The sequence below is a fragment of the Myotis nattereri genome (genome assembly GCF_964212035.1).
Source record: "Myotis nattereri genome assembly, chromosome: 9".
NCBI classification, from domain to species: domain Eukaryota; kingdom Metazoa; phylum Chordata; class Mammalia; order Chiroptera; family Vespertilionidae; genus Myotis; species Myotis nattereri.
Window position 1 is genome coordinate 44,638,177 of NC_138084.1, and position 138,680 is coordinate 44,776,856.

The window sequence follows — 138,680 nt, forward strand, 5'->3', positions numbered from 1 at the left end:
AGCCCATAATTTCAGGCTCCTAGGTGTTGCTTTTTTAACACCAGGTTACGGAAGAGCTCTGTTGGGGGTTGGGGGAATCTGGGCTACTAACTTGCTGTGTGGCGTTAGGTGAATCCCTTTACTTCTCTGGGCTTTGTGCTTCCTCCTCGTAAAGAGGAGAGGATGACTCTGTCCTCTATAGAAAGACTGAGGGAGTTGGGTTGGCCTACAAGCAGCCAGATTGTGCATTTTAGCAACAACACTAGGAGGTTTCTGTTGGGGGAAGGGGAAAAAAAAGAAAGAAAAGAAATACTGCCAAATATGAAGAACCTGCCGTGGCTCCCAATTGCTCATGGGAATGGTCCAAATTCACAGGCTTGGCATGCAAGGCTCTGTGAGACCTGCACGGTCCTGCTGCTAGTTGTGCTACTGTGGGGGCTGGGCGCCAGGACGCCTGGGTCTGGACCAGTCTTACCGCTACCTCTCCGTGTGACTTTGGACAGGGCCATCTCCAGGTCTCAGTTTCCCCATCTGTAAGGTTTCTGCACAGGATCCCAGGCAATCAGGGTCCCTAAGAACCAGTCAGTGACGAAGTTCTGTTGTCTCTCCAAGTGTCCCCTAATCCTTCCCTTTCCTCCAATCATGGCCGTGCCTTCCCTTGGCACTCCTCTTTTCTCCCAGACCAGCAGCCTCTTTGCTGGTCTCATAGCAAAGGGTCTCCACCCACCCCTGTCCATACTCTAGTCAAAGCTGCCCCCTTCGCTGTGTCAAACCCTTCCTTAGTGACTCACTGTCCTGTCAACCTCCTTAGACTGGTATTTACGATCCCGCATGACCTGGCCCTGTCTTGTCTTTCCATCCCCCCACTGTCTGCACCTTTCAGGCTGGCCTCTGCATCCCTCTTCCACGCCTTTGCTCAGGCTGTTCTCCTACACCAGCGGTTCTCAACCTGTGGGTCGCGACCCTTTGGGGGTCGAACGACCATTTCACAGGGGTCGCCTAAATACATCCTGCATGTCAGATATTGACATTACGATTCATAACAGTAGTAAAATTACAGTTATGAAGTAGTAACGAAAATAATTTTATGGTTGGGGGTCACCACAACATGAGGAACTGTATTAAAGGGTTGCGGCATTAGGAAGGTTGAGAACCACTGTCCTACACCCTTCCCTGCCCTCTCTCCAGCTCCGACACCAGGCCTGGGCTTATCCCCAAACTGGCCAATAGGGGAAGGGCTGGCAGGTTCTTCCCAGGCCCCTCTCCTCCTTCCAGGGAACCATTGTCTCAGGGCTGAAGTCACTGCTTTGGGTGAAAGGCTATTCTATGCAGGCCCAATGTGATGGCTGCGGTAAGTGACACCATTAGGGAGCTTTTCCAAGTGTGAGGTTATTAGTTTCCTAGATGTAATTTCATAGGAAGAATATGGCCAGCAGCTGAAGCAGCCTAATCAAGATGCAAAATCAAATGTTACCTGCATAGCATGTCTGTCCGTGACACCAGGACCCTGTGCTCATTCTGCAAATAATGAGAGCACCGTGGGCGAGGCTGAGTGCCAGGCTTGGGGGGTCCACAGCCCATGCTTTCATTTCCTTTTGTTTTCATCATTTCATTTTGACATTTCGTTCTTTAACTCACTTAGGGTTTACGTGGGCATATGATATAAAGTGAAACTCTAAAATGATTTCCCCAAGTTGGACTGTGTACATGAGAACTGTAATCTAGGTCAGAATTTTCCAGAGTGTTTCTACAGAACACTGATCCTATAAGATGTGCAGGAGTCGAAAAGATCTGTAGTCAAAAATGTTTAGGGACTGTTGCATCCCAGAGCCTTGTTAGAGAGTCACAAGGGACATGCACATAGTCAAGGCTCCGAGGAGTTCTGCAGGAAGTAAACCTTTATGCCCTGTTTCCTAATTTTATTTGATGACAGAACCTGTTTTTAAATAACAGCCATGACACTATGCAGACATCCACTTTGGAGTAAAGACAATAGTAGAGTAGAACCAAGACTGAGGCCTCCTCTGCCTCTGATCCAGCTTCTCCTCACTTGTGGATCTGGGGTCTGGCCAGGATGAATGATATGCAAATGACCAGTTCTGCTCCAGGGCCCACAGTGCTATCAGCTCTGCCTGGAGCCAGAAACAATGGGTGCCCCAGGGAAGACCAGGTGGCCTGTCTGGCAATCGGGCTAACACTTCATGGAGGAATGTTTGCTCTGGGCCTTGAAGGATGAGCAGAAATAGCTCTTGTGAGAACAAGATCCCTAGTAGTGACACCCAGCTTCTGTTGGAGGAAGGCAAAAAAGAAAGAAAGAAAGAAAGAAATGCTGCCAAATATGAAGAACCTGCCATGGCTCCCAATTGCTCATGAGAATGGTCCAAATTCACAGGCTTGAAATTCAAGGCTCTGTGAGACCTGCACGGTCCTACTGCTATTTGTGCTATTGTGGGGGAAATGTCAGGGGCTGAGAGCCAGGACACCTGGGCCTGACCACTACCTCACTGTGTGACTTTGGACAGGGCCATCTCCAGGTCTCAGTTTCCCCATCTGTAAGATTTCTGCACAGGATCTGTGAGGCAATCAGAGTCCCTAAGAACAAGACACGGCAGTGACACAGACCATGGCTCCAGAACCATGGGGTGGAAAGAGTTATAGGAACAGAGATGCTCAAATTAGATGCCCCTGGGGAAGCCAGGCGAGAATACGCATGTCTATACCATGGGGCTAAGGTGGGTGTGGGCGTGCAGCTGGAACGGGTGCCGGGAAGGGAAGGATACTGAGCATTCACTTTCCAAGTTCTGGGTCTGCCTCGATTAGGCAGGTTCTCCTGGGGCCTCGTTATGACAGTTGGCAGAGACCACACATGAGACCCTCCCACAGCTTCTCTTTCCTTGGGGAGTCTGCAACCTTCCTTACTTGTCTGAAGGACATAACTGGGGAGTTGGAGTGGAATGAGAGGAGAATGTGGGGACCCAAATCCCTAGGAATTAATTAGGGCCTGTCAATGAGATCTGTTTCCTCTCTGGAGGCCAATTAGGATATCTGGGAACTTGGGTGGTGGGGAGGTATGTGTGTATGTGCTTGAGGCAGACCCATCTCTACTCTGCTCGGGGGAGATTGGGCCTCAGGGGCACCCTGTCCACTTAGAGGAAACGTGCAAGTATAAAGATAATCACAGAACTGTTTCATCATCTAAGAACTGTATGAAGTGCATTGTCCTCATCTCAGAAATCACCCTTCCCTCCATAGTATTGTCCTGTGATGGGCGCTCACTAGGGTCCAAGCCCTGGGCTAGTCCTTTACATTCTTGATCCACCAGCAATGCACAGGGTCCCAATTTTCCCACATCCTCACCAACACTTGTTGTTCTCTGTTTTTTGATATTAGCCATCCTAATGGGTATGAAGTGGTATTTTGTTGTGGTTTGATTTGCATTTTGATGGTTTTGAGCCTCATTTTATGTACTTTTTGGTCATTTGTGTATGTTCTTTGGAGAACTGTGTATTAATTTGTCCACTTTTAAATTGGGTTGTTTTGTTTTGTTGGTGGTGGTGGGTTCTTTATATATTTTTGGAATTAATGCCTTATCAGATATTTTCTCCTATTCTGTGGGTTGCCTTTTTACTCCCTTGATAGCATCCTATGATGAAGAAAAGATTTTCATTTTTTGATGAAGCCTAATTTATCTATATATTTCTTTTTGTTGCCTATGCTTTTGTTGTCATATCAAAAAAAATCATTGCCAAATCCAGTGTCATGAAGCTTTTCTTCAATGTTTTCTTCTAAGAGTTTTATTCTTTTAGCTCTTGTGTGTAGGTCTTTGGGAGAGGCAGTTTTTAATCTTACTTCATTTAGTAAACATCTATGGAACACCTTCTAAATCAGTGGTTCTCAACCTTCTGGCCCTTTAAATACAGTTCTTCATGTTGTGACCCAATCATAAAATTATTTTCGTTGCTACTTCATCACTGTAATGTTGCTACTGTTATGAATCGTCATGTAAATATCTGATATGCAGGATGGTCTTAGGTGACCCCTGCGAAATGGTCATTCGACCGCCAAAGGGGTCTCGACCCACAGGCTGTTCTAAATGATGGATCCTGGTGCTTGAAAATACAATGATGAATACAACTTTTTAAGTCAGACGTGTTTTGGATGAGGGATTTGAGGCTCAGAGAAATGAAGCAAACTGTCTAAGGCCACATAGCTAGTAAGTGAAAGAAGCATGACCACTCTAGGTCTTTTGACACCAAATCTACCCTCCTGTGCCATTCCCTTTGCCTGTTTGCATGCCTCCTGCAGTTCCTGAATGCCCAAGAACCGAGACCACACTCCTCAGTAAGGCCCACCAGGCTCTTTTCTGGGCCAGTCTGCCTTTCCAGCCTCATCTTCCCTGAACCACCTTTACGTGCCCCTGAGCCCTGGTCCAGGACTCAGTCCAATGCCCCACGCTCTCTACTTCTTTCTTCTTCTTTTTCTCAAACTCACTCCCATTCAAAGGCCCAGCTAACAACCCACTTACTCCAGGAAGACTTTCCTAACCTTTCAGCCCTCACACATCTCTTCTCTTCCCACAGAATGTAAAGTCGCAATATCGTACCTCTTTTCATCTCATCACAGTTGTCATATCTGCATCAGCATCAGATTTGGCTTCAGAGAAACCTGACCTTGAATCCTCTTTCTACTATTGCGTTTTTTGAAATGTATTTTATTGATTTTTCACAGAGAGGAAGTGAGAGGGACAGAGGGTTAGAAACATCGATGAGAGAGAAACATCGATTAGCCGCCTCCTGCACAGCCCCCACTGGAGATGCGCCCGCAACCAAGGTACATGCCCTTGATCGAAATCGAACCCAGGACCCTTCAGTCCGAAGGCTGACACTCCATCCACTGAGCCAAACCGGTCAGGTCTTCCTGCTACTTTGTAACATCACATCATCTTTCAGAACCTCAGCGTCTTCCTCCGTAAAGTGGGGACAGCAATGCTGACATGGCTGGTTTGTTGTGAGACTTAACAACGACCTAAAACTCCGGCAAGTGCTCAGTGACATTTGTTATAGGTTCTCTCTCCTTCTTTCCCCACCCATTCCCCCTTCCCTCTGCGTCCTGAATGAGTCTGCCCTCCTTAACCACAGCATGTGGGTGTTCCTGCCAACAACTGTGATTCCCTCACTCTCACAGCTGTGCAGCAGGAAAACCACCCTGTGCTCATGCCCTCCCCTCGACCCCTTCCAGAAAAAGAAGTAAGGCCCATGAGGGAAAGTGACTTACCTGAAGACACACTGTTAGCTAGGCCTGCCGCCTATGTGTCTGATGGTTTGTTTTATTAATAGCATTACATAAGCTGTGATTATCTTGTTTATTTATTTACTTCTTGTCTGTGCTCTCACTTGAATGTGCACTATATAAGGATAAGAACTTTTTCTTGTTCATCTTTGTTTCCAATGCCTAGCTATAGTCTTTCCTTTATAGATGTTTGTTGAATGTTACCAATTTTATCCGAAGGAAAAGGCAGTGAGGAAAGTAGTAAATTCAGAATGTCCACTGTAGGCAGCCCTTTTTAAAGCATTGAGATCCCCTGAACTGTAAGCAACTTTTAGTGTCTGAGAGGGTCTGACTCAGAAGGGCCCTTAGGATATCTTGGTCCAATCCCCTCATGTTACAGAGAGAGAGGAGAGATGGGTAAGGACTTAGTGAGGGACACATAGCAAGGCTGTGACAAATGTAACTGGGACCCTGGTCTCCTGCTGTCCAACATAATAACAAATGCCCAACACAGCAGCTTGAGTAAAACGTGGGTCTGTTGTGCCATTAAGCAGGAAGTCCAAGGGCATAGTTTGGCTTCTGGTGAGGCTGACCTAGGGATTCAAGTGATAACTTTGCTCTCTTTGCTCCATCTCTCAAAGAATCTTCTGTCTGTTCTCCCCGCGGCGTTAAGAAGAAGGGCACTTCATGGATCAGCTAAGTGGATCTCAGTGAGGAAACTGGGCTCTGGCTTTTTCTTTCATTTACTCCAAGTCCTTGGGAAATACACCCCCTCTCCCTGGCTGTGAGGCCATCCATCTCCACAGCGTGGCATCTGATGAGATGATTGTTTAGAGAGTAGGAGGGAGCTATGCTGAATGACACCATGTGTCAAGGGCTGAGCCATTTGTTAAGCTGCTGCTGTGTGCCAGCCCTATGAGAGGTGCTGGGCATGCAGCGATAGGAAAGGCAGGCCCAGTGCCAATCTCCATGTAGCTTGGCGTCTAATGAAGAATACATGCAAGTAATAAAAAAGGAATTATAATTCACTGTGATAAGGGCTATGATTGCGAAGCTTTTATACTAGCCAGAAACTGTGTTCTTTTTCTAGCATAATAACCAGAACAAAAATTTTAATGCCTTTTTACAGTAGTAATAAAGTTATAATGTCAAAAATGACTACCATGTTTGTTGAAAAAAAACTCTAGAAATTTAAAGGAAAGACATAAAAGAAAGTTTTATATATATATCCTGGCCAAAATGGGTCAGTGGTTGAGTGTTGATCTATGAACTAGGAGGTCATGGTTCGATTCCTGGTCAGGACACATGCCCAGGTTGCGGGCATGCAGGAGGTAGCTGATTAATGATTCGCTCTCATCATTGATGTTTCTATCTCTCCCTCCCTCTGCCTTTCTCTCTGAAATCAATTAAAATATATTTAAATATGTATATGGTGAATCAGGTAGGTAAAAAGACATACTGCAAAGCTATAATAATAAAATAATATGGTACTGGTCTAGCCATAGGCAAATAGATAATAGAACTAAATAGCTCAGAAGTAGACAAGGTGTATAGGAATTTAAAATTAATAAAGATGGAACTATACAACAATGAGGAAGAACGGATTTTTAAAGATAGATTGGGAAAAAAAATAGCTTTCAGCATGAAGAAAAATAAAACAGAATTGCTACCTTACATGTTAAACCAACAGGAATTCCCCATGGATTCAAGTATACATGTGAAAGATAAAACTAGGAAGCTAATGAAAAGAAAATGTTGGGAAATACCCTGGTGAAATAGTTGTAAGAAAAGCTAAAACTCACATACCAAAAGGTAAAAAATGTGATGGAATTGAGTATATCAAAATTAAGAATGTCTGCTACATGAAGGACAGATCACAAATTTGAAAATATATTTGCAATATTTAAAGTTGCCAAGGAACAAACATAGAGAAGTCCTGAAGGCAATAAAATAATACAGGAATTCCAAAGAAAATGAGCAAATGTTCTCAATAAGCAATTCACATAAGAGTAAATGCTAGTTGCTAACAAGTATTTACAGAGATGATGCATTAGTAATTAGAGAGATGCAGATTAAATGGAATGAGGTAGCACTTTAGCCTGATAAGGATGGCAAAAAATTAAAAAGTTGGATAATATATCAAATGTTAGTGAGTATGTGGGAAGATGGGAACTACATAATCCATTGTTGGTGGGAGTATAAATGGTACAACTATTCTAGGAAACAATATTAAAGTAAAGTCAATTCTCATTATTTGTGGTAGTTACATTCTATAAAGTAGCAGTGAACACTGAATTAGTAAATACTGAATCATTCTTCTAGGAAAAATACAGGGTTATTTTCTTGTGAGCCTCTGGTCATAACATCTTCATCAGCTGGTCAAATACATACCCTTGTTTCATGTGTGTTTCTATTTAAAAGCACCTTAGTTAATACATTGTTGATTCATTAACATTGAACTCGGCCAATAGCACTGTAACTCATGCCTGAATGAAGCTTATCTAACACGTGTATTCTCTCTAGAAGGCACATCACACACTGTGCTTAGGAACACTAGACAGCACTTCAGCACTATGCTTGGGTACCATGTTAAATAGCAAAATTACTGCCCCTCTTCCAGCACAAAAAATGCAGAACAAAAACAAAAAACCATGGTCCTAAATAGACTATGAAAAGACACTTGTCTGCAGTGGAAGCTGAAGCAAGAAAGCAGAGTGTTGCCTTGTTAGACCTCAGCTGGGAGCGCGGATGTGGGCGGCTCAGGTATTTTGCTGCTCTGGGCATGTCCGGTGGTGACCCTGAAAGTGCCATGAGTATTGGCTTTGGGTTTAGTGAGTAAGCAAATTTGCAAATACAGAATCTGCAAATAATGAGGAGACTATGTTTGGCTCAAGTTTATGCATAACCGATGACTAACCCGACTCCTTGTCCTATGTTCCAGGGAAAATCCTCCAGGGCTCCACGAAAGGACATACACAAGGACACTTACGAAGACACTGTAGTAGCAAAGAGTTGGAGGTGGTTTCAGTGTCCCCCACTAGGAGAAGAAAGTAAGCTGTGAGGAAGTCATACTACGGAATATTATACATCAATTGGTGCCAATGAAACGAGACGTATAAACAGCAACATAGGCAGATCTAAAACTTGGAACTGAATGCAAATGTAAGAAATAAACTGAGATGTGTAACATCACATATAAATTAAAAGTGCACATACATAGCACATGACATATTTTACAAAGATATGTTTATATTTATGGATGGACATCCAACACATCAGAACGGATGCTTAAGTGGGGAAAGGAGAATGGGATGGAAATTGGGGAGATGGAGATAAAGAGGAAGATGAATAAAACAAGCAAGGAGCCTGCACAGGCTAATGGGTCTAATGTGCTCAGAGCTCTCGTCTCCTAAGGTCCAGAAATAAAAAAAGTGCCACCATGGGAGGGGGGGATTATAAACTGCTGAGGGAGAACATGTGAATGGCACCCACCTCGCATTTCAGGGTGAGGTGCCAGGGCAGGCTCCCCTGAGAAGATGATGTTTCCGGAGAAGTCCAAGTAAGATGCCAGCTGACGTAGACAAAGAGGAAGAGGGCTTTGGGAAGAGAGAAGAGTGAGTCATTGGTGAGAATGAGGACTTGGTGTGTTTGAGAAACTGAAGGAAGTTCAGAATTGCCATGAGAGAGGCAATGGTGAGATTTGCAGTCAAAGAGGTCTTTTCAGGCCACATTAGCGAGAGCCTTCCAGTTATGTGGAGGGTGGTAAGGTAACCAGATTTGTCTGTCAGAAAACCCATTCTGCCCACATATGGAATGGACGGCGGGCCCACAGGCGGAGGGACCAGTGAGGAGACCGTTGTGCTCATTCAGGAGAGAGAAGGTGGTAACATCTGCCCCAGGGTTGATGATGTGGGGATGCAGAGGAGCGGATGCCGTCTCAAGATATTGGGGAGATGAAATTACCTGCTCTCACTCAGATCTTCACAACAGTCTCCTGATACAGATGGGGAAAGGACTCCCCTAAGTGCGGCAGGTGTCAAATGCCTTTCCTCCCACCCCACTTTTTAAGGCATGCTGCTCCACGACTGTTTGTGTCCGTGTTAAACCATGTGATTGAACAACATACCTCCCTCTGGCCACAGCTTATGAGCCAGGGGTGGGCATCTGACCAGGGGCAGGCAGGCCCCTGGCTACTCAGGGGCCTGGGACCTAGGGCCTGGTGAAACGGTGTTTTAAATATATTTTGATTGTGGCAAAATATACGTCATATAAAATTTACCATTTTTAAATGTAATCTACAGGGACATTAAATCGATGCACAGTGTTGTGCAGCTATCACCACTGCCTGTTTCCAGAAGCGTTTCATCATTCCAAGTGGAAACTCCATAGACATCAAACAGGGACTCTCCCTTCCCCTCTCCACCCCCAGCTCCTGTAACTATTGTTTTCCTCTCAGTCTGTATGATTTGATTATCCCTCATGCCTCATATAAGTGGAATCATGTGATGTGTCTTTTTGCGTCTGGCTTATTTCACTTAGCATAATGTCTTCGGGTTTTATCCATGTTGTGGCATGTATCAGAATTTTAGTATTTTTTAAGCCTGAATTATATTCTATTGTATGTATATACCACATTTTGTTTATTTGTTCATCTGTTGATGGATAGTTGGTTATTGTGAATAAAGCCACTATAAACATAGGTTTACAGATATCTCTTAGGGCCCTGCTTTCAATTCTTTTGAATATATACCCAGAAGAGGAATTGATAGATCATTTGGTATTTCTATATTTATTTTGTTGGTTTTTTTTTTTTTTTTGAGGAGTCTCCGTATTGTTTTCCACAGTACCTGCACCATTTTTTCCCCAAGGGTTCCAATTTCTCCATATCCTCACCAATGCTTATTATTTTCTATTTTTTTTTATAATAGCCATCCTACTGGGTTCAAAGTGGGTATCTCATTATGGTTTTAATTTACCTGATGGCTGGTGATGTTGAGCATCTTCTCATGTTCTTATTGGACATTTGTATATCTGTTTTGTAGGAGTATCTATTCAAGTCTTTTGCCCATTTTTGGAGTTAGGTTGTTTGTTTTTTGTTGTTGTTGAGTTGTAGGAGTTCTTTATATATTCTGGATATTAATACTTTATCAGATATGTGATTTGCAAGAAAATATATTACATGTATTTTCTCCCTTTCTGTGTGTTGTCTTCTCACACTCTCTTGGTGGTATCCTTTGACGCATGAAGTTAAAACTGTTTTTTAAATTTGAAAATACAGAGGGACTTGCCAATTAGCAGATAAAGCTCCAGGTGAAAAACATTATTATTATTGTCATTGTTATTTCATATCCACTCATGGAAAATGTGACGAGGAGCCACAATAGTGTGTGGGGGTGGAACTAGCCTGGGGATCCATGTTGCTCTGATCCACTCTTCATGTGATTAATTCATTGCTCCATCTAGAAAGGGAACTGAACATGAAAGGATGTCATGAGGCTCATCCAGGAAACCAAAGCCCTGAACTGAAACGGAAATAGATACCAGAAGAGAGTTGCACAAAGCAGGGCTTTAGTGGTGACGTGAGGGTATTTTGAAGTTGTTTATTGGGTGGTAGTGGAGTAGAGAGAGAAACAATTTCTCTGCAAGCCCTTAGGTTAAATTCAGCAGGTCTTCAAGAGGAAATGAGGCATAGGGGAAGGGAACCAGGACACGGGGATGGCCACTAAGCCAGAAAGAGGAATTCGTAAGACAGTGTTTTGAGAAAGAGTAGAGGTCCTGGGCCCAGGATCCTACTGATAAGGGCAAACTTCTCTACTAAGCTCCCCATGGTCATGGATGGGGAAACTATGGTGTGGCTGGGAACCAAAAGAACCGTAATGCTTTGGTGCCCACACAGGTTTGGTAAGGGGCACCACTTGCCGAAGCATAAGCTAGAGGAAGGGCCTGCTTTTGAATGACCCCATGAGGGTCTAGAGGTAAATATCTTGTGTGACTGGTGTTGAAATATTGGTAGTGGCAGTGAATTTTTAGGCAGCAGGGATTGAAATGGTAGCAGTCAGACTTTAATCCCTGAAAGGGGTTTCTAAGGTGCTGTTCTAACAATAAGGACAAGACGGATTCATGTCTAGATGTCAACAATCCTGGGGATGTTTAGAAATACTGGAAGAAGAAATACAAGGAAAAAGACTGAATTTATTGCTGGTAAAATACTTGGAGTCTCTGAGCATCAAAATACTTTGAATTAATGGAAATGTGACCACAATTGTATTCACAATCTTGTGAAGTTGGGATTCACAGCTTAAAAATTAAACAGAAAACTCCCATCCATTTTGCTTGTGAATTAAGGAAAGAAAATTATTATTTTATTACAGCAGAGGAATACTTAAGGCCATATTTTGAGAATTATTGTTCTAACTATCTGGTTGCTTCAATTGTCAACTTTTCCCTCTATTGTTATTGGTGTTTGTGAATAGGTCAAGTTATACCTACGAATCAGGGTTTCCCAGCATTCTTTAGGCCCTTGGGACATGCCATTTTGGTGATGGCTGCTTTGACATCCTTATTCCTCAGTGTGTAGATGAGGGGGTTGAGGACAGGTGTGAGAATAGCAAACACCACATTGCCCATAATGTGGAAGTCCAGGGGCAGGTTAGCTCTATAGGCCACATAGGCTATGGCAATAGAAGAGTAGTATGTGCCAACCACCAGGAGGTGGGAGCTGCAAGTGGAGAAGGCTTTTGAACGTCCTCCTTGGGAGCTGATGCGAAGAATGGAGGCCAGAATATGGGCATAGGAGAGAAACACCAGCAGAAGGGGCAGGAAGGACACCCCCATGGCGATGCAGAAGCCCATGAGGGTCTGGCCCATGGTGTCAGAGCAGGAAGCCTGGACCACAGCCAAGTGGTCACAGAAGCAATGGTAGACCTGGGCCACAGAACTAAAAGCCATGTGGGATGTCTGCACCACTGCTGGGATGGGCAGGAGGGAGGGCCGTGAGCCAGGCACTGGCTGCTAGTGCCGCATTGGTCTGTGGGGTCATGAGGACAGGGTAGTGCAGTGGGCGGCAGATAGCCACATAGCGGTCATAGGCCATGACCACCAGGATGAAGGCTTCAGAGCAGGAGAAGCTGTGGAAGAGCTACATCTGCAGGAAGCAGGCAGGGAAGCTGAGGAGGTGGTCCCCGAGCAGAAACAGGGACAGCATCTTGGGGACGGTGGTTGTGGTGAAAAGGATGTCCAAGGCAGAGAGATTGATCAGGAAAAAGTACATGGGCTTGTGGAGGCTGGGCTCTGCCACCACAGCCACCAGGATCAGGGTGTTACCTGCAACAATGAGCAGATAGAGGAGGAGAAAGACAAAGAAGATAGAAAGGAAGAGAGATTTTGGCAGAGAGGGGATGCCTGTTAGGTAGAAGATGGTCGAGGAATCCTCTGATCCATTACAGGCTGTGGTCTGCATGATGGGTTAAGCTGGATGCCCAGTAGATGGGTAGTGAAAACGTGAGAACCAGGCACGTTATCTGGAAAACAGGATAAGCAGTGATTCTGGAATGAGAATTAAATAATGATCACTGTGAGCCCTAACCAGTTTGGCTCAGTGGATAGAGCGTCGGCCTGCAGACTCAAGGGTCCCAGGTTCGATTCCGGTCAAGGGCATGTACCTGGGTTGCGGGCACATACCCAGTAGGGAGTGTGCAAGGAGGCAGCTGATCGATGTTTCTCTCTCATCGATGTTTCTAACTCTCCATCCCTCTCCCTTCTTCTCTGTAAAAAAATCAATAAAATATATTTTAAAAAATAATAATAATGATCACTGTGTAGTTAATATAACCATATTTATTTACAGTGACTTTAAAAGAAACATGATGGGCCCTCTCTTCATCCTATCCCAGAATTCCCTGTTTTCTTTTTGAACCAAATATGGAAAAAGCACCTATGATATACAAAACCATGTGTTATATGCTGGAACATATAACACATGGTTTTGTAGTAGACACGTTGAACAGGACAGAGGTCTCCAACCTCATGGAGCTGAAGTTCTAGCAGCAGAGAAAGAAACATTAAGCAATAAACTACACAATTATTTAACTGCAATTGTGTTAAGTGTTATGGAAGAACTTCCACTGGTCCTCTTTCCACATCCCATCTGATCATTTAGGGATATCAGATCTCTTAAACCAGGCCTCTACACTTCTTTATCTTTTGGCATTTACTTTAAGTTTTAAAAAAAGGTGACATCTTTGTCACTGCGTTGCTAAGGAGGGCTGATTTCTCCAATGCTTACAGCAACATGTTGTCTTTCCACCATAGTTATTAAGCAGCGAATGGCTCCTTTCTCTCTCGTTTGCTTGGTGCTATGGTTCTGCTTGTCTCCATCTAAGCCGAGTACTCTGTATCTTGTCTCTGGGTGTGGGGCCTTTGTCATGTTACAGTGAGGGGAATGACAATGAACATGCTCTCGGTGGGAAGAGTCATTTCTGATTAGAGTCTGAACTCATAATGGGTTCTCCCGCAGTTGGGTAGCAACAGAGAATCCAAGACAATGTCTGTGTTGCTCCATTGGATTCACCTCCCTACTGGCTGCTGCAGCCCAGCAGGTGCTCCTGTTTAACCATTGAGTGCCCACTGACCAGCAGGCTTCCCAAGTCCCTGGTCAGAAGTTGTCATGTGGCCTGGGAAGGCTTGGGAGGCATGGTTGATAGGAACTGAAGATCTGCTCAAAGCCCAAGAACTCTTCCCAGAGGAATCAGAAGGGAGTGTCTTCAACCCACAGACCTGGGGGACTTGAGCTAAAGGAAGCGCTGATCCACCCCCCTCCACTTTAGACTTGTCCCTCAGACTAAGCAACTACCTCACACCCACCCCCGGCAAGTTCATGTTGACAGTGGTATGGCTGCCTCTTTGATCCTGGTGATTCCGTGAGCAGTGTCCCTGTGATTTTCCTGGAGTCACCTCTAATTTCTTTCTCTTCTCACACCTCTTATGCATAAAACCACCAATGTAAAAACTGGAAAAATCTTTATTTTTTATTTTCAAGGCCAACCACTTTCCCCTGAAGGCCAGGGACGGAGCAGGGTCTTTCTCAGTTGCCACCTGCATTGGTTGCAGAGACACCACCAGAACTCAGGTCTCTGATTCTTAGGACAGGACTCTTTCTTCTATGCCATTTTCCCCCCTGGAGAATCCAGAAGTTCAAGTTTACAGGGGAGAAAACATTAGGACCAGGGTTTTCTATTTCCCTTTCTGTTTTTCCCCCATGGATAACATGAGACAAATCTCTATTTCAGAGTTTTACCTGAGTCTGCATATGGTAAGTAGTAAGTTGGGAATAGGTACCTGACCATGCAAATCTTTGTTTGAAGTAATGATCCAGAAGTCGGCCCCCCGCCTCCAGACCTAGCAAACGAGTGAAGCTGTTTTGTCCCGAATTAAAAGGGTTATCCCTTAGTTAACCAAACCCCATCCAACAAGTTCATGACCAGGTTTTACTCACACCTGAAGGGTTACAAACTGCCCTGCCCTGGACAGTTCTGTTCTCAGAGAGGCAGTTCATGCTGACGAGTCCAGGTGAGGCAGAGTAGGGGATCTGAGGGGCAGAAACAAAGAGGGCCAAAGCCAGAGGAGTCCTAAGGGGCCATCCAGCCCAGCTCTGCCCCTCTCCCGCCTCCTCTGTCCCACTGCTTTATAGATGGAGCTAGGGGTGCTGAGACCCTGGTGGAGAGGTGGCACATGCTACGCACTGCAGGGTGGGGCTGGGCTATCCAGCAGGGAGAGCAGACATGTGCTGGGCCATCACAAGGCAGGGGCACCAAAAATACTTCCCGAAAGAATTTCACATTTGATATTTCCAAGCACCGTTCTTGTTTTATTTGAAATTACATACTGCACCTGAGTGATGCAGCCTGTGCTTAGGGCCGAAAAGATGCTGTTTCTCAGGGCACAGAACTTGCCCCAGCAGGTTCTCCGCGTCAGGAGAGTCTGTGAGCCAGTTACGGTGCTGGTGGGGACAGAGAAGGACCCAACAACCCATCACCCGAGTGTGCACGTTACGTACTTTATGTACATCATCACTTCTCATCCAGGCCTGCCGAGGTGTGGTTAGACCCCTTCAACAGATGAGGAACTGGGGATCAGAAAAGGACAGGCGATTGTCCAAGGCCATGGCTGGTGAGAGGTTGTCCTGTAGCCGACCTGCTGTAAGAGACTGAGCCCCGCCTGTCAGCGGTGAGTCCTGGCTCCTGAGCCAGTTCTGCCGCTCTCTGCTGTGACTTGGGGGCCCTGAGCCTCGGTGTTGTCATTGGTTCACTAAGGAGCTGAGAGGAAAAGCCCCCTAGTGAGCAGCTGCTGCCAGTGGGATCTTTACATTCATTATGTCACGTGGACCTTTGTGCTTAAGTGTGTGGATTTGTGAGTCAGAAAGGACTGAACTGCAATCCCAGCTCCTGCCTTCAGCTGTGTGACCTTGGGCAAGCCAGTCCCCTCTCAGCCCCTTTCCCTCATTGTGACCTGGGGTTGTTGTGAGTCTTTACAGAGAGAGTTCTGGACAAAGCTTACACCAGAACCTGGAACATGTAAGAGTGCAAAGTTTGCTAGTGTTTCCAATGGTTACTACTCTCATCAGTCTTGCTTTCCTGTGGAAAGCTCTGGCCAAGGTGATTTGAATCCCACCTGTGAGCACCCTCTCTTACCCAGACCTCCCAGAATATGTGGTCTAAGATCTCACAGCCCATGTATGCACAACCATCCTGGATCCTAGTTGCCTGCCTTTTGTGTCCACCCAATAAGTCTTCTTGATCCCTGGTTTATAGGCTCTGGCCTCCCTGCCCCTGCTTCCCCACCCCAGTTTTCTCTGCCTACCTCTGGGCACTCCATCCCTAGCTCTTCTCACCTATTAAGCCTGATCCATACTGGTGTTTCCTGTGGTGTCTATGAGCAAGGCCTTGTTGAAGGCTGAGGCATAGTCCATTCAACCCTCAGCCCCTCTTTTCAAGGAAGCCTCCTGGGGTACTTCCCTTAAGATGGTGCTCCTATGGGGCACTGCACCCACTATTCCTCAGGGATGGACTCCCTCGCATCTCCTAACGAGAAGGGCAAGGATGTCCCTAGGCTTTGCTGATAATGAGGAGAACATCTTTAACAGCCCTCAACGGCCCAGCACTTTACTCCAATGGTGTAACCTTCATTCTCATTATGTGTCTGACTGATCTCCATGGGACAATCATCTTGTCTACCTGACTTTGCCTACTCTTGATGATGTTGGAAAGCTTTTTCTACCATGGATACCCTTTGGTAAATAGTTACATGGGACTCAAGTATCTTTACAATTTGTGCCCCTTCTGAGATCTAATACCTTAACTCTTCTCCAGATTCTCTCTTTATGAATCCTCTCATCTTGTTCTTTCCAAATCCCTTCATGTTCCAGCCAAACCATTAGCCATTGCCCATAAATTTGTATAGATCCTTACTCTTTCCATTGCATCTTCTAAACCTACCAGGAAAAAAGCCAGGTACACTGCCCAAGATTCTGCTCACTGACAGGATTTACCTTCTAGTTGATAGTTCAGGCCCTTCTGAATGGGGCCTTATGCAGCAGCAGTTCACTTTTGGGTGGACTCAGCATATTTTGAAAAACTGTTTGTAAATCAGGCCTGAATTTTTTTTCTTCTTGAGGGAGTTGGTTATAGGACATTTTCCATGAGGATGCATGTTAGAGTTGATGGAAAGGTGTCAATGTAGCAAGATTGTGTGTCATGGGAGTCTAAGACAACTGCTCATGCAATTTACTTATGCCTTTGAGATCTGCTTGACCTAATATAACATTTATTATTTGCAATTGATGATGGGATATTTCTGTACATATCCAATGTTATATTTGGTTTGTTCAAATTCATATCCAATACATAAGGGACAGTTTAGGGTCCCCTAGTCATTAAATGTTCCCTGGTCAGGCATTCAATCTGCACCAGGAACTATTTTTCAAAAGGAGAATAGTTGTCTACAGAAAAAAGTACAGGTTTGCTCTAAAATTCTAGGTCGAGTGCTGTGATTCTCCTATTACTAGCACATGTCACCTCAAAAATTCAAAGAGGACTTTAAAGTTTGGCTATGACAGAATAGCTTGTTTTAACTAACCTTCCTGGTGAAAACAACTAGAAAAGCTGGACAAGATATAAAACAATTGTTTGAAGGCTTCAGAGAACAACCAAGGGCAGGTCTTGAAGAATTGCAGTCCTTGAAAGAAGGAAGGCTCATGAGGTGAGTTCCACAGGACTCCAGCTTTTTACCTGAGGGCATTTCCCAATTTGCAGGATTGGAGAATAGAGCTGAGTTAGAAAAGGGAAGTCTCCCTTGACTGAGGAGATATGGAGTTGGAATTTGGGTAATCAAAGTGACTGACGCATGAGGGGCAAAATCCTAGAGAGCAGGGTACTTACAGAGAGAAAGAATATCACAATCTGTATGCAAATTCCCTTCAAGTCCTTGACCAAGTCCTAAGGTGCATGTGTAGGGAAAGACCTGGAGAAACTAGGAGACTATAGCAGCTGGAGGCTACAAAGCTGCAGAAAGATTTGAGCAGCCACATGATGTTGGAGAGTCAGAGGTTGGAACCCAAGCCCTATCCAAGTGGATGGACCTTGGTAAGTTCCCCAGGACTTCCATTGCGACCCTGGAAATGCCAGGCTCTAGGAATAATGGCTAAACCTTAAATATAAGAACCAAATGAGAGTAGATGAGGCATCACATAGACTACAATCAAGCCACAACATGGATGATCCATTGGTAATCAGTTTGCTAGTAGAACACAACATTTCTTGGAGGAAGATAAATCATTTAGAGCTTTAAAACTTTTTCATCTTCAATGTCCAATACCCAATAAAAAAATATGAGTCAAGGTTAAAAAAAATTATATCAGACCAAATGAGGAGAAATAAAAGAGTAGAAGCAAAGACACAGATGATTGAGGTATGGCAATTAGAAGACAGGGCCCCTGAATGAACTGTGATGAATATAGTCTTCCCCTCCACCATATAGAGGAAAAGATAGACAAAATATAAGAAATGAGGAATTTCAAGAGAGAATTGGAATCTATAGAAAAGAATGAATGAACATTTCAGAACTGAAATATATAATATGTGAACTTAACTTTTTGGACGGGTACACAAAGGAAAGGATCAATAAAAGGAAGACAGATGAATAGAAAATAACCAAAGTGAATCACAGAGGAAAAAATAATTAGAAATTTAAAAGAGCACAAATGATTGTGGCACCTGTTCAAAAGATCTAACACACATGCATTTTAAGTCCCCAAAGTAGGAGAGAAAAGAATGATGCAGAAACAATTTGTACAGAATAATGTCTGAGAAATCTCCAAAACTGGTAACAAATCAACCTACAGATTTAAGAAGCTCAGCAAATCCTAAGCCAAAAAAATAAACCAACAAAAAACCATAAAGGAACCACATTGCATCATAGTCAAACTTCTAAAAACCTATGTTAAAGGGAAAAACTAAAAAATAGCCACAGAAAGTAAGAAACTTTTCTTTTAATGTAGCAACAATAGGACTGAGAGCTGTCTTTTCAATAGAAACCCTGGAAGCCAAAAGACTATGGCATAACATCATTACAGTGTTAACAGAAAAAGCCTCCTAGCCTAGAATTTTATACTCACCAAGATATCCTATTAGAATTCCAAAGTAGAGTTCATATTAAAGTCTCTCAGAAAAAATGGGAAATAGAAAAGAACATCCCCAGCTTAATAAAGGGCATATATGAAAAATCCACAGCTAGCATATTTAATGGTATAAAACTGAATGCCTTTTACTCTCAGATCAGGAGGTAGACAGCCTATCTTCTTTCACCACTTTTATTCAACATTGTGCTGGACGTCTGAGGCAGTGCAGAAAGGTAAGTAAAGAAATAAAAGGTATAAGTATCAGAAAGGAATAGATAAAAGTCGTTATTCATAAATGACATGATCATATATGTTAAAAATCCTGCCCAGATGGAGTGGATCAGTTGGTTGAGCATTGTCTTGTGCACTGAAATGTTGTCAGTTCCATTCAGGACACATACCTGGGTTGCTGGTTCAATCCCCGGTCAGGGCATGTACAGAAGGCAGCCAATCGATGTTTCTTTCTCACATTGATGTTTCCCTCTCTCTCCCACCCCAACCCCCTTCTCCTCTCTAAGTATGTTTTCGGGTGAGGATTTTTTTAAAAAAGAAGAATTTTTAAAAATCCCACAGAATCTAAATTAGTTACTGGAACATCAGCACATCTGGAAGTCAGATCAATCAAGGAAACATTAACTAGAACATGCATCCTTTTTCTTTCCAAGCTTGGATCTCAATCCTGACAGTTTCTTTGTGCCTGGAGTTTCATCGCACAACTAAGATGCCCAGGATAGTGAAGTGTCTAGTGAGCATTGGTTGAAAGGGCTGGTCCTGTCTGGTGAACCCCTGCAGGGCTGTCAAGGGCAGGAACAACACTTACAGAGAACTAGAGCCAGGATTAGCAGCTCCAGGGGCCCAGACATGGATAAGTTTCTTATAATCAGAACTATCCCATTAAGCAAAAGAGTGGCTTCAAAATTAATGAATTCCATGTAACTGGAGATATGGAAGGCCAGGTCCTATTTGAACCATAGGACGTTCAATATTTGGATAAGAGCCAAAGTAAAGACCTTTAAGCAACCTTCTAAACCTGGATCCATTTATTCTTTTTTTTTTAAGTAACATAAATGAATCACATCAATCAGATTGTAGGTTTTGGGGGACAAATTTATTCTATCTGAGAGAAATATTCTTGAGAAGAATGTAAAAAATCAAGTAGCTTCTTTATTAGTTCATGTGTCTCCTTTAAGGATTTCGGATGTGGTAGCCTAGTTCCTGCTCCCACAGTTGGAGGAACACTCTGTGTGTGGCAATGTTGATGAACCACTTACCAGACTTTGTCCGCTCTCAGCACCCGAATCTTGACTGCTGTCCTTTGGCACAAGTCCAGTCCGTCCAGATATATCTACACAGCAGTTCCTGAATGGAGCTCTTTAACTTGAGGCCTTGTGAAGACACCAGGATGACTGGTTGAGAGTGATGAAGCTAAACCCAGGAGTGAAAGAAAACTCCATGTACTTTAAGGTTCCGTTGACCCTACTTACATACCTCTGAGCCTAGGTGATTGTCAGTGGCCTCTGATAAGGACTTTCAGCTCGTGAGCTCTCAGGTGCTGGTGGGACCCTTCCTCAGGGATGGCTGCAAGAACCAGCCTGTGCAGCTCTGGATTTAGTTCCTCTTCCATGCCCCAGGCCATCCTCATCCCGCTCCTCTGAGCTGGGGTGCTGTGTCTCTTGAATCAGTGTTCTTTGTCTCTATATTCCCATTCACTTGAGGGTTCCCATTCTGGGATATGATGTGGTGGTGCTGATAGGAGGGCCTCCTCCTCCATGGAGTTCACCAGAATGCTGTCTGCTTGACACAGAACGGGTTAAGCTGCTGCCGAGTTCTCTATCTGCCTCCGGCTAAGCTGGTGCCCTGTGACCTGTGTCTGTATTCTGTCTCCTGGTCATATTTAGGGACTAACCATCCTGATCTGCCCACAACTGCCTGGTTTTAGCCCTGGAAGCCCCATGTTCTGGGAAATCACTCAGTCCCCAGCAGACCTGGGTATTGGTCACCCTGGGAGGGTAGTGGCATTGTGTGCGCCTTTGGCAGAAGGAGACATTTCCCAAATGGAGTCCAAATTGAAGGTGGATTCTCCTCCTAGTGGGAAAAAACAGACTCGAGGGACCCTCCCGCGTCACTCCATGTCTTCTCTCCTCCCGACTGCGGCAGCTCGGCAGGTGTTACTATTTAGCCATTTCGTGCCCACACCCTGGAGTGGCCCCAGCCAGAGGGCACCACAGAGAACTGAAACGTCCCAGAACCAGTGTCAGGAGAGAAGACCAAGCGCTCGGCAGTGAAGAAGTTCCCGCGCATCCTGGCAGCCCAAGACCTCCGAAGTGAGACTTTCCAGCCCAGGGAGCTGAGCTGGGGGAGTGTGACTCATTCTTTACCTTGAAGGAGCGATCAGGGCCAGGTTGTGCTGACATTCAGACCCCCGCCTCTCCGCCCCCACGTACCCTGGAGCAGTTCTACTTGGTTTTCCAAAACCACCTCCAGTTTCTCCCCTTTCTAACGTAACTCTTCTCAGGCCACAGAATATATAGAACAGTGGAAAGGGCCCTGCAGACTGTTCAGGCCCTGAACCTTTCTTCACAAATGAAGACTCAGGGTGGGGATGGTCAGTGCCCGGTTGGTCCCGGAAACCAGGCCTCCTGGCTCTGGCCTTGGACTCTGCCCACCAAGCCAGGCCACCTGGAGGGCCCAGAAACTCTGCTTTCCACCTGGGCAAAAGTTGGACCAAAGGTTTTCTTTTCTCCTCTCCATTTCTTAGGCTGATGTCAGAGACAACTATACATTTCTGGTTTTCTGAGGGCATTTTCAAACAGTTTCAGATGGACTGATTACTAAATGGAGGTTCTCTATGGAAAAAAAGAAAAAAACCCTTTTCAACAAACGACGTAAAGAAGAGATGGACTGGGCACATCTGTGTGGACAGTGGTCATGGCCGCCAGGCCCCGCGTCCGAGCAGCAATGTTGCACACCGGCTGCCCTGGGAAACCCAGCGCACAACGGACCCTCGGCAAATATTTTTAAGTAAATCAATTGAGGAATGAATGGGTTAACCCGAGCTAAACGGAACTTTCCCCCATAGTGGACTAGTCAGAAGGCATTTTTATTTCCTTTTATTTTAGCATCTAAATGGACAGAAACTGCCTTTCCCTGAGAGGTTGCTGCCTCTGCTCACTGGGCCCACGCAGCTGGTGGTGCAGGTTTTGCTGGGCAATCACAGTGTCAGAGCCAGAATGGTCCTTAACATGCAGGCAATGTCGTCCAATCCCCAGTTCCCCTATTTTTCAAATAAAAAGAGCTTGGAGAAGGGAGTGACTTGCTCAAGGTCACACCGGGAGTTGTTGGCAGAGCTGCACTAGAAGCCAGACTCCTGGCTCCTGCCCAGGGCTCCTGAGGGCCCACCGTGGGAGAGGCACTGAAGCAACCCCGTCTGGCAGCACAGATTATTCTGCGTGTTTCCCTCACCTGCCTGGGGGTTCGTTGGGGCTGGAGGTTGGCTCTGACTCCTCCCCTATAAAACCGGAGTCGCAGTGGGGCGCCTTGCTTCTCAGTGTTTCCACAGGCGGAGACGGGAGCATGGCTGTCCTGAGGTCCCAGGCCTTCCTCTCTAGCATTCCTGCAGTCAGACAATACTTGACTTTATGGAGAGCCCTGGTCCCACTTCCTTGCTGTTGCTGACAGGGTGAGGGAGGCCCAGAGAGCGGCCATGACCTGGCCAACATCACAGTTAGCAAGACAGCAGCAGAACCAGCCAGCCAGAACGCTATCATTGGGGCAGAAATATTTCAGCCCATCTCCCTTCTCTTAGAGCTCCTATGATAGTGGTGTGAGGGCCCTTAACTGCCCCCCTAAACCCTGCTCTCCCAGAGGCACTTTCTCAGTAGCTTTCATACCCAAGATCTTTGCAAGGTGGCCCAGCTCACCTGCAACCCAGGCCACTCCAGCTGCTCCCTCCTCTCCCCAAGCCAATGCAGCCTCAGTGGGGAGGACTGGACTGTGACTGAGCCAGGCCCCATTAAACCCCTAGGCTTTGCCCATCCTTAGCCTGCTGTGGCCCTGCCCATTGATATCCCTTCTCCTGGGACCCTGAGTAATGTTTTTCTGGGGATTCCCAAGTGGCTGATTAGCAGCTACCACTGGGCTTTGCTGATATTAGAACAACAAGATAAATAATCCTCCCTGGGGCACAGAACTCTGTGGTCTAGGAAGCCTTTCCCACTTGTTGAGCAGCAATTGGTATCCCCATGTGACCGATGAGGAAACCAAGGCTCCGATGTGAAAGGACTTACCCGTGTCACAGCAAGCCCAGGACAAGGCAGGATCTGGTCTCAGATTTGCTAACTCTCAGTCTAGCTCTGAGCCAACTAACCAGATAAATGAGAAAAAAATGTGAGTGGGAGAGGATTCTCGAAATAGGAAAACCCAGCTGAGAGCTGGATAGCAAGGAGAGGAACAGGGAGAAGTAATCATGATTCCGATAACTGAAGCCGCTGCCCTTTACTGAGTGCTTGCTTATGCTAATGACTGTGTCAGGTGGTCACATATTTCATGTCAGTCTATCTGAGCAGTGGTTTTTATTACTCTTGCTTTGTAGATGAGGAAACTCAGAGAGGTTAAGTAACTAAGCCTGCTTTGGTCCCTCCTCGGGGACAACAGCGAGTTGCTGTTAGAATCTTATCTCTTTCCAAGGCCTATACCTCTTAACTATCAAGGCTTAGAGAAATGTTTGAGGCAAAATAGTCAGAATTTGATAACTGCATATGGAAGCGTCCAAGGTGATGCTCCGTGTTCTGGATTGGATGACAGGAGAGACGGCGGCGATACTGACTGAGAAAACATGGTGGTGGGTGATGGGCAGTGTAGAAGGGAAGAAGACATTGAGTTTGTTTCTGGACATGTTGCATTTGAGGAGGCTGTGGGACAGCCAAGTGGGGATACCTGGCAGATATGTGTGTGTTTATGTCTGGAGCTTAGGTGAGAGCTGAGTTGCAAACAAAGACTTGGGAGGCCTATGCTCAGTGGAGCTTAGAGGGAGTGTAGCGTGAGAAGGACAGAACCTCATGCTTAAAGGAAACCAGCATGAATGAGACTGGGGCAGGACAAGAAGGGTATGCAAGAGATGCTGAGAAAAAAATGGTGGGAGGGCGTGAAGCAAAGCCAGGAGCGTATGTGCAGTAGCACGGAGGAGCTCCAAGGGGCACATGTGGCCAGTGGCAGTAAAAGCTGCTGATGTGACCAGAAGGGTGAGAAGTGATGAGTGTCCCGAGGATCCATCAAGGAAGAGGTCACTGGTGAGCAGGTCCAGTGGAAAGGTGGGTATGGAAGGTGAGGGAGTGAGTAGATAGAGTAGGTAACATTTTCAAGATGTTTGGCTGTGAGGAGAAGTAAATGGTTGTAGGGCAATGAGGGGTCAGGGAGGATTTTGTTGTGTTTTTTTTTAATATATTTTATTGATTTTTCACAGAGAGGAAAGGAGAGGGGTAGAGAGTTAGAAATATCGATGAGAGAGAAACATCGATCAGTTGCCTCCTGCACACCTCCTACTGGGGATGTGCCCGCAACCAAGGTACATGCCCTTGGCCGGAATCGAACCTGGGACCTTTCAGTCCGCAGGCCGATGCTCTATCCACTGAGCCAAACCGGCTAGGGCTTGTTGTATTTTTAAATAAAAGATATTTGAGCAGATTTCCCACCATTTGTTGATGGGAATTAACCAGCGGAAGGAATGGGAGAGGAAGGGATGGTTAACAGAGAAGAAGAGAACTTCTGAGCCCAGGATCTAGACTTCTCATGAGTCCCGTGGGAGAGAAGAAGGTAAAAAATGGGGGTTGGGGGGAGATAAAGACAAGTTTACAGATCTAGTGGCCCAGGTCAGGGACAAGTCTCACTTAAGACAGAAGAAGTGGGAGGATTTTGTGAAGATGCTGAGATTGTAGGAGAGTTTGTTCTCCACCTAACGGGAGGCTGTATGGTAAATACTCAGATCTTAGTGCCAGACTGGTGTAGATCCAAGCCTGGCATTTAGCTTCCGAAGACTCTGTTTCCTCTCCTGTAAAATGGGTTTGTTCGTTGAGTAAGTATCTCCTGAGAGCACGCTCTGTGCTAGTGTGGTGCAGGTTGAAAAAAAGCGAAGGGCACAAGCAGGTGTCATTAGCATTTCCCACTGAAATTGCACAAGCCCTGTCTCTCTCTCCTGGGACTGACCGTGGAAGGTCCATCACATTCACAGTTCAGGTCTCACCCTCCTTAGAGAATGGGGAGGTCCAGAAATGTCTCCAGGAGGAAACCCGTGTATTTCAGGAACATTTCTGAGCTCAGAACAGAAAACAACTCTGAAGGTCCCACCAGAGTGGAGACCAGCTGCCTGCCCTGCAAAGTCATCGGTGACTGTCTCTCTCCACCTCACCAGCATCACTCCTCACCCTCAGCAGCGTGAGGCTCCCACAGATGCAAGAGGCTGGAAAGGAAAGTGCCAAGGAGGAAAGGGAAGTTATAGAAACGTCCAGGGAGGGCCACACTGCCTTCCTGGCTATGGGCAAGAGGCCCACGGAGCTCTGTGGAGAGGAGTCTAGAATCAGGGACCACTGTTGGGGCATCCCACATGCTCATCACTGGCATCATCCTTCCTGCCACTAGGAGGCAGAGTGGCATCAGCTTTGGGGACCAAACACAGGGGTTCAAATCGCAGCTCCTCCATTTACCACTGGTAACTTCACTTCGACAGGTAACTTCGCTTGTCTCGGCTGCTGTCTCCCTTTGTGAATAGGGTGACAGTACCAGCAATATGGGCTGGAGTGAAGGTTACGATACTCTGGGTGAGAGTACTTTGCAAACTGTGAAGTGCTGGGAAGATTTCCGTTGCCATCACCACCATAGCCACCCCCTGGATGTCTTGCTTCCCCCCTGTGGGAAGGAGGCACTCTCAAGGCTGCCTTTTGGCTGGAGGCGGAGGAACTGGCTGATGAAAAGTCCCCTGAGAGTCTGGCCAGCCTGCACAGTGCTCGCTGACCAGGGTCATGTAGAAATCTAGGATATGATCCTGACCTTGTCTGTTTTCTTTCTGGAGGAGTCAGGAAACACCGGGGGGGTGGGGGGGGTGGGGGGTGGGGGAATTGGTGGAGACTTGGAGGTGGTCCTTGAAGGGTAAGTGCTCATTCTCTGACAAAGGGAGGAAGGGCATCTGACCAGAGGGAACTGCACATACAGCACCAGGACAGGAGTGGACATCAGCAGGGTGTCAGCTAGAGCGGAATCTAGGAGTCAGCAGCTGGGGTTCAGGCTCTTCCTGATTTGTAAACTGGGGATTATAAGGGTAGCTGGGAATTGTTAACTGAGATAATGCAATAAAATACATAGAGTAGTAAAATAGAACAGTGCTTGACATATATGAATGTTGGTCCTAATTATTGTATCCATTTTATAGTTGAGGAAACTGGGGCTTAGAAAGGTGAACTAACTGCCCAGCGCTACACAGCTAGTTGTTGGCACAGCTCAGGCCTGCGTGACTCCAAAGACTGCATTGTTTTGCTTAGGCTGAAGTGCATTCTCTTGTGGTCATTTCTGGAAGATGGTTGGTGCTTTTAACTCAAGAGACAGGAGTACCCAACTTAAAGACTCTTAGAGGAGATTCCGTGGCCCTCTAGGCTCCCTGTCTGGGCCCAGCTCTGATTCTGACAGTGAGGCAGGATAGTAAGAAGCTAGGAAAATTCTTTCGAAAGTGGAATGAGGGAAATTGAGACAAAAAAAAAAATCCAATAAAGCCCATCAATTTAAGTAATTTACAGTCAGCGAGTGAATCACAAGGGCTGCCTTTCCTAGCCAAGGACACTTAACAGCAATGATTTCCACATTCCAGACCACACAGGGGCAGGCCCACCGCCTCCCATTCCTCTTCAGTGACACTCTTTAAAGATAAAACTAACCAGAAAAACAATAAAATAAAAGATAAAACTAACCAGAGAATGACCCTGACTCCTCTCTACACTCATTTTGATGAATCAACATATTGAAGGACACACCTGAAAAACGAATATATATTCCGTTATCACCCTCCCTGGAGACCTTCCCTAGGATGCCCTTCAGAAGAGAGATAAAGCCTCAAGACACAGGACCCAGCACAGGCTCTCTCTGGAGCACACCCACGCCTTTTCTTGGGCACAAATTTTTTACTTTCTTTTCCTAAACACTAAAGATCCCCACAAGACTTTCAACCAGGGGAGCAATGGGCAGCAGCAGCTCATCCTGGGCTTACCCTCTGAACCTGTCTCCAAGGCCCCTTTTTCTCCGACTTTCCAGTGAGCTAAAAGCAGCCCCGTCTTGGCTCACTCCTGCACTGTAACTTTTACTTGTCAATGAATCCACGCAGCCAAGTGTGGCTCACTTCTTTCCTCTAACATCTCTAGAGAGTCAAAGCAGCCCACCTGGGCTCTCTCCTGTAGCTTCTATCCTAAGCCCTTTTTGTTGCACTGCCCCCAGCTTCACTAAACATACTCTCAAAATCAAATCGTGTTGTGAAATTTTTCCTGCACAAAGTGAAGAACCCACACACTACAGGCCAGCCAAGGCAGACCCCCTCCAGGCCCAGTCCCGTCTGGTAACACCACCACCATGAAGCCTGTGTGCTAGAGAGATCCACTCCTGCCCTTGCCAGAGACCAGGCCTGCTCCGTGTGGGGCATCTTAGGCCTGGGCTCTCCCCTCCCCTAGATAGACAGATCTATGTTCCATTCAGAGGACAAAAAAAAAAAAAAAAAAAAAAAAGGAGAGCAGGCATTTAAACAAAGACAGAACTACTCAGATGGTGAGAGGATTCTAGACATGAGTGCCAGGAACAGTTGGAGTGAACAAATCTAGGAATAGTGTGTGTGGAGTGGAGGGAGTAGTGTTTGGGGTGGAACATGAGAAGGAGAGAATTAAGCAAAATGCAAGCTGACAATGTTCCAAATAGCAACACTGATGAAAACAAGTTAGCTTGCTCCAGCCGCTCCCGAAAGAGTTAGAACAGAGGCAAGTTGGGGGTCTTGCAGCAGCCCCGCCTGGGCCAGACGCCAGGCAGAATTCTCCTGCCCGTGCACTTCTCCCTGGAGCATCGGTGGAGGGCCAGCCTGGCTGAGAAGCAACTGCCTACACGCACTCCGCTTCCTACCTTCCCGTCTCAGGCTCCTAGCCCCACCAGGAGAGGAAGTGACTCATCTTGCTGGGACGAAGCATGCGTCAGGCTGCCCCAGCAGCTGTCCCAAACCCCCGAGTCACAGAAACGAATCGGCCTATGGATTTCTTTTTGTTGTTGTTGTTCACTGGTCAATAGATTAGATTGTTCTAATTCTCTCACTAGATGAAACTCCAGCTTTTCATTTTCAGGTGGGGTAAACTGTAACTCCAGTAGAACGGCGATACAGAGAGATTTTGTCACACGGCCTCGTTTCCATTTAGTCACTGTTCCTAGCTGTCTCCATTGGGATAGATGTGTTTACAGAACTGGCTGGCCTGAGCCTTCTTTGCAAGCAGCTGCAGAACTGCAGTGCTCTTGGCAACTGCCCCCTTTCCTGCAGGGCCGAGGCGCTCTGCACCGCGTGCTTCTCCACCCATCGTGCCATGTGCTCTTGTTCCTTTCGACGCATCGTGTTCCGCACGGAGATATGATAATCCAGGCGATTCTTTACCTCCGTGTGAACTCTATGCAGCCGATTCCAGTAAGTAACCCTTCCAGGCCATAGCAATGTTAGGCCTCTGGATATGAAAAAGGTAATGGTGCTTTTGAACACTGCCTGCTGTGACTTCTCCAGCTCAGTTGCATCCTGGATGCTTGTGACGGAGCCTGTTTCGCCTCTTCTATAGCAGTTGGGCATTTCTTGCTCATTGAGTTTATCAGTAAATTCCCCAATCGAGGTACCATCTTTTTAAATTACGTAGACAATCAATCCTATTGTTGGTACGGCAGAGATGGTGTCTGGAGTAATCACATCTATTTCTTTGAACAGAAAATATAGGCTCAGCCAAGTTCTGAGCACATAGGGTCCTGTTACACAGGTTTTAGGAGGAAGGACCTGGAAGAATTCCTCAGGATCAGCCCCTGACAAACCTTTCCTCCATATTTAGAAAGAGGTGGCACAGGGGCAAGCCTTGGTGCCCAGTTGGAAGATCCCTGTTGCCTGCAATACCCTGGGCCGAGGACGGCAGCGTTCTTCAGAGAGGGGCTGCTGTGGTGGCCGCAGGAAGTACAGCCAGGTCAGCGAGGGTCTGCTTGGTGGTCTTGGCGGCCCAGTGATGGGCGGGACTGGCCTTTGGATTTCGTTAGATAACCCACGCGGGCTGCTTCACTTCCTTTCCAGGGCAGTTTCCTGGGTGAAAAGGGTGAAGGGATTAAGCAAAAAACAAACAAAAACGCATAGACACAGACCACAGTATGGTGATGACCAGAGGGAATGGGGGTGGAGGGGGTGGGGGGAAGTAAAAGACAGTATAGGGGGATAAATGGTGATGGAAGGAGGCTTGACTTGGGGTGGTAAACATACAATACAATATACAGATAATGCATGATAGAATTGTATACCAATTGAGACCTATATAATTCTATATAAATTCAATAAAAAAAGTTAAAAAAAAATAAAGTCTATTTTGTCTGTTAAAGATAAAGAGATAGAAAAAATTAGAGTATTAATTGTTGAGCACCTACCTACCAGGCACTGTGCCAAGCATGTCCATTTTTTAGCCCCATCCTACAGGTGAGAAAACAGAGGCATAAAGAATGAAGTCGCACAAGGATATGGAGTTTCAGTTTGGGGAGACAGAGAATTTCTGGAGAGGGATGGTGGTGATGGTTGCACAACAATGTGAATGTACTTAATGCCACTGAACTGTATACTTAAAATGTTTAAAATGATAAATTTGATGTTATGGGCATTTACCACAACAAAAATACCTACGGAGAATTAAGTAGCATAAGAAGCCAGGAGTTGCACCCTCAGGGTCCAGTCCCAAAGCCTGGTTCTTGACCACCCACTATTTCATTTCACTTGCACATGACGACACTGAACTTGCAGAAGACAGTGACAGAGGGACAAGGGCTCTCTAGATCAGGCTTAGAAAGATGGGGTTATCCTGAGGGCGGGGGTCGGGGGCAGGGACAGGGTTTTAAGCAGGGAGGAGGGTATGATTAGATTTAATGCTTGGAAAGTTTCTTCTGGCTCCCAAGAAGATGGGCTGGAAGGTAAGAGCAGAGGCGGAGAGGAGCCTGGGGCATGGCCCCGCCAGAGCTGCTGGTGGTGGGAGGAAGTGGGCTGGTTTGAGAGACATGTGAAGGGGAACAGACTGTGTGGAGGGGAGGGAGAGTGAGGAACAGGCAGTGATTGCTCTTCCGGGGCGGCTTCTGGCCTCTCCATTTCAGCCTCTTCAGACAGTAGTCCTTCCAGCCCCCTTTCCCTGGTTGTCATCTTGCAGAAAAAGCCCGAGCACAAATCTCTTCTCTGGCCCCCAGGGGGCAGTGTTGCAAAGTCTTCAGGAAGTTGGGGCTCTTGCTCCAAACTACCCGCAGCCAGGGGCATCTGCTTGCTCCCTGTCTTCTCTCCCAGCCTTCCCAGCATCCCCGTCCCCATGCCCTCTCTCCCAGGAGCTTAATTACTGATTACTGTAATCCCTCACGTCCCGAACGTGACACTTTACAAACGCCAACCTCCCACAGTCCCTCCCAAAGGCAGGGATGGAGCACAGAGACCTTTCCTCTTACTCCCCCACGCATTTCATAATAAGGAAACTGAGGACCAGGCAGGAAGCGGAACCTGACCAAGGCCAATGTGTTGGTGGCAGAGCCGAGGCTGTGTCTGGACCTTGTGAGACGGGCCACCCTGTGGCACCCACAGAACAATAGCTGCTAACAATGGCCTGCTGCTACCCAACCTGCCTGCTGGACCCAAACTTGCCCTTCAGCTCAGGGCACCTTTTCCTATGACTTATTTTCATGGGATTGTCAGTTAGGTCAGACCCACCTGGCACACATCAGATTTACTTCTCCCTTTCCTCTGCTTCCAGAATTACAAGTCATTGCCATTGCCACCATCCCCATATGAACAATAGAGTGTGTTTGCTCAGCTCTCCAGAACTTAGCAAGGACTACTCCATCCATCAGCTCATCTGAGCCTCATGGCAGCCATGGAAAGGTATTTCACAGACAAGGGCACTGAGGATCAGAAAGGGCAAGTAACCAGCCTCAGGTTACCCAGCGAGGCCTCGGGGGAGTTTACACTCTCCTGGGAGAGAGAAGCTATGCACATACCAAGTAGAACAGCGGTTCTCAACCTGTGGGTCGCGACCCTTTGGGTGTCGAATGACCCTTTCACAGGGGTCACCTAAGACCATCGGAAAACACACATATAATTACATATTGTTTTTGTGACTAATCACTATGCTTTAATTATGTTCAATTTGTAACAATGAAATTGGGGGTCACCACAACATGAGGAACTGTATTAAAGGGTCGAGGCATTAGGAAGGTTGAGAACCACTGAAGTAGAAGATAGGGCGAGATGACGGGATTTAGTGCAGTTCTGCCAGGAGGTTTCCTGTCACCTCCATTTTACAGATGGGGAAACTGAGTCTCAGATCTTCTTACAGGGTTAGGATTGAACTATCTGACAGAAAAGCTCATGCTATTTCTGGGGCATAGGGCTGCCACTTTCAGGGAGGGGTGCAGAGCTTCTAGCATGGTATGCATTCTCCCTAGGCTGGAGGGAGAGGCTGGTGGGAAGTAGAGGCAGTTGGGCAAAAGGGCTTCCTGAGGAAGAAACTCACGGAGGGGTTTAAGATGTGCAGGGCTGGCTGTGCTGAGCCAAGGTGGTGGGGCTGCGGAGCCAGGCCAGACACCCATCTGCCTGCCAACCTGAGCTTCTCCTCACAGGATTGGGAAATTTCCTGGGTTCTGACCCAAGAGGTGTGCCAGCGAAGAGGGGGAAGTCCTGAACTTTTGGCAGGATGTGGTCTGCTTCTCATCCACCACAGAGAGAAATTGAAACCTAAGGACAGACAGTCACGACATGTACAGCAGAGCCTGCCTCTCCTCAGCCCTCAGTCTCCCAATCTCAAAAAGGGAAGGGTTGAATTAAATGAACTTGAAGTTCCTTCCAGCTCTGACCTCCTGAATGTCATGCATACATCTTTGCTGTCCTTGCCTCAGATCCCAACCTCTGCTGAACGTATAACGTATACCTGACATATAGCCCTGGGCAAGTCACATGGCGTCTCTGAGTGTCGGAGTCCTCATGAGTGAAATAACTATGACTGCCTTCCTTGGACGGATTTAAAGAGCCATGCATGGGGGCACGTCTACACAGCTTGGGTTCTGACCCCCAAGCAGCACCTGAAGGTGGGGAAGGCTGAGGCTCTGGCTGAGGCTCTCACTTGTCTGCTCAGACAAGGGCTCGTTTATAGATATCCGCTCCCTGGCTGCCAGGCCAGGGGGAAGTGGGAGCAAAGGTGCTGAGCGGGCAGTTTGGAACCTTTTCAGGAAGGAGCTTCTGGGCACTCTTCCTCCTGCCCCCACCCCCATCTTCTGGGCATCCTCGCAGCGATTCTCATAACAGTTCAGAAGGTCAGCATCTTGACTTCACAATCTCCATGAAACAGAGGCGAGACCGAGACCTAGAGAGGAGAAAGGACTTGCTCAAAGTGCCACTGCAAGGCAGTGACAGGGCTGGGACCAGAACTGAGGCCTTGAGCCTGGAGCCCAGGATTCTTCCCTTGTACCCAAGCTTAGCGAGTTCTAGAAAATGAAGTCTCCTATTATGCCTGGTTTGCAAAAAACACACCAAAAAAACAACAACATATTTTCCTACATGGGTTGATGCAAAGAGGGGAAGGGCTTGGGTTCTGCAAACACACTGAGGTTTTATGAACAGCGGCAGGCTCGGCACGAGGACACGGGACTGTGCGAATGTCATGGGGCCCTGGAGGCTGCAAACTGTGCCAGGCTTTGCCAACAGCACAGGACTCAAAAAAGGCAGCAAGTTTGCAAACCGGGGAATTCGCAGGTGGTGTTGCAATCCGCACATGTCGTGGGGCTCTGTGAAGTTGCACCGGGCTCAGCAAACACCACATTGGCAAGGGGCAAAGCTGGAGTGCAAACATGTTGGTCAGACCTCAGCCTGGGCCTCCCCCAGCGGGGCCTCCCCCAGCGGGGCCTCAATGCAGGATTAGCCCAAAGCTATTTGAGGGCTTGTCAGCATAACTCCCAGAGGCCCCGGGTACCTGACCCTTGCTCCAGGTCCACAAGTGAGTTCAGGATTACTCTTGGACCAGGCTGTGTCAGCATGGGGAGGCTGAGGTGGTAAATGAAGACTGTTCCTGCGTCTTCCATGCCCCGTGGGGTGCTTTGCATTGAGGTGAACTTTATCAGGCAAGTTAGTCCTGTTGTAGGAGGGAATGGCACCATGTGTGGGGCTCAGACCAAACCTGGGTTCCGCAACCTCATTACTTGGGTTCGGGCTAGAAAAGAATTCAAAGTCCAGACACAAACTGTAAGAGAACATTTACTGGGTAAATCACAGAGATAGAGAGAGTAATTCCTAGAAGAAATGAGCTTAGCAAACAAGTTCTGAAGGTAAAAGAAGGGCCCTTGGAGCTTGGGAGTGAGGAAGCTGATGGTAACTCGCCTGGGGAGGGGGCGGGGAAAGGGCAGGGTAAAGGGAAGGAAAAGGCTCAAGCGTGCTCCCTGGAGGGAGAGTGCACTGGGTCCTCCTTCCTAAGAGTTTAAGGCTGGAGAGTTTAGGGGAGGTCCCAGCCGAAGATCTTAACACATCTCCGACCAGTAGTTGTATGACTAGCTTTACCCAGTGGCCAGATAAGTTTCTATTGAACGAGTACAAAACACGTTTTACATAAATGTTAAAGGCACGCTTTAAAAGTAAATACCCATTGCATTTTGAAGTTATTTATTACATGTTCTTACAAGCTAATATCTTTTTAAGTATGATACTTTGTAAAACACTGTGTAATATGAAGCGAGAATTCTCGTGATCCGTCCGCAATGTTAATAGAATATTCAGTAGTTTCCCAGGTGTGTCCTTTCGGGGCTGTGGTCTCCACTGATTGATCGGTCAGCGCCAGGGGAGGAGGTCATTTTTCAATGCAGCTGGTCCTGAGGGCAGCCACAGAGTAGCTGGTCTGGTCTTATTGGTTGTCTGGGCCTAAAGCAGAAATACAACTGAGGCGTAGTTTTTATCTCTAGGGAGAAAAGGTCAGGGGGTCTACACCTCATGACCAGAGATATACTGGGGGAGGAAAAGTCACCCTAGGGTGTAGGGGGTGAGGTCCCCCCTACAATTGATTGTTCACTGTTAGGCACCTGGGTCTTCCCATCCTAGTGACCTTCTTTCTGTACCTGGCCCAACATCCTTGCTCTGCTCATGTCTGTCTAACTGCCTACAGCATCCCCAGCACATATCCAGACCAATCCATGTGCATAATTTCTTCATCCCCAGAGCCAAGCAACAGGGCTTCCAGGAAGTCTAAAGGAAACTTCCTTCTCTCAACCATGCACCTTCCATTTGGAATCAGGAAAGTTGCACCTCTACTAATCTCAGTGAGGACTCATAGTTCCAACTATGGGCCAGGCCAATCTGCGATTATTTCCAACTAGAGGCCAGGTGCACAAAATCTGTGCACTTGGGGGGGGGTGTCCCTTAACCTGGCCTGCACCCTCTTACAGTCTGGGTGCAGGCCAGGTTGAGGGACACCCCGCCTCCCGCAAGTGCACAAATCAGGGGATGTCTGACTGACGGCTTTAGGCCAGCTCCCCCCGGGGAGCAGGTCTAAGCCAGCAGTCAGACATCCTTAGCGCTGAGCCTGGCTCCTGCTTTGAGCATCTGCCCCCTGGTGGTCAGTGTGCATCATAGCAACTGGTTGTTCTGCCGTTTGGTTGATTTGCACGTTAGCCTTTTATTATATAGGATACTCCTCACTTCCTCCTAACATCCTCATACAGCCACTAGGAGCCAAGTGACACTGATGATATTTCTCAATCATTACACCCTGAAAGTTAGACTCCAAACCCACATTCCTGTTTCATGCAAAGACTTTATTCCTGGAACTGAGTCAAGTTCACTTATTAGCTCAGTGACCTCTGGGCAGATCCAGAGACTCAATGCCTCATCTGTATCCTGAGGGAATAAATTCCTGGCCTACAAGTCAATAGGAGGGCCGGAGGGGGCTGCATGTGTGAAAATGCTGAGGTGGGTTAGCTTTCTCTCATGCTGCCTGGTTCTGAGCAACCTCTGCTGCTCCCTTCTCTGAGCTCCAGGACTTCAGACTTGGAAGTCCTGAACTTTCTTGCTCACTAAACTTTCACAGCAGCCCTGCAAGTGAGGAATATCATCCCTTCTTTATAGATGAAAGAACATGCTCAGAGAGGTGCAAAGAGTTGCCTAAGGCCACTTGACCGACGATTGACAGGGATGAGATGAGACTCAGGTCCATAGCTCCATGTCCTCCATTCTCAGCCTCAGTTCAGGAAACTCTGGAAATTTCATAGTTGTCCTGCTCTTCCTCTTCCCCCCACCCCCCCATTGAGGGGGCCATGCTTTATGGAGCTGCTACTGTGAGTCCCTACCAGATGGGCTGGCCATTGCAATTCCCAATGGACAGAGTCCCTCCTTGCTCTAAATCCATGGAACTCGGAGAGGAGACAGGAGTTCAGTGAGAGGAAACCAGAGCTTGAGGAGGACAGGGGTTCGGTGAAGGAGGACAGTGGGGAAACAGGCTCTCTATGGGGCTCATGAACAGTAAGAGAAGTTCAGTGAGGGGGACAAGAGCTTAGTGGGTCAGGAAGCACAGTGAGAAGAATCAGGACTGAATGACCACAGGGCTTGGGGACACTCCCATTGGCCCCACCTCTCCACTGCTAACACAGGAAGAAAAAATATCCAAGGGAAATGCTGAGGCAAGAGGCTGAGAAGAAGCAGGCTGACAGCAGCCTCCTCCCATCAGTGGGGCTGGATCTAAACAAACCCAGCCTCCTACTCCACTGGCCCTGGGCTGCCCCAGGCAGAGATCAGAGGAATTCAGAGAGAGAGAGACAGAGAAATTGTGAGTTTGTAAGCCAGGGGCTGGAGCGGAGAGAGACAGAAGAAACAAGTGATCAAGGCAGGCAGGCACGTGGAGAGGGGGATCAAGTTTGGGCAGGACTTCCTTAGCCCTACCTGGAAAAGGTAGCTGCCTTGTGATCGAAGAAGCATCGGCCGGTGCCTGGAGGCCCCACTTTAGCGCGCGCCCGCTGTGGCTTGAGACTTGTCTCTGGGAGTCCCTGATAAGAGCTCACTCCCTCGTTCCTGCTAAACTCCAGTCCTGGGGTTGAAATAGGGGTTGGAACTGACTGCACCCCACACAGTCATGGGACCCAGGATAGGTAAGTCTGGACAAAGTAAGGAAGGGGTATCGGGAGGGCATATGGGGGCCACATTCTCAATGTGGAGGGTGCAGCTGTTGAGCCAAAAGGGGTGTATTGGGGGCTCGGATTCCTTACCCAGAGCCCAGCACATGTGAGAGTGTGTGGAATGAATGAGTGAACTGCGGGAGGGGCAGGAAGGGACGCTGTTTACTCAGCTGGAGGTAGGGGGCCTTATGAGACATAGCGACTGTTAACATAAAAACATTCAAACCTGTAAAGAATTTTTGTGAGTTTATTTGAGCCAAAGTGTCAACAATTGCCGGGAAGCAGTATCTCAACAGATTGGGATAGTGCTCCAGAGGATGGCAGTTTTTGCATCTATTTTTATATATTGCAATCAAAGGAGGGTACATAGGTAGGTTACATGAAATCCATTGGTGATAGAGAGAGGTGGGAGAAAGCAAAGTGGGGAAACCTCTGGGATTGGATAAAAAGTAAAATGATAGACACATACTTAGGTGTTGACTGTCCCCTAGTTAACAGTCAACAATTAACATGATAACAATAACAATGAAGAAATTTGTGGTATCCTGGTGCCCAGGCACATTAGGTTGTTCCCCAAGGGGTCCAGAAAAAGGGAAGTTACAAGTTACCCAGACATTTCAAGGCTATGTTACCATAGATGCAAAAAGACAGATAGGCTCAGTTACGGTAAAGGTTGACCTTGTCAGGGAAGATACTGGCCTAGGACGTAACTGCCCACCATCACTGCTTTAGTTAAAGTTTAATTTCAGACCATCCTTTGTGGTGACTTTAGGTCTCCGAGTTTGCAAGACCCCCATGCAGGCCTCCCCTGAGCCTGTCAGGTCAGCGTGTGGCCCCTTTTGTCCACAGAACCAACAGGGCAATCGAAAGGCACCCCCGCCCCCCGATTCCTTCACCAAGCCCTGTTTCCGCTCTCTGAAGCAGCCAAAGAGAGAGACAAACACAACAGAAAAAAGAGAGAAGTGTAGTCAGAGACAGAGCAAGTCCAGAGATATGCAGAGTCAGACAAAGGCCAGGACGGGACAGACACAGAGGGAGAAGACAAAGATTAGCAGGTGTCTGCGGGAGCGTGAGAGGGACCCAGAAGCATGCAGAGACCAGCCCCAGAGAGAGGGCTGCAGAAGGGGTTAGGAGAAGAGATAGTGAGAGAGAGAGAACCAGAAGGACATAGATACAGGACAGACCTACAGATCTGCAGACAGAGCAACAGAAAGTTCAGCACAGAAGAGACTGCCGAGACCTGTGAGCACTGGCTGCCAGGGGGGGAGGAGGCCAGAGGGGAAATGCCTGGAGCCTTGAGAAGCCGAGCCTGGGGAGTGACTGAAGCCCCATGTGGAGAGGGCAGTGGTTCTGAACCCGGCACTGAACTTTTCTTAGGCCTGGGGAGGAAAGTGAAAGAAACAATCTTTGATCTTCGGACAGGGTGGCTCTTGGTGCTCGACCTTGCAGCAATCACCTCTGGCATCCCTCCAGCTGTCTGTCCTCTCCTAACCGTGTTAGCCTACACCCATTCAGGCAAGGCCAGGCTTGCTCCCTGGAGTGAGGCCGTGAGGACTTTGTGGGCTGATGAAGGCTTAGTGGCCCCGCCGGCAGACTGGGCTATGTCACAGCCATGGCTTGGGGACTGTGGCAGGCAGGAAGGGTGGGGATGGATACTTCCTCTGGGGGCCTCACAGGAGAGATGACAATGAGGTTTGGAGATGGGCCACTGACAAACCAGTTTCCCAGTCGGCCTTGGTGAACATTGGGACGGGAGAGTTGGCAATCCTATGGGTATGGGAAGAAACTAAACTAGAGACTTTGGCCATTACTGCACCAGCCCCCAGCCCTGCCCTACCTCGACTGTTGTTCTGACCCCTGCTAGGCTCCATTCTGGAATATTCTCTAGCTGCCCCCTAATTCACACATGCACCACCACCACCTATGCCCATAAAGCAGGAAGCTGGCCCCAGCATCTGCCCACTCTGCCACCAGAAGGCACACCTGGCCTATCTTCCTAAGTCCCAACCTGAACCATGGCCGGCTACCCCCAGGCTCTCTTTCTGGTCCGAGAGCACACAGAGGGATGTGGGGATGCAGGCAGGGCAGGTACAGAGCCTGCAGCCTGAAAAGAGACCCTGTCCCAGCTCGCTGGAGGGGGAGGGACCAGCTGTCCCAGCCAGAGGCAGAGAGCAGTGGTGGTCAGATGCGACTGTCAGCAGAGACCCATCACCAGCTCACCACGTGCCCTTACGCAACAGGTAGAGCTTTCTTGTCTGTGGGGAAGGGCTGGAGGACATGAGCTAAGGCAGGTGTGGGGAACCTTTTTTCTACAAGGACCATTTGGATAATTATAACATCAGTCGTGGGCCATACAAAATGATCAAGTTAAAAATTAGCCTGCTATGTATTTGGTCAAATATTTAATTGACTCACCCCTAATGCCTTGGCAGGGCCAGACCAAATGATTTTGCGGGCCTTCTAGGGCCCAAAGGGCAGGACGTTCCTCACCCCTGATCTAGAGCCAGTCCCATTCTGTGATTCAGAAAAGCCACTGTGCCACCTCTACACCTCGGCTCAGCTTTACTTCACCTGGAAGCCCCGCCCTCCACCCACATTTCATTCTGGTGAAATTTGCCACTTTCCAATTCCTCCAAACACCAGCTCCCCCAGGAAGCCTTTCAGACCGATTCTCCGCTAGCCGTAGCCTCTCTCCCATACGCTGTTTGACCCTCTCTTTGTGGTTCATCCTTCTCTGTTCCGGGTGTTGTTTCTGTTGCTTTCTCCAGCTCTTCTGGGTTCAAATGTGAGCCAATCCAGGGCAGATGGTGGGGCAAGAGAAAACACCGGCAGCCCTAGGTTCACATGTCAGCTCTGCAGCACTGGCTTCAGGAGAATGCAGTGACATGCGCTCGCCCCTTTTAACAGGTGAGGAAACAGATGCTCAGGGAGGGCACGTGACTCGCCCAAGGTCACCCTGCAGGCAAGCAGCAGAGTCAGGGCCAGAATCCAGCTTTATCTGATGCCAAAGCCCTTTCCTCTCTGCCAGCGCCCATGCAGTTTCATCCACCCTTCTGCAGACCCCACACTGGGGAGCCTCCACCTATGTTGGGCACTTCCCCGCTGACTCCAAACAAAGCAAGCGGTTCCCTGGGTGCTAGTGACTGGGGAGCGGGCAGTATGTATGTGGGGAGGAGTTATTTCCTCCCAGGCTGGGCCTTGCCTGCTGAGCCAGATGTCAGGCAGCTGTGAAGCAAATGGAGAGCTTGCTTGGACCCCACAGTCGGGTGCCAGGCACCCAATGTCCAGTCTGCTCTGCCCCTTTCTGGGACTCACTTTCTCCCCCTGTACAGTGTTGGCCAAGGTGCTCACTTGCTCCCTTCCTATTCTGAGAAGCTCAGTCTTCTGTCTTTGGAGGGAGCAGTGGAGCAGAGGCCTCTGCTGAGGGCAGGGTCCAGTCTTCCCTTAGCGTTAGGGGCCTTGGCTACCTGTAGGAGGCCAGCCTGGGCCTCAGCCACACCCTAGCGGTGGAGAGGAAGTAAACCTGGCCCCTACTGCCTGCTACAACCCTGCATGGCCTGCAGCCCAGAGCCCTAAGCATCAGTGCTTGAAATTACAAAGAACAACACCCAACTCACCAGACTGGGAGCTCCCGGGGGCTGGGGCCTGATCTGATTCACTCCTAAGGCCCCAGAACTCAGCACAGGCTGGGCAGAGGTAGTACTGGGGAAGGCTCAGTACTAAGCTGTCCTCCGTCCTCTTCATGCTTCCCCTCCCCTCATGGCATTCCTCCCCTCCCTCCAGCCTGTTTTGAAAGCCTCCTGAAGACTGGAGATTTGTGATACGGAGTGAGGTGGAGTACAACGGGGATCATTGGGAGTAAAGCACAGAGTGATGAGCTGGAAGTAGTGGTTGGAGGCCACAGGGCCTGGGCCAATGGCACTTATCTCTGAGCCTCAGGCTCTGAGTTTTAGGCCTAAGGAGACTGGGCTCAGGGCCCACCCTCCCCGTAAGCCCTCATCACTATGTTTAGGGTCATCTTGGGTCTAGATGGGTAGCTGGGGCCAGAACCGGGAACAGAAAGTCCCAGCAAAGGGTCCCTGACCTGGCTTGGAAACCACCAGAAAGTGCTTAGCCCCTTCCCCCACCCTGCATGGATCTCCTTCAAGAAGCAACAGCCGGGAGGCCTGCAACAGCTGGACCTCAAGTAGGTTATTGTTCTCCCAGCAGATCACCCAAGGGTCCTGCTAGGAGGAGGAATTTCCCAAAGATGACAGCCAAGACCTATGCCTTTAAGTCTTCCTCCTCCCTGCCGAGCCCTGCCACTCGGGGGTGGGGGTGGGGGTGGGGGGGGGGAGACCTGGAGCACTCAGGGCCCCCACAGAGCCCCCACCCTACCCTGGGGTCCCCCTACAGCCCCCCCATCCCCACTCTGTTTTCTCCAACATTCAGTTTACCTCAATTCAACAATCACGATTTTAAGGTGGGCCAGGTCTTGAAAAGATGAGAAGCGGTTTGCCCAGGAGGAAGACACTCCGGGATGAGTAAGAGCATGTGCAAGTGCTGAGGGGTGGAAAAAACCACAAGGGCTTTGGGGACTGGCAAGCACCTCGTGGGGCCAGAGAATAGTGTTTACTGGGGGTGAGGAGATGAGACAGAGTGGCGCCCATAGGCCTTGACCTCCTTGAGGCTGAGGCTTCTGTACTCAGGCTTCGGCAGATGGCGTGGGAGGGAGGAGGGGCTGACCATGGTTGAAGACTACAGTGTAACCGGCAGGTCACTTTCCTGTGAGACGCTTCTCTCACTTCCAGAGAAGGAAACGGAGGCTGAGAGAGGCTAAATAAGCCGCTCAGGGGCACACAGCCACAGTGTGGCAGCACAAATATTTTAATCCAAAGTCTTTGATCAAGAGGGTTTCAGCAGGGACCCCTGTGGTCCTCCGGGACACAGGGCAGGACAGCTTCTGCTCTGTTGGGTTGATCATTGCCTAACCAGATAAGAGGGGCCAGAGATAATGCAAGGGGTGATCAGCTCTGCAGCCCAGAGGAAGGGCTGAGGGACCTGTCACACAAAGGGGGGCTTATGAAGGGAGAGATAGCTGGCCTGGGCCACAGGAGCGAGGCAGGAAGGCCGAGGAAACCCAGGCAATCTAGGCGATAGGAAGGGCTCAAGGCAGGTCCTGGCTATGATGAGGCTCCCTCCTTCCACCCCAGCACCTCCAGAGAGAGGTATGTGCCATCGTTATGAGGAGTGGATTGACCAATACCTGCTGCTGGGAACATTTCCCTTTGCAGGCTTGGGCTGTGGGTGTGTTAGTGCTGGAAGCGGGTGGATTTTCCAAAAACATCCTGGCTCCTTAGTGACAATACACCCCCGCCCCCCTCCACCTTTGGCACTTGAACAGAGTTCCAATATGGTTCCTCCTTTTGCTGTGTTCTCCTCAGTTGAGGCACATGATGGGACTCCTCAGGCTCCCTGGGCAGGTTTACCCACCTGTGGCTTCTGCTACCTTTTTTTCCACACATGCCTCCCAGACTTCCAGAGGTACATCCTCTCATGGGCCCTCCTGAAGCCCATGCTCTTGGATCTCCCCCTGGGTGCCCTGGTGCCACCCCAAACTCACCTTGTCTATGGCTGGACTCATCACCACCCTACAATTCTGGCCCTCAGTGGTGGCACACCCAGACAGAAAGCTGTGCCTCTTCCCTGCCGCCAGAACAACTCGGCCTCTTCACTCCCCATCGCTGCTTTCCCACCAAGCCCTGTCGATCCCACCTCCCCACTGGTGCATCCACGAATAACTCTCCATGCGCCACTACCTGGCCCAGTTCCATTACCACTCCCTGCCCTGGACCCCACTCCTGCCTTCTCCTTGGTTCTTGTTTGCAGCCTGATTTCTCCACTCTCCCCCCTCAGACATGGAGGTCTTCCTAGGAAGCCCAATCGGACCTCATCACTGGACTCAGACCAAATCCAAGCCCTTCCGCCTGGCCCTCCAACTGCTCCAGCCTCCCCTCCCCACCTTGACCCCAGCATTCCAGCCTTGCCAGACTCCTTGTTCCCTAAGCAGTCTTTGCACTTTCCTACTTCTGCCCTTCTCTCTGATGTTTCTTCCTATAGGAAGCCTTCCAGAACCTTCCAATCTAGGCTACGGCCTCTACACTGTGTTTCCATAGTCCCAAAACTCCTAGTGTCACATCAGTGAGCACATGTCGTTGTGATTCTGTGTTAGGTGTCTGCCCACTCCCATTCCCCTCCTCTGCCCGCCCCCCCCCCCACCCCATATCACACACACACACACACACACACACACACACACACACACACACTGGAAGCTCCCCAGGGGCAGGGACTGGGTCTGCTTGTCTCTGGGTCCCCTGTGGCCTGATTCGGGAAGCTGTCAGTGTGTGTGGAATGAATTTTCTTTCTCACTCTTAAACCAACAGAGACCAGCTCTGTCCCTGCCATGGTGACTCTGGGCAAGTCATGGCCCTAGTTGGCTCTGTTTCCTCACTCCGCAAAGGGTTAAGCAGGCCCTGGCTTCCTCTCTAGCAGACTCCCCAGGCCCAGTGCTATTGTGGGATCACAGACAGGGAATCCTTCAGGCAGGTGAAGAGGGTCCAGGAAGCAGACCAGGCAGGCACCCCCAAAGAGGCTCCAGCAGGACAAATCGCCACGTGCAGGCCCAGCAGCTTGGACTCGCGGAGTGTTGCCATATGGGAATGTGGGCCCATTGTTGCCAGATCTGCTAATCTTCCAAGAAAAGAAAACAAAAATCTGGAGTTTTATGTGGAATTTTCTGATTTTTAAATGCTGGAGACTGACTTGTTTAAAAACACTCAACAAGCCAAGCATTGTGCAAGCCCTCCAAAAATGTCCAGGCGTCAGATGCACCCCCGGCAGGGCTACGCATGGCACAACTCCGTAGGGCGTCATTAACCTCAGGATCCACAGCTCACACAGAGGCCGGGCCCTCCCAGTTGTAACCTCTGCCTTATATTTTGTCTCTGCCAGGTCCTTTGATGGTTCTGGCGAAGTGTGAGTGGTGGCGAGTGTGGGGGAGGGACCTTTCCTTCTCTTGCACAGGGAAATGTTTAAAAAAAAAAGAAAAGGTCTTAGAATGCACCTGGTGGGGATGGGGTGGGGAGGGAGGAGAAGAGACAGCAGAGGGAGGAACCCAGAGGGATTGGTGTCGCTCAGGGATCAGAAGGAGGTGAGAGAGTAATGCCGGGGCTGAGTCCCCCACAGGAAGGAAACTAAGTTATTCTGAGGCTTAGTGGCCAGACCTGGAAATAGACTCCCTGGTGAGTTGGAGGCAAAGGCTGACAACACTGGTGTTTCAGAGGCATCTTGGAGGGGATCAAGGATGTTATCCTGTGTGACCGTCACACAGGCCTGAGGAGCAAGGCTATGATTCTAGTTTAGAGGCTCAGAGAGGCTGAATTGCTGGCCCAAGGTCGCACCAGGTCAAAGTGACTCTAGGTCTTGTTCTCTCTGCTGAGGGGCAGGCTGGAACATTCTAGAGAGAAAGTATCATTGCCTTGTTCCTGCTTCATCCAAGACCTCCTCCTTCATCCTCAGGCATTTTTCAGGAGATCCCTCCTGAAAGTTCAAATCTGGGCTTTGATTATGAGTCTTAAGCTCCAACCATCCTCAAGCCCCTGGACTGGGGTCCACATTTCCCTCTCACCACACCTCTCTCCAGCCCTGCCCTGAGGCCATCAGAAAAGGGTATTGACTGACCAGTGAACTGACTGACTGACTCGCTGATTAGGTGAAGAATCAACTGGTAAATTCTAGCCAGTTTGGCTCAGTGGATAGAGAGAGCGTCAGCCTGCGGACTAAAGAGTCCTGAGTTTTATTTCAGTCAAGGGCACATGCCCAGGTGGTGGGCTCAATCCCCAGTAGGGGATGTGCAGGAGGCAGCCAATCAGTGATACTCTCTCATCATTGATGTTTCTATCTCTCTCTCCCTATCCCTTCCTCTCTGAAATCAATATATAATACACACACACACACACACACACACACACACACACACACAAAAGAAGAAGAAGAATCAGCCGGTAGAATGACAGACTGCCCCCCCTACAACCACCTTTGACAATTCGGGAAGCCATGCCAGAAGAAGAAATGGCTCCATGGGGATTATTTTTGCGTTTGTTCTAAGGCCATTGTTATAGCCACCATCTTGTGGTTGCTGGAGTCAGACAGATCTGGCTTCCAGTCCAGGCTTTTCCATTACCAGCCCAGGGACCCTGGATAAGTCACCTCCCCTCTCTGTGCCTCAGTTTCCTCATCTGTATTATGGAGTCACAGCAGCCACCTGAGAGGATTGCTAGGAGGATGGGTGAGTGTGCCCAGCTCAGTCTGCCACACAGTGTTGGTAGCTCTTAGGACAAGCTCCCCCATCTGAGCCACTTGCTGTGGAGGGTGAGGGATCCTGACCAGGACTGGGTAAGAATCATGACCCAACAGTGCAGGATTTGTGGGTGGAAACAGCAAGGCAAGAATCTTGGGGATAGAGATTCAAAGAACTTGTGGGTACACACTCTGTTGATAGTTTCCCTTGAAAAGCGGATCGGTTTTTCAGGAAGTCCCTATAATAAGCAATCAAGCCATTTGCTTGGTCTGGCCAGTCAGGGAAGAGTAAGAAGGAAAAATGCTCATAAAAACAGTGGAATATCAAAATCCAGTTAACGTGGACATTGGGGTATGGTTTCGGGCTTTTAGTGTCCCAGCTGAATGTGGGGTGAAAGTGTCCTGGTGGACACTGTCTGCACTGGGAAGTGGGGGTAATCCTCCCTGCGTTGGGGTTGAAGAGGCCAGTGGGCACTGCGTCCAAGGCCATGCGGCAGGATTGCAGCTGGAGGAGTCAAACCTGGGCAGTTGCCTCCCAAGATGGTGAGTGTGCTGGAGGGAAGGGGTCAGGCCCTCGGGTCTTACGGTTGACTGGGGCGAGGATGAGAAGGAGAGACAATCCAGAAGTGGAGTTAACTTGGAGGAGTCAGGTGTGCATGGAAGGGAATGGGATCAGCTGGGCCTTGTGGTCTCGTAGGGCTTGAAGTTTACCGGGAGAGGGGAGGGCAGTGGTGCTCAGTGGGGCCTGTGATGTGCCAGGCCCGGGCCAGGCACCCTAGATGCCTTATCTCCTTGGAGTAGACGTTGTGTCCTCACTCTGCAGATGAAGAAATAGGCTCAGGAAAATGGAGGGTCGCACTCAGGCTCACGCAGCAGGTCAGTGGTGGTGGGGAGGTTCAGACCCGGGTCTGAGGACTTGGAAACCGGCCATCTGCCTGGGAGTTGCTCTTGGCGGCTGGAAGGTGATGGAGAAAGCAGGCCCCTGAGTCTTTCCAGCAAAGAGCAGGTGGGGAAGGCGGCCCTCCCTCTCAGACAGCTCTCTGAAACCTTGGCCCTCACTACCCCGGAAGCAGCTGGTGAGAGGAAAGATAATTCCTGTCCCTGGACGGGGTAGCTAGGGGCAGACCCTCTACCTTGTGGACCTACCTCCGGAGTCTGACTGAACTGGTAAACAAGGTCTCAGGGCGACTGTCTGACCAGCTTGCCGGGCAGCTGCAGGCAGGTGGCCAAGCGACACCCCAAGTGGACAAGTCTCCTGAAAGGCTAGCCAGACAGTGACTTGCCAGCAGATGGACACGAGTGGGCCTGTGTGAATGACCAGCCACACAACCCACTGACAGGCACGCAGACCCCTTGCCTGCTAGCTCTGCAGCTGAGGGCTCCAGCTCTTGGAACCACCTGACCTTCCTGGGGCCCCCAAACTTGTTTGCCTACCTGGAGAGAAAGGGTCTGGGAGTTTTTACTGGGGTCTGGCTCCCTGCTTTTCCCTTCATTCCTACAGGCCACCCGGCCCAGCCCAGGTTCACTCCCCCAACTGCCCCTCTCCTGTCAAGCCTGGCCCCTGACAGTCTTCAGGGGACAGGAAGGGCCCCAAGGATATCACACGAGAAGGACACACAGCCCTGGACTCAGGACCCTCCTCCTGAGGGGAGCTCTGATCTCCGTCAGGGAGCTGGACTGTTTGCTGCCGGTCCCTCCAGAGAGGCCTCAGCCCACAGGAAGGGCTCAGAGGGAACAGACAACCTGCCGGACCAGCCCCACTTAGTGGCCAACTGACCATCCAGTACACTGACTCATGGTCTCAGAACCCAGGGGTCAGGCCAGTGCTTCCCTCTTCTGCTCAGAGGCTCAGGCTGTGGAATGGGCCACAGGGAGGTGGACGGTTCTGAGCTGGTCCACTGACCTCCTGTCCCTCTCCCTCATCTATCCCTTGGGTTTCTTTCAGAGCTGGGCCTCCAGGTCAGTGACTTCTGCCTGCCCAGCCTCGGCTCCAGCCCTTCACCTGCCCAGCCTGGCCCCTTGGCACTGCTGTCTTCCAGGTGCCTGGCTAGGTTTGCTTGGGCTGGTGCACTGGGCTTCTTCCCCTCATCAAACCTGTACAAGGAGCATCGAGCGATGGTGAGATTAACACCTGAGCTTGAGTCCCTGCACCAGTGTCACCCAGCAGAGCTAGTTACCGCTGAGCGTCGGTGCCCTCCTCAGAAGCACAGAGACAATGAAAGCACCAAAGGCACTGATTGTGGAGAGCCTGCACGAGCAGGGAGAGCATGTGGCGCAGCCCCTGCACTAGTGGCTCACCGGTCTCTGCTGGTGAGAGCCCTGGGGCTTGGAAATGGCCCCGCGATATCCTCTGGGAGAGATTGTTAGGAGCCCTTCAGCGAGCTTTGCAGTTTCCCTTGCTGCCCTTCACTAAACCAACTCCTCATCTCCTCCCTGTCAGGTGTCACTTTTGTTTCAATATCTCCTGTTTCCTCTGAGTGTTGATGCCCCAAGAGGGCACTCCTCCCCAGCCACACACACTTTCATTTCCTCCGTCAAGCGCCTCTCGCTATTTGAATGGACAATTCTCCAGAGAAGATGTACAGACGGCCAGCAAGCACATGAGAAGATGCTCAACATCAGTAGCCCTTGGGGGAATGCAAATCAAAACCACATGAGATATCACTTCACACCCACAAGGATGCTATCATCAAAAAGACAGCTAATAATAAGTACTGACAAGAATGCGGAGAAATTGAAGTCATCATACACTGTTGGCAGGATGAAATGGTGCAGCCACTTGGGAAAACAGTTTGATAGTTCCTCAGAAAGTTAAACATAGAGTTACCATGACTCAGGAATCCCGCGCCTGGCTATATACCCAGGAGAACTGAAAACATATGTCTAAGTAAAAATCTGTACATGAATGTTCAGAGTACCTAAAACAATTCAGATGTCCATTAACAGATGACTGAATAAACAAAATGTGATCCGGACATACAATGGAATATTATTCAGCCATCAAAAGGAATGAAGTACGGATGTATGCTATAACATGCAAGAACCTCGAAAGCTGTGCTAAGTGAAAGAAGCCAGTAACAAAAGACCACGTAGTATATTATTTCATGGATATGAATGTATATGAAATACCTGGAATAGGCAAACCCAGAGAGCCAGAAATTAGATTAGTGGTTGCCACTAATGGAGGATGGAGAAATGGGGAGTGACTGCTAATGGGTATGGGATTTCTTAGTGGGGTGATGGAAACCCCACTGTAATTAGTGGTGATGGTATCTAACTTTCTGACTATACTAAAGACCACTGAATTGTGTACTTTAAAGGGATGTATGTTATGGCATGTGAATTATATCTCAATTTTAAAAAATTTCCTCAGGCTCCCAGGTTCCTAGTGCGAGGAGCGCAAACCTCCTGCTGGGGCAGTTCCCGGCCTCTGGAACCCCCTCCCTGAGTTTGCCTTCAGGCCTGGCGGAGGTGTCCTCAGATCAGTTTCCAGGCTCCAGAAGGAGCCTGCTGAATGAGAGGAAACTCCTGCAGGTTGAGAAGCAATGAAACAATGGAGGAGGCTCCCGCAGGAAGCGGAGCCCCAGGGGCAGGAAGGCCAAGGAGGCCTGGGCTGCCAGAAGGTACAGGGGGTTTCCATCTAAGCCAGGGGTGGAGTGTCCCAAGGCCGGACTTCTGGTTCCTCATTTGGATTAAACCTCAGGAGACCCTAGTACAGTGGTTCTCAACCTTGGCTGCACATTAGAAACACCTGGGAATCTTTTTAAAATCCTGATTTCTGGGCCTCATCCTCCGGAAATTCTGTTTCTTTGTTACTAATGTTGTGGCCTCACCCCATAACGAAGAAACAGAATTTCCGGAGGATGAGGCCCAGAAATCAGGATTTTAAAAAGATTCCCAGGTGATTCTAATGTGCAGCCAAAGTTGAGAACCACTGTCCTAGGAGATGCGTCTGAAGGGGTTCCCCTTCCTCTCAAGACAGTAAGTGGGGTATTGACATGATTGCCCTGGCTGCCATGGGAGAAAACGGACATGTGTGATGGGGCCTGTGTCCCGTTCTACCGCCTCTCTGCCTCCTGAGTCATCACACCACTTGGGGCCTCAGTTTGGGGGGGAGGGGGTATGTTAAATAGGATGACCTCTGAGGCCCTCTCTGTGCCAATCAACAACATGGGTTGATACATGATTTGGGGATTGGGCTGGTTCGCTCTGTGATGCCATGCGGGGTGCTCTCCTATGGAGGTGTTGGTATTTATTCCAAACTGCCCCCCAGGATAAGTCTTTATGCCCTGACCATGCACCTAGCCAGGCCCCTGCAACCTGGCCCCAGATGTCTGATCTTAGGCTAAGCCAGACAGACCCAGACACAGACTCTGTTTCCTGGAGCACCAGTATGTCACTGCTTAGGCCCAAGGCGGGCTGAGACTGTGCGTCCCCACCACTGGGGCCACTGCTCGAAGGTTGTGTCATGGTGAGCAGCGTCTCCCTAGAAGGCAAGTTTATGCTAGGAATGGAACGAAGGTGTGAAATAGGTGGTCCCAGTCAGGATCTGACCAAAGTGGGCACATGGAGTACACACCCTCTAGCACCTGGGACTCAGGAGTCTGAAGGCGCTAAGGTTTGTTGACTCTCAGATCCTAACCAACCCCTGAAATACCGTGGACTACCTGGGTCAGGGCCGTTCTCTGGGATCCCATCTTCACTCTGACCCTCTGGCTGCCTGTCCCACAGGGCCAGTGGGTATGGAGCCCCAGATGCCAGACAAGGACACCAAGGCCATGATGGGCACAGAAGACACACCTGGAGACAAAGCCAGCCCAGACTCTCAGGACTTGCGGCCAAGTGTGTTCCACAGCATCAAGGTACTTCTCAGGGCCTGGCGGCAGGGCCAGCCAAACCTGGCAGAGAAATCTCTGCCACTTACCGGCTGTGTAACACCAAGCAAGTTGCTGCCTTCCTGAGCCTCAGTTTCCTCATCTGTAGAATGGGTGGCCGTGAGAATCAAAGGGATGATCTATGAAAGCACTTAGCTTGGTTTGGGGCACCGGGAAGATGCCCAGCACAAGTTCTCCCCTTCCAGAAACGAAAAGGGGCTGCTCTGTGATGATAGGAGACCAGTTTCTCTACCCTTCATGTCCCTAGAGTGGGCGAGAAGGGCCCCAGGGGTCCTGAACCTGTGTGGCACAGGCAGCCTCAATATTCAAGCACCCACTGGTACCAACAGGGTGCCAGGCCCTGTGCCAAGTGCTGTCTCCACATGATCTCATTTAGTTCTCGCAGAAACACTGGGTGGGGGGCGGGGGGTGGGGGGAGGGGGGTGGGGGGTGGCGGGGAGAAACATTGCCCTTGTTGTACACAGGGACACCAGGCTCAAAAGAACAGAGTGAATGTTATTAAGCTTTGGCATAAAAACTCTGGTTTTTAATTCTCTGAGGCTAGGGTTTTTTTCCTCTTAGGAATTCTGCCATTTTTTTTTAGGAAGCAGGAGGGGATGTTGGAGGTGGGGCTGGGTAGAGTGGGGTGAGCAGCTTGGGGATTTGGTGGGTACAGGCTGTCTCCCAGGGGAGCCCTGGGGGGAGGTGGGTGGGGGTTGGAGAAGCACCTGGGATAGCTTCCAGGAGGAAGGGGAGGGGGTGGTCCGGCCCAGCTCCAGGAGCGCTGAGGATCAGAGGGGCCTCTCACCGGTCTAGGCCCATGAAGACCCTCCCCTCAGTACGTGGGTTACTTGAGACCCCAGATCCCTGAGGGTACCCTGACAGCTTTTCCTTTGTGTGAGAAGCTATGGCTACTCCAATAACTCTCTCTCTATCTCTCCCTCCCTCTCCCCATCTCTCCTGTTCTTGACTCGCCCTTACTCTCTCCTCCTGTGTGTATGTCCCCCTGACTGTTTCCCCATCTCTATTCCTTGCTCCTCTCATGGCCTTACGCTCCCTCTTTCCCCAACTCCATCTCTGCCTCCCCACGCCTCCATCTCCCCACTGCCTCCCTGTCCCTCTGCCCACTGCATCGCTGCGGCCCCTCCCTCCCTCCGGCAGTTCTTCGTCCTGTGCCACAGCCTGCTGCAGCTGGCACAGCTCATGATCTCCGGCTACCTCAAGAGCTCCATCTCAACGGTGGAGAAACGCTTTGGCCTCTCCAGCCAGACCTCGGGGCTGCTGGCTGCCTTCAATGAGGTACTGGCCCTGCCCCAGCCACAGGGGTGGATGGGAGGTAGACTCGCACTCCCACCAACCCCCATCCTCCTCTCTCACTGGTCCAACATACATCCTTCCCCTCCCAGTACCTGCAGGGTGCCCCATCACAGCTGCCTCCCAAATCCTCCTTAGAGATTCCTGTGTTGTCTTGGCCAACAAAGGGACAAGCCACGTGTTAGGACAAGGCCTAATGAGAAGACCTCCCCCACCCTGTACAGTCACGGTATTGGCAATCCTGCCCTTGGGGGCCCTTTCGTGGGGGTATTTTAGAGCTAGCCACTGTCCCCATATCCACCCCCTCTCCCTTTCACTCTCCTTCCCTTTCAGGCACCTGGCTATTGCCTGTCCCACGAAGGGATCAGAGGAAGTCATTTCAACGATAGTGAGAGAGGGTTACTTTAGGTCAGAGGCAGGACTTTGGAACCTCGGGGTGGTTGGGGCGAGGTTGATACCAGAGCAGGATGTATCGTCCTCAGAGATGTCCAGGGATCCAGGGCCTCTGCCTCTGGGGCCAACAGTCAGAGAGGAGGAGATAAACTGCTTTGTGTGGATTTGGAGATCAGAGTCCAGCGGTGCCAGCCGATCCCACACCAGATGTCCGGAGAAGGCCATTGTCCAGAAGTCACTCTCTTTCTTCCCCAGCCCCGGCAGATTCCTGCGAAATCCTCTCCCCGCTGGGTGATGTGTCACATTCCTCCCAAACCAAATTTTGCCAGCTCCACAGCGTTCCCAGATGTCCCTTACACCCCACCTCCAGACCTCAGGGGAGGGCAAGAGAAAGTCATTGTCTAGCTCAGGGACCTCGGTCAAGCCACTGTCTCTGGGCCTCTGTGTCTCATCTAAACAATGGAGAGTGGCTGTCCTTCTGCTGTACGTGGTGGGAATGGCACCAGGTGCTAGGCGGTTGGGGACAGACCAGGCCTGGGTTCAGCTCGGTGCTTGGGTTCTGGCTGGGAAAGAATTCAGAGCCAAGACTCCAACTATAAGAGAACGTTTATTTGGTAAATCACAGAGGTAGAAAAGGTAATTCCTAGAAGAAATGGTCTTAGGAAACAAGTTATAAAGGAAGGGGCCTTGGAGCTTGGGAGTGAGGAAAGGAATAGTAACTGGCCTGTGGGGGAGAGGGAAACGGAAGGGAAAGAGTAAGGGAGTGCTCCTGGGAGACTGGGCTGGGTGCTCCAGCCTAAGATTTAAGGGTGGAGATTTTAGGGGAGGTCTGGGGGGAAAGCTCAATAGAGTACTCAGCAGCTTTCCAGGTGTCCTTCCAGGATCTAGTCTCCACTAACTGTTTGGCGCCGGGGAGTGCGGGGGGGGGGGGGGGGGGGCTGTCATTATCCAATGCAGCTGGTCCCGAGGGCAGCCATGGGGTCGCTGTCCTGGTTTTGCTACTTTTCTGGTCCTTGAGCTGAAATACAACTGAGGCCTCGATGTTATCTCTAGTGAGGAAAGGTGAGGGGGTCCAAACCATATGACCTTCTCCAAACATCTGGTGGGGGAGCAGCTGGCACAGCTGGACTCTCTGATCTCCAAATCCACACAAAGCAGCTTATCCAAATCCATCCTACAATTGTCCTTTGCTGGGCTTTCCACCTGGTGACCTTCTGTACGTGACCCATTGTCCTTGCTCTGCTCATGTCCGTCTAACTGCCTCCCGCACCTCTCAGGGTCAGTCCTCCTCCCAGCGCTCTACTGATACTGCCCCACTCCACCAGCAAGGAGCCTGGGGCTCAGGGCGAGGCCCTCACCCACAGTCAGCAGCCAGGAAGCAGTGGAGTGGGATACACACCTCAGAGGCTGACAGAGGAGCTTGCTTTTCACTTTCAAGCTCTCGTCCCCTCCAGTGCCCATATCCCAGGATTTTGATTCCAAGCCTTAGTCATCTGGGTTCAGACTTTCGTTATTCGTTTCTCTCATTCATGACATCTCAGAAATCAAAACCCCTTTCCTTGACTGCCCCCTTCATGCTCTAATATGGCAGTGATTTCCAACCTTTTCATTTCAAAGCACTCAAAGTAAAATTCTGGGGCACACCTGTTGGACATCGCTGTAATATGGGATCCAACCCATGCTCCAGAATGGAATTGAACTTCTAACCTTGTCCACTCTGCCCTCATTTCTCTCCCCTAATGGGGTCGTGGGGCCTTTCCTAGGAGGACCCAGAATCTGATTCTTATGTAGTCTACTAGCCCATTATACAGATGGGAACACTGAGATTGGCAATAGAGGCACGGATGGTGTAGACCTCAGCTCTGGGTTCTACTCCACACTAATGGGTCCCCTCATCCTTCTGCAGGTGGGGAACACAACCCTGATTGTGTTTGTGAGCTATTTTGGCAGCAGGGTACACCGACCCCGGCTGATCGGCTGTGGGGCTATCCTTGTGGCCCTGGCGGGCCTGCTCATGACCCTCCCACACTTCATCTCGGAGCCATACCACTACGACCGCACCAGCCCCGGTAAGAGCGGGAGGGGCTGGGCAGGAGGCGGACATGAGGAGCAGCATTACAGTGCACCAGGGCCCATCCCCAGGCCTTCATTCGGGCCTTGCTCCCCAGGACACTTCCCCACCCCACCCCCACTGCCTCCCTCATCCCAGCTTGGTCCTGGGGAGTGGGGTAGGGTGCAGTCCTGGGGCAAGGCTCTCTGGGCCACTCTTAGTGAGGGCCTGTTTGTATGTCTCTGCTTCTTTTGAGGCAAATGTACACCACAGTCTACTTTGGGGCCTGGCAGTAGTAGGTCCTCAGGCAATGTCTGTGGAATAATAACAGTATCACACACCATTTACTATGCACTAGACCAGGGGTGGGCAAACTTTTTGACTCGAGGGCCACAATGGGTTCTTAAACTGGACCGGAGGGCCGGAACAAAAGCATGGATGGAGTGTTTGTGTGAACTAATATAAATTCAAAGTAAACATCATTACATAAAAGGGTACGGTCATTTTTCTTTTTAGTTTTATTCATTTCAAACGGGCCGGATCCGGCTCGCGGGCCGTAGTTTGCCCACGGCTGCACTAGACACTGTTCTTAGCACTTCTCATGTATTCATGCATTTAATCTTCACAAGAAGCCAAGATGCTGATGAAAGAAAGAATGAATGAGTGAAGAAACAAACTGAAAGATAAAAGATGGACGCCTGTCCCTTAGAGAACAACCCAAGCAGCCTTAGCATTTGCTATTTCCTTCTTTCTCCCATCCACCCATTTACCCATCCACCCACCACCCACCACTCACCACTCCGCATTTTACAATGCTCTGAGCGGGTGCTATCATCCTATTTTACAAGCAAGGGAACTGAAGCTCAGGGAGGGAGGGACGTCCCCAAGGCGCACAGCTACCAGAGCTATGACACACCCAGAACCCTTGCTCTGAATTACTGAATTATTCTGGTTCTAAATTCTGCATTTCTGTAGAACTTCCATAGTAGGAGACCTTTGAAAAATGAGGAAATGGAGACTCAGAGGGCTGAAAGGGTCACAGTCTTCAGCCCGGGCAGCCTCGATGTGTTGTAGGTGACGGGAACGGCACCGGGTGTTAGACTGGTGGGGTCAGACCAGACCTGGGTTTAGCAACCTCGGTACTTGGGTTCTGGCTAGTAAAGAATTCAGAGCCAAGACCAAAGCTATAAGAGAACATTTATTTGATAAATCACAGAGGTAGAAGAAGTAATTCCTAGAAGAAATGGGCTTAGGAAATAAGTTATGGAGGTAAAGGAAGGGCCCTTGGAGCTTGGGAGTGAGGAAGCTAATGGTAACACATGGGGGGGGGGGGTGGGTGGGGAGTACTGAGAGGAGGAAAGGAAAAGGCATAGGCATGCTCCCGGGACGGAAAGCTGCACTGGGTCCTCCTTCCTAAGGGTTTAAGGGTGGAGAATTTATGGGAGGTCCCAGGGGAAGATCTTTTGTTAAAATATATATATATATATATATATATATATATATATATATATATATATATATATATATATATATATACACACATATATACACACACACACACACTCTAGAGGCCCAGTGCACGGATTCGTGCACTGGTGGGGTCTCTTGGCCTGGCCTGTGGGGACTTGGTGAAATTGGCTCTCCAACATCCCCTGAGGGGTCCCAGATTGTGAGAGGGTGCAGGCCAGGCCGAGGGACCCCACTGGTGCATGCACCCGGGCCTCTAGTATGCATATAAGATCTTTGATTAATCTCTTCCCACCCTCCCCCTATCCCCCTTCCCTCTGAGATTCATCAGTCTGTTTCATGTCTCCATGCCTGTGCATTGAGCATCTGCCCCCTGGTGGTCAGTGTGTGTCATAGTTACCGATCAAAAGGTCAAATGGTCAAACAGTTGCTTAGGCTTTTATATATATAGATATTTTATTGATTTCAGAGAGGAAGGGAGAGGGAGGGAGAGATAGAAATATCAATGATGAGAGAGAATCATGGATTGGTTGCCTCCTGCATGGCCCCACACTGGGGATCGAGCCTGCAACCCAGGCATGTGCCTGACTGGGAATCGAACCAGGACCTCCTGGTTGATAGGTTGATGCTCAACCACTGCCATACCAGCTGGACTACAGTCTTTCCTATCAGGCCCTTTCCAAAACAGTGTTTGATGACTTAAAATTGAGGCTTGTCCTTACTCTTGAAGGGGTCATAGTCAGGTCAGGAAAATGGAAAGCAGTAGGTGGTTGATCAAGGCAGGCTGGAGCCAGCAAAGCCCCACTGGAGAGCAGAATATTAGTTTCAGGAGTTTGGGGAGTGGATTAGCTCACTGAGGCTGCCCTGACAAACTACCCCAGCTAGGCGGCTCAAACAGAGGTTCTCTCCCATATCTGGAGGCTGGAAATCCAGGATGAAGGTGTTGGCAGGGCTGGTTTCTCCTGAGGCTTCTCCTTGGCTCTTCCCTGTGTCCTCTGGTGGCTGACCCTGCCTGGGTGTCTGTGTCCTAATCTCCTCTTATCACAGTGGTTCTCAACCTTGGCTGCACATTAGAATCACCTGGGAATCTTTTTAAAATCCTGATTTCTGGGCCTCATCCTCTGGAAATTCTGTTTCTTTGTTACTAATGTTGTGGTCCCACCCCATAACAAAGAAACAGAATTTCCAGAGGATGAGGCCCAGAAATCAGGATTTTAAAAAGATCCCCAGGTGATTCTAATGTGCAGTCAAGGTTGAGAACCACTGTCTTATCAGGACACTAATTGCGAGGGGAAGATCTCAATAGAACATTCAGCAGCTTTCCAGATGTGTCCTTTCAGGGTCCAGTCTCCACTGATTGATTGGCCAGCACCAACGCTGCTAGGGGTCATTATCCAATGCAGCTGGTCCTGAGGTCAGCCATGGAGTCGCTGGTCTAGTTTTGTTTCTTTTCTGGGCCCGGAGCTGAAATACAACTGAGGCCGAAGTGTTAACTCTAGGGAGGAAAGGTGAGGGGGTCCAAACCTCATGACCAGCGATATACTAGGGGAGGAAAGGTCACCCTGGGGTGAGGTCCCACCCTGCAATTGTCCTTTGCTAGGCCCTGGGCTTTCTGCCCTGGTGACCTTCTGTAGCTGGCTCGCTGTCCTCGCTTTGCTCACGTCTGTCTAACTGCCCACCACAGATGGAAGGTCTGGATTGTTAACCTTGGTTCATGCAGCTTTTCCTCAGCCCCAGTTCCTGGAAAGGGCTGGACAGGCCGCAGAGGGAAGGCCACTTCTGCACCCATATTTGGGATAATAATAGCATGAGGGTCTTACGTTTGCTCACCAAATATTTATTGGTTAGTTCCAGGGAACAAATGTCTGGTACTAAATTAAGAAATGCCCTTTAACTGCACTTTACATCTGTGTCCTGAGCTGACACTGAGTCCTCCTCAGAATGAAGGCCAAGGGTCCTAGACCCCTCCACAATCCAGCCCCCGCATCCCTCCCCTGCCAGCCCTCCCTTCAGCCCCGGCCTTGCCCCTCACACTCTGGGGCCAGCAGTGCTGAACTTCCTAAGCCCCCGGGTTTGCAATGTACACTGACCTGGAATAGCCCTCCCCAAGTTCTTTTTCTGGAAACTCTTGTTTGTTCATCTCAACCCAGTTCAAACTCGACCTCCTTTGACAGCCCCACCCCACCCCACCCGAGAGCACATACCTCTGCTCAGAAAGGTAGCATAGGGTGGTTTAAGAGCAAGGACTCAGAGCTGGGCTGCCTGGGTTCCCATACTGACCCCACCCTTGCTAGTTGCTGCCTGAGCTTCAGTCTCCTCACCTGTGAACTAAGGGTAATGAGAGCAATCATTCCTGGGGTTTGTTGTGATTGAAATACACAAGCCCTGAGATCAGTACCTTGCATCCAGGAAGTGCTGTATAAAAGTCTTAGCTATTCTCATAATATTTTTCTCACCTCTCAGGGGACATGCCACAGGACTTCGAGGCTTCCCTGTGCCTGACCACAACCTCGGCCCCTGCCCCGACCCCCTCCAATGGCAGTAGCTGTTCCAGCTACACGGAGGCCCAGCACCTGGCCGCGGTGGGAGTAATGTTCATGGCACAGACCCTGCTCGGTGTGGGCAGTGTGCCCATCCAGCCCTTCGGCATCTCCTATATCGATGACTTTGCCCATGGCAACAACTCTCCCCTTTACCTCGGTGAGGAGTGGTACCACCCTTCGGGCTCTGAGGGCGGGCCAGGCTCAGAGGCCTGGAGTGAGTGGGGTTGGAGGGGCAGCCTCTATCCCATGTGGCCAGTGGAAGTTCAGAGTAGCCCTGGACATTTCCCAGGCTCAACCCGGGGAGACAGGCTGCTTTTGCCCAGTGGGCACTGCCCTGCAGGGAAGCCAGGGTCAGGATGGCCTAACCTAGGTTTTGTGTTGCAGGGATCCTGTTTGCAGTGACGATGATGGGGCCAGGCATGGCCTATGGGCTGGGTGGCCTCATGCTGCGCCTTTATGTGGACATTGACCGAATGCCAGAAGGTGAGCTCCAAGGGCACACAGCTGTCCCCAGGGGCACAGGGATGCTAGCTAACTGACTGTTGGTCTCCCAGGAGACACTGAGCCAGGTGCAGATCCCAGCGATTCCACTGACCTTGGACATGCTTCTTAACCTCTCTCTTTTCTCATCTTTGAGATAGACTCTGTCCTGTCTACCTCCCAAAGGTGCAATCAGAATCCAGTGAGATGATGGAGATAAGCTGTAAAGCGCCATCAGATAAGGAACTATGATTGTTGTCGCTGTTATTATCATGTCTTCACCTTGTTCCATCCCTGAGTCCCCCAGATCCCCAGCCCTGTGGGCAGACAGGGGTGCATACTCTCTTAGCCTGTGGGGAGCTCCCATCTTTAGGGGGCGAAGACCCAGATGAAGCAGAGAGGACACTGGCACATCAGAGAAAATGTTTGGAGCAGAACTCAGCCCTCTTGGACCTCTCTTCGATGAATTTACTGGGTGGTCTCTAAGGACCCTTCTAGTGTTGTGGAGCGCGAGCGACAGAATGACCAGAACTTCAGACGGATTAGGGTTTAGAGAGCCTTTACTGACTGGCCAGTGTCCGCGCCTCCACTCGGGAAGCCCAAGAGAGAAGCGGCCCTGACCACCTGCAGAGTCCAATATTTAAAGGGGACAACTACACCCGTGCTCAGGTTCCCACAGCAGGCAAAGCCAAGTTACAAAAGCTCATTGCGTAGTTTTAGCCAAGCTACTCATCATCCTCCTGTTATTCATTTCTGGGTAACTTAAAGGTCAGGACTGTTCTTAATTTTGATCTGTCGGTTCTTTGAGGGCCTGTAGCTCAGGAGTGTTGATCTGTTTGTTCTTTGTGGGCCGTTGCTCAGGTGTGTGCGCTCAGTTCCTAGAGACTTTGCACAGGCTGTCAAGCGGCTGAGGTGGCTAGGTCATTAAGCAGGCCAAAAAATTTTCCTGCTCTGCAACACTAGTTCTGACCACCTCAGAGTTTGGGAACCTGTGTTGAGGGGATCAGGTAGTAGTCAGAGGGGGCCAAGGGGTGGGACCGGAACTCGGTATGAAGGCAACCAAGAGGGAGGAGTTTGGGGGGTCCTGACGCTCTGGTGCCCTGTGGCATCTCAGCTGCCTGCTTGTCACACCAAGCAGTTCTGAGCCCCAGCTATGCCTTTTGCCTTCTGCTGCTCAGAAGTCCTGTCCCTTACCTGGAGAGTTTCCAGGAAGCCCTAGAAGACTCAGGTGATAGACGTAGGATTAGGTGGACATGCAGATTCTGCTCTTGCTCTCTGGTTCTGCTCAATGATGCCTCCAGCCAGGACAGGTCTGGGCAGCTCTGAACAAGAGTCACTAGGACCGCCCCGCCCTACCCCACCAGGCCTCCCTTTCTGCTAGAAAACTGGGCCTGGGAGCCAAGTGGGACCTCTGGTTGCACTTAGCGCTCTCTCTCTCTCTCTCTCTCTCTCTCTCTCTCTCTCTCTCTCTCTCTCTCTCTTGAAGTATAACTCATGGGAGTCAGGCCTCCCTAGGTTCCTAAGACACCCCCCAGCTCTTTTGGCACCATCCTGCAGATATGGCACCTCCACAGACAGATGTGAATTCATAGTCCTTCTTTCTCTCTGGGGAATTTCATGGGGTGGGTGGATCACGTCCACTGCAGGTACAGACTGGTATGTGAGAAGTGGAGGAGTTGGGGAGCTACATGTGTGAACTCTCACCAGCCTGGCACAGGAACAGGGGGGATAATAAGTGGAGGAGGGCATCAGTGCTAAAGCCAACTCCATTCCCAGCTTTACAGATACATTTGCTGAGTGCCAACTGTGTACCCTGGCCTCTGCCCAGGAGGCCTCGGGATCAGCTACCTGGGAACCAGTCTGACTCATGAGGCTGCATCCATCTGTAATAATAAAAGGGTAATATGCTAATTAGAATGGATGTCCTTCTGGACGACCTTCCAGACGAAGCCAGGGCTGCTAAGGAAGCCCGGGTCCTGGGTGCCAGAGGGAAGCTGGTGCCAGCAGCTGGGGGAAGGAAGGCCTACCCTTGCACGAATTTCATGCATCGGGCCTCTACTGTTATTATAAAGTGTTTGAAGATACTGTGGCAATTGAAAGAGGAGGGACTTAACTCAGCCTTGATGTCAAGAGGTTTGATGGGAAGATGTGGGCACTACAGACAAGAGATATATTTGGGATAATCTAGTCCTGATTACATCTAGTGGAAGATCAAAATCACCTGGGGAACTTGTTAAAGGTACAGATTCCTTGGTCACCTTCCCACCCCACCCCATGGTATTTCTAAGTTAGTTTTAGGTAAGACCAGGTATTTTTGATAAGCACCTCTGGTGATTTTAATCATCCTGCATGTCTGAGAACCACAAGAATAGTCCTAACCTCTAATATATATATATATTAGAGGCCCGGTGCACAAAAATTCAGCCTGGCTTGTGGCTGAGCAGAGCTCCCCCATGTGGGAGCGCACTGACCACCAGAGGGCAGCTCCTGCATTGAGCGTCTGCCCCCTGGTGGTCAGTGTGTGTCATAGTGACCAGTCATTCCCAGTCTTTCTGCTGTTAAGGTCAGTTTGCATATTACCCTTTTACTATATAGATAGAGGCCTGGTGCACAGGTGGAGGCCGGCTGGTTTGCCCTGAGGGGTGTCCCGGATCAGGGTGGGGGTCCCGCTTGGGTGCCTGGCCAGCCTGGGTGAAGGGCTGATGGCTATTTGCAGCTAGTCACACCCCCTTCAGGGTGGGGGTCCCCACTGGGGTGCCTGGCCAGCCTGGATGAGGGGCTGAGGGCCATTTTCAGGCTGGCCGGTGACTGAAGCTCCCAGCCTCTCCATTTTTTCTTTTTTCTTTTTAATTCTGGGGTTTGTTTAGCTTCTATAATTGAAACTTCATTGCTGTCACTGGAGCTGAGAGCTGGCTCCAGCTCTAAGGCCACGGCCTGCTGAAAGCAGGTATCTGGGATTTCTTTAGCTTCTATAATTGAAACTTTGTTGCTTTCGGAGCTCAGAGCAGGGCGGTGGCAGGCAGGGACCCTTGGCTTCCTCTATCGGAGCAAGCAAGCCTCCTGTTCACTTCAGCTGCGTGACTGCCGGCCGCCATCTTGGTTGGCGGTTAATTTGAATATCACCCTGATTAGCCAATGTGAAGAGTAGTGAAGGTACGGTCAATTACCCTTTTTGTCTTTTATTAAATAGGATATATATATATATATATAGATATATCTATCTATCTATATATATATAGATAGATATATCTATATATATATATGATATATATAAACCTAATATGCAAAGTGTCCCCTCAGGAGTTTGATCGCTCACTATGACGAGCACTGACCATCAGGGGGCGGCATGGAACGAAGGAAGGCCTGGGCCAGCAGCCGGCAGCCGGCAGCTGCTAGGGACCCTTCCCATGCACTGGGCCTCTAGTTTAATAATAATAATGATAGTAACAGTAAAATGGAGAAGTGCAAACACCTATATAGAACATACTGTGTGCCAGTACTATTCTAAGTGCCTTTTACATGTATTTATTTAAGTAACTTGCCCAAAGTTATATTAGTAATGGAATTCAGACCCAGCAGTCCATTTCCAAAGTCCATGACCTTGACCATTACACACGTTGCTTTAGTAGTTGAAAACCCCAAGGCCCACAAATGGTCAGGGACTTGCCCAAAGTCATGCAGAACATAAATGGCAGCGCCAGGATCATAATCCAGGTCTCCTGACTCCTTCCTAGGCAACCTTATGTCTCAGAGGTCAGTCCAAGGGTGGTGGCCAAGAATCGAAGGTCCATCTTGAACCTAATATCATCATGGTCTTCTCTTCCAGGTGGTATCAGCTTGACTTCGAAGGACCCCCGATGGGTGGGTGCCTGGTGGCTGGGCTTCCTCATCTCTGCTGTCGCCGTGGCCCTGGCTGCCACCCCCTACTTCTTCTTCCCCAGGGAGATGGCCAAGGAGAAAGATGAGCTTCGCTTCCGGCGAAGGGTCTTGTCAATTGTCAGCAAAGTAAGCTCCCTCTATGTGTCCACCTTGGTCCAGGCTCAAGCCCCCACTGATGTGTCCTCCTATGTAACATTAAACTTCCTCCCTCCTGGGCACTGCACAGCTTACAAAGCCACTCCTGCTGTGCTCCACTCCCTCCCCCCAGTAGCCCTGAGCAGTGAGCATTTCCTGCCCCTCCCACAGCTGAGGAGATCAAGGGCCAGCGATGGATGGGACCTGCCCAGGATCGCAAATTTTATTACACTCTGAAATTTTGTGCATTCATTGTTTTCTTTCCCCAAGTATGGGAGTGTAAAGGAATATCACTCCTGTGTTTCTCCTTTACTCACACATATACTTCTGTGACCGGATTCCCTGTGGCATCTGCTGGGTGTCCTAGAACTTAACTTCATTCTGACTCTGTCTACCAGGAGATAGCATCAGATCCCATAGCTTAAGGCAGCGGTTCTCAACCTGTGGGTCGCGACCCCTTTGGGGGTCGAATGACCCTTTCACAGGGGTCGCCTAAGACCATCAGAAAACACATATATAATTACATATTGTTTTTGTGATTAATCACTATGCTTTAATTATGTTCAATTTGTAGCAATGAAAATACATCCTGCATATCAGCTATTTACATTACGATTCATAACAGTAGCAAAATTACAGTTATGAAGTAGCAACGAAAATAATTTTATGGTTGGGTCACAACATGAGGAACTGTATTAAAGGGTTGTGACATCAGGAAGGTTGAGAACCACTGTCCTAGGAGCTCTGTGGCCAGAACCAGGGCCAAAGACTGAATATTAGAACAAACAATTCTCCTAGCACGCCTGTTTACAAGCGTTTTAGGAGCTCTGCGACAGGAACCGGGGACAGAGACCTGCATATGTATAACATATACAATATAATATACACCTATAATAATTTCACAGGGAAGTCATAGATGATAAATCACAAGCATAAATTAAGTCAGTTGTTGATAAGCAGTTGTAATTTTAAAGGGACATTTATAAAAAAAAACATGTTTTACTATTTTGCAGCAAGAATAATTCTACTTAATGTGGCGGGTTGGTGCATTTAAATACGCTTTTGCTGTAATATATGCTATCGCCTCCTTCGCAGAGCAGGAAAGTTTGGGCCTAGGAGCAAGGACTGAAAACGCCTCTGCCTAGAAAAGCTGGGATTTGAGCCCAAGTCTCTCTGAGCCCAGACCAGGCTTCTTTAGGAACCTTCCCACCCCATCCCGCTGCTGGAGCACAGGGTGTACATGTGGGGCCCCAAGAAAAAGGATGCTGGAACAGCCAGCAGGGGCCAGCAGCAATGGCATCGGCCCAGGGAGCAAACAGTGCGCTGGCTGTGAGGTGGGGCATGGGAACGAGCCCGGAGACACCCAGCGGTGCTGCGCTGTTGTGGGAGGTCCCAGGACACTGAAGGGCTGTGCTGATGCTGGATCAGAGTCAGGAGAGGCACGCACTGGAGAGGGAGCAGTTTCGGGGAAAAGGAAAGCTTGGAACCACAGATGGCCCTTCCCGGTTCTGCCTAGCTCAGGTCAAAATTTGAATGAGCTAGAATTCCTAGAATCTGGGAAGAGTTCTTAGAAGTGAGGGCGATCATAGAGGAAAGGGAGAGCCTGGGTCGTTGGTGATGAATAATCTCCAAGTTGAGTCTTAATATAGAACAGAAAGAATGGCCACTGGGCCTCAGGGTGGCTTCGGTAGGAGAGATTAGATTGTCTATGCGGGGTTCGGTCACATGTCAGTCAGGTGACCTTGAGCAAGTCACTGCCTTATGGTGTTCTGTTGTGGAAGATGCTGAGGCTGGATCCCTGGAGCCTCGTGTGTGCTCCTGGCTTCTGAGCATGTGCGATGCCGTGAGTTCAAGCTGCTGAGATGCAGAGATTTCAGTTTTAAGAGGTCTGTGTCTGTGATGCCTCGAAACCCTGGTCCCCAGGCTGTGAACTTGCCTGGCTGTCTGCATTCATTCTGTCAGTACCTAGGGGATAGGGAGTGGGGAGGGAAGGGGGTGAGAGGTTCTTAAAAAAGAACCAAAGGCTGAGAACATGATGATCTGCTTCCAGCAGCTCTCAGGCAATAAATATTGATGTGGGAGGAATTGTTCCCCTGCCTCTTGAGGCTGCCTTGACTGTGTCTGCGTAGTTAGTGGGGCTGGCCCAGCTCACTCAGGCCAATGGTGGGGAGGTAGATGGACCGAAGGAATGGCCCAATTAGGTGGAATCAGCTGCACAGAAGTCCAGGCCCCCAGACATGGGATGTGTTATCTTCTGCAGGGTGTGGGGACAGACAGGGGGAGAAAGTGGAGAAAAGATTACTTCAGAAATCCCTTCACGCATCCTCTCGCAGGTTCAGGGGTCCCCTAAAAACCCTCCTACAAGTAAATGCAGTTTCTAATGATACCCAGGAGACGGTGGGATGTAATACAAGGACTGTATGGCCCAGAGAAGGTCTCTGAACTCAGTCTCACTTCAGTTGCACAGTTCTACTTTTATGTGTTTTTATGTCCGTCTTTTGAGGAGATTTTAATTAGGAAAGGGGTTCTGTTGCTGAAAACCAGTTTTAAACACACTTGCCTAGCCCAGTCCCCCCATTTGACAGAGGAAGAGACCGAGGCTAAGGAAGAGAGGTGATTGGCAGCTGATGTGGCCCAAGAGGCACCAACAGGGGCAGCAGTTACACATATGGCTGGTGCACCATAGCGACCCGGGTACGAATCCTGGCTCTGACACTTACTGATTCTGAAATCTATAAAATGGGTATAACCAGCTCTAGCCGGTTCGGCTCAGTGGATAGAGCATCAGCCTGTGGACTGAAGGGTCCCGGGTTCGATTCTGGTCAAGGGCACTTACCTCGGTTGCAGGCTCCTCCCTGGTCCAGGCCCTGGTCAGGGCTCATGCAGGAGGCACAGGCGATGTGATTCTCTCACATCGATATTTCTCTCTGTCTTTCCCTCTCCCTTCCACTCTCTCTAAAAGAAATCAATGGAAAAAATATCCTCGGGTGAGGATTAAATAAATAAATAAAATGGGTATAATCATAAGATCTACATCTTGAGATTTTTGTAAGAATGAAATAAGGCAAAGTGGTGAGGTAGGCAGTTTAATGCCTGACACGCGGACTCAATAACCAGGAGCACTTGTTCTTAATATCTCTCTGATCAGGCCAACTCTTCGGAGAGAAAATAGTGGAAAATTACCTTTTTTTCTAATTTTCTTTTTATAGGCTTTTCTATATGCTACTTTCACTATATTCCATAGAAGGTTTAAGGCAGCTTACACCAAACACATGTGCAGTACTAGTAAAAAAGTGGGCAAGTAGGCTAAGGTGTATTGCTTACTTTGTACCATGGGCTGCTCTAAGCCCTTGATGTATTCTCCCATTTCATCTTCATTACCCACCTATGAAATAGGGTTAGTTACTACCCCCATTTTACACCCGAGGGACTGAGTCACAGAGGGATTAAATAGCTTGATCAGATAACTAGTGAATGTTGAAGCTACGACCCAGACCCAGGAAGAGCATTGCAAGAGCTCAGTCAAGGCCAAGAACAGGAAAAGAGAAATAACAGAAAAAGGTTATCAGACTTAGAGAAAGAAACATCGAAGTGTGACCAGCCAGCATGGCTCGGTGGTTGAGCACCGGCCTGTGAACTAGGATGTCATGGTTTTGTTCCTGATCAGGGCACTTGCCCGAGTTGCAGGCTTGATCCCCAGTGTGGGGCATGCAGGAGGCAGCTGATCAATGATTCTCTCTCACTAGTGATGTTTCTATCTCTCTCTCTTCCTCTCCTTTCCTCTCTGAAATAAATAAAAATTTATTTTAAAAAAAGAAACATCAAAGTGTGGACTATAAAGTCAGTTCATATCATTGAGCCTCTAATTTGTTTCTGAGCTTTCTGGCAGCCAAAGGGAAAGAGACACGTAGCCGGTTGTATGAATCTCATGATAAGAAAGCCAGGAGCATGTTGCGCTCCTCGCAGAAGTTCAGATCCCCAGGCGCTCTGCTACAAACCACGGCCTCCCTCCTGTCGAGGAAAGCAAGTTTAGTGGATACCCCATCCCTGTGGCTGCTTTCTGTGGCCACATGTGATGGAAGCTGAGGGCTGACAGAGGTTCCATATCACTTGCCAGGGGGCTGGGGACACAGCTCCGGGCCAGAACCTCCCAGGATTCCAGCTTCCCCTGAGGGCAGCTCCTGGATCCCTGATGGCCCAGCAGACGCGGGGCCTTCCACACAGCAGACCACACAGTGTCCCGTGCCCTGCAGGCTTGCAGCAGTCAGCACCACGCAGCCCCAAGAGGGGAAATTCTAACCAGCCCTCGGGCCAGCCTGCTGACCTGGGCAAACCACAGCCAGATGGGTCGGACTCCAAGCCCTGCTCTGAGCAGAGGCATGTTTCCTGTTTCTGGAGCCCGCTATTAGTCAGGAGTCCTCAGCGCAGATCTGGGAAGAGGGTGTGGGCATTTGTGCAGCGCACAGCGACGGGAACCAGGGACAGAGGGTGTTCCTGGTACCCGAGGGCTGTCAACTGCGTGGCTGTTTATTTGTCTCAGTTTCCCTATTCCACGTGTCCTGGCCTCCTCGCCTGTGTCACTGTGCCCTTGCTTCAAATGACTTCTCCCTTCCTGTCTACCCAAACGCAAACCTCACTTCTCCCTGGATGCCTTCCCGGAACCCCCAGCCCCTGAAAGTCTGTCCCTCCCCTCCTATCTCTAGCCCCCGTGTTCTCTTCCACAGCGTGAGACAGGCATGAGGTGGGGCTACCAGAGAATCTGAGTTCAAGTGCCTGTTCTGCCAAATTCTCCCCAGGAGACACTTCCCCTTTGGGGGGCCTGAGTTTCTTCTGGGGAATAGGTGCAGTAATAACCCTTGCACCAGCCTGTTGTGGGAATTAATGACATGGTGGAAGTGAAAGTGCAGTGTAGACCATACAGGGTTGTACACGTGGCCACAGATGACACTGGTTGTTTTTAACTGTTCACTTGAGGACGAGGAGTCCCAGGCAAGGAACTTGCAATATTCTGCCTGTCAAAAGGGAAAGCCTGTTCCTGCGTGATTAGAAAGGCTGGGGAGTTGTCAGTCTATCCCTGCCCTTCCTACTTCCATTCTCGGGGCAGCACTGCACTCCTAGCACCCCTCTCTCTCAGGTACCAGGACCCTCCCACACTGCTCTCCCAGAGCCTGGCTAGGACTGAGGCAGGACAAGGAGATTCCCATTCTCTTTAGGCAGCAGGTCCAAAATAAATATTATATGAGCCACATGTTAATTGTAAATGCTCTAGTAGCTACATTAAAAAATAAAAGACATTAATTTTAATAATATATATTTTTTATTTATTGGGGTGACATTGGTTTATAGGATCATATAGGTTTCAAGTGTACATTTCTATGACACATGATTTGTATATTGCATCGTACACCCACCACCCACAGTCATCATATATTTGGCCGCCTTTACCATTTATTACTATCCCCATCCTTCCCTCTGGTAACCACCATACTGTTGTCTGTGTCTATGAGTTTCTGTTTTATATCCCACATATGAGTTAAATTATATGGTTCTTAGCTTTTCCTGACTGACTTGTATCTCTTAGTATAATTTTCTCAATGTCCATCCATGTTGTCGTAAGTGGAAATGTTTCATCTTTTCTTATGGCTGAGTAGTATTTCATAGTAGTATGTACCTCCTCTTCTTTATCCAATCCTCTTTTGAAGGACACTTTGGTTGGCCACCATAGATAATGCTGCAGTGAACGTTGGGGTGCATATATCTTTGTGAATAAATGTTTTCAAATTTTGGGGTAAATACCCAGAAGAGGGGTTGCTGGGTCATAGAGTAACTCTATTCTTAATTTTTTGAGGAACCACCATACTGTTTTCCATAGTGGCTGTACCAGTTGACATTCCCACCAGCAGTGAAGGAGGGTTCCTTTTTCTCCACACCCTCTCCAACACTTGATATTACTTGTCTTGTTGATAATAGCCATTCTAATAATTGTAGTTTTGATTTGCATTTCCCCAATAAGGAGTGAAGTTTAGCATCTTTTCATATACCTGATGGCCATTTGTATGTCTTCTTGGGAGGGGTGCTGTTCATGTCCTCTGCCCCTTTTTTAGGTGGATTGTTTGTTTGGTGTTAAGTTGAATGAGTTCTTTATATATTTTGGATATTAACTCCTTATTGGAGCTCTTGTTTGCAAATATCATCTCTCATTCAGGTGGTCGCCTTTCTGTTTTGTTGGCAGTTTCCTTTGCTGTGCAGAAGCTTTTGAGTTTGATATAATCTTATTCATTTATTTTTGCCTTTACTTCCCTTGCTTTTGGGATCAAATTCATAAAATGTTCTCTAAGGCCAAGATCCATAAGTTTAATACCTATGTATAATTTATTGTTTCAGATTTTGTATTTAGGTCTTTGATCCATTTTGAGTTAATTTTTGTACATGGAGACAAACTGTAATCTAATTTCATTCTTTTGCACGTGGCTTTCCAATTTCCCAGCACTATTTATTGACAAGGCCTTCTTTTCTCCGTTGTGTGTTTTTGGCTTCTCTGTCAAAAATTATTTGCTCATATACGTGTGGTTTTATTTCTAGGCTCTCAGTTCTGTTCCATTGGTCTGTGTATCTGTTTTTCTGCCAATACTATGCTGTTTTGGCTATCATAGCTCTGTAGTACAATTTGAAGTCAGGTAGTGTGGTACCTCCAGCTTTGTTCTTTTTTCTCAGCATTGTTTTGGCTCTTCGGGTCTTCTGTGGCTCCATACAAATCTGATGATTGCTTTTTTGTTCTATTTCTTTAAAAAGTGACATTGGGATTTTGATGGGGATTGCATTAAATCCATATATTGCTTTCGGTAAAATGGCCATTTTAACTATGTTGATTCTTCCAGTCCATGAACACAGAATATCTTTCCATTTCATTATGCCTTTTTCAATCTCTCTCTCTCTCTCTCTCTCTCTCTCTCTCTCTCTCTCTCTCTCTCTCTTACCCAAGGATATGTTATTATTGATTTTTAGATAGAGAGAAAGGGAGTGGGAGACAGAGAGAGAGAAACATCCATCAGTTGCCTCTGATTGCCTCCCGTACAACCCTGACCAGGAATCTAACCACAACCTGGGTATGTGCCCTGACTGGGAATTGAACCCTCCACCTTTCAGTGTACAGACGAGGTTCCAACCAATTGAGCCACACCAGCCAAGGCTTTTTCAATCTCTTTTAATAATGCTTTGTAGTTTTCAGTATATAGGTCCTTCCCACCCTTTGTTAAGTTTATTCCTAGGTACGTTATTCTTTTGGTTGAATTGCAAGAAGAATTGTTTTTTTTATTTCTGTTTCTGAAGTTTCATCATTTGTATATAAGAACTAAGTATAAAAATCAATTTTTGTACATTGGTTTTGTATCCTGCAACTTTTCTGTATTTGTTTATTATTTCAAATCGTATTTTGGTGGAGTCTTTAGGGTTTTCTATATAGAGAATCTTGTCATCTGCAAAAAGTGACATTTTTACTTCTTCCTTCCCAATTTGGATGCCTTTTATTTCCTTCTCTTCCCTGTTTGCTCTGGCTAGGACTTCCAGAACTATGTTGAGAGTGGGTATCCCTGTCTTGTTCCTGATTTTAGAGGAAATTATTTCAGTTTTTCACCATTGAGTATGATATTGGCTGAGGGTTTGTCATATATGGCCTTTATTATATTGAGGTGCTTTCCTTCTATGCTCATTTTACTGAGTGTTTTAATCATAAATGGGTGTTGTATCTTATCAAATGCTTTTTCTGTATCTATTGATAAGATCATATGATATTCATCCTTTCTTTTGTTAATGTGGTGTATTACATTGATCCATTTGCATATGTTGAATCATCCTTGTGCCCCTGGAATGAGCCCCACTTGATCATGATGTATAATTTTTTTAATGTGTTGTTGTACTTGATTTGCTAGTATTTTAAGATTTTTGCATCTGTATTCATTAGAGTTATTGGTCTGTAATTTTCTTTTTTTGTGTTATCCTTGCCAGGTTTTGGTATTGGGGTTATGTTAACCTCATAAAATGTTTTACGGATTATTGCCTCTTCTTTAATTTTGAGAGTTTGAGTGGGATAGGTATATTTGAATGTTTGGTAGAATTCACTAGTGAACCCATCTGGTCCTGGACTTTTTGGGAGGTTTTTGATTGTTGTTTCAATTTACTCGCTGTTGGTCTACTTGGATTTTCCAGTTCTTCATGATTCAGTCTAGGAAGGTTATATATTTCTAGGAACTTACCCATTTCTTCTAGGTTATTGAATTTGGTGGCATATAGTCTTTCATAGTATTCTAGTATGATCCTTGCATATCTATAATGTTTGTAGTAACTTCTCTTTCATTTCTGATTTTGTTTATATGAGTCTTTTTCTTTAGTGAGTCTAGGCAGGGTCTATTAGTTTTATTAATATTTTCAAAGAAGCAGTTCTTTGTTGTATTAGCTTTTTATAGTCTTTTGTTCTCTCTTTCATTCAATTCTGTTCTAATTTTTATTATTTCCTTACTCTTGCTGACTTTGGGTTGCTTTTGTTCTTCTTTTCTAGTTCTTTAGGTATAATGTTAGGTTGTTTACTTGGGATATCTCTTGAGATAGGCTTGAGATAGGCTGTGATGATATAAACTCCAACTTATCACTGCTTTTGCTGCATTTCAAAAATGTCATATTGTCTCTATATAACTTTTGAGCCCACCTTTTATTTCTTCTTTGACCCAATCATTTTTTAGTAGTATGTTGTTGAATCTCTATGTATTTGTGGGTTTCTTTACTTCCTTTTTGCAGTTGATTACTAATCTCAAAGCATTGTGGTCAGGCAGTATGCTTGATATAATTTCAATCTTCTTAAATTTGTTGAGGCTAGTTTTGTGACCCAACATATGGTCTACCCTTGTGAATGTTCCATGTGCACTGGAGAAAAATGTTTAATCTGATGTTCTGGAACAAAAGGCTCTGTAAAGGTCAATTATGTCCATTTCGTCTAATGTGTCATTTAAGGCTGATATTTCTTTATTGATTTTTCTGTTTGGATAGTCTATCTAGGGCTGCAATGGAGTATTAAGGTCCCCAACTATGACTGCTTTGGTCTGTTTCACCCTTTAGTTCTGTTTTATATATTTTGGTGCTCCCTGATTGGGTATATATTAAGAAGTATTAAGTCTTCTTGATGTAGTGTTCTTTTTATCATTATAAAATGTCCATCTTTGTCTCTTGTTACCTTTGTTATCTTGAAATCTCTTTTGTCAGATATAAGTATGGCTACACCTGCTTTTTTGTAGATGTTATTTTCTTGGACAATCAATAATTCTCTAATAATAAATTTTATTTAACCCACGACATCTAAAATATTATCATTGTAGTATATCATAAATAATTAATTAATGTTAACATAAGAAACTTCAAACCTGTAGGGAATTTTTATGTATTTATTTGAGCCAAATTGATGACAGTGCTGTGCTGAGAAGCAAGATCTCAAATTCTCTGGAGAATGACAGTTTTGGAATGTTTTACATATTTGGAATTAAGGAGGGAATGTAAGGAAGATTACATGGAGGTGGGAGAAAGCAAGGTGGGATAGGTTTACAGGACAGTTAACAAGACTATGTGCTCCCTCGCCCTTGCCGGTGTGGCTCAGTTGGTTGAGTGTCATCTCCTACACAGAAAGGTGATTCCCGGTCAGGGTACATGCCCAGGTTGTGGGTTCAATTCCCGGTCAGAGCGCATGCAGGAGGCAACCAATCAATGTTTCTCTCTCTCTCTCTCATCAATGAAAACATTTTTTTTTTTAAAGAGAAGATTATTTGCTCCCGTAAGGGTGGTTAAGCTTCCCAGGAGTCTGAATAAAAGACTTTTCAAAAGTGTGTTAACCTAGATCAGTGGTTCTGAACCTTCCTAATGCCGCGACCCTTTAATACAGTTCCTCATGTTGTGGTGACCCCCAATTTCATTGTTACAAATTGAACATAATTAAAACATAGTGATTAATCACAAAAACAATATGTAATTATATATGTGTTTTCCGATGTCTTAGACAACCCCTGTGAAAGGGTCATTCGGCCCCCAAAGGGGTCATGACCCACAGGTTGAGAACCACTGACCTAGATGAACAGAAACATGGGCAGAACTTGCTTAAGGCATATATAAGCTTTTACTAAAGAAGCTATATGCCTGGTGAGTGACTACCTACCATGACCTGCCTAGTTAGCAATTTATGATCAGGTCACCCAGTGAGGTTACTTGGACTGGTCAGTTTTATTATAGAGCCCCTTTGTGTCCACATTAATAATGAGATATTGTCCATTCTTTCATTTTCATGCTAAGGCTGTGACTTTCAATGTGTCTTTTATATTTATGTCACATCCCAATGGGACTAGCCATATTTCCAGTCCTCAGGGCCATGTGGGCTGGTGGCTCAGACAGCACAGCTCTAAGGTATAAATGAATAATAGCCCCACCATACCTCACCAGGAGAAACAGGACAGAAAGGTGGGACTTCAGGCTCCTTCACATCACACCACAAAGGGGCCTCCTAATTCTGCCAGTTCTGCACCAGGGACTCTGACTTACAGGGCTCAGTGGATGAAGCATGAGTTTCCTACTAGTCAGGCTTGAGCTCAGATCTTAGTTCTGCCACTTTCTAGTTGTGTGATGTTGAGCAAGTTACCTAACCTCGCAGCATGTTTGCTTGCGTGTGGAGTGCTTAAGTCTCTTCCTTTGCAGGGCCCCGTGAGGATGGAGCGGGAGCGCGCGTACAGAGCCAGTGGCCTGGTGTGCCTGCCATCTCCATTGGCTAGGCCCCTGGGGTGCTTGGTGTGGGCCCTCTGCCCCGCTCTGAGCCAGCCGCAGTCTAAGGGTTTACTTGCAGCATGATAGTATCTCCCGTTGATGTTCTCATTTTTCTTCCAAGAGCCTGGCATTGGCTACACCCACTACCTGTTGAAACCACTTCTTGCATTCCTTCTTTCCTATATTTATCAGATATCTGCTATTTTGCCCCAGGCCCTTGGCTAGGCACCAAAGGGTTTTTGGTTGTTGTTGTAGTTGTTTTTATTTTATTGATTTCAGAAAGGAAGGGAGAGGGAGAGAGAGATAGAAACATCAATGATGAGAGAGAATCATTGATTGGCTGCCTCCTGCATGCCCTCCCAGTGGGGATCGAGCCCACAACCTGGGAATCAAACCAGGACCTCTAGTTCATAGTTCGATGCTCAACCACTGAGCCACGCTGGCTGGGCAAGCACCAGAGTTTTGACAGAGAACAGGGTCCCTGAGGGCCCGTCTTGAGCCAACCAGCACCAGGGAGCCAGGTGGAAGAAGGCTGGGACAGTGTGCCCCTGGAGCGGGGGTGGACTCCTGCAGATCTCAGAGACTAGCAGGGGAGAGATCATGAACAAGCTTCGACTCATACCAAGTATAAACACTTCTTTATTTTCTCTGAAAATTAACTTAACTTTCACATGGAATGCCCATCCTGCCAGATCAGAAAGAAATGCAATCTCAGCCCTAGCCGGTTTGGCTCAGTGGATAGAGCGTTGGCCTGTAGACTGAAAGGTCCCAGGTTTGATTCCAGCCACGGGCACATACCCGGGTTGCAGGCTTGATCCCCAGTAGGGGGTGTGCAGGAGGCAGCCAATCAATGATTCTCTCTCATCATTGATGTTTCTCTCTCTCTCTCTCCCTTCCTCTCTGAAATCAATAAAAATATATGAAAAAAAAGAAAAAAAAAGAAATGCAGCATAAGTCCATCCTGTCCCACGTGGTCCCCCTCCACAAGCTTGGAGCGTAGGAGTTTGGTGCAGCTGAGGACAAGGGAGCCCAGCCTCCCCAGGTTAGCCTGCAGCCTGCCCCCTGGAGGTAAACTGTTCTCTGTTGCTCATGGAACCCACAGACTGCCTGACCCCACCCCTTCCCCCCTCATTCCCAAAGGCCTCTTCTTCTCCTTGCACCCTCCCTCCTCACACACACGTACACAACACCCAGCATACTTTTTCAATGGCCTCAGGCTTTGGGAACAAAGGCAAAGAAGGAAAATCTGAAAGCAATGGAGGACTGCTTTCTGTCCTGCCGCAAACCTCCCCTTTAGCCAGGAAACCCAGAGCCCTTGCTACCTGCTGAAATAAAAGAGAGGAGAAAGGAAAAGCCCAAGAGTGGAAAACGCATAGGATTTTGAATGGATTTCCCTGCTGGGCGAGGCCAGTCTGGAGCCAACCAGCACCGGGAGCCAGGTGGGAGAAGACTGGAACAGCGCCCCTGGGGTGGGGGCGGGCATGAGGTTCTGAAATGTGGGAAAATCCAGTATTTGCTTCCAGTGGCTTCCTTAAAAATAAAAAAAGGTGAGAAAGGAAAGAGAAAGTGTTAGACCCAGACCGAAGGGTGAGGCCTGTAGGGACAAAGGCTCCGTGGGAAGAGAAGAGCTTTATATGATTTATTTGAACCAACCTGATGACAGTGGCTGGGAAGCAAGATTTCAAATGCTCCGGAGAATGACAGTTCTGCAGTTTTCTTTATACATTTGGAGTCAGGGAGCAATGAAGGTGGGAGAAAGAAGGTATAGCATAGTTAAGATATAGGTTCTCCGGAGGATGTCTCTGAGGGGTCTGGAAAGGAGGATTGCTCTGGCATTTCAAAGGTGTGTTAGCCTAGATGCACAAGAACAATGGACAGGACCTGCTTAAGGCAGAGATAAATCTTTTACTATAAATGTCATAGGCCTGGGATGTGACTACTCACATGACCTGCCCAGTTAGAAATTTATGATCAGATCATCCTGTGAGGTTCTTTTCCATCACTGCACTTGTCAGTTTTATTACGCAACCTCTTTTTTGTCCATAAGAGGCAGAACCAGAGGACCCCCAGATAAGTTTTCCAGCCCAACCTGCCCTCCTCCCGCATGGACCAAGGCGAAGTCAGCCTCTGCTTGCATGCTTCTAGTTATGGGGAACTCACTTCCTCCCAGGGCAGCCTCCTCCAAGTGCTCTTGACACGGGGCTTCAGTCTTCCTCCATAGAACATGTTGCTGCTAATTCTGGCCTTAGGCTGCACAGAAAAATGGAGTGAAATCAGACCCACTTGATCACCTACATTCGAATGAGCCTGTGCCAGTAGCAACTTCTCCAAGATTTCATTTCTTCATCTAAAAACTGTGCACAATAACAATACCTGCAAGAAAATATCATATTAGAGCAAGGCGGGTAGAATACTCAGCACTCAGGGACCTTGGCTCCCCCTTCGCTCAGGGTGAACCAGCCAAGTGCATAGAGGCTCTGGAGTCGAGCTGTCTGAGTTCTAATCATAGCCAGACCACTTACTAGTTGTGGGACCAAGCAAGTTACTTTATCTCTCTGTGTCTCCATTTTATCCCCTAAAAATAGGGATTATAATGGTACCTACTTCAGAAGGTTGCTGTGAGGTTTCAATGAGTTAATGCATTAGTTGTTAGAATAGCACCGGGCTTATAACAGGTGCTTAGTAACCATTAATCATTATCATAATTTCCTCCTTCCCTTCTGACAATCAGAAGACGTGATTGTGGCCCGGCGTCTCTTCCTTCCCAGGATAAAAGACCTATTTTGTAGGCCACCCTCGCACAGCTGGGAGGTCACACTCCAGGGTGTCCATGAGTCCCCATAGTGTGAGGGTAGAGCTGAGCAATCCTCTCCGAGGGTGGCCTGACTCATCTGAGAGGAGAGGAGCTGTTGCCTCTGGCCTCCCCAACCTTCTTCTTTTCTTCTCACGGCAGACAGTATAGGACAGATAAGCCTGTAGGCCCAACCAACCCCAACCTCTAGGAAGGCATAGGTCACTGGAGGCTCTTGCTATGGTGACTTTCCAAGTGATGATAGCCATGAGTGATATAATAACTGAAGGTAGCGGTGTGGTGTTAAGTTCAGATAGAGGTTGGTGATGCTGATGGCAATAAAGACAGTGGCAGGGATAATGATGATATTAGAGACAGTGATAATGGTATTGGTGATTCTTAGAGTCATGATTTCATTAGTGATTCTGAAGTGTCAGGTGACAGTGATGATGATAATGATTGTGCTGGTGGTGGGTGACTATGACAGAAACAATGATAATAATTAGGACAATATTGGTCATTTATTCATGATGATATTGGTGATGTGAATGGGGTGATATTTAAGATGATGGGAATACTAATGATGACTATAGTTATGGTGGTAATTTTCATGTAACGTTGGTGATTATGATGATGTTAATGATGGTGAAGACAAAGTTTGACCACTGGAATTTCATTCATTCTTTCAAAATTACTTGTATGATGAATGTTTTCCAAAAATTTATCATAAAAAATGACTAAATCACTAGAAGCACAATTGCATGTAACAAGCATATAGGTAATTGCAGATGAATGAATATTCAAGTTCTTAGCTGTGGTGTTTAAAAATTCTTCATTGCCTCAGAGGTGTGACATTGACATTTTGGAAGGAAAAACAAAGAATTAGTCAAGAAGTCATGAGTTGAAGCAAATGATGAAAATTAATATTTTATTTAACATTGGTCACCTCACAATAAATTATGTAGAAAATACATGTTTGAATACTTTTAATTGCTGGGCGATAAAATCTGTTTTCTTAAAAACACATACAGAGAGAAAAAACACTTGTTATGTACCTCTAGGGCCAAGAACAAATAGATCACTGCTGGCCCCTGCTGCTCCTGAGGAGGTGACAAACCCCCACCCCCTCCTCTCCCAGAGTTCCCTTCCCCAGCCCACAAGCATCTCTGAGCAGGATGTCTTGTCCAGCTGACCACCTTGGTTGTGTCTTCCCAGGGTAAAGACTCCTCTGAGCAGACCCCTGAGGAGTCCCCAAAGAAGCAGGATGGCCTGGCCCAGATTGCACCAGACCTGACCGTGGTCCAGTTCATCAAAGGTAGGTGAGCTCAGGCAGGACTATGTGGAGGTAGAGCTGGAGGGGCATTTGAGACTGTACAAGCTCTAGCCCCTTCCTGTCTTTCTTGATTCATCTTCCATACCTATAGGCCTCTCATGAGCACCCTACACTTCTTGTGAGTCTCTGCTCATATGACCCCCTCTGCCTGGAACATCATTTTTTATTGCTATCAAAATCTTCCTTGTTCCTCTAGGTCAAAATCAAGTGCCACTGCTCCCCTTGGCTCTCCTAGCCTGGCTCCCCTCCTCTCGGCTCTCTGAACCCTTAGGGCATCCAGATCAGCTCAGATCTGTGCTGCACACTGGTCCAGTCCTTCCCCCAGCAGTGAGCTCCTGAAGGCCAGGGCCTGTGTCATCTGTGACGCCCTCTCCCAGCTGCCACTGAGCCCCACTAGCAGAGGGCTCTCAGTAAATATTAAATTCCCAGGCAGTGGTATGGGACGAGGGAGCTCTGGGCTAAAGTGCAGAAACCGGGACTTTTGTCCTGGGTGATTGCTCCTCTCTGGGCCTTGATTTTCCCATCTGTGCATTGGGCGGGGGATGGAGGGAGGTGGGGGGTAGATTCAATGATCTAAGATCCATGCCACCCTGATCCTGAGACTATGAGCTCAGTTGATCAGTAACCAGGGTCCTTGTTGTAACCAGGCCATCCTCTCTGGAGGTTCTGATCCCATGACCACTGATTGTCTGCTGTGAGCCAGGCTCTTGTACAGCCCTGGACGTCAGGTCAGAGACCTGGATTAGAGGCCCCACCACTGACCAGGGCACAGTCTTAAGGAAGGTCCTTTCCTCCCCTAACCTGCATTTCCTCACCTGAAAGATCGGGTCTGTAATCCTTTCTCAAGGACTATTAGAAAAATCAAATGGGATGATGAATGGAAAGCCCTTCGTATATTATTTTTTAAAACTCTACTTATATAAGTACAATTATTATTTCAAGTATCACTCCTTGCACTACTGGTATTATTCTGACTGTATCCTGGGACAATAAATCAAGCTGCTTGTGGTTTAAGGGGGTGATAACCACAGGATTTATATCATGTTCCCACTAAGGACTTTTACAATAGGAATTTAATTAAGCCCAATCCTTGGGAAACCTTTCCTAAGACATGATGTTGGGATATCAGTCATTTAGCCCCCAGTTCTCCAGCATCCCAGGGAAAGGGGGTGTGGACCCCTTTGAGCTGGGCCTAGAGGGAGGGGCCTGGGCTCCTTAGCCTCAGCTCACCCTCAGCTGCTGGGGGTGCTGGCACACTGCTCCATGGGGGAGCTTATTAATCATTGCTTTGGCTCCTGCCCAGGGAGAAGTTGGAGCCAGTCACTGAAACTGGAGTGGGTGTCTTGGGGCCAGATTGTCTCTGGTAGTTTTGACTTCTACACAAGCTGCTTGGCCTTCTGCGGAGCTCCAGAGGGACCAGTGTGACCCTGAGGCTTGGCCTTGACCCCCTGGAACCATGGAGGAGCAGAGGGAGGAGGAACCATGGTCCTCCAGCTGGAGGAGCCCTAAACTCTTGGGGGAAGACAGCCCCTGAGCTCAGGAAGTCCCCTGTCTGATAGGGGAGACATTGTCCCTGAGGCGGAGAGGCCCTGGCTGAGGGCAGAGACAAGTGCCTGTGCTGGGGAGGTCCCTGTCCAATGGCAGATACATAATCCCTGAATGGAGGGAGAACCCACCTGCCTTGTATAATGGAGGAGGCCTGGCCTCTGTGCTGGTGTAGGCCCCTGTCTGATGGAGGAGACATTGTCCTTGAGTTAAGGGAAGTCTCTGGCGAGTAGAAGAAACACAGTCCCTAAACTGGCGGGTTGGGGGGATGCTGTTCTATTTGAGGGAGGTACCTGGCCTCTGAACTGTGGGAAGCCCTTTCTGATAAGGCACACACAACCTCTGAGTGGAGAGAGGCCTGGCTGGTCTGATGGGGAGACATTGTGCTAAGCCAAGGAAAGCCTCTGCCGAATGGATCAGACACCCTTCTGAGCTGGAGATGGACCCTGGGGTTTCCCTTCAGGTACCCTGTCTAAGTGCCCTTCAAGAATTTTCCATCTGTTCTAGGACCAGGCTGCCGATGCTGGAGATAGTGAATGGGCACTGCAGTGATTAGCACAGGAGAATGGAATGGAAAGTTACAGCGGTTCTCAACCTGTGGGTCGTGACCCCTTTGGCGGTCGAATGACCCTTTCACAGGGGTCGCCTAAATACATCCTGCATATCAGATATTTACATCACGATTCATAACAGTAGCAACATTACAGTTATGAAGTAGCAACGAAAATAATTTTATGGTTGGGTCACAACATGAGGAACTGTACTTAAAGGGCCAGAAGGTTGAGAACCACTGATAGTAGATGGAGTCAGGCAGCCAGAGGCCCAGGAATGGGGTGGGGAGGGGGAGAAGGGAGAATGGCCCTTATACTGAGTCAGGAAACCCCCAGCAACTTATAGACTTGCCCCAGCCTCTCCAGCCAAACTGGGGTGAGTCCCTACCACCTGTACAATGAGGGCACCTGTACAGCTTGGGCCAACCTCAGGCCAATCCTGGACGGGCAGCTCATGGAGGAAGGGAGGGAGGAAGGGAGATTGGAGCCAAAGGCCTGGCATCACATGTTCCTGCTTCGAATCCTGGCTGACTGTTCTCTGTATGTGACAAGGGACGGGGGACAGGAGGCAGGCCTGGAACATGGATGAAGGGGAATTCCACAGACCCTGCTCCCACCTCCCCTGCCCGGACTGTTTGGCTCCCATGAAGACAGCTCCAGGCCTTCCCCGGGGGGGGCTAGGGAACCAGCTGGCTTGGCTCTGGCCCTGCACTGAGGTGGGCAGAAATCTCCCGTGACAGAGGCCCTGGCCCTGCTGCTGCAGGAACTGAAGGGACGCTCCCCGCCCACTGGGCCCAGAGAAGCCCCATGGTCATGTTTCCCGACCAGCCCAGGCTGGCAAGTGGTTTGTTCCTCTGATACCTCTTCTTAGAAAGGCCTTTCCTCCTCTCTCCGTCTCACCTGCAGGCGGGAACACATCTCTTCCTCTTTTGTTGTTAGTGGAGAGAGTCACTCCTGTCAGAACAGAAGCCTCTTGGCTGTACCTTGGCGGCCCCTGCTGATAAAGGCCTGAAGCCAGAGCTTGGGCTCCCCCAGTGTCAGGTGCCCTCCGTTTAGCAGACTTGCAGTGAGGAAACCTGTACCCAGGCGCCAGTTTAGGAGCCAGCAGGAGACTGGGAGCTCATGGCTTCTCTTCCTGCCTCCAGGCCTTGGCCCCTGCGGTGCCCCTATTAGGAATTCCTTTTCTTTCTCACCCAACCGCTCCAGACCCTCCCATTCCTCAGCTCCCCTCCCCGCCGCCCCCGCCCCAGAAAGCCGCCCAGCACCCAGCCTGCTCAGGTTTCACCTTACCTGGAGGTCTCAGATCGGCCCCAACATTTTGACATTTGACCACATGTTAGTCTGTATGTCCATTCTTTCATGCCTGCATTCATGCCAACATGCTTACTGTGCCCCAGGCTCTGGAAATTCGGCAATTAGCCCAACAGACAAAAATCCCTGCTCTAAATGAAACTTGCATTCTGGTGGGTGACAACAGAATGGTCCAATCAGTAAAACGTGTAGTATGTTAGGTAACGTGTTCTGGAGAAACATGAACTAAGGATGGAGAGATCAGGGGAGGAGATGTCCCGTGTTGAGGATAAAGGAGGGAAGGCAAAGGCCTGGGCTGCTTTGAAAGAGCTATAGCAGGACAGGGTGGAAAGGGCCAAGTGGGGGAAAAGAAGAAAAGATGAATAAGTAGAACAGAATGGATGAAATGAGATGGAGTGGCATGAATGAAATAGAATCAGATAGGATGGTATGGAATAGAAGTATATGGCATAGAATTGTGAATGGAATGGAATGGAAAGAAACACAGTTGAATAACATGCAATGCAATTCAATGGAATAAAATGAAACAGAATTCCAAAAATGAACTGTGTTAAATGGAAAGGAGTCAGATGTACTAGGATAGAATTGAATGTAACAATCAAATGGACTGAGATGGGATGGAAGGAATGGAACAATGTAAACTGAACAGGGCAGGATGGAACAGAAGTGATGACATGAGTGGCTGCCCACCCTGACCTTCTCCCCATTCACCCCAACAGTCTTCCCCAGGGTGCTGCTTCGAACCCTGCGACACCCCATCTTCCTGCTGGTGGTCCTGTCCCAGGTGTGCGTGTCGTCCATGGTGGCAGGCATGGCCACCTTCCTGCCCAAGTTCCTGGAACGCCAGTTTTCCATCACAGCGTCCTATGCCAACATGCTCATTGGCTGTCTCTCCATCCCCTCGGCCATCGTGGGCATCGTCGTGGGGGGCATCCTGGTCAAGCGCCTCCACCTGGGTCCCATGCGCTGTAGCGTCCTTTGCCTGCTGGGGGCGCTGTTCTGCCTGCTTTTCACCCTGCCCCTCTTCTTCATGGGCTGCCCTACCCACCAGATCGCAGGCATCTTCCACCGGCCTGGGTGAGTATGTGTGAGAGCCTGGGAACCAAAGCATGGAAGAGGGTGGGACCAGGAAGGGGCTGGCCCAAACAAGGCCAGGCCAGTGGGGCACCTCAAATCTCACCTCCCCCATGTCCCTGTCTCCTCCTCTCCCCACTGGACGCAGTTGTGAGCAGTGGGACCTGCCTCTCCAGTGAACCTGTCAGGCAACACTAGAAGGGGCAGGGAAGGAAGGAATTGCACGGGCCTCAGAGCTCAGGCCTGGGAGGGATGGAGGCTGGATCAGGGCAAAGCCTCTTGTGGGCATGGCGTCTGCAGTGTGGACAAGCGCTGTGTGCCAGTGGAGGTGGGGTGCCCCAGAGGAGCAGGACCCAGCTCAGCCTAAGGAAGGCTTTGCTCCCAGGCAGAGGAAACGCCTACCCAGGAGGGAGCAGGCTCTCCATCCTGGGGGCGAGGGGGAGAAGGGGGTGACCAGGGGCTGAGAGGCCCCTATCAGGGACCCTGCAGAGGAGACTTATGCTTGGGGAAGGGGTTGCCCTGGAGACCTCGGAGATTCTTGGTTTTTAGAGCCTGGGAGCTAAATTCTGTTGTTCCATGGCCCTGAAATTCCAGAATTCTTTTTTCACGTCTGTGGGGCAGCATCTGCCTGCAGCCCCAGCAGGAAATCCTCTGACGACTCTCTCCTTCCCTCTCTGGCAACCCCCCCGCCCCCCCGCCCCCATACACATACCTTCTCCCCGCGGGAGCAGCTTGGAGAGGATGCTGGAAGTTACACAGCTGCCTCTTCTCCAGGATGACTTCATTTTTCCTAGGAACTGTTCCAGGCTTTGGCTGGCCTGACGCTCAGCTAGAATTCCCCAACTTTCTCTGTTCCTGCCTCTCCCAGGCATCTGCTCCCCCCCCCTGGGCGCCAGCTTTCTGCACCTGGGGCTCCTGTGTGACGGGAGCGGGTGGGGACTCGGCTCAGGCTCCAGAAATGCTCAGTCCTGGCCTCCCTGTCCCAGGTCCCACCTCACGGACCTCTCCTTCCCCAGTGAGGCATCTCTGGTATCCAGGGTGGGGCCTTCTGTGTGCAGAGCCCAGCAAGAGGGCTTCAGCCAGGCCCTGGGTGAATTGATTTTTGGAATAAAAAGTAAATGAATATGTTACCACATATATATTTTCTTTTTTAAACTGGCCTATCCCCACTGCAATGGCTCAGTTGGTTGAGCATCATCCTGTGCACTGAAAAGTTGCCCGTTCAATTCCCCGTTAGGGCACATACCTCGGTCATGGATTTGATCCCCAGTTTGGGAGCATGCGATAGCCAACTGATCAATGTTTCTCTCTCACATGGATGTTTCTTTCTCTCTCCCTCTTCCTCCCTCCCTCCCTCCCTCTCCCTCCCTCCCTCCCTCCCTCTCTCCCTCCCTGTCTCTCGCTGCATGTCCTCGAGTGAGGATTTTTAAAAGCCTATACCACATAACTTATTTCTCTTTTCTTCTCCCTCTCACCTTAACTCTGACATCTCACCTCACCTGTGTTCTCATCTATATTCTTTTTAAAAAAATATTTTTTATTGATTTCAGAGAGGAAGAGAGAGAGAGAGAGAGAGAGAGAGAGAGAGAGAGAGAGAGAGATAGAAACATCAATGATGAGAGAGAATCATTGATTGGCTGCCTCCTGCACGCCCCCTACTGGGAGGATCAAGCCCACAAATGGGCATGTGCCCTTGACCGGAATTGAACATGGGACACTTTAGTCTGCAAGCCGTGGCTGTATCCACTGAGCCAAACAGGCTAGGGCTATATTCTTGCAATTTACTCACTGAACTTTGGGTTCTAATTCATTGAAGAAGCCCTTCTGGACCAAGTGAGCAAATTGAACAGAATTTCTCATGCTCCAGCCCAACTAATGATACCAATCGCTGCCTGGGCCTCTGCCTGCACCACCCCGGCCCACAGCACCTCCAGCTGCCCCGCTGGCCTCCTGCTCTCAGCGGGCCATTGGCTCTTTGGCAGGTTTCCTCCTTCCAAGCTGTGATGCCAGCTCACATTTGAGTCCCAGGGCACCTCTGCCCCTCCCGGGTGACCTGCCCCTGGGACCGCCTCTCTCCTCGTCTCCTGCCCCATCTTGCCCTGGCTGACTAGAGTGGGGGCTCTCCTGGGGCTTGGGGACTGAATCTCTGAGGGAAGGCAGGTGGGACATAACATGTGCCCTAGACAGAGTAGTGAGAGTTTTGTGAGGTCTGAGACTGGAGAATGGTGATGGGGTGGGGGATCCTCAGCCAAGGTGACAGAAAGAGAAACTGAGGCCCAGAGAGAGGCAGGAACCGGTCGGAGACCCCACAGCTAGTCAGGTGTCCTGAGTTCCACACACACAGCTCAAATTTTCCAAGAACAAGAAGTAATCCAGTTACATCGAGAAAAAGCGCTTTTCACCTGAGACTAGATTCTAGGAGGAATTTACCTCATGTTCCCTAAAGAAGGACCCCCGAGGAGCAGAGATGTTTACAGAAGCCGTTCAAACAGCACCACCGGCTCTCGGGGCGGGAGGAGTCCAGAGGCCTCTGGTCCCCTCTGCTCCCTACGTCCCCATCGGGAGGCCATGGAGCTCCTAGCTGTCTTCCTGCCCGCACGCCTCCACTGCAAGGCGCTCACCTCCACACGCCATGGGGCAGCCCGGGCAGCGTAGGACCCACATGGGGTGGACATCTCTGGCCACGGCTCTCTCAGTGGGGAGGCAGGCTGAGGGCTGAGGTAGCTCTGGTTTGTGGCCTGAGGGAGGGAGAGCCAGGCCAACCCTCTGGCCTTCTCTTGCACCAGGTCCCAGCCTGGACTGGAGTCCTTCCCAGGCTGCATGGAGCCCTGCGCCTGCCCTCCGGATGACTTCAACCCGGTCTGCGACCCCAGCACCCGTGTGGAGTACCTCACCCCCTGCCACGCAGGCTGCACAACCCGGGTGGTCCAGGAGGCTCTGAACAAAAGCCAGGTGGGTCAGGCCTCTGGCTGCTCCCTCTACCTCTCGTGGGCTCTCTGCCCTTCCCTGTCTCTGTGTGCCTGTCACACTCCCCAACTCGGAATGTGTTCACTCTCTGGTGCATCTGTCTGTCTGTCTGTCTCCTGTTGGCAGAGGTAGAACGTTATTCTCTCAATAAGCTTTCATTGCCAGTCTGGGCCCAGTCATGTGCCAGTGCCCACAGGGGAAGCAGATCTGGCCCCAGCTGCCCACGCAGGAGAGATGCCAAAGGAAATAACTCAGGAATTCCCGGGGTGCTTCTGGGCAGGAGAAGTGGTCCCTACACACACAGACAAGGATGGAAGGAGATACAGAGGCTTCACAGGACCTGGCATTTGTGCTGGATCTTCAAGGGTGAGCCGGCAAGCTAGGGAAGGGCTTCCCAGGCAGGGGGAAGAGCAGGAGCCCAGAGTCTAGAAGCAAGCCCATGCACAGGGTGCACACACACACACACATATACACACCCATACACACACATATATACATACACACACGTATACACACGTGTACACACATACACACATGCATACACATGTATACACACACACACACACAATGTTACATGAAAATGCAAAGAGCTTGTTGGAGCAGAAGCTCGGGTTCATGGAGGGAGAGCAAGGCCCAGACCCGGAAGGGCCTTGAATGCCAGACCATGAGAGGGCACTTTATCCGGAGAGCAGCGGGGAGCCTTGGATGACTTTTAGGCAGGGGAGTGACAGAGTCAGACCTGTGTGTGATCACACTGAGGCCATGGTGGGAGGAAGGAGAGCAGAGTGCAGGCTGGGAGACGGGAGGCCAGAGGGGAGGCTGGGCAGTGAGCCCATCAGTCAGCCCTGGGGCCCTGTCTTCCAGGAACTCTCCAGGTGGGAAAGGGGCAGCGTCAGCAGCAGCAGCGCATTCTGTGTGAGCCCTAGAAAGACCATCGAGACCAACTGGCTCCTCCTCCCCTTTCTCCTCAGTCCCAGCAAGTGACAAACGGGCACAAAATCCAGCCCCAGGTTGTAACGCATGTGTGTGTAGGGTGGTAGGGTCAGGCTTATTGTTATGACAACTCTGCCCTCTCTCCAGAGCCTCCCACCTGCCGCTGTGTCCTACTTGGCACCAGCCTCTAAGCCTGCAGCCCTCCCAGGAAGAGGCCTTTCCGCACTGGCTGGTGCGGAGCAAAGCACCTGGCTGATTGTGCTTCAGAAGCCGGCCAGGCAGCACCTGGGCTGTGTAAACTGTTTGCATTTGGAATAAATGTAATCCAAGCCTTTGGAGCCTCCTGTCACTCCCTGTCCTGACCTGGGGTGACCTCCCTGAGATCACTGCAGAAGCCTCCAGGCCCTAGTGGCCGGGGCAGTATCCCCAAGGGGACGGTGCACTGTGAATGTGGGCCCCTGCACACGGAGGCCAGGCCACATGGTTCAAACCCCTGTTCTGCCTCTGGCTCTGTTGCCTTAGGCGAATTAACCTGTGCCTCGGTCTCCTGGTCTGTAAAATGGAGATGCCAGTAGTGAGTGCCTACTCTGTGCCAGTCACTGTGCTAAATGCTTTCCGCAGAAGTGAATTCATTAAGTCGGAAGTGAAGAGCCACGTGACATAATCCATGAAAAGCACTTAGCACAGTGCCTGGGGGATGTTAAGCACTCAGTAATACCCACTCCTGTTTATACCCATTAAACAGATGGGAAATCGAGGCCCAGGAAAGGACCAGGCATTGCACAAATGCCCCAAGTCTTCATGCCAGAGCTGGAACTAGAACCAGGGCTCTGACCTCCCAGCCCAGCCCCCTTTCCAGAGCACCCTCAGAGGCTGGGTTTTGAAATAGTGCTAGGAGGCGCCCAGCCCTGGTCAGCACTCAGGAACTGTCACTCTGTCCTGGAATGGTCTCTTGGTGAGCCTGCCTCCTCGGCCGACTGCGAGCTCCCGGGCCCAGGGGTTGGTCCATGTCCAGCACAGCTGTGCTCAGTAACCAGCTATGAAGAAGTGAGTGGGGAAAGATGGGGTGAGGTGACTGGGTGGCGGGATCTTGGCTCGGGCTGCATCAGAGGTAGATGGAGAGATAGAAGAACTTTTTAAAAATATATATCTTTATAGATTTCAGAGAGGAAGAGAGAGGGAGAGAAAGATAGAAACATCAATGATGAGAGAGAATCATTGATTGATTGCCTCCTGCATGCCCCCTACTGGGGATCAAGCCTGCAACATGAGCTTGTGCCCTTGACCAGAATCGAACCTGGGACCCTTCAGTCCACAGGCTGACACTCTATCCACTGCGCCAAACCAGCTAGGGCAGAACTTTCTCCCATAGAATTGGATGAATGTGAATGAAGGGCTGGGAAAATCCCCAAGAAAAAGGCCCCTTGCTTCTGTGTCCACCCCAGCCTCCCAGAAAAGGAGCAGGGCAGGCTGTTTCTCCCCAGCAACCTTGCCCTGGCTCATTTCTCCACTTTCCTGGCCCTCCAGTGTACTTACAGCCCAGTGAGTTGTTCGGCCTGTAGGTGAAGGTCCAATGGCGTGTGCTCAGGAGGTCACACGCACAGGACCCAGCCTCGCCATGCATAGGAGCTCTGCAGAGCAGTAGGAAGTGCACCCGCTTCCCCATGCCTGAATCCTAGGTGTCCCCTCTCTCAGAGCAATACCCAGCTCTCCATGGCCCTCCCCGTGCAGTTGCCAGAGCAGCTTTTGTGCCATCAGGTCTTTTCTCTCCCGTGTATAAAGTCTTTCCAAGGCTCCCGGCATCCAGCTCAGGGCTTCCCAAGCCTTTTCACACTGGGAAGTGTCTGGGGCTGCCCGGGCTGATGGTGAGAGGCCCACAGGGTTCCAGCTGCCCTCGGCCAGCCAGGCCGCACTGGGCCAGTCCCTGCACAGCTGTGTCCCAGCTGCAGCCCGAGGCTCTCTGGGGCACACTGGTCAGGAAACTCTGATACTGTACGTGGGGAACAAAAGAAAAGCCTGGCTTCCTGGCTTGGTTTTGCATTTGTCGGGCACCTGAGGGCACTGCCAGTCGAGACCACTTCTGAAAGAATCCTTGGCTGGAGGTTTTCCAGGCCACTGGAGGGTAGGAGTGTGGGCTGCAATCAAACACCCTTTGCCAGCTCCGTGTTTGGAAAGGCGTCAGCGTTTACTCCTACTTCAGCGTTTAGAGGGCTCCCAGTTTCTTGGGGGGTCTCCTATTAGACTTTTCACCCTGGCAGGAGGGAGGGCTGGGACTCATGCTCTGGCCCTGTAGCCCCCAAACCTCAGAAAGCTGCACTCCATCGCACAGAAGCCTGTTTCAGGACTCTGCGCACCTCTCAGCATCTGGCCTCCCTGAGCACCGAACCTCTGTACTGTTCACATCCTGCCAGCTTGTGGGTGCATTCGGGACCGTGCGTTCAATGCCGTATCCAGTATTTTAAGTTGTTGTCAGCAGGATGATTGGCAGGGCCCTGGTCCACCGTGTCTGGGTTCCTCTCTCACGATGCCACCACAGCCGCCCTTGAGCACCGCCCCTCTGCCCTCTGCGCTCTCTGCTCCGGGCAGAAGGGAAGATTGGCTGGGGTCTTTCATGCCCCTGTGAGTTCACATTTGACCCTACCCCACTCATCCCAATTTTTCTCTTGGCAAACTTTTATTCATTCCTCAAGACCCAAGTCCTGCCCCCTCTTTGGTCAAGCCTTCCGCCTGCAGAGCTGGCTGCATCTCTCCACCCTGCTCCAGTCTCTCTGAGAGTCCCCTGTAGGGCCCCGAGTTCTGGAAGACCTGTGTAACGTAGGGGGGAGGAGCACTGAGCTGAAAATCGGAGTTCCTTCCCTAAAACTCTTTGTTGCTTTGATTCCTTGCACCTATGGTCAGGAGTCTGGAACATTCTGACATCACCAGGTAAAGGAATGAGTTTGTGTGGGGGGTGTGTGTGGGTATGTGTGAAGGTGTGTGTGTGTGTGTGTGTGTGTGTGTGTGTACAGGGTAAGGCACAAGTAGGTTTACAGTTGTGAGTACATGAAACAGTTTATTCTTATATTATTATTTACTAATTATTGTGTTATTTTCCATATGAACAACTGTAAACCAACTTTTGCCCTATATGGTATGTGTATGTGTGTATGGTGTGTGTGAATGTGTGTGTGTTGTGTGTATGGTGTGTGTGAATGTGTGTTGTGTGTATGTATGGTGTGTGTGTGAATGTGTGTTGTGTGTGTATGGTGTGTGTGAATGTGTGTGGTGTGTGTGTATGGTGTGTGTGAATGTGTGTTGTCTGTGTGTGTATGGTGTGTGTGTGTGTGGTGTGTTGAGGATGATGCTCTTCTTGGCTCCCCTCCCTTTCCTCCTTTCCACTCCCCTTTGTCCCCACAGCCTCATGCAGGCTCAGCCCATCTGTGTGCAGACAGCCAGCCTGAGCCCAGGGACCTGCCATCTGACTCAGCCTCCCATCCGCTCTGTCCCAGCTGGTTTAGGTCTGTCAAGCCTTCTGAGCCACAGGCCCTCGGCCAGCTGCTGGCCCCTGAAGGCTCTTCCTCCTCTTCCCCACAGGTTTTCTACACCAACTGCAGCTGCGTGGCAGGGGGCGGCCCTGTGCCCGCGGGCTCCTGTGACTCAGCCTGCAGCCACCTGGTGCTGCCCTTCATGCTCCTGATCAGCCTGGGTGCAGCCATGGCTAGTGTCACCCACACTCCTTCCTTCATGCTCATCCTAAGGTGAGAGCAGGGATGGGTCAGAGCTGGTGGACACCAAGACATCCTTACCCACAGGCAGGACAGGAATCCCGAGGGAGGAGTCTGAAGAAGGAGGGGTGGGCCGCCACAACACAGCAGGCTCCCACTGTCCTGTCTTCATCCTCACGGCAACCTGCTGAGATGAAGTCTTCGCCCATCTTACAGATCAGAAAACTGGGGCTCAGAGCAATTCAGAGGCTAACCCACGGGTCATGTGGCAAGTGTTGGGTACCAAGCCCAAGCCCCTACCTGCCCCAGGGGAGGGGAGGCCACTTGCCAAGGCCCTGCCTTTGCCTCCCAGTCACAGGGGGGAGGAAGTGGAGGAGTGTCACCTGACTCCCCACCCCGACCCTATCTGTCAGGAGCGGGCCACAGGAGTGCACTCAGAAAACCGGACGCTATCAGTGTGGTCCATGATTCTGAACACCACTCCGACCAACAAGCACCTAAGGGCCCACTGTGGAACCAGCCCAAGATCCAAGATCTTCCTGGCTATTGTCCAGGAGTGAGGGTGCCTGAGGGACCGACAAATTGTCTCCTGAGGCCAAAGTCAGCAGCTCCCAGGGTGGGGCTGCAATAAGGGGGCCTCATAGAAGGATAATTCCAATTTCTGTTATGCTGGGATTATTTTATTCCCTGTTTTCTAGAAAATTAGAATGGGGATGGACCCCCGTACAAATATTAGAAAGCATGTAGATCCATAAAATAGTCTGGCCACAAGAGAGAAAGTAGAGGAATCGGATGCCCCAGCAAGCAGTCTGCGTATGAGGAGTTAAGGCAGGCAATGTGCTGCACAAATTCTAACTCCTGAAACCATCAACTGTGGGATCTCTGCCAAGTCACTTAGCCTGTCCAAGAAGCTGTCAGTTTCCTTATCTGTAAAATGGGGCTAAGGATACACCTACCTCATGGGGGTGAGAAGGGGGTTGCAATAATGAATTCTTCATAATTGCCAGTTGCTGGTACCACTTAGGAGAAGAGCCAGTGCTTCTCAGGGCGTCTGGGCCATAGCTTTACCGTGGTTGAGGGAGCTAGAAGGCATGTCTGGCTGCCCAGCTCCAGGTTTTGTCCAGTGTATGAGGAAGGGGAGAATTTGGTGGAGCCAGGGGATAGGGATGGGAGGTATCTGTGACCAGGGACATAGGGAGGTCAGCATAGGACCCTGACGGTCAGTGGCTATGCCTGGTACACGGGGATCAGGCTCTGCAGGTTGGTCACAAATGGAGTGTAGAGCCTGAGGTCCCGGCCCCATCCCACCCAAGGGCCTTGAGACTGGGGGAAGGCTGGCACTGGGTGGCGGGAGAGAAGGAATGTGAGAGCCCCTTGAGGGCAGGGCCCCTCGAGGGCTGGGCCCCTCTCGATCCTCATGTCACCCATTTCCCTTCTTGTCAGGGGAGTGAAGAAAGAAGACAAGACTCTGGCTGTGGGAATCCAGTTCATGCTCCTGAGAGTTTTAGGTAAAGAACCTCTGGTCCAGACACTCACTGTGTACAGGGGCTGGGGGCACAGGGATGAGTGAGACCCAGTTCCTGGCCTTGGGGTTCACGGGCCCATGGGGAAGCAGATCCGACCAAGGGACCTGCAGGTGGGTGTATCAGCAGCTAGACAGCCCAGCAGGGAGGTAGCATCTGATATCAGGGTGAGGGGTGGGCTTGAGGGCCAAGGACAGATGGGCCCAGAGGCCTCCAGTGGCTCAGAGCCCCTGAGGGGTTGTGTATACCAGGGAATAAGGGGGGGGGGTGCATACAGAAATGCCAGATCCGTTGTTCCCTGAGCACCTCCTCCTCCAGCCTGGATGCCCAGTCCTGTGATCCACGGCAGTGCCATCGACACCACCTGTGTGCACTGGGACTGGAGCTGTGGGCGTCGGGCCGTCTGCCGCTACTATGACCATGACCTGCTCCGAACTCGGTGAGACCCGGGGTGGGGGCTGCCAGGGGATTGTGGGAAGGTGCTGAAAGTACTGGAGGGGGTGGGGTGCTAGGCAGGACACCAGCAGGGAGGAGAAGTTCTGCTGGTGACAGTTGCTATATCCAGTCCTGTGATCTAGATACTGTCTCCCCCTTTATGGAAAAGTGAGTGTTAAAGTGGCCCAAAGACACAGCTGATAACTGGCAAAGCTGGGCCTTGAACCAAGCCATCTGATGGCAGTCCGTGCAAGAACATGCATCGTCATGGCTGAGTGTGGGGGAACCAGGGAGCAGCCCAGTTGTGAGAGAGACAGGAAATTGGGGTGGGGTAGGAAGAAGACCTTCTCATATAACACTGGAGGCCCGCAATCTGGGCCCAGCTCTTTCTTCCTTATTGTGAGACCTGCCTTTTGGGGGGCTCAATCTTCCTACCTGTACAATGGGAAGCCCAGAGGAACCTGAAGGCACAGAGGCTGCTGGCCCTGAGATGTGTTGGGAGATGGAAGGAGGAGGAGGGTTGGGAGCATGGTCACTTCCAGCTCTGAGGAGGGCATGGTCCCTGTGGGTTGGGACTGTGCAGGGACTTCCTAGGGGAGAAAAAGTCAAATGAGAGCCCTAACCAGTTTGGCTCAGTGGATAGAGCGTCAGCCTGTGGACTGAAGGGTCCCAGGTTCAATTTAGGTCAAGGGCATGTACCTTAGTTGCGGGCACATCCCCAGTGGGAGGTGTGCAGGAGGCAGCTGATCGATGTTTCTCTCTCATCGATGTTTCTAGCTCTCTATCCCTTTCCCTTCCTCTCTGTAGAAAATCAATAAAATATATTTTTTTAAAAAAAGTCAAATGAGAGACTTGGTGAGTTCAACCAGGGATTTTCAGCCTTTTTCGTCTCATGGCACACATTGACTAATTACTAAAATATATTATATTTTTGATGATCTGATTTTTTTTAAAGGTATAATTTGGATTCATTAACACCAGACAGTCATTATTGTGTTGGCTGTTGTCATTTTTTCATTTGACAATCTAAGGGAAAAGAAGTCAGTGCCCCTGACTAAATAGTCAGGTATTGCATGTTTTAAAAATTCTTGCAGCACACCAGTTGGAAATCGCCCAGTTAGATGAACAGGGGAGAAGGAACCCTCTTTTTCTTTTGGTGGGGTGGCGAGGGTTGGGGGGAAATCCAGAGTTGCAATTGTCAGGCAGGGCCTCTGAGCCCTTAGACCCAGGCAGAGGCACACTGGCCAAGTCCACGAGGCAGTCAGGGACAGGGCAGGGAGGGTGCCTAGGCTTCTGCTCCCCACCCAGGGCTCCTTTTGCATAGTGTATCCCCCTCTCCCAGACTATGGTGACACCGAGTCCACTGGGGCTGGAGGCCTCTCCTCCCAGGGCCTCAATGTCTCCAACTGCACAATGGGTGGTGATTGCTGACCCCATTCTGCCCCCAGCCCAAGGACACCGAAGCCCTGGACGGGGAGGTCCTGAGTCCAAGGGTCTCTTGCTCTTCCCCAGGTTCATTGGCCTCCAGTTCTTCTTCAAGACGGGCTCCCTGGCCTGCTTCGCCTTGATCATGGCTATCCTAAGGCAGCAGGGCAAAGAGGAGGGGACCAAGGTGGTGACATGCCCTGGCCTACAGCAGCAGCCGTTAATGTCAGGACCAGAGAAGAAGCCTGAAGAATCCAGAGTGTGAGCTGTCCCAGGGCCCTCCCCTGGCCAAGAGTGGCAGCCACAGCAAGGGCCTCCTCCGGGCTCTTGGCCTGAGATTGGTTGCCAGGAGCCCTGTGGCCATCTGTGCTGTCAGGATGGACTCAGGTCTCCTCCTCAGCCTGGGGTGGGGCCAGGATCGCCTCTGTCAAGAAGTGTCCATTTGGTGCCCTCTGGAGGCAGAGCCCTGAGCTCTGAGGAGAGATCCACTGGGGCAGGAGGTGAGCATCCAGACTGGGCAGGGCCTTTAGGAAATCTTGAGTCAGGGCCCTAAGGGTTCTGAACTCCTTGGGGAGGCTCACTCTCTGGACTCAGGAAGTCTCAGACCTTGCCCTCAGGGAGCCACGGTCTGGGTGAGGGGCTCCGGTGGAGAGGGAGACCTGGGCCCCTCACTTGGGTGTTTTCCAACTTCAAAGACCAAACACACCCACCACACACTCACTGGTACCCTATGCATTGCCAAGATTTTACACATTTGACCAGGGCCCCCACCAAAGTCACTTTTGTAGGCTTTTGTAACTAGAATCCTAATTTCACCATTTCCTCCTAGGCGCTTGAATCTGTGTCACCTGGGGCTCTGTAGATAATGTCCGTTTCTATGACACCTAAGTTTGGGGGGTAAACTGGTTCTCTGTGATGCGGGGTTGGTATAAGGGCCTGCTCTTTGTACTGCCCAGGCCTGTAATGCCTGGGAGCAGTAATGTTCAGCTCTGTGTAATGAGTAATATAATGCTGGGAGCAGTAATGCCCAGCTCTGTGTAATGAGTCGGTCTGTGGAATGCTCGGGTCTAAACAAACCGGGCCTGTGTACGTCAGGCCTTGGCTGATGCTATGGCCAGGCCTGCTTATCTCCCTGGAAGGAGAGTTTCCTGATCTGCTCCCAGCCCATTCTGTTGCCTTCACCTATCTGACCTGGCTGGGACCTGCTGCTCCAGAGACAGGCGACAGGGAGCCAGCAGCAGCAGCTTCCCACACGCTGTATCCAGCCATGTGGGGCGGGGCCGGGGAGAGCTGAAGGGACAGGGGACACCTGGCTGTGGCCCTCTGAGCAGCTCCCAGCATCAGGCTGTGAGGCTATCTCGTGTGAAAGAAGAGGGAAGTACAGAAGTTCTGATCCCCATTTTATGCTACTATTTGTTGATACCTTTAAGTGTTTAACAAATATCTGAGCCTGTGTTTATCAGTGTCAGGAATTTCAAAGTTCCCAACAGGAAGAGGCTGTTCATGTGTTTATATTCCTTCTCCTTCCCCCATTTCCCAGGTTTTGCAGAAATAATCTGGAATTATAGATGCAGCTTGTTATTAAATTTTTTTTGCATACTATCTCTCTTATTACAAAAGTCCTTTCCTACAAACTGCATTAGAATTTGCAACAACTGCGTTATTTCCAATTACTTAGATTTAAGTTTGACTGGATTCACTGCTCACCATTATTTCTTGTGTATTACATCTTCCCCTGTCTGTATATTCTGGTCTAATTTTCATCCGGCTGGGTCACTTCCTCTAGTAATGGTTTCAGAAATGGAATGAGGGCGTGAGGCTTTCAGAGTCCTCACCTGTCCAAATCATCATTTACGTTTACCCAAGAGGAAGTGGTTCAGAAAGGTTACGTAACTTGCCCAAGATCACCCAGAAAATAAATGGTGGCACTGGGGTTAGATACAGATTTTGTGGGAACTGAAGCTTATACAATTTGGGGAGCCCTCTAAGAAAAAGAACACAAAAATGAGGTCAGGAAATGAGTATTTACTTAGAAAAGAAGTCAAAACAACTATGTCACACAATTCAGAAAAACAGCACTGTATTTTTTACTAACTGCCGTGCACACCTCTAAAATACATTCCCCCTACCCCCACCTGACAAGTGGAAGGGTTTCCCACAGATTAGCTTCTATTTCTGTACATTTCCAACCTGTTTCTCCTCCATTGTCCATATGCTTCCAGGGCCAGGCGGCATGGAATGCATTCATGTCATGAGATGCCCTCTGGATATGACATATTGATGTCACAACTCTGAGTGAGTTGGACAGTGTGTAGGAAGGTTCCTAGAAGCCATTCTGTACAGAGCAGTGGCTGGCAATGATTCACCTGAATGCAGCGATGACTGAGAACCACACAAATATATCTCAATGGACCCAAATTAAATTGATCCCCAACTCAACTCCCCCTTAGCCAGACCCAGAAATGCCCATGGCCTCTCCAACCACCTCATATGAAGGGAAGTTGGAACACAAGGGCAGTTGGTGTGAAAAGACTTGGCAATCTTAACCGATTGTGGTTAAAGTATCTTACCTTTGCAAATTTCCCAAGAACATGACAATGTGAACACATGCAGAGGCCCCATCAAGCTGGGTCTTGATGCCGAATCTACATTCAGCAGAGATTTGAAGAAGATGAGATCCTTGTGCTTAAAACCTCTCAGGCTAGTCAGGGCCAGGAGACCTCAGGAGTCATCCCAAGAGAGATGTGGGCTGAGAGCCAGGAGTGGAGCAGGTAAGGGCTGAAGGGGTTCCCAGAGATGGAGGGGCCCAGGGTGCAGCCCTCTTCCCTATTACTAGCCACTGGTCTATGAGGAACCACCAGCAATTGACCTGTGTGCTCAGGAGAAGGTGTGAAATCTTGCAATATTCTACAGGTGATAAAGTCCAACAGAGGACAGGACTGAAGCAGAGCGGATATCCTGATGCCTGGCCTGGAGTTCCTTTGGCCTGTGGACCCATGCTGGGAAGTTGCAGGGCGGTCAGATGCTCCTTAGAAGTTGGGAGCCAGGAGCCATGACTGGAGCAGAAAAAAATGAGGAGCAAGAACCCCCAGCACCCCCAGCATTCTTTAGACCTATTGAATTCTTTCTTCCGAATCTACCCCTACATGTGTTCTTCTCTACCCCACTGGCCTTCTTCACCCCACTCCACTGTACCCCATTCTTCTATACTCAGCTCAAAGGCCTCCTCCAGGGAGGGGACATGGTATAGGCAAGGGAATGAGTGACAATCACCTTGGACGATACAAGATATAAACTCTCCATAAAAAAATGCACATAAACACAATTGTGCATCTGATTTCAGAGGCTGGGGACCCTTTGAAGCCTGGATCAAGACCTTAGTGCAATGGAGGGAAAAGAATAGCGTTTTAGATTCAGATTTAAACTCAAATCTTGACTCTGCCACTTATTCATGGTGTGGCCCTGAACAAGTGATTTAACTTCTCTACGCCTCCATTTCTTCACCTGGAAAGTGAGGTTGATCACTCCTATCTCCTGTTTCCCAAAAGTTGTGAAGACCAAATAATGAGTGCATTTGCTGATCAACATGTCTAAGTTTCCTTCTCCGTCCAGGATCCCTGAGAGAATTGATGGAGTGCAGAGAGGATGGGGGCAGGGAAAGTGGCAAAGACAGAGGGAGGAGGTACCACTGAAGGGAGACACTCCCTTTGCCCTGGCCTGGCTGCAGCTCTGCTTGTCCCCTAATTTCTTTTACTGTCAACCAGAGCTCACCATCCCAGTCTTATCTCTCCGCACAGCCAACCTGGGACAGCTTTTCTCAACCAGATTTACATTTTTATTGATTTGCTTTCTTCATTCCAGAGCAGTCCTTTCTGCTTCCTCTTTTGCTATAAAATGGGCTTGCCCTGGAAAATAACAGTTCTGAGGCTGGCCAAGAAGTGAGGGTTCAAGGATGGATCCATTCTTCATTCATTCATTCATTCATTCAACCAATCAATCAACAAATCTGACATGGCTGCTCCAAGTACCTGTGCTGTCCCTGCTGGGAACACAACCATGTGTCAGATACAGGAAACTTCCAGTGTAAGCAGGCAAGCTGACAAACAGTAACAAAAGCTTGAGAAGTCATATAGGAGAGGGAAGAAGCCATGGACTCTTCCTGAGACCACCAACGCAGGCTTCCCAGGAGAGGTTAAAGCAGAGCTGGCCTTCAATGTTAGGCAGGAAGTGACTAGGTGGCTAAGATGGGAATGGGCATGGAAAACAATGGGACCAGCAGATCAGAAGACACAAGAGAGCGAGGTGTGTCTGAGTTATGAAACAAGATCAGTGTGGCTAGGATGTACCACCTGTGCAGGGCGACCAGGAGAGAGGAGAGCTGAGGCTGGAGACACCAGCGGGGAGCAAGCCTTGAGTTCCAGCTGGAGGCTTTGGATGTTTTCCTGAGAGCAAGGAGGAGCTCTTGAAACATTGATTGAGGGATTATTCCATTGGGCGGTTATTTTAAGCAGGGAGTGACGTGACAAGATGCGTGTTTTAGAAAGACCGCTGGCTGTGCCACGGGGGGCTTTGGGTAGAAAAGAGAAGCTGGAGTCCAAGTGCTCAGGCAGGAGTCTGGTGCACGAATGCAGAGGAGAAGTAGGCTTTGAACCAGGTCAAGAGGTATCCTGAAAGTGGGGACATCTGAGTCATGAAAGATGAGTAGTGACGCACCAGGTGGAGAAGTTGGGAATGGTGTCCAAGGAGAAGAAACTGCACAGATAGAGGCTCAGCATACAGAAAGGCTCCTGTCAGGCTTGGGAAATTTCCACTACTTCAGTGGCTGCAATGTTGCTTAAGAGGGACGTGATAGTGAGGGAGGAGGTTGAAGGAGTGGGTTGGGGCTCTCAGTTTCTCTCAGTATGCTCTGTCTCCTGAACCTAGACTCAGGTGGGAGAGAAGAGGGAGCACGAGCCACTGTTGCAGATTGTGCGGGGCCACCTCCATGGGGGCTGTGAGTGCCCTGGGTGAGGGTGCTCCGTACTCAAGGCAAACCTTTCTGGGATCACAATACTGGACATTTTACAAAGTCCCTTTGTACTGGGTGCTCATGGCTCCCTGGTGAGGAATGTGGAACAGGGTTATTATCTCCATACGGAAGATAAAGGAACTGAGGCCCACAAGAGCGTAAGAACTGTAAGAACTCATCCAAGGTCACTCAGGAGCCCAAGTAACCCCCTCTTAAAACTCTGATGTTTTTTCGAATAAACCTACTTGTCACTGACTCACATACACACGAAAGACGCCACAGCTGCAAACTAACGTGATTGAAATGAAAAGAGGGAGCGAAACACCGCAGACAAAGAGACCACGTCCTCCTGTCCTCGGTTCCTCAAACTTCACCCTGGAGCTGGAGACATTCCAGGTGAGAAAACAGAACCAGGTTCCCTGTGATCTGGAACCCAATAGACATGGGAAAATCCCAGCTCAGCCACTTCCCAGGTGTGGGAAGTCACTACACTCATCTCAGCTTTGGTCTTCTCATCTGAAAAGTGGGAGAAAAATTCCACTTTTCACGTTTGTTCTGAGGATTTAATGTGATAATGTAGCATTACAGTAAGTAGTTAACCATTGCTGAGTAACAAATTACCCCAAAACTTAGCATCTTAAAACAAGTTTTTCCCAGCTGGTGTGGCTCAGTGGCTGAACATCGACCCATAAACCAGGAGGTCGAAGTTTGATTCCCAGTCAGGGCATATGCCCGGTTGTGGGCTGGGTCCCCAGTGGGAAGAGGGGGAGGGGCATGCAGGAGGCAGCTGATCAATGATTCTCTCTCATCATTGATATTTCTATCTCTCCCTCTCTGAAATCAATTAAAAAAAATATTTTTTAGCCGAAACCGGTTTGGCTCAGTGGATAGAGCGTCAGCCTGCGGACTGAAGGGTCCCAGGTTCGATTCCGGTCAAGGGCATGTACCTGGGTTGCGGGCACATCCCCAGTGGGAGATGTGCAGGAGGCAGCTGATTGATGTTTCTAACTCTCTATCTCTCTCCCTTCCTCTCTGTAAAAAAATCAATAAAATATATTTTATATATATATATAATATATATATATATATATTTTAAAACAACAAATTTCTATTATCTCACCCAGTTTCTGAGGATAAAGAATCCAGAAAAGGATAAATTAGGAGATTCTGGCTCAGGATCTCTCACGACGTTGCAATTGAATGTCAGCCAGGGCTGCAGTCATCAGAAGGCTCAATTGGGGCAGGAGGATCCTTTTCCAGGCTTATTCTGTAACCATGGTCAAAGGCTTCAGTTTCTTTCCACACAAGCCTCTCCACAAGGCTGCTCACGACATGGTGGTTAACTTCTCCTAGAATGAATGATCCAAGAAAGAGAATGTGCTACCCAGATGGAAGCCACTCATCTTTTACAACTAATCTTAGAAGTGACATATCATCACTTTTGCCATATTCTATTGGTCACACAGATTAACTTGGTAAAATGTGGGAGGGGAATACAAAAGGGTAGGAATACCAGGGGGTGTGGATCATTGGGAGTCATTTGGGAGCTGGCTCACAAGTGCCTAGAACAGTGCCTGGCACACAATAGGTACTTATTCATTAGTAGCTGCTATTAGCCTCCCAAAGCTGACAGGTTGAGAAGACAAGATGTGGACATGAAAAGATGAGAGACCTTGTCAAAGTAGACTGTGAACTGAACTGGGTAATGTTTGGTTACATGGTAGAAGAGGGTGTGCTGGTCAAAGGAGTGTAAATAGGGAAGGCTCCCTGGCAGAGGCTGGTAAGGAGATGAGGCCAATCTAGAGAGAAGACAGAGTGTGAGTATGGCAGGCACTATTGGTTACCTTCCCACAGCCAATCCCCTCGTCCTTATTTCAGGAGCAAGATGCCCAGGAACAGGGATGATCCAAGCGATTCATGGAAACACCGTTCCCTTTGCCAGTAAGTGGTCTAAGAGTGGATGTGTGACCTCATTTTGGTCAATGGCATATAAGGAGATGGTCCACTTGGAAAGCTCCCTTCCTGGATAAAAGAGAGGCATGAGAGGAGGAGGCCCTTTTTGCTCCCAGGCCCTTTCTTCTTGCTTGGGAGGGCACGGTGCTCAGTGTCACATCAGCCACTTTGTGATCACGAGTAGAGTCTCCCTCTACTTAGAATGGGAAAAGTCTGGGTCATTAGAAACATGGTGAATCACCAGACCAACCCTGGATCCACCTTCCTCTGGCCTCCTTGTTAAAGAAATAAAAGGTGCCCTAACCGGTTTGGCTCAATGGATAGAGCGTCAGCCTGTGGACTCGAGGGTCCCGGGTTCGATTCTGGTCAAGGGCATGTGCCTTGGTTGTGGGCATATACCCAGTGGGGAGTGTGCAGGAAGCAGCTGATCAATGTTTCTCTCTCATCGATGTTTCTGACTCTCTGTCCCTCTCCCTTCCTCTCTGTAAGAAATCAATAAAATATATTTTTAAAAAAAGAAATAAAAGATTCAAGCCATTCTAAACCAGGTTTTCTCTTACTTGCATTCCAACTGATTCAGTGACAAAGTATTCCAGTTCCCTTTGGGGTCACTTCCTTTTCCCGAGGAAGGCAGAGTGGAAATGTGGAATAGGAAAGGGCCCTGGGCTGGGAGGCAGGAGTCCTTGGTCTGACTCCAGCTCTGCCTTTGAGTTACTCTGTGATCTTGAGCCCCTCTGGGCCTCTAATAATCATAGCTAATATTTACTGACTGCTTACTGTGTGCCAAGCACTCTGCTAAGAGCTTCCCTTGCTTTATCCCATTCAATCCTCACATCAACTCTGCTATGTCAATATTATTATTCTCTTTGTTTTATGGGTAAGGAGAGTAAGGCCCAGAGACATTAGGGAATTTGCCAGCGGTTCCATAGCAAGTTAGTGCTGTATCTCTGGATTCTGAATTCAGGCTTCTCTCTCTCTACAGCCCAGGCTTTCTGACCATAATGCTGTATTGCCTGGCAATAAATGGAAGTCTCTGGAAAACATGACAGTAAGGGCCTTTTCAGATCAAATATTCTTTGATTTGCCGCCCCATGTCTAGCTACATGAGAACAACCAGCTTATCTGAGAGAAGAAAGCAGGACTTCTACCTGTCTGAAAGGCTGTCGTGTGAATGGAGATCAGACTTACTCCAGGTAGCTCTACAGGCATGAACTGGACTAGTGTGGGGACACCGCAAGGAGACAGAGTATAGTTTATATAAGTTAGAACTTTCCAGCTGCTAGTCCGCAGGGGATAGAGGTATGCACAGAGGCAGGGACTCCTCTGTAGAGAAACTTACGGAAGCCTGTGTTTGATAGACCTTTGTCAGAAGTACTGCATTGCGTAGAGATGGGACGGAATGGCTTAAAACTTGTGAAAGGAATTGGATGGGCTAATGTACTAGAATATTCCTAGCACCATCACAGATAAAACTAGAGGGAGCCCATAAAATAGTGTTTCTTTTCCCCTTTGACACTGAGATAGCTTGAATTTTAGATTCTCTAATGTGAATTTTTAGCTCTTTGGCTCTAAGAGACTACAGTTCTATAATTTCAACACACTGTGGTTCTGCCCTGTTAAGGTGCTATGGTTATTTATTTATATTTTTGTTAATCCTCACCCGAGGATATTTTTCCATTGATTTTTAGAGAGAGTGGAAGGGAGGGGGAAAGACAGAGAGAAACATCAATGTGAGAGAGAGACAGCGATTGTTTGCCTCCCATTCCCGCCCTGCCCAGGGCTGGAGACCGACCCTGCAACCGAGGTATGTACCCTTGACTGGAACGGAATCCAGGACCCTTCAGTCCGTGGGTTGACACTCTATCCACTGAGCAAAACTGGCTAGGGCAACACTATGGTTTTAATTCTCTAGCTTTCCATGATTGTGTAGCTCTAGAAGCTGAGCAATCTATGATTTTATAATTTAATAGTCTCCAGCGTTAACTATCCAAGATTCAGTAAAGTGTCTCTCACCAACTCCATAAATATGAGGGAGTTGCTCTAAATGCTGTGCTTCAGTGGCCTCCACACACATAGGGCAACTCCCTCTGTCCCTGTTATCACTCTACTGCCATTCCCCCACACCAGCCTCAGGCTCTCCATTCCCACCAGCCCTCCTCCCTGATCCCTACTCCATTCCCACTCTGCTGTCTCCAACTCACCAAAAGATACATTCACTCTCTATCTGTTGGTGATTGTTCATTAAACAAGGGCCTTCTCTATGCTCAGGCTTGTGCATATTACAAAGGGGATGTAGGGAAATAAGAAAGTATGGTCATGATTCTCAGGGGGCCTAAGATCTATGGACCCAAGTCCCTTGCTGTCCTTTAAACTCAAATTCACCTCTACCAGGAAGACTTCCTTGATTGACACTAAATATCTAGCACCAGTAACCACAATTACATGTGTGAAGATCTGAGCTCTTTAGTTAATTATTTTGCACATTTTAAGTTATCTGTCCATCCTGTCTCCCTGAATATAACCGAGGTTTCCCCCTAAATCAATAGCATGTCTTCTTCAACCAGCCTGAGAGTTTTCTAGAGAAAGACCATGTCTTCTCCATCAGACTGGAGGCGCCATGTAGACATGAGCCATGACTCCCTTATATTATACTTGAGCTAGAGTTAAAGGTAGAATGATGTTCCTCCACCAGATTAATAAATTCTCAAAGGCAAGTTCATGTCTCTGTTATTGCACTGAAGATTTTGTAAAAGCAGAAGCCACATCTCTACTTAAAATGATGAAGTCCCCAATGCCCATGACTGGGCTCCCGCCCTCATGCTGGGGGCGGTAGCCTCAAGAGCAAAGGGTCTAGGGCTCTCCCCTCTTTTTCTATTCCTACAATCCCAGCCCAGGACTCTGACCATAAGAAAGGATATTTTTCCTAAAGCAGAGACAAATGAATGGAAAAGGGAAGATTCAGGATGCAAATGGAAAATATGCCCAGACCCTTGCTCTATCCTGGGGCATCTCCTACAAGCTATCCCTCTGTGGAAGTGGGCTCCTCCCAGCTCCACCCAGCAACTTGGAAGAGCAAGCGAAGATGTCGGAACCTTGGACAGCGCCCAACCCATTACAGGCCTCTGGAGCCAGCGGAAGAAGCCAAGCTCTCCAACTCCCTTAGCCTCTGGGTGATGGATTTCCTCTTTTCTCAATTTGATTAAAGACCAGTGGATAACCAGAGTGCCTTGTTCCGTTCTCTTTTCTCTTCCTGATGAACATAATTAACTCTTCCAGGCTGGGAATACTTGCTCTTAAATACTGCCTGCCCAGCCCCAACCCAGGCATGAATCAGTAACACACAGCCAGAAACTCTTGGGAGATTCATACATTTCTTCCTTGGGAATGGGGGTGGAGAGGAAACTTTTCCTGAGAAAAATAGGAGCTGTGAATGGAGTCTGAAATGAGGTGGTTAGGTAAAGAAAGCCCTGAACCAAACGTCAGGAAATTTTAAGTTTAGTTCTGGCTTTACCACTAATCTAGATATGATCTAGAGCAAGTCACATGGCTTCTATGAGTCAGTTTTTCCATTTGTAGGATGAGGACGTCGGACTAGACAATTTCAAATTCTTTGTTCAGTGCTAAAATTCTATGGAGAAGAGGAACCTTTAAAACAGAAAGGGAAAGAGATTGGCCTGAGGTCCTACAGCAAGCTCATGGCAAAGCTGGGTTTAAATCCATGGCTCCTGGTTTCTACTTCAATCCTATTTCACTTGCACAGAACTTCCCCCGTTATCCACTCACACACTTTGTTGCCTGGGTATGGGGCTGAGGCAGTTGAAGACAGGTGGGATTGAGTTCACTGGTGCTGACAAAAGATAATAAAATGTAAGATATATGGAAATGCTGGTCTCTCAGCAGAAGGCAGAGAGAATAGTAGAAATAATTAAAGTGTGTGTGGGGGAGGGCGGGGGGGAACCACCAGATAGAGACAGAAATACAACCCCAAACTTAAAGAAGAAATACAAACTCAAAGAAGCCCAGAGAAGTTCCATGACTTGTCCAAGGCCATCTAGTAAAACCCTCTTAAAGATAAAGAGTGAAATCTTATTCAGATCAAGTGTTGGGTGGGGGGAAGGGTGCCTCTGTGAGAGAAGGGAAATATCAATAAGTATATATTAGGTTATTATAGTGTGCCCTGCTCTGTACTATGCACATAGGCAGAGATATAAAGAATGATACTCGAATTCTGCTCTCTATATCTTTGATGTGCTGCTTCTTCTACTTAGAATTACTTCCAATGCATCTGTGTATGTCCAAAGACTGCTGTTCCATTAAGGCGCAAACAAAAAATCTCCCCTGGTGGGAAAGCATCCATAACCTTATCCAGATGCCATTTCTCCCTCCTCTGAATTCCAAGGCACTTTCTTTGTTTCTGTTTTACAGTATTCAGCATCATCTGCCTTATTGGCTCCCACCCTCTCCCCAAACAGTGAAAACACACACACACAGAGAGAGAGAGAGAGAGAGAGAGAGAGAGAGAGAGAGAGAGCACACTTGTATTTCATTCAGCTTTGAATCATTCAGAATATTCAAGATTTGAAATGTAATAGAATCTCAGTAAATATTAGATGGATGGATGAATGGATGATGAATGTAGATGTGTGGGTGACTAGGAGAGAGGGTAGATGAAGAGATAGATGTATAGATTGGTGAATGGGTATATGGGTATATGGTGGGTGAATGGCTAGATGGAAAGATAAACCCATAATAGGATAGGTGGATAGAAAATGGATAAGTGGGTAAGTGGGTTGGTAGGTAGGTGGGTACATGAACAGGTGAATGAGTGAATTTATGGACAGCTGAGTAGAAGGGAATGTAGGTGGATATTGGGGTTGGTGAATGGATGGATTAATACATAGATAGTTGTGTGGGTGAAGGAATGGATGGATAATTGCATGACTGTGTGGAAAAAATAAATTTTAAGGTAGATGAAAAGAATTATGGGAAAGAAACATGGAGATATTCCTAATATCACAAAGATCATTTTCATGGAAACCTTTCATTCTAATGTCAGAAAAATTGCTATGGGGGTTGAATGACTCCATGTTTAAGCTAAGTACAAAGTGTGCTAATACCCCACATGCTCTCAGGCAATTGCAGGCTGTGTCAGTGGAAGTCTAATATCAAAATCAAGAGCCTGAGCTGCTCACACTGCCCTGGAGTCTGTGTTTGCTCTTCCCATCTGGGATGATGACATCCATGGCTTAGCCACAGAGGAAACACAGGGGGTAGTAATCTCTAAAGTCCCAAGTGAGAAACTGGTGAAAGGATCAGGGTGTTCAGCCCAGAGAACGGCAAAGTCATGGAACACAATCACCATGTCTCGCTTTCCTGGGGCACGTCCTGTGGCCTCAGTGGCAAGGGTGGGTGGGTCCCAGAGGAAGTCACAAGGCCGATGTCTCAGCCCCTTGTGAGAAAGGCCATCACACAAGGAAAGGATTATCTTCGGGGAGTGAGCTTCCCGACTTGTGCATCTATACGTAGAATCTGAACATTACTAGAAAAGTTGCCAAGTGAGGACTTGTTTGGTGTGGAAAGCAACTCTAAGGTCTCTTCCCACCTCAAAATGAAATCATCTGTTCATCTCTTCATTCCTTAAAAAGTTGGGTTTAGCTGTGCCCTGTGCTCAGATAAGGATGCTGGGAATTTCTATCCAAAGCTCGGGGTTTAGGGAGCTTTGAGAGATAGATAGGTCTTATGAGACCCTCAACTTCCTCTCCATCTCGGACTGGGGTATGAGGACTGAGGAGGAGCTGAAAATGTCCTTTCAGAGACCCAAATGACTGGGAGGGGGAAATCAGAGCCAATCCATGACCTAGATTCCCTGTCATTAATGAGCCTACGTCACTGATGTGTTGGCTTCTGTCTCCCCAATCCCGCCCAGCTCTCTGGTATGAGAAGATTAAATCAATTAGGAGGAGGAGGAGGAGGAGATCTGGCTGGCGCTGGTTGGGAACAGCAGATAATTCACTTACATAACAGGGGATTGAGGTTTGGACTTGGCCCTTGAGTATGGGGGTGGATCCCAGAACCCAGGCCTTTGGAAAGAGAGAGAGAGAGACATCAGGACTTGGGAGTGAATGCAGAAGCAGTGTCCAGGGGAGGGGACAGCAGAGCCCCAAGCAGAGGCCCTTCTTCCATCTTCCTGCTGAGAACTAACCCCCTGACCCCTGGGGTGGGAGAGAGCCAAATTAAAAAATCACTCTTCTTTCCCCAAATGAGGGGGTCCAGCCACCACTATCATTCAACTATTAAAATTTGATTAAGTCTCTCCTTAGCCTGGCATTCAAGTCCCTACCCAGCTGCATCTCCTGCTTCCAAGGAGTGCGGGTGGGTAGGGAAGAAACATCCTGGTTTTCTCTTTGTGCCAGGCCCTGGCTAGGCACTGGAGGTACAGAGAGAAACAGATCCAGTTCCCTCAGAAGTGTTGCCTCGTGGAGGAATACATACCCACAACACTCTGTGCCAAGTGGTATAACAGAGGCCTGCATGGGCAGGGCCCAAAGGGGCACAATGAGGGAGCCTCCTGGGCAAGTTCCAGAAGGCTTCCCAGGGGAGACAGTACTTGCACTCATTGAGCCTTAAAGGAAGGATGGATTAGTGGGCGTTCATTGGGCTGATCTGGTAGAGGGAGGGCTTTGGGTGGAAGGAACAGCATGTCCAAAGGCGTGGACAAACTGTACAAAAGCCTGGCACACATTCAGGGAACAGGTTGGTGTGGATGGAGCCTAGAGCTCACGGGAGGAATTGGGGATATGAGGCAGGAGAGGTAGCTGGGTGTCCAGGTGTCTCTCTCTCTCTCTCTCTCTCTCTCTCTCTCTATATATATATATATATATATATATATATGTGTGTGTGTGTGTGTGTGTGTGTGTGTGTGTGTGTCCATATATGGGGAACAAGCCTGCAACTGGGGCATGTGCCCTGACTGTGAATGGAACCATGACCTCCAGGTTCATAGGTCAATACTCAAACACTGAGCCACACCCGCCCTGCCAGGTCTCACTTCTGGTGCATGCCAAGAAAGGCCTGAGGCAATGATCCCAGAGTTCCTAATCAATCCACACTTCCTGTGCACTGACAGCGGGCCAGGCTCTGTGTTTAAACTGGGGACAGGGGGGAGTGAGGGAAAGAGAAATGAACCCAGACTCAGGCCCTGCCCATAGGGGATTTTAGAAGGGCACACAAATATTTCCCTCTGCCAAGTCCCAGCTTGGCTCCAGGTGGGATTCAGGTCTGGCCTGAGTCCTTGGAGCTCTGCTTATTGACTGGGCCTGCCATGGGCTCTTGCCTAAACACTGAGAATCCCAGGCAAGCAGTGTGGCTTGTCAAAAGTGAGCTGGCCTCTGGGGGCCTGCTCCTGCCACCCTAGTGGCCTCCTGAAGACAACTTCTGTGTCGAGCAAGGTCACCTATTTGCAAATTTGGATAGATGAGAGATAGTGGCAGGTGGACACAGTGTACTGGGGAGGCAAGGCAGGGATTGAGAAACATTTAGAAGGTCAACCAGAAGGGTCTTGGGAGACACCAGGGTTTTTAACTTGGGTCATGCCATCTTCTGGGAAACAGAGGAGCCCATCAGGGCGAGAAGGGAAGATGAGTTGCAATGGTTTTGGGTACTCAAGTCAGAGGATTCAGCAGATGGAGGCCCAAAGAGCCTTAGGAACTCAAGTGGAGCACACAGACGCTGCCTGCAGGAAGTGGGCATGTGTACATTCCTCCCTTGCTTGCTCTCTGAGAGCCTTCCTTCATCTTCCCTTCAGCAGCTCTCAGTACCTCCTCTCTCTAAGCAGGCTCTGGACTGAGCAGTGAGACACAGATCTAGGGTTGCCTTGTTCTCGGTCCAAAAGGCCAGCATTAAGCACAACACTTCTAACACAGCCAGGACCTATCTGCATGAAAACTTTGGCTGGGAACTGAAGCTAGTGCCTGAAATTTATTCTACTGTTGAAAAGATTTAAGAACTAACTTTTGTGGTTGCAAGCAACAGAAACTGTCACAGACTATGCAAAACAGAAAAAAAAAATTGGCAGTTCCACTGGGAAGCTCAGAATGGATGAGAAAGCTGGACAACCAAATGAGTGGGCAGCTGGATTCATAGCCAGGGTCATACCATAGGAACAGCTGGTCCCAACGTCTCCCCCAGTACAGCCTTTAACCATCACCACCACACTGCACGCCCAGATGTGGCCTGGCTACATGACATAAGCACGAATGAGTTCTAACAACTCTTCCTCCCAGCCTCCCTAACTGTCACATCACAGGTACAGCTGGCCAAACTGCTGGGGCAGGAGACAGTGGGAGGGAATCTGGCCTCCTTTGGCTTTGCAGTGGAAGATGGGGTCCTAGTTTCCAGAAGGACTCACCTAGTGGGAGATTCACTCAAAATACAAAGCAAGAGATTGTCTTAGGAAACAAACCTGTGAGAAATATCCACTACACCTTCATACCTTCATCGAGGACTCACAAAGTGCTGTGTGCATGGCCGGGTGGAGTAACCTTCCCAAAGTGAGTGACAGAGCCAGGATTTGAATACAGGTGTGTGTTGGGGGCGGGCGGGGGGTGGGGGGGCGGGCAGGCAGGGAGGGTTGTTGTTATAAATACATTATGCTGACTCCCAAATCGTTAACACAGAGCACTTATAGTTCTAATGTATTTTTTTAAAAGTGTGGAGCACAGGAAAATGACTAGAAGTAAATGCCCCAATATCTTTGCACAATGGTTACTGAAATACAGGATTATGAGTAATTTTTCCTGCTCCTTAATGTTCTTCTTTACTTTTATTTTTTAAAATATAATTTCTTACTGATTTCAGAGAGAAAGGGAGAGGGAGAGAGAGATAGAAACATCAATGATGACAGAGAATCATTGATTGACTGCCTCCTACATCCCCTACATTTGGGATCTAGCCCACAACCTGGCCATGTGCCCTCACCAGAAATCAAACCATGACCAACTGTGACAGCAGTTCTCAACCTTCGGGTCGCGACCCCTTTGGGGGTCGAACGACCCTTTCACAGGGGTTGCCTAAGACCATCGGAAAACACATATATAATTACATATTGTTTTTGTGATTAATCACTATGCTTTAATTATGTTCAATTTGTAACAATGAAATTGGGGGTCACCACAACATGAGGAACTGTATTAAAGGGTTGCAGCGTTAGGAAGGTTGAGAACCACTGCACTGTGACCTCCTGGTTCTTAGGTCAACACTCAACCACTGGCCAGACTTTACCTTCATTTTTAAAAACTTTTATGTTCATAAGGAAAAATAAAGTAAAAGTTTTAAAGGTTATAGCGGTATTAACACAATTATGAAGAAAATATGCATGGGAAAAAGACTGGAAGAAAATTTGTCAAAAATGTCTCTGAAGCCCAGACATGAACCCATGCCTATATGGCCAATTAATATTTGACAAAGGAGGTAAGAACATACAACAGGGTAAAGACAGCCTAGTCAATAAACAGCATTGGGAGAATTGGACAGATACATGCCACGAATGGAACCAGGCCACCCTCTTACACCGTACATAAGAATAAACTCAAAATGGGCTAAATCTTAAATGTAAGACGCGGACCCGTAAAACTCCCAGAAAAAAAACATAGGCAATAAAATCTCTGACATTCTCTTAGCAATAATTTTTCTGATATATTGCTATCAGAAACAAAAGAAAAAAATAAACAAATGGGACTACATCAATCTAAAAAGTGTTTACACAACAAAGGAAACCATCAACAAAATGAAAATACAACATATGGGAGAATGTATTTGTCAATGATATTTCTGATAAGGGGTTAATATCCATAAAAAAGAAGGAAATCTTATGATTTGAGACCATATTGATGAACCTACAGGGTATTAAGCTAAGTGAAATAAGTCAGTCAGAGAGGACAAATAGCACATTATTTCACTTACATGTGGGATCTAAAGAACAAAACAAACTAACAAACAAAACGGAAACAGACTCATAGACACAGAGGACAAATTGATGGTGGGTGGGGGCACTGGGTGGAAAAGGTGAAGGAACTAAGAAGTACAAATTGGCAGCTACAAAATAGAGTGCAGCATAGAAAACATGATCGATAATATTGTAATAACTATGTATGCTGCTAGGTGGGTACTGAAAATATTGGAGGGAACACTTTGTAAAGAATACGGTTGTCTAATCACTAAACTGTATACCTGCAACTAACACAAAATAGTATTGAATATAAACTGTAACTGAAAAATAAAAATTTTTTTAAGTCTCTGGATTGTGGGATTATGGATGTGTTTTTCTTTCAATTTATATTTTTCCAATTTTCTATGGTGAGCAGACTCAAAGAAGTAAAATCAATTGTATTTTAAAACCCAGCATAAAAATGACAGTAACAAAGAAGTGGTACTAACTGCTGTGTTTTGGTCCTTTTACATTTCTGAAGTCATGTCCTCGAGTAGTTTGGAAGCCAAAGTAGTTCTGGGTTTTCTGGGGCAGCCTGGCAGTGCCTTGCCGTGTTTGTGCTGCCACCAGAGCTGAACACTCTGAGCCAGGCGGGGAACAGCCCAGCGTGCCCGCCTCTGGTAACAATGTGTATGCTACCAGGCCCAGCTACACTGAGAGCACTGCTGGCACCCTCCTCTCTACTGGGTTTATCTCCTTCCCAGGCTTCACGTCCTACCTTCCCCTCTGTGAATGGGCAGGACTGCTCAGTCACGTGACCCTCTGAGGTGCCTTCTGCATCTCCTTGTCCCAGTCCCCTCTCCTCTCTGCACTGCTCCAACACCAGGTGCCGTGGATAAACAGAGGGTGGAGGTTTGGTCCTGGCCTGGCTCCAGTCCGGTGGAGGAGCCAGGCTTCCAACCTCAGGGAGAGTCCTGACTATTCCCTGCCTCAGGAACGTCCCAATCAGATGGAGGAGGCAGTCTCTCTTTTTTTTCAGGAGCTCTTTGTGTGATGGGGAGACAAGTGGGGGTGAGAGTGGGGGCTGGTTCGTACAAGAAGAAATCATTCTCAGCCAACCTTGACGCCTGAATCTTCTATGGTGCACACACACCCAGGACCTGCACACCTCTCCAGCCATCCCTCCAGGTGGGACAGTCACCAGCATGGCCTGCCCTGGCCTCAGAGCCCTCTGCGCCCTCCCCTCCCTCCCCTCTCCAAGCACAAGGTTCCTGGTGCCCTGTGCATCCTCTGGCACGTCACCACTGCACCACCCCGCCACACCCAACCCACTGCTCAGTTTCTTTCTGGACAAAGTGAGGCAGCCAGATAATCTGGAAGGTCCTCCAAACCAGGGGGGCATTTTGCGTTTTTGGGGGGCTCCTTCCCGGCCCCTCCTCTTCTCTCTCCCCTCCCAGAATCTTCACCGAAGTGCTCCCTCTCCTCCTCCTTCCAGGTACACCCTCTTCTTGCCAAGCTCTCAGAATCTCCAGGCAGAGGTCCACTTTGGCTCCTGCAGTGGCCAAGCTGCTGCAGTAAAGGATGCAGTGGGGTGGAGTAGAGGTGGCTGGGGAGGGAGGAGGGCCCACGCCAAGGCCGAGGTCGAGAAGGCTGGGCAGGGCGTGCAGCCAGCCCTGGCAGCCCAAGCCAAAGCCACCTCAGCAGCTTCTGCTAAACTCTAGCAAGGCATCCACGCTTGGGTGGCAGCTCCAGAGTTGAGAGCCCTGGGGGGGGGGGGGGGGGCGGGCTGCTGCTAAGGTCAGCACAGCCTCCAGAAGTCTCTCCAGAGGCCACAGAGTCCCAGCCCGATCCTGGCCTCAGCAATCAGAGGACACATGCTGGACACAGGAATCCCCTCTACTCCCCCCTGTAGATCTCCTGCTCAGCAGCCTCTGGGCAGGAAGCTCATTCCTTCGCCCACTGCACTGAGAGTCGCTTCATGCACCAATTACCAAACTGCCACCAATGCCTCCTCTGGGCCAGGGCCTGTGCTGGGCTCTGGGGGTGCAGAGATGCAAGTGGTCCCTGCTCTCCAGGAGCTCGCCTTCTAAGGGGTGAGGCAGACACCGCCCACACACTGCGATAGGGAAGCTGTGGGAGCCCAGAGGCAATGAGCCAGCCTTCGGGCAAGGTGGGAGGTCGGGACCTGCTTCCCACAGCAGACAATGGACCCACGGGGCCCTGAATGAGCAGGCGGCTTCAATTACCACTTCAGTGCTGACAACTCCCAGCTCTGCACCTCTAGCCGTGACACAGCTCCTGAACTCCAGGCTTAAATATCCAACTGCCCATTCAGTGTCTCCACTTGGATATCTCGACATCGCTAACTCACCAGGACCACGGCCAAGTTCACACTCCCTGCCCACCCTGCACCTGGTCTTCCCTCTCTCAGCGAATGATCGCATCTTCCATAAGCCGACACCCCAGCGCCGTCCGCCCTCGCCCAGTCTCCAGCCTGTCACCAGGCCCCAGTGACAAACCCGACTTCTCCCCACCACCTCTTCCACCTGTGCCCCTCCCTCCAAGCGCCTCCTCATTTATCTTCTTGCCCGCAGCCTCCTTCAATCATGCAGTGACAATGAGCTCTCCAAAATGCAAATAAAACTGTCACCTCTCTGCTTAAAAGCCTTCAGTGGCTTCTTGCCTTGGGATAAAGGTTAAAATCTTGAACAAAGCCTGTAAGGCCCAGCATGGCCTGCCCAATTGTACTTGGTAGCATTCCTCCTTCATCTCTTGACCTCTTGTCTCCGACCTACCTGGCTTTGACCTGGCTTTGACCCCACCTCCGATACCTTCGTCCACGTTAAGCACACTGTCCCCCCATAGGCACAGGGACTTGGGCAGCCCGCCTTGCCTCTTCCAAATGACTCCCGGGACATCTGTTCTTTGCATGTTCACTGCCCCTGAACACGTCTCTGGCCTTCTCACTAACAGGAACAGCTGCTGGATTCAGCCAGTGGTTAGAAAGGAATTGGCATGCTTAGAGCCTGTGGTTCCGGAACCTCCCAGCATTCCCAGAGCATGTCCCCGATTCCGGCTCCTGGATGCCTTCCAGAACTCCCACACTCCTCCCACTCTCTTCTTCCATTTCTGGCTTGGGGGCTGGGGCGGGGAGTTGGCCAGCCTCCCTATCTCTTCACCCAAGACCCTTCCTGGGCCTTACAGTGGAGCCACGAAATGAAGTGCTCAGGCTGGTACAGTACACCTGGACCCTCATCCCACGTTTTCCCTGGGCTCCCAGGCAAGCCGGCCATCCTCAGTGCAATCCGCTGGGACTTCCTGGAGGAGGCCTCGTTTTCCGTGGGCTCCCACGGCGCTCAGTATGCCCAGCACCGTCGGACTCCGTTGGTGTGTCAGTTTCTCTCCCAGACCAGGGCTCAGCTTGCTCACAGGCTCAGTTTTCGTCTTTGCACCCTTGAGGGTGGCCCAAAGGAGAGGATTAGAAAAGCCTCAGCATCAGAATTTGGGACTAACCTCACACGCAAATGTATGCTTGTCTTCTTTTCACACAAACTACTGTCCAGCTCTGTCTCCTTCCTCCTGAACTTCTGGTGAGAAGGTGCGCCTATGTGTCTGCCCAATCTGTTTGGATCTCAGTACACCTCTTACTAGCTGTGACCTAGAGCAAACGCTGAGCTTCTTAGGGCCTCCGTATTGTCTATAAAATGAGACCGACGTCCTATTCTAAGCATTTTCATAACTAAATGAGCTATCTTATGCAAAGGGTATGGCATACAGTCTGTACTCAAAAATTCCTTCTCCTCTCCTTCACCCCAACCTTTGATCTCTGATAAGAACTTGACATTCACCTCCATGAACTTGAACCTAGAGGTCAAGTCAATCCACATCATTTTGAAACCCAGTTCCGCCATCTGACACAGTCACTCTCCTGTGGCCAAGTACTTCAAAAATACATCAGACTGAGCAAGTCAGCACAGAGGACCCAGCCCCACGCAGGGCTCTGGTCTGCCCTCCAGGATCCTATTGATCCACTAATCAATTCTCTTCCTCTGGTCATCCAGGCAGCCAGGGACTCCCCTAGAGTATCACTATTTGATCCCACCCCGATCTCACCATAAAAATACTTTGGGAGATGTTCCAAATGTCTCTTCAAAGTCAAGATTCTCCGGACTCTGATAGATACCTGATCTATTACTCGGTTCTCCCAAAGGAGGAGAGAGGGGAGGCTAGTCTGGCTTCCTTCAAGTAAACCTATGCTGGGTCCTGGGCCCACTATGCTTTCTTCTTCATTTTGTTTAGGTGACATAAATCAATCTTTTTTTCTGCTGTCTTTGTTAGTGCTGTTAAATCGGCACATTTTTTTTTTCAGTCCTCCGTAAAATAATCTCACTTAGAAATTACCCAATTAACCCAGGCTACTTGCCTACACCAGTTGGCTGCTGGTTGAAAACAGTTTAAAACATGTAAGTGGGAACCTCCCTCTCCCATAGAAAATTTGCTTTCTGAAGGAAGGAAGGTTCTCTATAGGAAGGTAAATTTCCGTCCTGCTTTCCTGGTTCACCATAAATGGGGAATGGCGCGGCTCAAATAATTGCTGTCTTCCTGTAATCTTGGGTCAAACATTCAGTTGTTAAAAATATAACAACATGTGTCTTAATAAAAGCTTAGCTGCATATTTTAAGACTGAGAAAATGAGCTTGGCTGACTATGATTTTCAAAGTTTTGTAAGATTACTGAGAACACGAAAAGCCAGTGCAGGAGGGAGCACAATGAAAGCCGGCAGGAATAATTTGTAATTAGAAAACCCCACGCAATTCTTCAGCCAAGGATAATGGTGATCCATCTTAAAAACTCATGTGGCCCATGCTGGGCACTGATGAGCCTAATCAGACACACTCCACTGGCGTTTTTCACAACGCCGAGGGGCCCCTAATTGCTGGTGGGTGCAGACAGGCAAGTTTCTTGCTGTTCCTCTCAGGAGATCATGATGATTAAGAGCAGGCCTGGAGCCAGCCAGCCAGGGTTGGCATCCCAGCCGTCCTCCTACTCACTCTAGGACCTTATGCAAGTTACTCAGCCTCTCCCTTCCTCAGTTTCCTTATCTTTACAGTCGGGACTGAGAATCGCTACCTCTCAGGGTGAAGACGGAACTGGCTGCTATGGGAAGTCTGCCGGACTCAGAATGTGTCTCTACTACTCCCCGGTTGCTACTGGGGTGCTCATGGGCAAGGCTAAAGAGGGGTCCCCTTCCCCCTCCCCATCCTGCTCTCTCTTTTGTTAGGGACACTTGGCCCTTGCCAGAAGCTCCAGGAGGAGCACCGCGCCCTGCCCTCAGGCTGGTGTACTTAATTCTCTCTTCCTCAGGACCCCCGACCCCACCCGGACCACACCTGGCCCTGGCCCAGCTGGGCTGCTGGTGACCTGCCCAGACTAAGCGAGGTGGCTCGGCTCCAGCAAGGGCTAAAAGTTCTTCATTCTGTTTTCTCTACAGCTTAACCATCTGGGCAGGGGTGGGGGAAGAAGGAGTGGCAACGAGGGAAGAAGAAAGGCACCGTTCCCACACTCCTTCCTCCCGCGCCTCCCCCACGCCGGGCACAGGATGCACTCATTCCAGATTGTCCTGGGCCCCAGGAAAGCTCCCCCCAGGCCCCTGCGGAGTGTCTCATCATGTCCTTCCCTGGTTCAGCCTGTCCTGCCCGTTGAGTTCAACAGCTTCTCGCCACGTGCCTGTCCCTTCCCCAGGGCGGGGCACTGGGGGCACAGAGATGACTCAGGCCAGGGCTCTGCCCTCCAAGCACTCGTTTTACAGCAACAAGAGCACAGGCTGCAGAGACACAGCCTGAGCTGGACTCTCCACTCGGCCCCTTTTAAGCTGTGTGATCTTGGGTCAACCACTTAACCTGAGTGTCCACTTCTTTATTTTAAATGGGTGCCAAAGTACCTCCATTCCACGGCTCTGAGAATTAAATAAAGTTCTCAACTCGGTGCACTGCATACACTGGATGATCCATCCAGTCTGCCTGCCTTTCCTCCCTCCCTCTTTCCCCGGGGCCAGCTGCCTCTTCCAGAGGAGAGGGTCACAGTGGGGACTACGGGTGGAGGCAGAGCCCCCTCCCAGCAGGGAGACCTGGGAGGCAGGGTCAGTTGGGCCTGCGTGGGGCCAAGCCCCTTGCTGGGTGGTGTAGGGGTGCAGACCAGCACGGCCTGCCTGCCTGCCAGGTGCTTCCTCTCAGAAGTAGACTCAGTCCTCTGACCTCCTTTCCTCCCTCCCAGTGGCTAATTAGTGCTGACTGTGGGCTCCTTTTTAGCCTTTCCTTTTCTGAACTCCCAAATGGCTTCTTTTTTCCTTCCCCAGGGCAGGGCTGAAGACACACTGGCAGGGCCAAATCGAAGCCCCCGCCTTAGCCAGACCCGACACTAAGGAGGGTGTGAGAACTGTTTACCTTGGGTGTGCCCTGGGGGCTGCTGAGGCACAGAGATTGGGGTGGCCCCAACAGAAAACTGCTTCTTGACTGACCAGGCTGCTGTCCATCCATCTGTCCTGAGGTTCCTGTCCTAAGTCCAGGGATATGTGGAACAGCCAATATTCTGGTCAGCCTTCAAGGTCTTCCTGCCCACCCAAGCCTTCCAGAGTGTGTGGGCTTAGAGATCGGCAGGGATATCATGCCTTCATTGGGGTGGCACCCAAACATCTCCAATCTCTAAGAGACTGAAGCCACAGCCAAATAAAGCTGCGCCAGCCAGGCAGAGAGAAGGAGGGCCACTCTGGCTGCAGCCAGGCATGGCTGCCACGTACAAAGAAGCACAGATCAATGGGAAGGGCAGGCAGGTCAGGAAGATGTCGTTCAGGAGCTCTGAGCAGAAGCTGAGACAGAGACAAAGGCATGAGGACAGAGGAGGCGTCGGGAAGTCTTCCTGGAAAAGGAGTGTCACTAGAAAAGTCAGGCCTGGCTGCCGTGGCTCAGTGGTTGAGTGTCACAGTTCAATTCCTGGTCAGGCCCCATGCCTGGGTTGTGGGCTCGATCCCCAGTATGGGCTGTGCAGGAAGCAGCCGATCAATGATTCTCTCTCATCATTGATGGTTCTAACCCTCCCTTCCTCTCTGAAATCAATAAAAATATGTTTTGAAAAAAAATAAAAAGGAAAGTCAGGAAATCTGGTGTCAAAAATTCGGGAAGTGAACTGGAGGTGGACTCACCAACCATGTTGAGTGCCAGTGCCTGCGCTGTGGTTACTTCTGCATTCTAGTGGGTGCTGGGGGAGTGGTGCTGGAACTCCTCAGGCCAAGGTGTCCTCCAGGCCCCACTCCAGCAGGCAGGAGGCTGCCACATGTTCTCATCACGCCTTCTCACCTGGAGCCAGAGCCTGCTGGCTCCTCTGCTAATGGCTTCCAGGTGTGTCCTTGGGCCCATGGGGGAGACATCCTGAAGGGCACACCCCTTCCTACCTAAGTCCCACCCCTGGTCACCTTCAGCCACAGAACCTGGGCTGGCCCGATGCCTCTTTGTGAGATTGAGCATGTCTGTGCCTGAGGGTCTCCATAACTGTGGGCCTAATTTCTTTCTGGGTAACTCTTTCTGCACGTGTGTCCTTGTAACCATGTGTCTCTATTTCTGAGGCTATGAGTCCATGTGTTTCTCTGTGTATTTCACAGCAAAGCTTTCCTTGACTGTAACAACAAATTCCATCAGTGTTTATTGTCCAATAAAAGGAAGTTCAATATCACCCTTCCTGCTCCACCTCCCTAAGGCCCTAAGTTTTTATTCCATAGTTATTTCCAGCCTAAATAGAGAGAACCTGATTTATGCTCTGCTGGGGGTGACTTGGATTCAAGATGATGAGAGGCTCATGGCTGGTGAACTGCAAAAGAGCAGCGGTGCCACAAATCACAGCCCTGCGGCTTGGAGCAGGCCTCCGGCTCCAGACACCTGTCGTCACTGGGTCCATCTGCTGGAATTCTCCCGGTCCAGGATGATGCCTGAATAAGTCTGTGCTCCTGGACCAGAGTTTATTCTGACCACCAGTTTTATCATCACCACCCTCACCATAACCCATCATCACCATTACCACTATCACCCCCTTACCAACATCACCACCACTGCCATTCCCATCACTGTCACTATCAATACCACAACTAATATACCACAGTAACTGTCACCATCAACACCACTGTTCCAATACTAATGCCAGAGATTCCTAGTTACTTCTCAATAGCTATTTCTCCTTCTTCCTCAGTAATAATGACCACAACTTTTTGCTGGGTGCACTGACTCCCAGTTAACAGAGTATATTCCCAGGCCCTTCGAAACTAGTTACATGTGGCCATGTAAGTGAAAGTGTTGGATGAAATTATGGGAAGCACCCATAGAGGGAAGGGGCAGCCTTATTTATCCTTTGCCTCCATCTGTTACCTGATGTGATGGCTGCTGCTCTGGCAGCCATTTTTCACCACAAGGATGAGGCCTGGACACTAGCAAAGGCAGAATGGTTTCTCATGACTGTGGAGAAACCATTCAGACTCTGGACTGCTACATCTGGACTTCTTCATGAGAAAAAAATGAACTACTATTTCTATATCATTTAAGAGATTGTTGTTTGGGGCATTCTGATGCAGACAGCTGAACCTAAATTTGATTAGTATACAACACCACATATTAGTTTGCTTTTAAATAGTCCAGGCCAATGATGTGGAGATGGGGGAGGGGAAGATGGCATATACGGGAGGGGGAGAGAGAAAGTGAGGAAGGGATAGGAAGAGAGGGAGAGAGGGAGAGATGAAGGGAGGAAGGGAGGGAGGGAGGGAGAAAAATAGATTGGATTCTAGGACATGGGAATGCAGCTATTCTGAGGGAGATGGTGGCCAGGAGGATAAAGACTTTCAGCACCATGGATAGGTCACAGAACTCAGCAGCGAGGGGACAGGGCAGGAAAAAGTGAGAGGAGTTTTTTTATGGTGGTGGTTGTTGATTTCCTCAAAATGTTTTCATTAACCCCCACTCGGTAGCAGGCGCTGTGCCAGGGACTGGGATAAATACCAAGACAAATTTCCACCAGGTCTACATTTACTTCCCAAGACCAGAACAAGCAGATCAACACAGGAAAGCTTCCTAAAGCAGACAGGATCAAGAAACCAGCTGGCAGGTGGAACAAGAAGCCTGCGTGATAGAATAAACAGAACTCTGAAAAATAAGGGACCCTGTGGGTGGCGGGAGGGCTCCAGGTTAGAAGGGGATGAGTGAGCCCATTGGTCTGTGAATTAAAGGAGAGTAGCACCAGTGGGAGTTAAAGAAATGAGTTCTCAGGCCCCTTCTATTCCTCAGACACTATATCAAAATTGTCAGTTTCTGGCCCTGGCTGGTGTGGCTCACTGGTTGGGAGTCATCCCATGCATGGAAGGGTTGTCAGTTCCGTTCCCAGGGGGAGCACATGCTTGGGTTGGAGGCTCAATCCCCAGTAGCAGGGCTGGGGGCATGCAGAAAGCAGCCGATGTTACGCTCTCACATCAATGTTTCTCTCTCTCCCTCTCCTTTCTTCTCTAAAAAAACAATAAAAATATTTTCTTTTAAATTTCAGTTTCTGATGTCAGGAATCCATGATACTGTGATTGTACGGGATCTATGACTAAGATTCCACAATTCTAATGCTATGGCTCTAACTCCGTTATCCACTACTGCTGTGTAACAACTTCCTCCCTCCTCCCAGAACTTAATGGCTTTGAACAGCAACCATTTTATTTGTTCACAATTCTGAGTCAGCACTTTGGGCTTGTGTCAGCTTGGTAGTTCTTGTCTTATCTGGAGACACTCAGCTGGAGTCAGCTGGAAGATCATCTGGGAGCTGGTGGGTCTGCAGGGCTATAGCTGGGATGGCTCGTTTCTGGTCTCTTCCTCTGAGAGGCCTGCTTGGGTTTCTACACATAGAGATCTCAGGGGAGCAAGTAGAGGGGAGTCCCATTTCACAAGCAGTTTTTAGCCCTTTGCTTGCATCACACTGGCTGATGTCTCAATGGCCACAGGAATTCATATGGCCAAACCAAAGTCAGTGTGGAAAGGGACAGGATGAGAATATGGACACAGACAGGACTCACTGGGGAACATTCGTATAACAACCTACTGCAGGCTCTAAGTATTCATTCACCACCATTCATATTACCAGCACCATAAGAGTCTTATGTTCTGATTCAAACAGACCATGGCTCTACGGCTCTCCCAGTCTGTGGTTCTTAGAATTCAATGTTGGGATTCCAAGATTCTATTATTCTAGAAATAGAAGGCTCGGTACAGCTGAGGAGGATCAGGAGGACCCAAGAGGATGCAAGGGAAGTCAAGCACACTGAGGTCACTCCCAGAGCTAAGCAAGAACCCAGCTGCCTCTCCCATTTCTGTCCCTTAGCCCCCAACTTCCTGCCTGGAGAAGAGCAGTGGCATGAGCACCACGTTGGAAATCAGAAAATGTACATCTTTAATCTGGCGTGACCCCAAGGGTTGCTCTTCACCTCCCAGTGTTCTCATATAACAATCTAACCAACAGAGATATCAATCTAACCAACAGAAATATCAATCCTGTCTTCCGAGTAACACAGAACAGTGGTGAAGTCAGGGGGACTGGGCCCACTAACTTCCATTATCAGGAGCCTGACCCTGGTGCAGTTTAAGAAGAGGGTTTTGCTCCCACCTTCTCAAACTGCCTCTACAGCTTCTGAGACCCTGAGTTTTAAGAAAATTAAGATTTAAATAGGTTGTTGCCCTTGGTCTGTCCTGACCTCTACCTGCAAAAGAAAGGAAGGAGGGGAGAGGAAGGCAGGAGAAGAAAGAAAGAGTCCAACTCTGCTCCTTCCCCTTCCCCCACCCACTCCTGCTCCAGTTGAATCTATACTGGAATCCCGGAGCCAGCCCCTGCCTGGCCTTGAGCCTCAGTCTTTCCTGCTCTTTAGTTTCCCCAAGAAGAGGAGTGTGGAGGCAGAGTAGCTCTATGAGAAATCTAGACAAGAGCAGCGATTCATGAAATTTTACAGCCAGAGGGACACAGTGGCCACCCGGAAACACCAGTGAGGAAACGGAAGTCCAGAAAGAGACAGGGACCTGCTCACAGTCGCACAGCCAGCCAGCCTGCAGTAGACCAAGAACAAAAGCCCAATGGAGTCACCTCCCTCTTCTAAACTTCCGTTTCCAATTTAAAACCAGGAATAACCAATCCAGTCTGGGGCTCCACTTAGAAACTGGGAGTTTCGATCTATGCAGTAAAACACTGTGAAAAGGTAGTAAGGAATACGGTTTTCTCCCCATGGTCTAGAGTCCGGGGGTGGTGGTAGGGGTGGGTTGACGTGGAGGTGGGAGCACTTATGACTTTCAGAGGACTCACCCGCTCATTTACTCTAGCCTTCCCCCAGAGGCCCAGGCCACAGAGCGGAGGAGGGTATAAAATATCAGAGAGTTATTTAATAGCCAGTTGTCTGCCCCTCACGAGCAGTGTGGCCTCTGCTGACTCAGTGGAGAAAATGAACCTTGGGCCTATGGATTTTCCCGTGTCTCACAGCTGTGGGGGAAGGAGGAGTGAGAAATGGGAACGGCAGAGCCTATGGTGGAGTTTTCCCCTCCCGCCAGTGCAGAGGCTACACAAGAGGAGAGAACCTGGGGCCTCCCCAGCTGTGACCTAATGACTGAGCTCCATCATGTCAGCCCTGCCAGCTGCTCCTCCACTTGCCTCAGTGGAAGTGGGCGCAGAGGGAAAGGGAGGCCACCAGGATAAAGGGGCCCGACAAGCTGCTACAGCATCAGACTTAAGAGAACCCCCAGACCATCCTACCACCATTCTAGTTGGGGTGGAAACTTCAAGGCCACACATTGAGAAAGTGGGGGTACTAGGGAAAATCATGGTGTTACTTTCTCATCCATGATCCTCATCCCTAAAAAGGCCAAAGGGCACAGGACTCAAAAGCCTTCTGGGCCCATCACACACACACACACACACACACACACACACACACACACACACCCCTTCTCTGCAGATAAGGAAACTTCGATCCCAGGAGGTAGACTTGCCACAGACCCTCTAATGGACAAAATAGAGCGGGAGGTGATGGGAAAGGGCTACCTGCTGGGCAACCTCAGGGAAGTTGCCAAACCTCTCTAGGCTTCCTACCAAGCAAGTGGAGTTTACAGAGGGCAGGGCCTTTGTGGGGTGAATAGGACCCCAGTGGAGGAGCTAGAATAGGGGAGGGCGATTCAGAGAGGGGTTCTGGGGCCTGGTGGGATGATAAATTCAAGAACTGGGATCTAGACTGGCTGACATGGGGGATTCTCAACCCCGCACAGGGCAGACTATAACTCTGCTTGGGTGGGGCCAGAGCTCTTTGTCCACTGGCTCCCCTGGGATCTGGCCCAGTCACACTCCCCAGAGAAAGCCTAGGATGGGGAGAGCTGCAGCAAAGGAGAGGAGCAGGAAACCTGAGCTCCTGTCAGACTCCCGTCCAGTCAGCTGTGCAACCTTGGGGAAAAGCACTTAACCTTTCTGGGCTGGTGTCTCCTGGTGTGAAGGGTAGATGGGGGATCCTCACCTCGCCTGCCTCACAGAACGATCAAGCCAGAGATTTTTAAATCTTTATTTCATTCAATAATATTCTCTAGTGCCTTCTCCATGCTGATCTCCAAGCTGTGTGCTGACAACACAGGGAATCGAACCAGTCCTGAGCCCCAGTTGCTGACAATTAGGGAGTTCAGGGGAGCTCTAGCCCCCTGACAATTAAGTGAAATTCAAAGGAGAGAAGGAAGCCATGAAGGCTTCCTGGAGGGGGCAGAACTCAAGCTGAGCCCTGCGGTGCAGGGGACTGGACTGGAGAAACAGAGTGAAGGGGAGAGAGCACTCCAGGTGGGGCAAACAGTCTGGGCAAAGATACTTCCCCGACTGGCATAAACACACGGCCCCCAATGCAATTGGACACATTTATTCAATGCCTACCAGATGCTGGACACTATTGTGAGCCCGCAGATGGACAGGGCTCTTCCTCCAGAGAACAGACGTGGCTCCCAGTGGCTCACAGACTTGGCTCTGGGGGAACCATGACAGAGAAGCGGACACATGCACAGAGGAGGGGGGCGGGGCAGATAGAGGCAGCTCACTCCTTTTATCATCTACCATGAATCTGCTGTGTTGGGAAGGGAGAAAAATGGAACAAGGCCAATGGCATGGGAGCTAACCAGTCTCAGAAAGGGGCAATGCCACGTCTGGAGCCATACGGTGAGAGCCTGGCAGGGTGGGTGCTAGGCCCCCACACCCTAGGTCAGGGGTCCTCAAACTTTTTAAACAGGGGGCCAGTTCACTGTCCCTCAGACCGTTGGAGGGCTGGACTATAGTTTAAAAAAATACTATGAACAAATTCCTATGCACACTGCACATATCTTATTTTGAAGTAAAAAAACAAAACGGGAACAAATACAATATTTGTATTTGCATGTGGCCCACGGGCCGTAGTTTGAGGACCCCTGCCCTAGGTGATATGAATTTTGTTTCAAAGCACTTTCCATTCACTGTATCACAATAACTTTGAGAAGACTAGAAAGGCTAGGAATTCAGAAGCCCACCTACTTTCCAGAAGAAGAAGCTGACAGCCGAGAGGTAGAGAGAGCTCCAAGGTCACCCCAGACCCAGCCCAGCATCTGTTCCCGGCCTCAGCTCCCTGGGGTCAGGATGAGATTTCCCGGTGGCACTGGACCCTCTCAGATGCAGCCAGTACCTTGGACAAAGCCCTGGGCAAGCACCTGGGGCCAGGTTTCCAGGCAAAGCCCTGACAACCACTGGTCTTGGGGCAAGTTCCTGGCCCTCTGACTCAGTTTCCCCATTTATAAAACACAACCATTGCCTTGTGCTCTGGTACCTAATGGTTCTTGGTTCTCTTTGGGTCTCCTTTCCCCAGTTGAGGTGTTTAGCACCCCCCAATCAAGGCTGCCTACTGCCCTGCGTCCCTTTCGTGGGGGTGGGGGGAAACATCAGCCAACCAGGAACCAATCACTGTGGGGATCTGCGGAAGGGGCTCTTACCTTGGCAGCTGCTTAGAGGCTGGAAGCAAAAGGGGCTGTAAGCAGCAGGATGGGCAAAAGGCTTTTCATTCATTCATTCAATCATTTATTCAGTCATCTACGAACATTTACAGTACACTACAGTCTTGTGCTAGTCCTTGTAGTAGAAACACAATAGTGAAGAAAAGCCAGTGCCTCTCTCTAAGGGAGATGACAGTGTTGGAGCTTGGAGCTGACATGAGCCAGGACTGGGCAGAGTACAAGAGCTCAAGGTCCCGCCCCAATGGCAGCTATCTGAGCACTTGTGCTTATATGAGAAAAGACACCACAGCTGGTTACCTCCACAGACCAAGGGCATGGTGGAGGGCGGGACTGGGCTGAGAGTGTGTTGGCCAATGCCTGGATGCACATGCTTGCAAGCATGGGTCTGTAAGCTTGCCCCTCCCAAAACACACCCAGCAACCCGCAAGAGCCCAGAAGTATGAATATTTAAGTATGAATGTGCTTTTGCATACATGGACATATACCAGGATGCACTCAAGTCTATGTTCATATGTGCACATGTATGAATGAGCCCTCATGTACTTGCAGGAGGCACATCTGAGCCAGCCTGGAACTCTGCACAAGTTTATACAAACCTTCTTATGCATGTGTATGCACACGCAAGTGAGCATGAGTCTGTGTGTACTCACGTGGGGACAACCTCACATGTACATATGTACAGACATGTCTAATCATGCATGTGCAAGTTACTGTTCTCATGTGCCAGTACTTGGGAGAGGGAAGTGGGAGGGAAGAGCTAACTTCCCCACTCCCCTCAGCATCAACAGCCCTGGACCTTAACAGCGGTCCTTGCCGGAGACTCAAGCCACCGCAGGGTCTGCCTCTTTTCCTTGAGTGGTATTGATCTGTTAAATATAACCTCGGGGAAGGAGTCAACCCAACAACCGTCCCTAATTCAGGAGAAAGAGAAGGCCTGATTCTTAGGTGGGGGAAGCCTCTATCCCAACCAGCTCTGCTGATACCAGAATGGCCTGCAGGATCAAGTGTCAGCTTCTCCAGCCTGAATAATTCATGCCAAGGCCAGGAGTACTCCCTCCTCAGAAGCCTGTTTCTTTAAATCAGGTCTGGAGCGTCCCAGCTCTACCAAAAAATAAAATTAAAAAATTCCCAGAGCAAAACAAACCCATCAGCAGCTCAACCCTGGCCCCCTCTGAACCCCTCCCCCTCCCCCATTCCATGCTGCAAAATCTGCTCCTGCTCTCCCAACCGCTGGAGCCTCAAACCTCCCACACATTCATCATTCACAGAAGGTGTATCCTGGAGGCAGTTCACAGTGTCCAACAACCCCAGGGTCCTGATGCCCAGTGGAACAGTTTAGTGGGTGCCTGCCTGGATGCTCAAGTGGGGAGGGGGGGACAGCAAAGAGCTGAATCACCACACCCACTGACCCCAAGGCCCAGGACAGTGCTTTGCTGAGGAGTCCAGCCTGGCGGAGGAAACCAGATGAAAGAACTCCAGGCACAGCAGCCAGTGAGTTGGGGGCCGGGGAGGAGCTAAGGGGGTGTCGCTGACTTTCAGAAGGGGGGGTGTGATGGGGTCCAGAAAATGCTAGTCCCAGGGACTTTTCAGTGGTGGTGACCCAGCCAGGCCTAATGTAACCGGGGTCCAGGCGAAGGGAGCCCGAGGCTGGGATTTTCCAGTCTTTGGGGGCACAGCCTTCTCCTAGATTAGGAAGAGCAACTTTCTCAGCCCATCCTCATCCCTTCCCGCGCTGGGAGGGAGGATGCTGACGTCCTGCCACCAAATGCTCGCTCCCAGGTCTGACCCACCTGCCTGCGCCCCTAGGTCCAGCCCCGCCCCGCACGTGCTGGAGAGGGAAGAGGAAGGATCCAGCTTAAACATGGGAAGTGAGGTAGACAAGGAGGCTGCAAGTGAGAACCTGGGAGAGCCAAACTTCTCAGCAGATCCGGAACCCGAGAGGGTGGCCGAGAAAGCACAGCAGTCAAAAGCCCAGATTCTCGGGAGGGAGCCTCCCACCCCGCCTCTCTGCGAGCAGGGCGCGGAGACTCCGCTGGGGGCGGAGGAGGAGGACGGGAGGCGGGGAGGGGGGAGGCAAACCCTGCCCACTCGGCTCCGAGCCGGAACGGCCGCGGAAGCCGGAGGCCAGCGCGCAGGGCGAGTAGGGCACCGGGGGCGGGGGGCTCCGCTCCCCGCCTGACCCCTCTCGCCCCAGCCCGGAAAGTGAAGGTTCCTGGGATTTTAGAGCCAACGGACGGAACCACCGCGACTGCCAGCCTCTCCAGGTCAAGGACTTGCCCCGCCCGCCCCCTACCCGCCCCCAAAGCGCTCAGAACTCACTGGTGAGCGCGGTGGCCCAGGCGCTGGATGCGGGGGCCGCCGCGATGGCCCCGCGCTCGGGACAGCCGGAGCCAAGGGGGCCGCTGCTACCCGGGCTGCTGCTCGTGGCGGCGGCGCTAAGCCAGCCCGCCGCGCCCTGTCCCTTCCAGTGCTACTGCTTCGGCAGCCCCCAGCTGCTGTTGCGCTGCGCGTCGGGCGCAGAGCTCCGGCAGCCACCCCGGGACGTGCCGCCCGACGCGCGCAACCTCACCATCGTGGGCGCCAACCTGACGGTGCTGCGCGCGGCCGCCTTCGCCGGCGAGGACGCGGATGGGGAGGAGGGGGCGGCGGGCGGCGTGCGCCTACCGTTCCTGACCGCGCTGCGCCTCACGCACAACAACATCGAGGTGGTGGAGGACGGCGCCTTCGACGGGCTGCCCAGTCTGGCGGCGCTCGACCTGAGCCACAACCCGCTGCGCGCCCTGGGCGCCGGCGCTTTCCGCGGGCTGCGGGCGCTGAGCTCGCTGCAGCTCAACCACGCGCTGGTGCGGGGCGGCCCCGCGCTGCTGGCCGCGCTCAACGCCGCGCTCGCCCCGCTGGACGAGCTGCGCCTCCTGGGCCTGGCGGGCAACGCGCTGAGCCGCCTGCCGCCCGCCGCGCTGCTCCGGCCGCGCCTCGAGCAGCTGGACGCGCGCCTCAATGCGCTGGCGGACCTGGGCCCCGACGACCTGCGCGCTCTGGAGCGCGATGGCGGCCTGCCCGCGCCGCGCTTGCTGCTGGCCGACAACCCCCTGCGCTGCGGCTGCGCCGCGCGCCCCCTGCTGGCCTGGCTGCGTAACGCCACGGAGCGCGTCCCCGACGCGCGGCGCCTGCGATGCGCCTCCCCGAGGCAGCTGCAAGACCGGCCTTTCCTGGACCTGGACGAGGCGCGGTTGCGCTGCGCTGACCGCGACGCCGAAGATGTAGAGCTCGCCGGCCCGGAGCTGGAAGCCTCCTATGTCTTCTTCGGGCTGGTGCTGGCGCTCATCGGCCTCATCTTCTTAATGGTGCTCTACCTGAACCGCCGGGGCATCCAGCGCTGGATGCGCAACTTGCGCGAGGCCTGCCGGGACCAGATGGAGGGCTACCACTACCGCTACGAACAGGACGCTGACCCGCGCCGCGTACCCGCCCCAGCCGCCCCCGCCGGCTCCCGAGCCACTTCCCCGAGCTCGGGGCTCTGAGCTTCACTTGTTGGGGGTGCCCCTGCCAACTGATGACTTTACTGGGACCACCTGGCCTGAAGGAGTGGGTATGAGACACTCGCGGGCTTGAGGCTTTTGAGACCTGTCCCTGACCTGCCTGAAACCTTTGGATTCTGGCATCACCACCCCCTTCCCTCCCACACCCATGGAAACCCCAAGCTGTACCCCTCTTCCCAGCCTCTGAGAGCTCTTACCATCAAAGACCCAGAGATGCCCTTCTGATTCCAGAAGCCCTACCCACTCATTCCAGGCTCCAGACCCATCAACCTCCCTTCCCCTTTTAAGACTCACCAAGACACCTTCTCCTAAAATCCCAAAGCCCTGAGATTGCTTCCACCACCCTCGTCTTTGAGCCCTGACCTTTCAGTGGGAAACATAACCCTAGACTTCAAGGACCCCTATCTCCAGCTTGGAGCCCTCAGTTCCCTTCCCAGAGCTGGGGCCCTCACACCCCATTCTGGTCTCAGAAGCAGAGCACTCCCACGGAAAGGCTTTGGTGGACTTGGAGCCTTTTTTCTCATACCAGAGCTCTGAGCCCTCCGTCCTGCATAGAGACCCACACTTCCGGGCTCTAAGGGTGGGGCATCCTCTCCCAATCAGAGGCTGTATTTCATACCACCCACCACCTCAGCTCTGGCTCAGGCCCCCATTCCTTGGGGCTTGGGGCTCAGCTCCGTTGGTCTCTCCCATCCCAGGGAGGGGCAACACCCTCTTACAGCCTTAGCGTGGAGCTGATCTCTAGCCTTTCCCACCGGAGCTCTGATCCCCCAGTATTCAGTGCTTGGCCCAATCTCAAACTCTCAGCTCTTTACCCTGATCTGAGTTTCATCCCCCTGCCCACGTCTTAGGCTCTCAATTCCCCGCACACACACCCATAGCTTGCACTCAGTACCAACTCCTGCCACTCACTAGGCCAGTGTCCAGTGAGGAATCCATCCCTGGCATGTGCCCACTGGACACACCCTAAAATGAGCTCTCCAGCACTGCAAGACAGGAGCAGGTGCCCCAACCATGCTAGCGGCTCCCCACGGGGAAAGGAGGGTCCTGGGCTGTGAAGTCAGGCCTCAGAGCCAGGGTCACCCACCCGCCGTGGCCTCAGAGAGGGGTCAGGACAGGGGCTCTGAAGGGCTGGGAGCTGCTGCCCATATGCTCTTTCCCATCCATCTGGCTCTTCTCCACGGAGGATTCCTTGCTGCCACCCAACATCCCCCACCCCTTCTGGAAGAGTAAGGGAGGTCTCACCTCCTGTCTCAGGCACAAGCCCTCTGTTCAGGGTCAGAGCCTCGCGCCCTGCCTTCTGCATGATCCCAAAGCACAATCGGTGAGTGGGGAGGGGGCTGCCTCTCCCTGACTCCCACCCCCGTGGTCAGGCAGAACGGCCAGCCTGTGCTGCTGCCGCACACAGGAAGTCGCGCTCCTTCGGCATACCGGCTTGAGGCCTGCCTTCCCACCCCTACCCGAGAAATCTGGAAATCCCTTGGGCCGTTTTCTATAAAGTCTGCAATAACCTCTGATACTCTGCTCTTGTAAGTGGTGCCATATCATTCGGGCTGACCTTGGGCACTTGGAGGGGGGTGGGGGGACACTTGGAGGGCATTTTGGACTTTCCTAAGGTGCGGTTGGGAAAGAAATGGGATCCGACTGCACATAGCAGGGTTGAAGCCAGGCACATAGACTTCCCATGGGATGGCATGGCTCTCCAAACCAGTCTGTTTTTCACCCTCTGAGATGGGGTCATACACAGCCAGGTTGGGATCCTAAGCTTCCTCTACATCCTGTTACCCTTTCACTCCTCATCACAGCGGTGGGGGGGTTGGGGGGGGGGTTGTGGGGGAGATAGAGTTGGACTGACAAATGCTGGCATCAGATGAGGCTGCCAGGGAGGAAATGCAGCCGCAGAGAACTGAGGCAGTTAATTCAGACAGGAAAGAGGATGGATCATTGTTTGCTGCTTTGGCGTCATCCCCTCTTGACGAATCACCTGATTCTCCCTCATATCCCTGTCACGCCACAATCTCCTGGCTGGAGGGGTGAGAACTCCTTCGTATGCAAGGGACCGAGAGGAGAAGCAGCCTAGAGGTGGGGGTGGGTGAAGAGACCCCTGAGGTATGTGGAGCCAGGAGGCAGGTGGATTCTGGGCCAGTAGGGTCAGGCCAGGAGGCTTAACTCCTGCCTCATGGTGCCCGTGCTGGGTTATTTCACATTTAGGAGCTCAGAGCCCTAGAACCACATGGTAGAAGTCCAGCACGCTGGCGTTTCAGAACTTTAGGGCCACATCATCCTAGAAATGGTGCCTTCTAAACATTGGAAAGGACCTCAGAGGTAAGGTCACTCCTAAGACCTTACTTAAGGTCACTCCTAAGTCAGTGGTTCTCAACCTTCCTAATGCCGCAACCCTTTAATACAGTTCCTCATGTGGTGACCCCCAATTTCATTGTTACAAATTGAACATAATTAAAGCATAGTGATTAATCACAAAAACAATATGTGATCATATATGTGTTTTCTGATGGTCTTAGGCAACCCCTGTGAAAGGGTCGTTCGACCCCCAAAGGGGCCGCGACCCACAGGTTGAGAACCGCTGTCCTAAGCCATCTCACCCAGGAACACCCTCTCTTGATAAAGTGCTCACTCTCTCTCTTCCTGGGAGTGTCCCTTTCATTGCCAGAGGAGTCTGCCTGGGACTTCCCCACAGTCCAGTCGCAGCTTAGCCTTGGGGCAGGAGTGCAGCTCACCCTAGGTTAGCTCTTTACAGCGTCAGAGACAGTGCACGAGACCTTATCTCCTCCCAGCAAACCCACTACCCCGGTCATTCTGCACGAGAAGGGGTTAAATTCCCTGGAAGCATTCCCACCTGTCAATGACCTTCAGAGGGTGCTCTGCCAATCCTCCAGGACAAAGAAGTAGGGGTGTCTCTAACATGGTTCAAGAACTGTCTTTAACAGGTCACCTCCCCAGTTCCAAAGACGTGCCCTCTGGTAATGAAGCCAAAAGCTGCAGTAAGTCCTGGCAAATAAAACATGCTATTAGCTGTGGGTTCATCGTCAGCAAGACTCTTGGAGAGTTTCACGTGAGAGCTGCTGCTAAGCTAAGTATCAAATCGATAGTTGTCAAAAATTAACTGATTGAGTGCCAGTCGATATTTAACCTCCGGGCCCATTAAATGCTATCGCTAGGCTGCCACCCTTCTTGCTGTCTGTCAGTGGCCTTTGGTCTTAGGAGACTACCAACAGGTCCCCAGGGGCCCCAGCCCTTCCTCCTCCGCAAATCCAGCCATGCACTCAGCCTCCACCAGTGCAGACAAGCTAACGACTGGGGAGGAGTCGTAGTTAATCAAGGTTTAGAGCAGGAGTCCTCAAACTACGGCCCATGGGCCACATGCAAATGCAAATATTGTATTTGTTCCCGTTTTGGTTTTTTACTTCAAAATAAGATATGTGCAGTGTGCATAGGAATTTGTTCATAGTTTTTTTTTAAACTATAGTCCGGCCCTCCAATGGTCTGAGGGACAGTGAACTGGCCCCCTGTTTAAAAAGTTTGAGGACCCCTGGTTTAGAGAAAAGAAGTCCCAGGACACTGAAAGCTCAGAGTAAGAACCCCTGACTCAACCCAGGGAGACTTCTTCCAGGAAATCACATTTGAATGGGGCGCAAAAGGATGGGTAGGAGTTTGCAGAACAGAGAACGCTCAGAAGTTGTCAGCGTGTGCAAAGGCCTGCAGGCAGGAAGATTTTGTTAGTCTGAGAATTGGGAGGCCATTCAAGCCTGGGAGGATGCCTGTGGGCAAGAGGGATCTGCGTCCCCCACATTCTCCACTGGGCGGTGGTAGAGGGACTCCCACCTTCCAAAAAGGCAAGGAAGTGGAGTCCGGTGACATGTGGGACAGGAGACCTCCATGGTGCCTCTTACTGCTTCCTTCTGCCCTTCCTTTTTGTGGCAGACCTCATGCTGGGCACTGGAAGCATGGAGAGGAATCGGAACTGAGCAGTGTCTACAGGAGGCAGATGGGCCAGGGGATAAGGAGCCCAGAAGATACCTTAGAGGGAAAGGTGAGATGGAGGGATCTGCCCTGCCCTGACACCCTGATGCCACCCCCCTGCTTCAGACCCCCTCTCATCCGTGCCAGCGCCCCCACTGAATGGCTACATGCTGGGAATGCTGCTGGATATGAGGTGGGCAGGAGACTGCAGGGGACTGACTGCAGGGGACGATTCCGTCCAGGATGTCCCCTGAGAGAGCAGGCACGGTAGAGAGCAGGAGAGGGAGAGAAAGGGTGTGTCGCTGCCGGCAATGTGACAGACATAAATCTCTGCGCTGTGAGGAACATGTCAGACTCCCCAGCGTTCTGTGACCCTGTAAACAATGTGAAACTTCCTTTCAGAAACACAGGGAGCCATCTCCCTGAGGGGTTCATTGCCGTGACCCCATTCCTCTCCATGCCCCTCAGGTCTGGGGTGGGAACCAGCAAGGGCCCAGCTGGAGTCCAGAGGGTGGGCTTTCAGTCTGAAACCTGCCCCTTGGTACTTAATCAGGAATATCTCCTGAGATCCTACTGTGCGCTGGGTGCTGGGGATTCAGCAGGGAACACAGCAGAGTCGGCTCCTGCCATCCTGGGCCCGTCCAACTCTGACCTTGGACATCCCCGCCCGTCTCTGGCTCCATGTTCCTTCTGTCCCAGCTGGGGCGGGGCTTGTGACCTCCAGAGGCACCGCCTGCTCTCACTGGAGTCCATCTCCTTCTTCATTAAGTCTCTGCCTGGCAGACTCATGGCCCTAATTTATGGGCATGGCCTTTTCCGGACTGGGAGAAGTGACGGGGGCAGTTAATATTCCTGGGTAATGCGCTTGGCTCCTTCAGAATGCCCTCCTCCCCCCTCCCGCCTCCCTCACTGCCCCACCTTCCTCTCTCAGCGATGCCTCAAGGCCATTTACTCAGGGCTGGCCAGTCCCACGCAGACCCCCTCAACTAACCTGTCATGGTGCTGGTGGGGAAACTGAGGCCCAGAAAGCCCAGCAGCCCTCCTCCAGGCCACACAGGACGTCAGGAGCAAAGCAGAGCCAGAGCCCAGATGCTCCCTGGGGGCATCCCTGCCCTGCGCTGGTCTGACTATCTGGCCCCGGGCTGCCCCACCTCCTAACTCTGTGCCCACACCCCTGTGGTCATTGCCTCCTGCAGCCAGACCAGGCGGTGGTGGCCTGGAGATGGGAAAAGGAAGCAAACAAGGAAGGGGTGGGGAGGATTCTGCCAGCAGGCCTCACAAACCGGCCCCAGCCTCCTGCAGGCAGAAACCCTGCTGGGGCCCCCTCTTCATGGAAGGGCATCTCCACCTCTGCCTTGGGGGGAGGGGGGGTTTGTTCTGGACCCCCAATCTCTGAGGTCCCAGGCATAAGACTCCTTCTTCCTCAGCCTCTGGTCTCACTGAGTAGCCGCTGAGGTGGGGCAGGGCCTGCTCCTGCCCTCCGTAAAGATGGGGTCACTGTGATCATGGAAGCACACCAGCGGCCCCTAACTAAGGTGACCATCCACGCTAGGAAGCTTTGGAGGGTGGAAGGGGTCACTGTTAATAATTACATGGGGACAAGAATAAGCTAGGACTGTGCCAGGCTGGTGGGCCCTGGATTCCAGTGACTTTTTAAAAGACCTGGAGGGGAAAAGAAAAAGTGCTAGCCAGCTAGTCTGCCAGCACTATATAACTAATACACTCCCTGCCCTTCACCCTGTCCTCCAGTCACACTGAACAGCATCTTTTTAAAAATATATTTTTATTGATTTCAGAGGGGAAGGGAGAGGGAGAGAGATGCAGAAACATCAATGATGAGAGGGTCAGTCATCGGCTGCCTCCCGCCCGCCCCACACTGGGGATCAAGCCTGCAACCTGGGCATGTGCCCTGACCGGGAATTGAACCATGACTTCCTGGTTCACGGGTCGACACTCAACCACTCAGCCACGCGGCCAGGCCAACAGCATGTTTTTTAAAAATGTAGTTTTATTGATTTTTAGAGAGAGAGAGAAAGGGAATGGGAAAGGGAAACAATGCGAGAGGGAAACATCCATCAGCTGCCTCCTGCGTAACCCCCCTCCCGCCCCTACTGGGGATCGAGTCTGCAATCCGGGCAGGTGTCCTGACTAGGAATCAAACCGATGTCCGAGATGACGCCCAACCAACGGAGCCACACCGACCAGGGCCACTACACAGCATCTCACACTCTCCTCCAGCTACACCAAACTGCTCCAGTTTCAGTAACTGAGCCGGGTATTCCAAGCCCCGTGCTTTTGCTTACATAGAACACTCTGCCTGCGACGCCTTCCTCCCACCCAGAGAGCTTCAGGGCAGCTCAAGAGTCCCTCTGCTTCCCTTACCTCGCCCTCTTGTTCCTGCCACTGTACTCCCAACCCACCTTTTATTCGGCCTCATTGGTTTTCTGGCCCATTGTCCACACCAGACCAGACGCTCCTCCCAGGGGCCCCGTTCCCTCTCTTTCCTGTCCCCAGTCCTGGCTCACAGACAAGATTTGTGAGCACTGTCCCTGCCCACAGACATCCACAGCACAGGGGAGAAGCACCATGCAGGGCTTGTGGCCTACTGCTGCTGCATATCAGATGCTCGTTCCCTTTGACTCCCACAGTCTCCCCCTCACTGAACTGAGGTTTCAGTTACATAAGATGTCTGCATGGCCAGCTCCTTGTTGCTGCTGCTCAACCGAGTGAGAAAACAGAAAAAAAAAAATGCAGCTTTAGAATATGTAATCATGCAAAACATAATTTATCCTTAGCTTTCTTGACTTTGACTTTTTAATACAATTATAGCTTTCTGGCTCCTCCATTTGGAATACTCGTCCAGAGCCCTGTCTCATCCACTGGCACCACTGGCTCAGCCTGGGTTCCTTGCCGCCAGGGAACTGCAGCGACATCTGTTGGCCGAGTGGTGTAGAAGCCGAACCAGTTTTAACTTTTCTTTGCGTCCATGCGCCCCCTGCTGGTTAAGGTGGGGAAGTGCCTTCTTTCCTTCGGTCACCATCCATTCAGCAAGTATTTTAAATGCCTATGTGCCAAGCGCGGTGCTAGGAAGAAGCTGAGGACACAGTATTGAAGAAAAATGACAATAAAATAATAATAGTAATAAATAACACGGACATGCTTACTCCGTGCCAGGAATTGTTCTAGGCACTTAAGACGTATTAACCCATTTTAGCCTGATGACAGTTCTATGAAGTAGGTATTATTATTTCCACTTTACAGATGAAGAAACTAAGACACATAAAGATGAGTAATTTGTCAAGGCCCTCTAATAAGAGGCCATGTTAGGCTTAGAGCCCAGAGCCATGTGCTTAGACTGTAAACAAGTAAATAAACAAACAATACACTTCTTAGAAGGGAAATAAACAGAGTGATGATGGGAGAGTGGAGGGTGTCCTTTGAATGTCCTGAGAAGGTGGTTCACCCTAAAGAACGGGAAGGAACCTGCTTTGTAAGGAGCCAAGAAAAGATCAGTCTAGGCTGAAGGAACAGCGAGTGCAGTTTCTCCTTTGAGGCGGAATGTTCAAATATCGAAAGGAAAGCAAGTCCTGGCCATTCTACCCCCAAATACCTCTCCAATTGGCCCTTCTTCTGCTTCCCCACCTGGTCCCAGGCTCTACATCTCTCAGCTGGATTCCTGCCCCTGCTCCTCTCTGGTCCCTCTGCCTCTAGCCACCTGCTCTAATCCATCCTCCACAATGCAGCAGAGTAATCCTAAAAATGCATGAATCTTATCCCTTTGACTGTCTGGCTTAAAACCTGGTCCACTGTCTTCTGGATAAAAACCAAGCTCTTTGGACTGATTATCTGTAACCACCCTCACCATGGCCATGGTCTGGTCCTATCTCCTCCTAGCTTCTGGTTCCCTTCATCGCAGTTGCACAAAAGTCCTAACAATTCCCCGGGGGCCCTAGGTTGTCTCCCAGGTGCCTTCCCTTCTACCTGGAATGTCCAGAGCTTCTCCTCACCTGCCCAACTCCTTCTCATCCTTCAGAACTCAGTTGCAGCAATCCCTCCTCTAGGAAGCCTGCCTTCTTCCCGTCTCACCCATCCCAGCTGAACGTGAGGACCCCTCCTCAGTGCTCTCATGGATGCCGTGATTGATATCAGCCCATCTCCAGCATCCCTCAACAGCAATTCCAAACCTTCGTTGTGCCTTATCCTCCCGTGAATCTGTGAGCTCCTTGAAGGAAGGGATTGTCTTATTTATCTTTGTGTCTTCAAGGCCCAGCCTAATCCCCAGCAAATGGTACATACCCAGTCAATACTGGTCACAGTTTGGGAGCTATAAATGGTTTAGTTTCTTTTTTGTCCCCTCCCCTTTGGCTTTTTTTTTTTTATTGAGACACATATTTGCATAGAGCAAACTCCACTCTTTTTGTCTCACAGTTGATGTGGACAATCAAGATATGGAACAGTTCCACCCTGGCCGGGTGGCTTAGCTGGTTAGAGCATCATCCTTTTGGTGTACAGACACTCCAACCAACTGAGCCGCACCTGCCAGGGCTGTATTGGCTTTCGTAGGAATGTCACTTTTCATTTATTGTGGGGGTGGAACTACTAAGTCTTACAGTATGTTTTCTTTTAATTTTTTGTTGAATTTATTGGAGTAATATTGGTTAATAAACCTATATTGGCTTGGGCGTACAAGTCTACAGTACAAATTTATAAGAAACTGCCAAACTATCTTCCAAAGTGTCTGTACCACAGCATAGAGAATATACGCAATAATATTGTGATGACTATGCATAATGCCAGATGGGTGCTAGATTTATCACTTAATAAGGCATATAAATGTCGGATCATTATGTTGTATACCTGAAACTAATATTATATGTCATCTGTAATTGAAAAATAAATTTTTAAGAAAGTGTCTTACCATTTTGCATCACCACCACGAGCATTCCGGTTCTTCCTCACCAAGCACGATGTATTGAAAAGACAACAATTGAACTGCCTTTGTACCTTTTTGGAAAATCAATTGACAGTGTATGTGTAGGTCTATTTCTGGATTTTGGATTTAGTTTCATCGATGTATGTGTCTATTCTTTTATGACTACTATACTTTATTGATTACTGTAGCTTCATAGTAAATCTTGAGACCAAGTAGTGAAGAATTCAAACTTTGTTCTTCCTTTTAAAAATTGCTTGGCCCTAGCTAGTTTGGCTCAGTGGATGGAGCGTCGGCCTGCAAACTAAAGGGTTCGGGGTTCGATTCTGGTCAAGGGCACCTGCCTAGGTTGTGGGCTCGATCCCCAGTGTGGGGTATGCACGAGGCAGCCGATCAATGATTCTCTCTCATCATTGATGTTTCTCTTTCTCCCTCTCCATTCCTCTCTGAAACCAATTTTATAAAATTGCTTGGCTAGTCTAGTTTCTTTAGCTTTTCATATAAATTTTAGAATCAGCGTGTCTATGTCTACAAAAAAATAAATAAATCCCGTAGAGATCTTGATTTGGATTGCATTGAATTCATAGTCAGATTGGAGAGAATTGGTATGTTAACAATATTGAATCTTCCAATCCATGAGCATAGTACATGTCTCAATTTGCTTAGGTCATCTCTGATTTCTTTTCTCAACATCTTGTACTTTAGAGATGTGCACAGAGATTATGACCATATTTTTTATATTTATACCTAAATATTTCTATTTTGATGCTATTATCTTTTTATTGGCATTATCTTTTTAATTTCAATTTCCAGTTGTTTGATGTTACCTTGCAAAAGTATAATTACTTTTGTATATTGATCATGTATCCTGCAACCTATATAAACTCACTTATTAGTTCTAGTAGCTCTTTTTTATACATATAAATAGTGGCATTGTCTGTGAGTAGAGATCCCTTTATTTCTTCCTTTATAACCCGTAGACCTTTTATATCTTTTTCTTGCCTCTTTGCACTGGCTAGGACCATCAGGAGGATGTTAAAATGAGTGCTGAGAACAATCATCCTAGCCTTGGAGGAGAAGCAGTTGGTCTTTCACCATTAAGGATGGTGTTAGCTGTGGGTGTTTTGTAGATGCCTGTTATCAGATTAAGAAAATTTGGAATTTTTAAAATGAATAGATATTAAATTTTGTCATATGCCATTTCTGCATCTATTGAAATAATTTAACTGTACCCCATAAATTTAGTTATTTGTGTTTTTATTTTCACTGAATTCACAAGACTTTCTAATTTTTCTTATTTTCTCTCCGACCCATTTAAAAATGTGTTACTTAATTTCCCAGTATATGTGAATTTTTCCAGGTCTTTTCTGTTATTTGTTTCTAGTTCACATAATTCTGTTATTGTCAGAAAACATTTTTGTTGCTGTTCATCCTCACCCAAGGATATTTTTTCCATTGATGCTTAGAGCGAATGGAAGGGAGGGATAGAAACAGAAACATCGATGTGAGAGAGACACATCAATTGGCTATAATAGCTACTTCACAAGCTTTTCTAATAACTCCAGCATCTAAGTCATCTTCGAGTTGGCATGTGTTGATTTTGTTTCCCCTTGGGAAGTGGTCATATTTTTCTGGTTCTTTGTATGTTGAATAATGTTAGATTGTATCCTAGACGTTGTGTAGACTCAGTCCTATTCTAATCCTTTATGGAATGTTGATTTTGTTGTTGTTTATAGAGGCGATAAACTAATTTAGGCTCAGACCCTAAGTCTATCTCATCTTCTGCTGGTGGTGGTTCTAATTTCAGCACAAATCCACAAGAGAAAAGAAAGGGAAATTTACCCCACACAAATTACTTCTCCACATTTTGACTCCTCAACACCATCTTCCTGCTTTTGTTTCATTTTCAGTCAGTAGGTAGTTGTTTTGTATTTTTTGTCCAGAGTTTTATGTAATCACTAGGAGAGATAAGCTATAGTGGACTTACTCTGGCTTGCCCAGAATTTGAAACTCCTACCCAGTTTATTTTGATTTGCTAGAGTCTTAAAAAGCTAGACAAATGAAGTCCCAAAGCATCCAGAAGAGAGTGACAGCAGGAGAAAAGCTCAGAGCTGAGAGGAAATAGATACTTCTCCCACATTTAGAGTCCTGGTTACATGTGAGGGCCCTCCTTCTATCTTGTGATACCCAGACCGATGGGATTATTTCCGTTTTCTGGATGAGAAGGGTAAGAAAGAGCTGGTGATTTGCCTATTTGGGCTCCAAGCTAATCCCCAGACCTTCTTCTGCTCTGTACCTTCTGGCCAGCCCGGAGGGCAAGGCCTTGATCTAAGCTGCATGTTATCTTACAGGAATGTGAGATTTCGTTTTTCATATATAACCCATTTTCCAAGAAAGTTGTCTCATATTCATCAGCATCTTCCTCTCGTGTTAACACAGTAGATGATCGTTTAGAATCTTTCACACCTGTGTCCCCACTCCTCCCAGGGGTCCTTCCGGAACAGGCCCGCAGGGTAAGTTGTGGAAAACTGAAGGGACTTCATGAAGACCCCGAAGAGCAGGAGATGGGAACTGAACAAGAGTCAGGGCTGGGACTGAGCAAGACCCCAGCTGAAGTGGTCAGTGGTGCCCAAAAGAGGATGGGATGGCTTCACCCCAGGAGCAAACCAGGGGTTAGGGGACCCAGTGGTGTCTGAGAGGGGTCAGAGTTTTGGCAAATGGCGGGGGAGGGGGGGGGAGGGGGGAGAGGGGGAGGAAGAAAACTTCCTGGCTGCCTCCAGAAGCGGGTGCCAGAACCAGGTTGGAGTTGGGACCACAGCCAGGGGAAGAAGACACCTGGCTCAGCCACAGGCCTTTTCCGCCAGCGTTTGCTGGTCTCTGTCCTGCCGGGGGCGTAGGAGACAGAAATAAAAGCACAGCCAGCACCTGTCACAAAAGATCTTTAATGGTCTCCTATTTATGGTTCTTTTGTTCATTGTCCTGATAGAGTTGAATGAACTTTAATAACTTATCTGACATCATAAGGAATGCCACAGGTACAACAAATAAACCTGGCAGGTGGCCCAGGAATGAGGGTGTCACAAAAGAATCATTCA

At 49.6% G+C, this 138,680-nt stretch overlaps 3 protein-coding genes and 1 pseudogene across 6 annotated transcripts; 2 read left to right on the forward strand and 2 right to left on the reverse strand.

Moving 5' to 3' along the window:
* Positions 1-11,739: 11,739 nt before the first annotated feature.
* Positions 11,740-12,706, reverse strand: OR2AT4 (olfactory receptor family 2 subfamily AT member 4; the record flags this gene model as incomplete). Its single annotated transcript, XM_081100307.1, is given in 3 exon segments — positions 11,740-12,231; positions 12,233-12,385; positions 12,389-12,706. Coding segments are annotated over 3 exon segments (963 nt in total).
* Positions 12,707-28,356: 15,650 nt separating this feature from the next.
* Positions 28,357-33,262, reverse strand: LOC308525497 (ATP synthase F(0) complex subunit B1, mitochondrial-like; annotated as a pseudogene). Its single transcript has 2 exons — positions 33,194-33,262; positions 28,357-29,166 (listed from the first exon to the last, which is right to left on the reverse strand). The product of its transcript is annotated as an ATP synthase F(0) complex subunit B1, mitochondrial-like (transcript).
* Positions 33,263-35,948: 2,686 nt separating this feature from the next.
* Positions 35,949-93,791, forward strand: SLCO2B1 (solute carrier organic anion transporter family member 2B1). Of its 3 annotated transcripts, XM_081098730.1 has the most exons (14): positions 35,949-36,307; positions 49,406-49,536; positions 50,710-50,847; positions 53,162-53,324; positions 57,236-57,472; positions 57,700-57,798; positions 61,622-61,800; positions 76,607-76,706; positions 80,851-81,208; positions 83,992-84,157; positions 88,679-88,842; positions 90,253-90,317; positions 90,651-90,771; positions 92,280-93,791. In XM_081098730.1, exons 1-14 carry the CDS (start codon positions 36,292-36,294, stop codon positions 92,455-92,457), a joined length of 2,115 nt encoding a protein of 704 aa, XP_080954856.1. In that variant the 5' UTR covers positions 35,949-36,291; the 3' UTR covers positions 92,458-93,791. The 3 variants fall into 3 exon arrangements, with proteins under 3 accessions (XP_080954856.1, XP_080954858.1, XP_080954857.1); XM_081098732.1 differs by lacking the exon at positions 53,162-53,324; XM_081098731.1 differs by lacking the exons at positions 88,679-88,842; positions 90,253-90,317; positions 90,651-90,771; positions 92,280-93,791 and adding an exon at positions 85,253-85,439.
* A 31,704-nt stretch (positions 93,792-125,495) lies between these two features.
* Positions 125,496-128,191, forward strand: TPBGL (trophoblast glycoprotein like). The gene has a single exon (XM_081098834.1). The coding sequence runs from the start codon at positions 125,499-125,501 to the stop codon at positions 126,654-126,656; it is 1,158 nt and encodes a 385-aa protein (XP_080954960.1). The 5' UTR covers positions 125,496-125,498; the 3' UTR covers positions 126,657-128,191.
* The last annotated feature ends 10,489 nt before the right edge of the window (positions 128,192-138,680 follow it).

Bases quoted from the DNA above. Each gene is read 5' to 3' on its own strand.
- TPBGL (XM_081098834.1), top strand. From the start codon at position 125,499: ATGGCCCCGCGCTCGGGACAGCCGGAGCCAAGGGGGCCGCTGCTACCC.
- SLCO2B1 (XM_081098730.1), top strand. The intron at 50,848-53,161 runs GTACTGGCCCTG...ATCCTTCTGCAG, and splicing joins TGCTGGCTGCCTTCAATGAG to GTGGGGAACACAACCCTGAT. The intron at 76,707-80,850 runs GTAGGTGAGCTC...TCACCCCAACAG, and splicing joins CGTGGTCCAGTTCATCAAAG to TCTTCCCCAGGGTGCTGCTT.